We start from the raw sequence: 144179 nt of genomic DNA on the forward strand, positions 1-144179 counted from the left end.
ATTGAAAGTGGTTGTCTGTAGTAAGAGTTAAGAATTAGAGGTTGCGGGGCACCTGGGTGGCTCAGTGGGTTAAGCCGCTGCCTTCAGCTCAGGTCATGATCTCAGGTCCTGGGATCGAGTCCCGCATCGGGCTCTCTGCTCGGCGGGGAGCCTGCTTCCCTCTCTCTCTCTCTGCCTGCCTCTCTATCTACCTGTGATCTCTCTCTGTCAAATAAATAAATAAAATCTTAAAAAAAAAAAAAATTAGAGGTTGCCAGGTAAGAAAACTTGTTTTAATTTTAATTTATGACTCTTTTAAAACAATCTTATCTTGGGGCACCTGGGTGGCTCAGTGGGTTAAAGCCCCTGCCTTTGGCTCAGGTCATGATCCCAGGGTCCTGGGATCCAGCCCCAAATCAAGCCCCACATCAGGCTCTCTGCTCAGCAGGGAGCCTGCTTCCCTCTCTCTGCCTGCCTCTCTGCCTACTTGTGATCTCTTGTCTGTCAAATAAATAAATAAAAATCTTTAAAACAATTTTATGTTAAAGAAAAAATAACAACCTGCCATATTGCATACTACTTTTAATAAAGTAAATTTTCCTTTATTCATTCACCTACTGAAGAGTAAAATGACTTTTTCAAAGGCACACTCTAGTTAGAGTTTTCCATTTACTTCAAAAAATACATATTTGTATATGGGAACAATCATCTACAATATTCTCCACTCACTTTTCTTTTACTGAATGTTTTTTTTTTAATTTTTTATTAACATATAATGTATTATTAGCCCCAGGGGTACAGGTCTCTGAATTGCCAGTTTATACTTCACAGTACACATACTTTCCCCAACCACCTTCTCCCTACCCCCCCCACCCCTGCCAACCCTCAGTTTGCTTTGTGAAATTAAGAATCTGTTATGGTCTGTCTCCCTCCCTATCCCGTCTTGTTTCATTTATACGTTTCCTATCCCCCCAAACCCCCCACGTTGCCTCTCAATTCCTTGTATTAGGGAGATCATATGATAATTGTCTTTACTAAATGTTTTAAGGTTCTTTCACTTTGTTTCATTTATGCTACTTTAGTATTTTCATATTTTCCTTTGTCCTTTTACTGTATATCATATTTGACTGATTTTTATTTATTTATTTATTTTTTATTTATTTTTTTCAGCGTAACAGTATTCATTGTTTTTGCACAACACCCAGTGCTCCATGCAATGCGTGCCCTCCCTATTACCCACCACCTGTTCCCCCAACCTCCCACCCCTGACCCTTCAAAACCCTCCTGTTGTTTTTCAGAGTCCATAGTCTCTTATGGCTCGCCTCCCCTTCCAATTTTTTTTTTTTTTATAAACATATAATATATTTTTATCCCCGGGGTACAGGTCTGTGAATCGCCAGGTTTACACACTTCACAGCACTCATGATAGCACCTACCCTCCCCAATGTCCATTACCCCCACCCCCTCTCCCAACCCCACCTCCCCCTAGCAACCCCCAGTTTGTTTTGTGAGATTAAGAGTCATTTATGGTTTGTCTCCCTCCCAATCCCATCTTCTTTCATTTATTCTTCTCCTATCCCCCTAACCCCCTATGTTGCTTCTTCATGTCCTCATATCAGGGAGATCATATGATAGTTGTCTTTCTCCAATTGACTTATTTCACTAAGCATGATACCCTCTAGTTCCATCCACGTCGTCGCAAATGGCAAGATTTCATTTCTTTTGATGGCTGCATAGTATTCCATTGTGTATATATACCACCTCTTCTTTATCCATTCATCTGTTGATGGACATCTAGGTTCTTTCCATAGTCTGGCTATTGTAGACATTGCTGCTATAAACATTCGGGTACACGTGCCCCTTTGGATCACTATGTTTGTATCTTTAGGGTAAATACCCAGTAGTGCAATTGCTGGGTCATAGGGTAGTTCTATTTTCAACATTTTAAGGAACCTCCATGCTGTTTTCCAGAGTGGTTGCACCAGCTTGCATTCCTACCAACACTGGAGGAGGGTTCCTCTTTCTCCGCATCCTCCCCAGCATCTCTCATTTCCTGACTTATTAATTTTAGCCATTCTGACTGGTGTGAGGTGATATCTCATTGTGGTTTTGATTTGTATTTCCCTGATGCCGAGTGACGTGGAGCACTTTTTCATGTGTCTGTTGGACATCTGGATGTCTTCTTTGCAGAAATGTCTGTTCATGTCCTCTGCCCATTTCTTGATTGGATTGTTTGTTCTTTGGGTGTTGAGTTTGCTAAGTTCCTTATAGATTTTGGATACTAGCCCTTTATCTGATATGTCGTTTGCAAATATCTTCTCCCATTCTGTCAGTTGTCTTTTGGTTTTGTTAACTGTTTCCTTTGCTGTGCAGAAGCTTTTGATCTTGATGAAATCCCAATAGTTCATTTTTGCCCTTGCTTCCCTTGCCTTTGCTGATGTTCCTAGGAAGATGTTGCTGCGGCTGAGGTCGAAGAGGTTGCTGCCTGAATTCTCCTCAAGGATTTTGATGGATTCCTTTCTCACATTGAGGTCCTTCATCCATTTGGAGTCTATTTTCGTGTGTGGTGTAAGGAAGTGGTCCCATTTCATTTTTCTGCCTGTGGCTGTCCAATTTTCCCAGCACCATTTATTGAAGAGGCTGTCTTTTTTCCATTGGACATTCTTTCCTGCTTTGTTAAAGATTAGTTGACCATAGAGTTGAGCGGCTATTTCTGGGCTCTCTATTCTGTTCCATTGATCTATGTGTCTGTTTTTGTGCCAGTACCATGCTGTCTTGATGATGACAGCTTTGTAAGAGAGCTTGAAGTCCAGAGTTGTGATGCCACCAACTTTGGCTTTCTTTTTCAATATTCCTTTGGCTATTCGAGGTCTTTTCTGGTTCCATATAAATTTTAGGATTATTTGTTCCATTTCTTTGAAAAAAATGGATGGTATTTTGATAGGGATTGCATTAAATGTGTAGATTGCTTTAGGTAGCATAGACATTTTCACAATATTTATTCTTCCAATCCAGGAGCATGGAACATTTTTCCATTTCTTTGTGTCTTCCTCAATTTCTTTCATGAGTACTTTATAATTTTCTGTGTATAGATTCTTAGCCTCCTTGGTTAGGTTTATTCCTAGGTATCTTATAGTTTTGGGTGCAATTGTAAATGGGATTGACTTCTTAATTTCTCTTTCTTCTGTCTTGTTGTTGGTGTACAGAAATGCAACTGATTTCTGTGCGTTGATTTTATATCCTGACACTTTACTGAATTCCTGTACAAGTTCTAGCAGTTTTGGAGTGGAGTCTTTTGGGTTCTCCACGTATAGTATCAAATGATCTGTGAAGAGTGATAGTTTGACTTCTTCTTTGCCAATTTGGATGCCTTTAATCTCCTTTTGTTGTCTGATTGCTGAGGCTAGGACTTCTAGTACTATGTTGTATAGCAGTGGTGATAATGGACATCCCTACCGTGTGCCTGACCTTAACAGAAAAGCTTTCAGTTTTTCTCCATTGAGAATGATATTTGCGATGGGTTTTTCATAGATGGCTTTGATAATATTGAGGTATGTGCCCTCTATCCCTACACTTTGAAGAGTTTTGATCAGGAAGAGATGCTACACTTTGTCAAATGCTTTTTCAGCATCTATTGAGAGTATCATATGGTTCTTGTTCTTTCTTTTATTAATGTGTTCTATCACATTGATCGATTTGCGGATGTTGAACCAAATCTGCAGCCCTGGAATAAATCCCACTTGATCGTGGTGAATAATCCTTTTAATGTACTGTTGAATCCTATTGGCTAGTATTTTGGCGAGAATTTTCGCATCTGTGTTCATCAAGAATATTGGTCTGTAATACTCTTTTTTGATGGGATCCTTGTATGGTTTTGGGATCAAGGTGATGCTGGCCTCATAAAATGAGTTTGGGAGTTTTCCTTCCATTTCTATTTTTTGGAACAGTTTCAGGAGAATAGGAATGAGTTCTTCTTTAAATGTTTGGTAGAATTCTCCTGGGAAGCCGTCTGGCCCTGGGCTTTTGTTTGTTTGGAGATTTTTGATGACTGTTTCAATCTCCTTACTGGTAATGGGCCTGTTCAGGTTTTCTATTTCTTCCTGGTTCAGTTGTGGTAGTTTATATATCTCTAGGAATGCATCCATTTCTTCCAGATTGTCCAATTTGTTGACGTAGAGTTGCTCATAGTATGTTCTTATAATTGTCTGTATTTCTTTGGTGTTAGTTGTGATCTCTCCTCTTTCAGTCATGATTTTATTTATTTGGGTCCTTTCTCTTTTCTTTTTGATGAGTCTCGCCAGGGGTTTATCAATCTTATTCATTCCTTCAAAGAACCAGCTCCTAGTTTCATTGATTTTTTCTATTGTTTTTTTGGTTTCTATTTCATTGATTTCTGCTCTGATCTTTATGATTTCTCTTCTCCTGCTGGGTTTAGGGTTTCTTTCTTGTTCTTTCTCCAGCTCCTTTACGCGTAGGGTTAGGTTGTGTACTTGAGACCTTTCTTGTTTCTTGAGAAAGGCTTGTACCGCTATATATTTTCCTCTCAGGACTGCCTTTGCTGTGTCCCACAGATTTTGTACCGTCGTGTTTTCATTATCATTTGTTTCCATGAATTTTTTCAATTCTTCTTTAATTTCCTGGTTAACCCATTCATTCTTTAGAAGGATGCTGTTTAGTCTCCATGTATTTGGGTTCTTTCCAGCTTTCCTCTTGTGATTGAGTTCTAGCTTCAGAGCATTGTGGTCTGAAAATATGCAGGGAATGATCCTAATCTTTTGATACCGGTTGAGACCTGATTTGTGACCCAGGATGTGATCTATTCTGGAGAAGGTTCCATGTGCACTAGAGAAGAATGTGTATTCTGTTGCTCTGGGATGAAATGTTCTGAATATATCTGTGATGTCCATCTGGTCCAGTGTGTCATTTAAGGCCTTTATTTCCTTGTTGATCTTTTGCTTGGATGATCTGTCCATTTCAGTGAGGGGAGTGTTAAAGTCCCTACTATTATTGTATTATTATTGATATGTTTAATATAGTTGGCTGCTCCCACGTTAGGGGCATAGATATTGAAAATTGTTAGATCTTCTTGTTGGACAGACCCTTTGAGTAGGATATAGTGTCCTTCCGCATCTCTTATTATAGTCTTTGGCTTAAAATCTAATTGATCTGATATAAGGATTGCCACTCCAGCTTTCTTCTGATGCCCATTAGCATGGTAAATTGTTTTCCACCCCCTCACTTTAAATCTGGAGGTGTCTTCGCGTCTAAAATGAGTTTCTTGTAGGCAACATACTGATAGGTTTTGTTTTTTTATCCATTCTGATACCCTGTGTCTTTTGATTGGGGCATTTAGCCCATTAACATTCAGGATAACTATTGAGAGATATGAATTTAGTGCCATTATTAGCCTGTAAGGAGACTGTTACTGTATATTGTCTCTGTACCTTTCTGATCTACTACTTTTAGGCTCTCTCTTTGCTTAGAGGACCCCTTTCAATATTTCCTGTAGAGCTGGTTTGGTGTTTGCAAATTCTTTCAGTTTTTGTTTGTCCTGGAAGCTTTTGATCTCTCCTTCTATTTTCAAGGATAGCCTAGCTAGATAGAGTATTCTTGGCTGCATGTTTTTCTCGTTTAGTGCTCTGAATATATCATGCCAGCTCTTTCTGGCCTGCCAGGTCTCTGTGGATAAGTCTGCTGCCAATCTAATATTTTTACCATTGTATGTTATAGACTTCTTTTCCTGGGCTGCTTTCAGGATTTTCTCCTTGTCACTAAGACTTGTAAATTTTACTATTTTGTGACGGGGTGTGGACCTATTCTTGTTGACTTTGAAGGGGGTTCTCTTCATCTCCTGGATTTTGATGCTTGTTCCCTTTGCCATATTAGGGAAATTCTCTCCAATAATTCTCTCCAATAGACCTTCTGCTCCCCTCTCTGTTTCTTCTTCTTCTGGAATCCCAGAATTTTTTGTTTTGTCTTATGGTGTCACTTATCTCTCGAATTCTCCCCTCGTGGTCCAGTAGCTGTTTGTCCCTCTTTTGCTCGGCTTCTTTATTCTCTGTCATTTGGTCTTCTATATAACTAATTCTTTCTTCTGCCTCATTGATCTTAGCAGTGAGAGCCTCCATTTTTGATTGCACCTCATTAATAGCTTTTTTGATTTCTACTTGGTTAGATTTTAGTTCTTTAATTTCTCCAGAAAGGGCTTTAATATCTCCAGAGAGGGTTTCTCTAATATCTTCCATGCCTTTTTCAAGCCCGGCTAGAACGTTCAGAATCGTCATTCTGAACTCTTGATCTGACATATTACCAATGTCTGTGTTGATTAGGTCCCTAGCCTTCGGTACTGTCTCTTGTTCTTTTGTTTGTGGTGATTTTTTCCGCCTTGTCATTTTGTCCAGCTAAGAGGATATGAAGGATCAAATAAAATACTAAAAGGGTGGCAAAGACCCCAGAAAAATGCGCTGTAACCAAATCAGAAGAGACCTCAAATTGTTTGGGGGAGAAAGGGGATAAAAAGAGGTTCAGAAAAAAAAAGAAAAAAATTTAAAAAATAAAACAAATAAAGAAAAAATATAAAAAAGAAAGAAAAAATATATATTTTAGATAAACTAGTCAAAAAAGGTTAAAAAAGAAAAGGGTAAAAGTTTTAAAAAAATTTAGCAGAAGAAGAAAAAAGAAAAAAAGAAAAAAAATTGAAAAAAGAAAAAAAAATTGAATTAGCCGCAAGACTAAAAATAATGGGGAGAAAGCCATGAGTTCCGTGCTTTGCTTTCTCCTCCTCTGGAATTGCGCTGCTGTCTTAGGTATTGAACCTGCTTTCCTTTATAGATGAACTTCGTCCTGGCTGGATATTTTGTTGATCTTCTGGGGGAGGGGCCTGTTGTAGTGACTCTCAAGTGTCTTTGTCCGAGGCGGGATTGCACTGCCCTTACTGGGGGCCGGACTAAGTAATCGGCTCGTGTTCGCTTTTGGGAGCTTCTGTTCCCTGAATGCTTTCTGTAGAGTTCCGGAGGACGGGAATGAAAATGGCGGCCTCCTGGTCTCTGGCCCGGAGGAGCCGAGAGCCCAGGGCCCCACTCCTCAGTGCGCCCCCAGAGGATAGCACCCAATCACTCCCGTATCCCCAGCCTCTAGCCGCGCTCCAAGCTCACCCAGCCCGTGACCAGTTCAAGGTAACCCGAGCTGAGAGTTCAGTCCTCGGCTCTGTCTCTGTAGCCGGCTTCTCTGTTCTAATACCTGCGAGCTCTGTGACACTCCGACACCCCCGATCCTTCTGTGACCCTGCGGGACCTGGGGTCACGCTGACCCCGCGTGGGCTTCACCCTGGTTTAGCCTCTGGAGCAATGTCCCTCAGTGGAACAGACTTTTAAAAGTCCTGATTTTGTGCTCCGTTCCTCCGTCGCTTGCCGGGAGCAGGCCCCTCCCCCCGTGGTCTATCTTCCCGCCGTTGTAGATTCACTTCTCCGCCAGTCCTACCTTTCAGAAAGCGGTTGATTTTCTGTTTCTAGAATTGCTGTTCTTCTTCTCTTTGATCTCCCGTTGGATTTGTAGGTGTTTGCAATGTTTAGATAAGCTATCGAGCTGATCTCCTGCTACCTGATGTAGTCTCAGCCTGCTACTTCTCCGCCATCTTGACTCCTCATATTTGACTGATTTTAAGAATACCTTCTTTTATTTCAAAACTCCCTGAAACTAAGTTGTGTCTTAAATTAATATAATGATAGTCTTTTTGGTATAAATGGTTAATATTTTTAAGTAGAATATAAAATAATGATGCAATTTGCAATAGTGTCTTAGATTAAATAAACTACAATTTTTAGTCAGACCTTATTGATGGACTTTTAGTTTATTGCTTGCACTTGAGGTAAGAACAATATTGCAGTGTTGTAATGCATATATTGACACTCTTTGGGGTTTTTTTTGTTTGTTTGTTTGTGTGCTTTTTTTTTGAGCGTTGGGAGCATAAGTAGAAGTATTATCAATAGGATTAAAAACAGAATGAAACTTCTGGTTCAATTGCATGTGAAGTTCTAATATAGATAAATATTAAAGGATCAGAGTGTAAAAAAGATACAGCAATTACTCACAGTCAATCTTCAAAGTATCTAACCTCTATTTCTATGAAACTCTTTTTATTTTAAAACTTTATCATTGCCAAGCTGATAGGTTAAAAATTCATCTTGTATTATTATTTTTATTCATATTTCTTTAGTTATAAGAAAGTGATACATATGTTTAAATTGTTAATTGTAATTTCACTTAATGTGAACTAGTCTTCAATTCTTTTCATATTTCCCAGTGTTATTAGTCTGAAAATTTATAATAACTTTTTAAACATTTAAATATTAAGCGATATTATTATTTCAAATATGCTCTGTAAATATGTTTTAACCAATATGTAATTATCTTAATATTTTAAATGTGATATACTCAATATATTCTATTTAAGGTTAATAACCCACCTTAAAGCCATAATTATAATTATGTCATTTGTTTTTGTTTTGTTGGGCCAAAGTTCATTTTGAAGAATCTTATTAGGGCGCCTGGGTGGCTCAGTGGGTTAAGCCGCTGCCTTCAGCTCAGGTCATGATCTCAGGGTCCTGGGATCGAGTCCCACATTGGGCTCGCCGCTCAGCGGAGAGCCTGCTTCCCTTCCTCTCTCTCTGCCTGCCTCTCTTGTGATTTCTCTCTGTCAAATAAATAAATAAAATCTTAAAAAAAAAAGAATCATATTATTTCATTAACAAATTTATGCTTGGGTGATAAAGGGAATTTAAAATACTATAATTTAGAAAATAATCACAGGGGGCAACTGGGTGGCTCAATGGGTTAAGCTTCTGCCTTCGGCTCAGGTCATGATCTCAGGGTCCTGGGATTGAGCCCCACATAGGGCTCTCTCCTCAGTGGGGAGCCTGCTTCCCCCCCTCTCTCTGCCTGACTCTCTACCTACTTGTGATCTCTGTCTGTCAAATAAACAAACAAAATATTTTTTTAAAAAAGTAAGAAAATAATCACAGTGTTCTATGTTTCAGCCCAGATAGTTCAAGGAACTATTATTTATCTTATTTATTAAGGAAATAAAATCATATGTGCCTTCCAAAATTTTCAGATATAAAACCTTTAAGTGTTTTATAAGTCATTTATATTTTAAATATTGCTCCATGAATACCTTACAATTAAGATAAATCTTCACTTATCTACATTTTCTTCCATGGGTAAAATATTTTTCTGATTATTGTGAATGATACAATTTGTACTCAGACTGACAGTACACTGGCAAATACTGAAATGGTTCAAATTTGCATCAGAGTGGCCAGTATTACCTCACCCAGACAGCAAACATACACCCTTATTATATTTTAAACATTTTTTCCCTTGGAGATGCAATCAATGTGACATACAAATATAAAAATAGGAAATTAAACTAGATAAGAGATTAGCAGTGACAAGCAAAAAAAGTGTAAAAGAGATATGCTGTATCTACATCTACCAGAATCAGTTGGAGCTGGCTGCACCAGGGAGAGCTGAGCGGTCCCATACTGCCACTGATATCCTGGCTATGGCATTCAGGAACTGTCACAATGAAGCCTTAACTGATCCTAATTTCCAGGATGATATATAGCAGCAAACAGTGCCTCTGTGAAACTTTTGTTTACTTACAATTTTAATAACCTAGGTTACAGAGATGGTAGAATTCTATAAACTGCCTTTAAAAGACGTTTTATTAACCTTCACAACAACCTCATTTCAATTTTTAGCATATGCATTATAGTTTGAAAACATGTGGCACAATGTTCCTGAGCTGGATTAGTTATGTCTTTATCAGTTGTCAGAAGAAAATTCATTGTGACATTAGGGCCATTTTGCTTCACATCTATCATAATATATTTTATTCGGTAACTTATTGATCACAGAATGTGAATAAAGTATTGTGCTCACTATTGGTAAAACAGAAAGAAATAAGGCAGAGATCTCATTCTACAAAGTTTCAAAGTATAATTTGAATTAGTAATTCTAGTAAATTTCATTTGACATATTTGAAATGGAAGTCCACATTTTTTCTCCATTTATCGCTTGGCACATTATATATAGATTTTACAGAGAATAGTTTTCCTTAGTGTAATTGCTCCCTGTACTAGATTTAGATGTTCCTAAAATATTTTCATAGCTAGATAAGTTCTTATAAGTACAATTAAGGAAATATAATGATAAGATTTTCCTATGTATATAAGATCTTTAACTAGAAATTTTAAATTGTTTATCATGCCCAACACATATTAAAATTGATGACTACTTAAGTGATTTTTTTCTGAAGTCTTTGGTAATGAAGGAGAATGCAGAAACAATCACCTCAGGTGTTTTTTCTGGTAAAATTGTTATTATCTTGAAAAATTCATTAAAGGATATTTAATGAAACAAATTGGACTTTGCTATAATTTTATTTCTTTAACTTGAAAGTCAGGAAATACATGAAAACTAGGTAGTGTCTTCTGGGAAAAGAGAAAGTTATAGGATGCCAAATCCCACAGACTCTGAATCAAATCTAGTCAATGTAGACCTGAAGAATCTTGAGATCAAAATAGTGTCTGATCTTTTACATGACCATGACTGGCAATTGTATGACTGCTTCCCTTAAATTGTTATCATTTAATACACACTCAATTTAAATATACTCCTTTTTAGCTTTAAAAAGTTCAGTTTATTTGGATATATATGTGTGTGTGTATATACATATATACATATATACACACACAATTTTAAAGTATAGTTGACACACAATGTTACATTAGTTTCAGGTATACAATTTAATGACAAGTTTATATATTATGTTATGTTTACCAGAAGTATAGGTATCATCTGTCCAGTTTCGTAGCCATTACAATATCACTGGCCGTATTCCTTATGTTGTGTCTTTTATTCTTTTGACTTATTCATTCCATAACAGGAAGCCGTATCTCCTTTTCTCCTTCACCTATTTTGCCCAACCATTCACTCTAGCAGCAGTCCAGTTATTCTCCGGATTTATAGATCTGATTCTGCTTTCTGTTATTTTATTCATTGATTTTTTGGGGGGTTTTGGTTTGTTTGTTTTGTTTTTTAGATTCCACTTATGAGTGGAATCCTCTGGTATTTGTCTATCTCATTTTGACTTATTTAACTTGGCATAATATCCTCTAGGTCCACCATGTTGTCTCAAATGGCGTGATCTTATTCTTTTTTATGGTGGCAAAATATTCCATTGTATATTTGTGTGTATGTGTACATTGTCCTTATCCATTTGTCTATTGATGGTCACTTAGTTTGCTTCCATATCTTGGCTGTTGTAAATAATGCTGCAATAAACATAGGGCTGCATAACTTTTCAAATGAGTGTTTTCATTTTCTTTGTATAAATACCAAATACTGGAATTATTGGATCATAATATGGTATTTTTATTTTTAATTTTGCGGGGAAGTTTTATACTCTTTTATACAATGGCTATACCAATTTACATTCCCACTAATAGTGCCCCGATGTCCCTTTTTCTCCACATCCTTACAAACACTTTTATTTCTTTTTTATTGTTTTTGTTGTTGTTGTTGTTTTTAGTTGTCTGACAAGTATGAGGTGATAGCTCATACCTGTCAAAAAACATTGTGGTTTTGATTTGCATTTCCTTTATGGTGAGTGGTATTGAGCCTATTTTCATGTATTTGTTGACCATCTGTATGTCTTCTTTGGAAAAAAATATCTATTCAAGTCCTCTGCCCATTTTGTATCAAATTTTTTGGCTTTGAGTTTTACAAGGTCTTTACATATCTTGGATATTTGCCGCTTATTGGATATATCATTTACCAATATCTTCTTTTTAGTAGGTTGCTTTTTCATTTTGTTGATGTTTCTTCATTTTGCAAAAGCTTTTCATTTTGGTATAGTCCCAGTAGTTTGATTTTGCTTTGTTTCTCTTACCTTGGGAGACACAACAAGAAAAATGTTGCCAGGGTCAATATTGAGTTCTTAGGTGTTAATGTTGAGTAGAAAACTATGCTCAACCATTCCTAAAATTCCTAAAATACTAAAATAGTTTTAGTATTTCCTTTTTCCTGGTATATGTTTACCTGAATAAATTGCTACATGCCATTTTGTGGGAAGAACGGAGAAATTATTATATATGCTTACTATAGTGTTCCAGCATCTCTCCTTATAGAGATCCAGCCTATCCTTCAGTCAAGAAATTTCTTGGCCAAGAAATGGTTCAAATTTGAAAACAGGTTGAGGGATTATGCCAATTTATCAGTGATGCTGCCTGCTACCTCTTGATTATCCGTCCTGGATTTATTTTGTGTTGTATATAGAGCAGTATCTTTTTTGACTGTCCATGACTCTTACCCCTGAAAGGTCTATGTGCTATAAAATATGTTCACAGCCCTTTATGGGTCAGGCCTTCCTAACTGCCAGTTTTAGATTCAGCTTATTACAATACTTGGATTCACCTGGCTTCATTTGATTAAGTACTACCACCTGGCCCCCATTTTTTTTTTTTTTTTTGACTCTTACCATGCCTATTACTATCAGGGAACTCAATTCTGTAACACCATCTCATCAGCCCTTATCTACTAGAGATAGTCACCCTGAGCTATTTATTGATGCTGGTTCTTCTCCTACCAGTATATTCCCATGTCCTCACCTGTCTGCTCTCTGTGAAAGCCAGATGGGTCAAGGCAGACAATGGTGTTTATTGTAAACACAACAAGGTCTTGTCCTTACTGCTCTACCCTGCAGGATGTGTTGTCTTCACTGGAACAAATCAATGAACATGATATACAGCTATTGATTCTATGAATGTATTCTTTTAAATACTCAGCAGGGAGAATTGAAAGTAGGTTATCTTCCAGTGGATAAAAAAGACAGCAGCACATCACTGTCTAGTCTCTAGATTTTTAACTATCCTGCTATCTGCCATCTTACATTACAGAGCAATTTTTTTTTTGTCTTGGTATACCATATAGCAGCATACTGGACCTCTAAATTGATAACTGGTTCTGGTGAAAAGGATTTGTTGTTACCCAGATGCCTATTAGATATCCTAGATAATCTACAAAGATAAATTCAAGTCAAGGAGTAAAAGTAAATTTCATGAACATTCAGTGAAATTTAACATATTCATATTTTCATGAGTCCGTTGTTTTGGTCATGCTGGATGATCACTTCTAAGTAGGATGACAATAACAACTCAGCTTGTGCTGCACAGACCCTTTACTTTCAAAATGAACATGGTTAGGATGATAACCTACTACTATGATAAAAAGACGAATTGTTGCAAATTTTCACCATTCTCACACAAAAATTTGAATATTAGGCCAGAGAATCACAAGATCCCCTGAGGGACAGGCACTCCAATTTTTAAAACACTCCCTTTGCAAGCTAATAGCTCAGTCATATCAGTGAGGCTAAGAGCCCAAACCCCAAAGGTTGCCTAGAAGGAGGCTGCCATTCTTTGTCAGAAGTTCCAATAAAGAAAATCATCAGTCTAGTAAATGTGAAGATCACAGGAGTCAGTAAAGATGCAGTTCTCCATATACACCAATTCCCAATCAATATAATAGTTTTAACATTTATGGGATGAAGAATTACAACTAGATAGCACGTCAATTAATTAGTCTCACGTGGAAGAAACAATGGATCGCTGAATTACCCCAAAGCATGCTAAATGCAGTTGTCATCTTTATATTTGTTCTTCTGTGTGTAATGAGTCTTTTTACTTGGAGCACTTTTAAAATTTTTCTCTTTATCACTGGTTTTGAGCAATTTGATTATAATGTGAATTTGTGCTACTTATATTCATATTTCTTGTACTTGGAGTTTGTTGAGGCTTTTGGATCTATGGGTCATGAGATTTTGCTGCCTGGTTAGTGGAAACAGGCAGCATACCTAGACTTAACGTGGATGCTTGGAAATGTTATTTCTAATTCATTTGGATGGGTCCTCCCTAGACTCAAGTAATTTTCTCACAGGTATGTTCTGATTGGTACTCTAATGAATAGCAAAAGAAGACTCTCTGAAGATGGTTAGATTTCTCTTTCCATGCATCTTTCTTTTCTCCATTATTCTGTCCTATAAATTCTAGCCTTATCCTATTCAGATTATCATATCCATCTCCTCTACTCAAGGTGTCCACTGGACTTTACCTGAATACTCTTCCCTGATCTGCATTCAGTAAATTTTCTCAATGCAGGAAGTTTATGTGAGGGTAAATTTAACGTTGTTTGCTTCCTGTGTCCTTAGGACCATTGATCTTTGTTATTTTTGGTTGTTATAGGAGACAGAGTAAATGCGAGTTCTGCTACTCCATCTTAGCAAAAAGCAGAAGCCTGTGGGGTCACAAATGAGACACTTACATTTCAGAGTTGTGCCATTTTCCCATATCCTGAATCCAAGATTGCTGGAATCTTTGCCAGCTTCTTATTTTTCCAGTGTGTTGTAAGGTTTAATTTCAGCTGGCCTAGAATTATTGAACTGTTTTATTGAAATGTGATATGTATATCTGTGCACTGACCCTTGGTAAAGACATGTAGTTTATTGATTAATAGTCTGTTTTTTAACTGTGGGTCTGGAGATATATGGAGTGGTTTGTACTAGCTTTTTGATATCTGTATGGTAACGGTGAGATTGATGATTTGCACCTGTCCTCAGTGGGAACTCCATAGAGCTCTGCCATTGAAAGCTTATAACATAGCAAGAATATGCCTTCTAGACCAGCAGGATATTAGGGATTCTGGATGAGACTCTATTTTGGACTCTCTGCTTCTGTTATTCCATCAGTGTCAGTAGTTCTCCATCCAAGAGAGAAAACGCTTTCAGCATGGTTTGTACAAAGGGAGATTAAAATTTGCACCTGGTTTTTTCTTACCTTTTTACCTTTTTAGTTGGAGATAGACTTTGGCTGTTTTGCATACTCTTACTATATGTATGATTTTGAATGATATGAAACATATGTGAATATTTTAATTTTGAGTCTTAGGCATTTTCTTTTTGCTTTTGTTTTGTTTTGTTTTGTTTGACATTGATCTATTTGATTTCTAGCAGAGTCACACCCTTTACATTTTAATTAAGATTTGGAAAAAGCCTTGAAAGAAAATAATACTCAGTATTTTATTTTATTTTATTTATTTATTTGACAGAGAGAGAGAGATCACAAGTAGGCAGAGAAGCAGGCAGAGAGAGAGGGAGAAACAGGCTCCCCACCGAGCAGAGAGCCCGATGCGGGGCTCGATCCCAGGACCCTGAGATCATGACCTGAGCCGAAGGCAGAGGCTTAAACCACTGAGCCATCAGGTGCCCCAATACTCAGTATTTTAAGGTACCTTCCCTAAGATACTTTCTCCTTTCAAATCCCAGCCTCCATGGAAACTGGAAACCCCTTACTCTGTATCCTCAGCTCATAGAGAATGCTGCAAACTCCCTGTTGCTCTTTTTGGCTCCTTCTACATTTCCTTTACCCATGAAGCAACAAATCAATCAAATAGAAGAAGAAGGAGAAGGAGAAGAAGAAGAAGAGGAGGAGGAGGAGGGGGGTGGGGAGGAGAAGAAGAAGAGGAAGAAGAAGTGAAAGAAAGTATGCCTCTCTCATTTGTGTGTCACTCTTATCTCAGATACTTTAGATCATCAACCTACCCATCCTTGCTATTTTTCAGTGACTTCAAACCATTGTTTCATTTTCCTGTTGTTGTGGTTGTTGTTTCTCTTAGTGTAAAGATGACCCATCATGATATACAAATTAATTACTACAGTTGAAGACCTGAGGTACATTTTAACATCAGGTATATTGGACTGAAGTTACAAAGCATACGTACCACTTTATTCGAATATTGGGTTCTAGTTCTACACTATGTGATATGATGGCCATTAGCCAATGTGTGGATTCAAAATTAAATCCAAATTAATGAAAATTCAATTAAAGTAAATATTTGACTCCTCATTTGCATTACTTATGTGGCAAGGGCCTACTTATCAGATGGTGTAAATATAAAATACAGCCATTATCACAGAAAGTTCTATTTGACAGTTATGGACAAGCCACAGTAGGCTGGTCAAAATTACATAAACTTTTTCAAATTTTGGTAATCACACTCAAGTTTAACAATTCATTTGGAGGTAAAATCCTATAGAGAGAAAATTGTCAGAATGCTGTGAACACACTATTCTATAGTCATCTTTTTTTTTAAAGATTTTTTTTAAATTTTTTATTTGACAGACAGAGATCACAAGTAGGCAGAGAGGCAGGCAGAGAGAGAGAGGAAGAAGCAGGCTCCCCAACGAAGAGAGAGCCTGATGCGGGGCTCAATCCCAGGACCCTGGGATCATGACCTGAGCCGAAGGCAGAGGCTTTAACCCACGGAGCCACCCAGGTGCCCCTCTATACTCATCTTTTTAAACCAAATGACGAGGACTTAAAAGCATCATCTATGGAACTTCTACTAGCTACATGGCCCCACAGCTCAAAACTAAATAACATGATGTTCATGTGGATTTGTTACCCTATGATAAGTCACCTGTTTAGGGACAATGCCACCATGTACCTTAACTCCACATCTAACTCTGTTCCCTTGAAACCTGAAGCTTTCCATAATCTAAAAACCTAAACAATGTTTTCAGCTGTTCATGTGGCCAATCAGGTGGAGGTGCATCCTTGACTGAAGATGGATCAAAGCACCATGAGATTTCCAATTAATGAACCCATTCAGGTTCCTCTGCTCACATAAAGTACATTGAAAGAATCTTATTATCTATCTTTCATTGCTTGATCTATAGTCGAGAAGTCATTTTATGTGTCTTCTACTTTTCATTTATAGCAACATACATGCACATATATATATACACATACATCCATGTGTATATACACAATAATGATAACAATATATCACAGCAGTATATACATACATGTGTGTATAACATATTACACATATGTATGTGTATATATAAAAATAGCAACATATCATAGCAAAATACATATTAGATTTTAACTTCACACTCTATCTTTTAAAAAATTAATTTTGCTTACTTCACATTTCACTGCTTTTTTCTAGAGCAAAGTTAATCAAGTCTTGTTTACTGTAAGTTCACTGTCAAAAGTATGATGATTCTGAACCATTGTTATATGATGAAACTTCAAAATTATTTTATCATTCTTTTCAAGTTGTTCTCCCTTTCTCTACTATAATTTTCTCGGAGTCTTTCTATTTCTGAAAGTTTGGTGCATAATTAATTCCATCCATGATACTGGATTTCCATATTTCATAGATTCAGCCTGTTTTGCATTTCTGTGATCTCTCTTAATGCTTGACTGTGCATTTGATATGTTATTTATCCTTTTAGTGTTTAGAACTCCTCCCACAGGCTATGTGAGTGGATGTGCTAGGCTACAAAACAATAGTTTTAATCTTAAAGTTTTTCTCATGTATTTTTACATTGAGGTATTTATTTCTTATACTTTGAAAATTATAGTTAGCTTCGGATTTTAAAAGCTTTACACAGTCTTTATAGTCTTTATAGCTTCTATGTTGTTTGTTCCATATCATAAACCATGAGGCAGGGCTGAATCTCCTGGCCCTGAGATCATGACCCGAGCCAAAATCAAGGGTTGGGTGCTTAACCAACTGAGATACCCCGGTGCCCTTAAATCCTTATTTTTATATCTGCTATGTTTTGAATATTTGTATCCACCCAACAGCTTCCCTCCTCCTTCCCCCGCCCCCACCAAATCAATATATTGAAATTGTAATGCCTGATGTGTTAATCTTAGAAGGCACTTCGGTTATGAATATCAAGCTCTTACAAATAAGACTAAATAAATAGTCTAAATAAAACTGAGACTAGTTTTCTTAAAAGAAAGGCCTCACAGAGATCACTGGCTCTTCCTCCGTGTGAGGATATAGGAAGAAGGTGCAGCCCATGAACCAGGAAGAAGGCCTTTACCAGAATCTGATAATCATACAAATCATTCTGGACTTTCCAGTCTCTACCAATGTAAGAAATAATTTTCTGTTGTTTACAAACCTTCCAGTCTGTTTCGTTTTCTTATAGCCATCTGAACAGACAAAGACAAATATCTCTTCACAGAGCAGAATATTAATGTTGGTATAATTCTGTCAGTGTGTAAAATTACAGATATATTTCCTGAAACATTTATCTCTATTTAGGTAGATAGATAGAAAAGTTTATTTTCTTCAAGCTCAGCAGTACAGAAATTAATGGTTAGGTTTTGAGAACACTGAAATTATTTAGCTATTATGGAGAGAAAAAAATAGCTTATATGTGATATGCACGTTCTGCTCATGATAATCTTGGTTGTAAAAATCTTTCAGAAATTATCCTTAATGAATAAGGAAACTAGCCAACAATTAAACTGTCATTTAATGGCTGCCATAAAGATGGACAGATGCTACATTAATTTGTCATCTATGCATTATTAGAATCATTTAATTACTAATGCATAGTGAGGTTTTGCACTGCAGAATTCTGAGAATGAATGGTACTTAACTAGAAAACTGTGTGTCAAATATTAGGGAATAAAATTCATAAGGTGTCAAAAATTAAAACCAAAAATCAAATAAAATCTGAGCAGAATAATGCTTTTTATCATGACATGCTTGGTTAAACAGAAGTTAAGGAGCAAAAAATTTATTTTCAGGGGCGCTTGGGTGGCTCAGTGGGTGAAGCCGCTGCCTTCGACTCAGGTCAGGATCTCAGGGTCCTGGGATTGAGTCTCGCATCGGGCTCTCTGCTCGGCAGGGAGCCTGCTTCCCTCTCTTTCTCTCTGCCTGCCTCTCTACCTACTTGTGATCTCTCTCTGTCAAATAAATAAATAATAAAATCTTTTAAAAAAAATTTATTTTCAGATACATTGGTAAATAGTCTTCTTTCCAGAAATAGTTTATAAGTGTAGGTTTTTATAACTTTTTATAAGCATAGGTTTTTATAACAATAGTAGTTCCCTATACTGTTTGATAAATTATCCAATCTCTCTAAATGAATACCATTTATAAATGGTACAGAAGTAAAATAATCTTTAAAAATACTAATAACTTTGTCATTCATATTTAAATTTAGTTATTTTATAATGATTTTTAAAAAATTGTTATTTCTAATTTTTGTGTGTGTATGTGTGTGTGTCTCAAGTCATCAACCACTATGCAATGGAATTAATAGTTCATATTATTGACTGAGTCTAATCAGCCTGGTAAGCATGTTTTTTAATCGCTTCTGCACAAAATTTTTGTATTATGGTAAATAATAAGATTGACTTTTGTCCAAAAATTATCTTGGTAGCTAACATTTGCACCCTCTTTTGACTTTCTTGACTTGGGGGGACTTGGGGGAAAGGTAGATTTCTCTTTTATTGTTGCAAAGATTGTACCTAGTAATGGGAAAGTTCTGCCTAGCAAATTGTGTTACTCAAAACTGGTGAATTTTCCCCCCCTACAATTAGTATAGAGTTCTTAAAATTAAATACCATGTGTAATTCCAAAGGTTAATGGATTAGATAGTAAAGACCTAACTGGATTTCATTTTCAGGTCAGTGTAAAATATGAGGCTTCAGTGTACATGTTGCAATAAATTCCATGTTCTAATTGTATTCTTTGGTTACTATAACTTATTCAAAAATGCATTTCAGTCTTAATTTAATCATTATTTTAAAGCATGGTTTTTACCAGTTTATCCATCTATCTCAGAGTAGTTAAAAATTGCAAAAATTAGTGAACATGCATTGGGAATGCAGAACTGTAATAATGAATTAAACCGTGTTACTATAGCTCTTTCTTTGCATTTCAATGGCTGAAGAGATATTGTTTTTCAACTCTTGCAATTTTCTACTACTTATCTATTTGTTTGTTAACCTATTAGATATTTATTCAAAACCAATAGTATTAAAAAAATCATTTTATGTAGTGAAAGTATTCTGGCGAACAAACCAAATATTGTGCCTTCTGAAAAGAGATTAAACTACTTACTATTTTTAAACTCAGATTTGCAGATATATAGGTGATCCCTGAAGTCATGAAATGAAATTTTTTTTAATTCAAAAGATTTCTTTATAGTATATGATTTTGAGTGTTAAGAACTAGGAAATGTTTCCAGAGACAAATGCTCAACTCTAGGCCTGCTTCTCGAAATTACTATTTTATTTACATTATTCACCTTATTATTATTCAACCAGCTTGAGTAGAATTTTATCAGAAATAATCATTTAAGGTGTAAATTTCCTTAACAGGAATATATTGAAAACAATAAGACACAATAGGGAATAATTAGAAAAAAAAAACCATTATATGATAATTAATAATCTCTTCAAATATTATTAGATCAGCTTGCATTTACACCAGGATGAATGTAAAAATCTCATTTCCCTAACCTTATATAGATTTATCTTTGCCTTTCATCTGACATTTATCAATTAAGATTTTCTGTGTAAGCTGAAAAGTAGGAAAAAAATTAAATACTCATTCTTTTCAAACTTGTAACTCAAATTCTGAAACTAGACAGCGAATTTTACTTCTCAGTAGCCTATTGATGACTTAACTGCTGGTTGGAAAGTAACATCACCCAAAGTCCATCATTCATGGAGAAATTTGATTAGTTGAAAGTAGTAAATGATCACAGGAAATTATTGTAAAATTCAATATCTAAACATGTGTAAATGCAATGTTCACATTCTATGTCTATAAAATATTCTTACACTGTGATAACCAGATATTCCAACCTAAACTATACTTTACATTAAAGAATAAAGTCTGGGGGAGTCAGTGATTTCTGATTTGGGGCAAGATTTTTATTCATAGATAGAAGTTTCATGCTAGGTTAGCAAAAATTTTAAAGTTTTTGAATTTCAAAATGACCCTAATTTATTCTACTTTCATAATTAAAATGCATATTGTGCCCTTGACATTTATCAGTATATAAAATATTTATGCTCACTTAAGAATTGACAGGTAATATCTTCAGCTTTTCACACATTAGGTAAATTGATGAACTTATTCCAGTTTTACATGTTGTATAACGTGGTTGAATGATTATTGACTCCAAGTTTTGTTTACTTGAACTTGTAGTCTGTCTTCACTACATATACTCTGTCTACCAATTATCATTGCCAAGTTTGAAATTTCTTTCATTATGTATAATATTTACTGTCCTTTACCCATAAAGTTGTAATTACAAAATTTTCATTGTCAAATAGGTGAATTTATTCTAAAGGAATTTGCAAACTGTATAGTTTCTCATTTTCCAACTCACACTTTTATGTTGTTTGTTTGTTTGTTTGCTATTCTGTTTTTTGTTACACTTCTGTGTTGTGTCACCTGATTCTCAGGCTGGGAGGTAGCACATCACATTTTTCCTTTGCCAACTGGCTTCTTTTTAGTTTTTATCATTAGGAGTAGCTAGAAGCATACTAGAAAGCTGGACAAGGAAGAAAGAAATTTGTCCTATTTACTTTCTTTTTTTGCTAATGTTAGTTCAGCTGAGTTCTTTATCCAGTAGCAGCAGTGGGTTCCCGATGGCAGACTTTCTACCTTTAATGGAACCCTTCTCTCAGTGCCCTCTCCACAGGGGCCTGAGTGCCAGCCCTGCAGGGCCCCATCTCTGAACTCTGAACAGCATCTGTCTTTCAGTGCTGGTCTCCAGAGGTCTGAATCTCAGCTGCTAATCCCCCTCAGAGGTCTGGAAGTTCTGTAGAGAAACTTTTCAAGCTCTTTGTGTATTTGCTAAATAATAACTCTTCCTTAAAAGTCTGAGCATTATCTGAATGCAGACCTTCCTCCAAAATCAAATTTTAGAATGTCAGTCTGTTCCTACTGTTGACCCAGGCTTAGTGATGAGAGCTGTTTTCTGCAGTCACTACCTCTCTGATATCAGAGCTTCCTATTTGACATACAATTCTCTAATATTCTATAGAAATAATTGTTACTATTTCCTGATTAGTTGTGATTAATACAGTAATTACTAGCAGGATGAGGAAATAGTCATTAAGATTATCGTATTTGAGGGCACATGTATGGCCTTCGGCTCAGGTCATGATCTCGAGGTCCTGGGATTGAACTCACATCAGGTTCCCTGCACAGTGGGGAGTCTGTTTCTTCCTCTGTACCTCCCACTGCTTGTGCTTGCTCCCTTTCTCTGTTTCTGTCTCTGTCTCTCTCTCTAATAAATAAATAAAATCTTTTCAAAAAGATGATCATATTTGTATCTTTATAGACTTTACTAAGGACAATACTAACAATAAAAAACTATGATCTTGAATATTGAATATCTTAAAATTAATAATACATTTTATATTTAAGTTATCAATTACTTAAACAATACTTACTCCTCTATATTTTCTGTGACCTTCAGTTCAAACATCTGGTAAAAAGGTTTATTTGTTTCACTATGATTCTTATATGTAATAGTAACTAATGCTTGACTACACTGATTTACAAAAATTTGTCATTCTAGGTAGAAGTTAAACAGAATAGCTTTAATTTGTTCAATGCCTAGATAGTAGAATTTTATTATATGGTTTCTCCAATTATATTTTTAGTTATTTTTTAAGATATTATTTATTTGACAGAGAAAGAGAACACAAGCAGGGGACTGGGAGAGGGAGAAGCAGGCTCTCCCCTGAGCAGGGAGCCTGACATGGAATTTGATCCCAGGACCCTGGATCATGACCTGAGCCAAAAGCAGGCACTTAACCCAATGAGCTACCTGGGCACCATGGTTTGTACAATTATATATGCAGTTTATTACCAGCATAGACATTTTTTTTTAAAGATTTTATTTATCTATCTGACAAAGAGAGAGATCACAAGTAGGCAGAGAGGCAGACAGAGAGAGAGGCAGAGAGAGAGGAGGAAGCAGGCTCCCTGCAGAGCAGAGAGCCCGATGCGGGGCTCGATACCAGGACCCTGAGATCATGACCCGAGCCGAAGGCAGCGGCTTAATCCACTGAGCCACCCAGGCACCCCGACATTTAAAAGCATTTTGTGTAATTTACTATTTTATTTCCATTCTAATATTCTCTGTAATTGAATGTTGACATTCTTGTTACATCTAAATATTAAAATAATGGATGTTTAAGAATAAAATTTCGTAATTTATGTATATCATATAATTAAAATATTTTAAGAATATATGTATTGAAATATATGCACTGAAAAATATTATATCAAATGTTGAAGCCATTTAGTAATTTTTAAAGGAATTATGGGTTATTTTGTTCACGTACATTTTTTATATTCTGTAATAAATCTATGATTTTAACCATTATATATTTGCTGGATTAATTAATGAAAAATACCTATAACTTTGTAATATACAAACTATTTTTTTGCCTTAGAAATTGCTAGAATGGTCTACGGCCATACCACCCTGAATGTGCCCGATCTCGTCTGACCTCGGAAGCTAAGTAGGGTCGGGCCTGGTTAGTACTTGGATGGGAGAAATTGCTAGAATGTCTCTCCAAGTAGTTTCTTTTTTTTTTTTAATTTTTTATTTATTTCTTATTTTTTTACCAGATGTTTGAACTGAAGGTCACAGAAAATATAGAGGAGTAAGTATTGTTTAAGTAAGTGATAACTTAAATATAAAATGTATTATTAATTTTACGATATTCAATATTCAATTTTTTATCCCCAGGGGTACAGGTCTGTGAATCGCCAGGTTTACACACTTCACAGCACTCACCATAGCACATACCCTCCCCAATGTCCATAACACCCTCCCACTCTCCACACTCCACATCCCCCCAGCAACCCCCAGTTTGTTTTGTGAGATTAAGAGTCACTTATGGTTTGTCTCCCTCCCAATACCATCTTATCTCATTTATTCTTCTCCTATCCCCCTAACCCTCCATGTTGCATCTCCATGTCCTCATATCAGGGAGATCATATGATAGTTGTCTTTCTCTGATTGACTTATTTCACTAAGCATGATACCCTCTAGTTCCATCCACGTTGTCGCAAATGGCAAGATTTCATTTCTTTTGATGGCTGCATAGTATTCCATTGTGTATATATACCACCTCTTCTTTATCCATTCATCTGTTGATGGACATCTAGGTTCTTTCCATAGTTGGGCTATTGAAGACATTGTTGCTATAAACATTCGGGTGCACGTGCCCCTTCGGATCACTACGTTTGTATCTTTAGGGTAAATACCCAGTAGTGCAATTGCTGGGTCATAGGGTAGTTCTATTTTCAACATTTTGAGGAACCTCCATGCTGTTTTCCAGAGTGGTTGCACCAGCTTGCATTCCCACCAACAATGTAGGAGTGTTCCCCTTTCTCCGCATCCTTGCCAGCATCTCTCATTTCCTGACTTGTTAATTTCAGTCATTCTGGCTGGTGTAAGGTGATATCTCACTGTGGTTTTGATTTGTATTTCCCTGATGCCGAGTGACGTGGAGCACTTTTTCATGTGTCTGTTGGCCATCTGGATGTCTTCTTTGCAGAAATGTCTGTTCATGTCCTCTGCCCATTTCTTGATTGGATTGTTTGTTCTTTGGGTGTTGAGTTTGTTAAGTTCCTTATAGATATTGGACACTAGCCCTTTATCTGATATGTCATTAGCAAATATCTTCTCCCATTCTGTCAGTTGTCTTTTGGTTTTGTTAACTGTTTCCTTTGCTGTGCATAATCTTTTGATCTTGATGAAATCCCAATAGTTCATTTTTGCCCTTGCTTCCCTTGCCTTTGCTGATGTTCCTAGGAAGATGTTGCTGCGGCTGAGGTCAAAGAGGTTGCTGCCTGTGTTCTCCTCAAGGATTTTGATGGATTCCTTTCTCACATTGAGGTCCTTCATCCATTTGGAGTCTATTTTCGTGTGTGGTGTAAGGAAGTGGTCCAATTTCATTTTTCTGCAAGTGGCTGTCCAATTTTCCCAGCACCATTTATTGAAGAGGCTGTCTTTTTTCCATTGGACATTCTTTCCTGCTTTGTTAAAGATTAGTTGACCATAGAGTTGAGCCTCCTCTGCTCCTCGGAGAGCCTGCTTCCTCCTCTCTCTGTCTGCCTCCCTGCCTACCTGTGATCTCTCTCTCTGTCAAATAAATAAATAAAATCTTTAAATTAAAAAAAAAAAAAGAATCATAAGCCTCTCTATTTCCACACAGTTTAGTGAGGGAGTCGTTTGTAGCTTGTATTTGGTAAGTGTTAGGGCAGCTTTCCTTCCAATGAAAGCCTACATCATCCTTTTTTTTTTTTTTTTTTTTTTTTTTTTTTTTGGTTTCCTCTAAGAGATTAAAAAAAAAGGACTGTGAAAGAAAAAAATTTTAATTTCAGATTTCAGTATAACACATACTGTTCCCCTCAAGCTGTGGCATTTTAACAACCATAGGAAATTCTTATGCTGTATTCTTGATGTTTCTTTTTTCCTCTTGTTAAATTTAATAGCTCCTAAATATTCATAGGTTACATTTTATATTCCTTATATATTTCATTTCAGGAAATCTCATTCTTTTATTTTCATTAAGATGTAGTGAAAAATGAAAGACGTCATGCAGCTATTAACAGTACAACAAATATCTATGTACCCAACTCCCAGATGAAGAAATTAAATTACAATAATATGACTGATATTTTCTGTAAGTACTACTCTCTAGTCATATCTTTTGGAGCCTTTGGAATCTACTCCTATAGAGAAATCCATCCTGTATTTGATTATCACAATATACAAGCATCTCCTTATTCTTTTTACCACATTTGTATATATTATCAAGAGTAAGATTTGCCTACACATTATTCATTTTTAAAATTTTCCTCCTATAAGTAATATTTATGTAAATGTTTTTACATATATCTCTGTATGTAGATGTGGGAGTATTCTTTTTGGACACTTTCTTAGGAATGAAATCATTGATGACATACACTAACCTTCATTTTATATATTACCAAATTGCTCTGCAACTTAGTTGTGCCAGTTTTCATTTCTTTCAACAGTGCAAAGAAGTTCTCATTGATTTACACCTCATTACCATTTAGAATATTGCCAAGATGTTAAAAATTTCCTTGAGTGAATCATTTTCTTTGGTTTTAATTTGCATATATGTGATTGTTAGTACATTTCGGATCTTTTAGTAGATTAATTATGAAAAATTTTCAATTTCAGAACTTTGTTGTTATAATTGATACTCTTTAATTATTATTTCCATTTTATTACCTCCAAATGATGAATTTAAATCAGTATTTATTATTTTATTCTTCTATTACAAATATATTTTATTTCCATTGTCATTAATCACTTAATCCAAGTTACTTAAAAATATGTGTGGCGTTTGTGTGTATGTGTGTGTATTTAATGTGATTTAAGGTCCCCTAACAAGAGATAATATCTACTGAGTATACACTCAGTACTAAGCACTAATTAGTACCAGTGTATTAGATTTTACATATTGTTTTGCATAATATATATCTGTAAGATAAATATTTGTATACCCATTTGAACATCAAGGAAATTGAGTTAGAGAAAAATTAAGCAACATGCCCTAGTGTGTCAATGAATGCATAATTTGATCTTAGGAAGTCTGATTTCAGAATTCACTCTTTCGAAAACATGAAAAAAGTTGCATGTTTAGGAAACTCATTTCCTTGTCTGCCTAATTTTTTGACACTGTTTGCCTTCAACCCCCACCTCAAAAAATGGGAAGTTCTCTATAAGCAATGGACCCAAGCATGGAAAATCCAGAACCTAAGTTAAGGAGAGCAAACCCAAAAGTGAACTGCTGCTATCATACAAATACACTCACAGATCACCTTGGAAAACAGTTCAGGAGGGAAATCATAACATTACAGTTTGTGCTGTAGGTTTTATTCACTTACCAGGAAAGAAAATGTTCCCAGGACGGAATCAACACAATTTATGATCAAATCATAAATGGGGTTATCTGGCTGTTTTATGATTTAGAAAAAAAGGACGACTAGATGATGGGTGAATTGGAAGTTCAGGAAGTGGTTTGTGACTGCCTTTGTCCAGAATGACAGTGCTCACCATTACAACCTTAAGACATATTGGATGACTTTCTCTGTTTATTATACGTCTCTATTGGACATGGGAGAGGGATGAATGCTTTCATCTTCTCAACCAATATGAACTTCTCTTGATCAAATCTGACCTGTAAACTATCATCTCAGTATTCAATTAAACTACAATAATAACTCATCTTGACAATCTATGATTCCATACATCATAAAAAGCCTAACTATATACACCATACACATGCCTGGGCACAAATACTTGTTTGCATTCATACTAGTATTATTCCACACATGAGTATTTGAGGCATACATTTACCCAAATTTGTTCTTACACTTACACTATATAACAGAGTATGTAAAGCAATGAAAAAAAGTGAAGGTAAAGATAGATCTGCTCTGTACCTTCACCGGGCTTACAGTTCAAGAGAGAAAAGAGATATTTGATAGCCTCAGCATTTTTTTAGTAACCATGGACTCCAATTATGTCTTCAGTTATTAAATACCAGACCTCAAAAGTTAATTTAAGAATAATGAGTATAATGTCACCTTCTCCAGGTCACTACCTTCAGGATGGGAAACCTTTTAAGTGACCAAGAGACTATCATCATCTTTAAAGAATGATTGTTTTCTGTGTTTTCAACTGTTTTCTCAACCTTTCTTTCCCTAAAATTTTCATTGTCATTCTCCCTAACATTGGGCTTTCATTTTGATAACCCTGTGTATTCTTGATTTAAACTCTCACTGAGTATTTTTGGAGAAATTTCTTAATTTTATTTACTTCCTGATTTGTAAAATAGGAATAATACTATACTGTTATTATTAACAATACCATTCTGAAACTTAAATAAGATAATTTATGCACATATAAAAACAACACTTAAAACTTTTTAAGTCATCAACATTACCTCTAACTTTCATTGTTAAGTAAAGCTTAAGCTTTACTTAACAAGCTTAAGTTAAGCTATGACTTAAATTTTGCAATACCCAATTCCAATGCCTACTATACATCACACACTTTTTTTCCCCCAGAATATGTTTACTTACTCTATGTTCATACTTGAAAAATAAAAGAGATCCCATTGCCTGTATTAAATAAAATTCCTGCCCCTAATACTGAGGAAAAAGAAAAGTTTCCACAATCTGACCTTAATTCCCTTTTTTACTGAAGTTTTCCAAACTTTTATCTTCATTCCAATGTAACAAGTATAAAATTAGTATAACTTGGCTATTCATATCTTTAACCCTTTATTCATCCTCTTTTCATTTCATTCTTTCATCCATTCTTTTGCCAGAATTCTTCTCACTATATTTATGCCCAGAGACGTGTGAGGCAGTTTTTATCCTCAACTCAATACCTACCTTATTCATAAATTATAATTAGATTAATCAATAATTAATAATTTTGTTTTATTTTATTTATCTTCAATAGATAAAAAAATTCATAAGTCCAATATAATATTTTAGTACCTTACATTCATTATGTCTTATTTTTATAATAGCTTTATACAAATGTCTTGCTATCCTACTGGATCATAAATTTATTATTCGGAGGAACCCCAAGGCCTAACAAATTTCATTGGGAATAATGCATTTCTGTTGAATGATTAAATAGGGGATTTTATCTGGTCCTTCCTACTCTTGAATTTTAGCATAATGATTTATACATAACTTGATTTTAAAATATCAAAGCATTAGGTTCAGTAATGTCTTAACTATATATTTGTCAGAATTTAATAACTCTTTATTAACATGATTTTATAACTGCTCAGTTTAGTTCCTCATACTACCAAAACTTATCCATAAGCTACATTTTTTTAGTCTGAAAAAAAGAAAACTTTTTATGAATAAGGCTTAAAGGTGATTTTTTAAAATTATGGAATTAATCTCAAATAATCATGAATATTAGATTTTAATTAAAATAAAATAAATTTTATTTAACATTACTTAACTTTAAAAATTAATTGTCCAAGATGATGTGTTTTAAGTTACAAAGACATATTTGAAATTCTTCATCAACAAAATAAATTGTGAAAAGTTGAACAATCAGCAAAATCAACTCTTAAATTTCTAGTAAAAGGATGCTTTTTGATGAACAATAATGGGACTGAATATTTCAGATTTCAAATACACACACACACACACCTACAAATTAGTTAGGATAAATTTTTGAAAGTAAACAATAGCAAGCAACCAAATTGCAGTAGTGAGGAAATATTAGATGATTGTATATATTAACAGAATTACTAAGAATTGTCCTTAAATCTAATTCTATTCCATATACTGAAAAAAAATTCTCTAAAATGAAAAACGAAATTGATTATCTGCACTAAATAATGCAAGGTTAAATTTCCCTGTTTCTTTGTATATCAGTAAAGAAGATCACATCTTAGAGTGAAATGAGACTTTCGTCTTGTTTTTCAAGTGCAATGTGTAGAGCCAATGTGTAGAGCCTCTACTCTAATGTGTAGAGCCAATATTAGCCAATGCTATTATATTAGTATTTCCACATATTAACTTTTGTGAATCGAATTTTATTATTTTGCAAATATTGTTAAAATGCACATAATTCTTTTACCCCATTAATTATTTGTTATATTCCACACAGAACATGTTTATATCACAATATTTGTTATAAAGAGAATAATAAGTTTTATAGCTAAGCTTAAAAAATGTTAAATACTAAAAGAAAGTAGCTATAGGTAATAGTAGAGATAAACCATAAGGGAAAAACAAAACCTGGAAGCCTTGCTTTGCTCATGACATGAGAAATTAGCTGTGAATCAGAAGGTGGTTGCATCATTATTCCAGTTCAGTTTGTCAGTAGTTCTCAAACTAAAGTTAAAATTATATTTAGTAAAGTAATAATGTTTGATATATGAATTGAGGCTATATTCAAGTGAAGATTGCATTTAGACAATTATGGATAGGAATTTAAGAAATATTTTATAATTTACAAAAATAAACATATTTGGTTAAAGACTGAAACTGATTGAAGATTTATGGCAATTGGGTATAATGATTTAAAGTTTTAAATGTAATATATCCCCAATGAATGTAGTAGTGTAAAAATAGGAATGCATTTTATGCATATATGAATTAAAATTTGTCAAGAAGATTGAGTCTTATGTAAATTTTCTGAGGAGACTTCATAGTCATGACAGCAAGTTACCAGCAACTTACACATCATTTTGTCAAAACAACAACTTTCTTTTGGAAAATAACTTTGTATGGAATCACAATGTAGTTATTATAAAAATAAAAATTATTCACAGGAAAAATAAAAGAAAATGTGTCAGGGTTTCAGATAATGCTGTTTTAAGTGCCTATATTTAATCTTATGAAATTAGGTCGTTAATGGAGAGTTGGCTTAATATCTTTGTATTGTGCCTAACATTTATGATATACTTTTTTTCCTTAAAATTTTATCTTTAAGAAGCATTTATTTATATAACATGGTATATGGGTATCTTCTTTTTCCCATGTAAAAAAATCCTGACCATTAATGACAGCAACACAATTACTCATTTTTAATAGATAATACATCTTTGCCAATATCAGAATAATGATTCCAAGACAACCACAAAAATATGCCTATTCTAAATAGTTAATATTACTTTTACAGTTCATTTTGTTCCTAGGACATATTTAATCAGTTGTATAGAATCAAATTATAATGATTTAAGATAACTCGGAAGTGTTCCTCTATGTGATTGTATCCCCAACTAGATATATTGGTAGGGTAACATTTTGTGTTCAATTTTTAGTCATTTTACCTTAAACTTAATTTAGTCTTATATTTGTATAAAATGTTAAAGTAAAAAAAAGCTATAAATATTTTTTAAAAAACTATAAAGATGCCTAGCATCCATCATAGTATCTTTGCCTAATCACTATATTTTATTCCATGATTTATCTTTCTATATTCTTACATGTAATCAACTGGTATTTATAACCTTTCTTAGATTAATGATAGCTCACCATAAAATTTTCTTTGTGTTTCTTCTCATCATTTAATGAAATAATTTGTTGTTTATTCCCTAACAGTGTATATAAATATTTCTTCTTGTTTTATGGCTGTACTCTATTGTGAGGAGCATATCACAAATGTGTGACCCATCCTCTGTTAAAGAACATTTGGACTATTGCTGTTCTGTAGCTATTACAAATGCAGTCAATGCTAACAAACATCTGTATAAGCATTTAATAATTTTGTCATTATATCTTTGAGATAGATTTTCTAGAAGGAGATTGCTAGGTCAAAGTATTTAAGCATAAACAAATTTGTTAAATATGAGATTTCCTTTCATAAGGATTAAATCATTCTGCATTTTTAGCACTGATGTATGAATATTCTTATTCCTAACAGTTCCTCAAGTGGCTGTTGTCAAACTTGGATTTTTGCCATGGTAATTGATAAAAAAATTGTATCTCATAGTTTTAATTTTGATTAGTTTTTTTATAGGTGAGAAAAATCATGTTATACACTGCAGAACCACCTTCATGTATTTTTCTCTAAACTTTCTACAGCCCCAATTTTTTTTTTTTGGCTGTAATGTTATATTTTAAGTACATGATTTCTTATCATAAAAGTTGGTTAAAAATGTATTCCATCTGTAAAAATTGCCATAGATTTCAATAGTGATTTTAAAATTGGTAAATAAGTTATTCTTAGAACAATTATCATTTAGTTCCCACGTGGCAATCACTCTTTTAGGTACCAGCAATAGTGTGATAAACAAAAGGCCTTACTCACATCAGGTATGGTCTGGTGAAGGATACAACCCATAAATAGGGAAACAAGATATCAAACAGAATAATATAAACTATTGCTAAATACTAGTAAAAAACAAAGCAGAGGATGGTGGAGGTAGGATGCGATTTTATAGAGTTATCACTGAAGATCTCTTTGAAGGAGTTACACTGAGATTTTGACAAAGATGGCATACAAGTGAGCCATCTGAAGTTCTAACATGAGGAGGGAAGATATAACTAATATAAAGGCCCTAAGGTGGATAAGGAACTGGCAAGACTGTGTACAACAAGATGGCCTGTGTGGCTGGAAAAGCCACAAGCATTAAAGTGGTATGCTAGGTAGATCAGGTCAGAGGGGAGATTAATGCCAGATTATTTAGAACTTTGAGGGATATAATATAGATATTCAATTCTAGGTTTATAAGAGGCTATTAGAAATTCTTAGTGAAAGGAGAGATATGAGTTATGATATCTCTGGTTATAAGTGTGGGAAATACATTGGGACTGGACAGCAAGAATGAAAGCACACATGTCAATGTAAGGGAGGAAAAATAATTCTCCCTCTACCTTTCTGAGTTCTTAGCTGAGACTCCTGTATAATAAATGACAGATTAATAAGAGAAAAGCAAGCAGAAATGTATTAATATGTATACCTCATGTATACATGGGAGATGCCCAGGAGAAAATGAGTAACTGCCTGAGGTTGACTTAGAATTCAGACTTAATTACCATCTTTTTTTTATATTTAAATTTATTTATTTTTTCAGCATAACAGTATTCATTGTTTTAGCACAACACCCAGTGCTCCATGCAATGCGTGCCCTCCCTATTACCCACCACCTGTTCCCCCAACCTCCCACCCCTGACCCTTCAAAATCCTCAGGTTGTTTTTCAGAGTCCATAGTCTCTTATGGTTCACCTCCCCTTCCAATTTTTTTTTTTTTTTTTTTTTTTAATAAACATAAAAGGAGAGGGTTAGCTGGGTGGCTCAGTTGGTTAAGCATTGGCCTTTGACTCAGGTCATGGTCTCTGGGTCCTGGGATTGAGACCCCTGGGGCTTCCTGCTCAGTAGGGAGTCTGCTTCTCCACCCTGTTCGTGCTATCTGTTGTTCTATCTCAAACAAATAGATAAGTAAAAAAAAATTTTTTTTGAAAAAGGGAAAAGGAGAGGTATGTAGGCCTCTCAGAGGAGAGTAACTAAATTTTAGGAAAGATGAACAGGTCCTTAGAATAGATAGGTAGTATGATAGCTTGTGACAAAGTTTGTCTAGGTATAGTGTAGAATTCTAGTCTCCTCACCTGTGGTGAGAGTCAATCTTTCCTGGATGACTCCTGTGGAGGAGATCTATTACAATTAAGTTCCTTTTAGAGGCTCTGTCTTTCCAGATATAAGGAATTCAGGAAAAATCTCCCCTTGCATTTCTTTTCTAGGTGCCCAAGGCTCAAAATAATCAATATACCATAGTGCCATGTTTTGGGGTGACCTATTCTGCTACTCTTCACCAGTCACTGTTATAAGTGTTTTACATGAATTGATGAATTTAAGCCTTAAAGTTTTATGAAGTAGATAATCATTTCACAGATGAAGAACTCCAGAACTCCAGAAATGTTAACTAAATTGCTCTAAGTCATACATCTGGAAGCAATGATGATCTGAAACTAGATTGTCTCCAATCTGGCCTGGAATTTTGTTGATGTTATATGGACAAAAACTTAGATATTAAAAAACTTAGTACTGTTAAAATTCATAGTCCCACTTAAAAAATCACTTTAAGAATATACTTAAAGGTCTAAAGTATCAGCTCATTTCAATAATGTTTTTTTCTCTGTTATTAGCCAATTGAAGTTGGAAACTTTTATTGGGAAATTAAATCATGAGAGATATGCCCTGGGAATCTCTGAATGAACACAAACTAGCACACTTTTTAAAAATTTGATTTTATGATTTTAACTCATAATATTGATGTAAAAATCAAATCTAAGCATCTTTGTCTTCAGTGAAAAAGTAATGTTTTATTTTTCAATTTTATTTTTTAATTTATTTTCAATTTTTATTTTTCAATTTTAAATTTTAAATCATATTCACAAAAAAATTTGGTTTTTAATGTGGATTTGGAAAAAAAAAAGTTTAGAGGAAGGGATGATGGTAGCAAGGGGTAGTCTAACAGGAGAGCTGTGTTTTCTGCTGCTGCTTTTTTAAAGCCAAAAGTAAGCATGTTAAACATTTGCTTATGGTAGCACACTGGTGATAAAGGAAACTGGGGCATGCTAGACCTAATGAACATTTCCTTTTGAGTATAACTATTCTCCCCAACATGTTCTTGAAAAAAGCTATAAGTTGTAAGGGCTTAAATGTTTGTAGCCATTGTGAAAAACTTAGTATGTGAAAAAAAATCTATAAAAGCAAAAACCATACAATTATGATAAATTATAATTCATAATAAAGAACAAAATTTCTTAAGATAGGAGAGAATTACCTTTGCACATTTTCTGATGAGTCACCATTGAAACCATGTTTATTTCCTACCCTGGGACAATTGTATCCTGAAAATCTGCTAAACAGGGTTATTTTTACTTGAGGACCATTACCCTTTTTAGAGGACCACGTGGTTGTTCAAAAATACATATTTAGTCAAAAACACAATGAGATACCACTTAACACCCACTAGGATGACTATCAACAAAACAATGAAAATAACAATTGTTGGTGAGGATACTGAGAAAATGGAACCCTCACACATTGCTGGTAATAATGTATAATGATATAAGTGCTACAGAAGGTGGTTTTGTGTTTCCTTAAAAATTTTACCATATGACCCAGCAATCCCAGTTCTAGAGATATACCCAAAAGGATTGAAAAGCAGTTACCCCCACAAGTACTTGCTTATGAATGTCTATGTTTATGTCCTTGAAAATGCTTCATTTGATAATAAACATAGTACAGGTGCTTCCAGACTTAACATGGTTCTACTTATGATTTTTTGACTTTACAATGGTATGAATACAATTCAGATTTAGTAGAAATCTTTTTTTTTTTTAGGTTATTTATTTATTTATTTGACAGACAGAGATCACAAGTAGGCAGAGAGGCAGGCAGAGAGAGAGGAGAAAGCAGGGTCCCTGCTGAGCAGAAAGCCCGATGTGGGGCTCAATCCCAGGGCCCTGGGAACATGACCTGAGCTGAAGGCAGAGGCTTTAACCCACTGAGCCACCCAGGTGCCCCAGATTTGGTGGAAATCTTACTTGGAATTTTCAGTTTGGATCTTTTCTAGGGCTTGCAAAAGGTAGTACAATACCCTCAATTATTTTCTCCTAAATCAGGAAACCAAAGCTCCTAGTAACCATGAGATCATGAGGGTAAACAACAGGTTCGCTTAGAACCATTCTGTATCTGTACAACCATTCTGTTTTTCACTTTTAGTACATTATTCAACAAATTACATGAAGTAGTTAATACTATAAAATTGGCTTTATGTCAGATGATTTTGCCCAACAGTATGCTAATAAAAGTTCTGAGCACATTTATGGTAGGCTAGGCTAACTAAGGTACAGTGTTCAGTGGTTGGGAGTATTAAATGTATTTTTAACTCAATGATATTTTCAACTTACGATGGGTTTATTGGGTTGTGACTCCATCATAAGCTGAGGAAGATCTGTAAAGTAAATTTCAAAGTTTTCTTAAAATCCAACAAATGAATCCAGTGCTGTGCTATGCCCTCTGGGAGATTAAATCAATCATCAATCTAATTCTGTCCTCAAGGAACCTAAAGAGTTATATATTATAATTTTTAATCCTCATGATTAAATAAAAGGAAAAAAAAGAGTTACTGCTAAACACACAGTTGGAGAAAATTGATTTCATTTCTAATAATTATGAACTAGACAACGTTCTTCAGGAAATAAAATAATTAATTTACAATGAACTTTTAATGAAACGAAATCAATACCTACCATATACTTTTTTTTTAAAGATTTTTGCTTATTTATTTGACAGAGAGAGAGAGAGAGAGATCACAAGTAGGCAGAGAGGCAGGCAGAGAGAGAAGCAGGCTCCCTGTTGAGCAGAGAGTCTGATGCAGGGCTCGATCCCAGGACCCTGAGATCATGACCCAAGCCTAAGGCAGAGGCTTAACCCACTGAGCCACCCAGGTACCCCCTAACATACACTTTTAAGAAAGGTATCATCAGGGGTGCCTGGCTGGCTCAGTGGGCAAAAGCCTCTGTTTTCAGCTCGGGTCATGGTCCCAGGGTCCTGGAATGGAGCCCCGAACTGGGCTCTCTGCTCAGCAGGGAGCCTGCTTCCCCCTCTCTCTGCCTGCTTCTCTGCCTACTTGTGATCTCTGTCTGTCAAATAAATAAATAAAAACTTTAAAAATAAAAAGAAAGATATCATTATTATCCTAGTTTATATATGAAGAAACTCAGGCACAAAGAGATAAAAAATATTGTCTAAAGCAAAGAAGGAAAAACAATTTGTACTTAGATAGTATAGTCCCAGAATCAATATTCAATTTGGTTGCCTCTAACAGAGATTATAACAGTATATTTGTATAATAATTACTAATATTTTGACCAACATTAAGAAAAACAATGCTGGGGCACCTGGGTGGCTTAGTGGGTTAAGCCTCTACCTTCGGCTCAGGTCATGATATCAGGGTCCTGGGATCGAGCCACGCATCGGGCTCTCTGCTTAGCAGGAAGCCTGCTTCCTCCTCTCTCTCTCTGCCTGCCTCTCTGCCTACTTGTGATCTCTCTCTGTCTGTCAAATAAATAAATAAAATCTTTAAAAAAAAAAAAGAAAAGAAAAAAAAAGAAAAACAATGCTTATTGTAGGTCTATGTAGCCATGGGAAAAAACTGAACATATATTGAAATTTGAAAAATTAAGATAAAATTCATCAATGAAGACATGAAATAGTTTTATTCAAGTGAATTGGTTCTTTGTTCATAAATTTGGGATATTGTCTTCTGAAATAGAAATGTAGACATTGCAATTGATTCAGTGGCAGCATGGGGGCATCCTAAGATCATGGATATATAGTCATTTAACCTCCTATATGGGTCTTTGAATATACTTTGCAGACATATTTCTTCTAATACATATCACTTTTAAAACATCTGCCTTTTTGGAGTAGTTAAGAGATAACTGAAACCCTTACTTAAAAAATACCAATTTATTTCTTAGAATACTTCTGACCATATAGATTTTTTACTTTTCTACTTATTCTAATTTGCTCTACATTAGACTATTATCAATGTGATAGACAGTACTGGAGTATCTCTTCAGCCTTTCTCTAAGGATTCTTGATAAAAGTAAAGGGGCATTTGCCTGGCATCTATGTTTCCTCTCTCTCTTTTTATTTCTAAGAAAAGCAGAGAGATACTTGATCCACGCTTATATGCCAGGATTTCTGCATTCATAATTTAAACCCAGAGGCAAAAGTTGCAGATTTAGGTGCATTAAAGACTCCTTCTGAGTCCTGCTTTATTAAAGTGAAAATTATTCTTGTAATTTGTTTAGTATCTTAAAAGATCACTTTTTTCTTTTTTTTAATGTAAATTGAATTATTTGTTTCCTATTTGTTAAATGAAAATAAATTTTGATTAACATGGCATGAAATCACAGTACATAGTACATGTAAAAAGAATAGCAACATCACGGACAATTTCTGGTTCAAAGCCTTCTATGGTCTAACATTCCAAATTTGGATCCATTTGGAAGTGACACTAAAAAAAATCTGAGTATTGTTAATGGGTATTTGCCAGAGAGCTTTGATCCTCTCAGGACAGTTTCCTGTGATAGAAAAACCTTTATTTGAAATCACTGATGAAGCACTGAGTCTACACTTCTGACAAAAATGTGACCCGTAAGAGAATGAGAAACTGATACAAAAGAATCTAAATAATTCTTATGGTCAGCCCTTCATTCTAAAAAATGTACCTTCCTTGTGTATAAGGACCAGGAGAAAATTCAACAAAGGCTGTCATGACAATGTGGCAGCAAATGGCCCAGAATAAAGTGGCATCCTCAAAGAAATTACTGTGTGATCCAATCTTAAGTCACCCAAAAGACACAAACCTAGAAACCCAGTGAGAAAGCAGTATGTTATAGCTGTTCAGTCAAGGGACTCTCAAAACTGAAAGTATCATGTCTGTTATCTTCTTGCTTCATATAAAGTTTTCCATAGACAGAAATCATCAAAAGTTGATTTGGTAGAATAGTGAGCAGCCCAGTAGCATTGGCTTCACATGTTAAGAAAAAAAAAAAAAAAAATGGTTATCCCTTTGGGGAAATTTTTATACTACAGGAAGCAAAGCTGTTTAATCAAAGGATCCCTTGATTCGCAGAAGTTCCTTAAATGCCTCTCTGATGCACTGCTAGTTTGCTTAAATTGAAACCTGATTTTGTTCACTAGGCTGCTGTGGATATTTTACCTCAGGGGCAGTTCTGTGGAAAATAAAATGAATATGATTACTCTCCATGGTGGGCAGAACTCAAAACCATTTTTCATAGCTCTAAAAATTACCCCCTTGAAAAACTTGTTATATTTTGACTGACTTTTGGCCTGTAGATACTTTTTTAACTGTTTGGTCTGCCTTTTGGAAAGCTACAGATTGCCTGGAAGATTAAAGTTACTTGTGTTTGGGACTGCAAACTGGAAACAAATTGTGGCTGCTAATATAACCATCTGTTACTCTTATCCACTCCCAAACATGAGCCCATTCTCTGTTATCACATTGGTCAGAAGTTAAGGATTGAACCTATATTACTTAGATGGCTACATTACTGTTTCGATCCACAATTGTATGAGACATAGAAACAGATCCACCATCACAGATTGGATGCACACACACACACACACACACACACACACACACACACACAGGACTGGTTTTGATGATGGATCTACCATTGCATTCAAGAATTGGTACTCCTGCCAGAAGTTGACTTGTTTGAAGACTTCAACTTAATCTGGCATATTTGCTGCTACATTGTTATGATAATAGTTAATTTTATATCTGGTTAAATAGTTCTTAAGTTTTTCAGGGTGGAGGGCTATCTGTAAGAATTACTTATATAATATTGACTAAGTTTCTCATTTTCCTGTGGGTTACCATTTTGCAGAAGTATAGACAAATTCAGGAGACCGTTTTGTGAGGGATAAGGCCTCTTTATACTCATGGCAGATAAACTTCATCAGAACTTGACCTCTTCTTGAAGATCATTGATGTAGATACATTTTTGTTATTGTTTTATTTTAATTCTACTGTAGCTGACATACAGTGTTATGTTAGCTTAAGGTGTACAATATAGTGATTCAACAATTCTGTACATTACTCAGTGCTCATCAGGACAAGTGGACTCCTAAACCCCTTCACCTATTTCACCCATTCTTCTACCCTCTCCCCTCTGATAACCATCAGTTTGTTCTCTATAGTTAAGTGTTGGGCTTTTAGTTTGTCTCATTTTTTCTTTGTTTATTTATTTTGTTTCTTAAATTTTGCACACAATTGAAATCAAACCATATTTGTCCTCCTCTGACCAACTTATTTAACATTATACTCTGTAATCCATCCATGTTGTTGCAAAAGGCAGAATTTCTTTTTTATGGTTGAGTAATATTTAATTGTACATATATATCACTTCTTTATCCATTCAGCTATTGATGGGCACTTAGGCTGCTGTCATAAGTTGAATATTGTAAGTAAAGCCTCAGTAAACATAGGGATGCATATATCTTTTTGAATTAGTGTTTTTATATTCTTTGGGCAAATTCCCAGTAATGGAATTACTGGATCATAGAGTAATTCTATTTTTAATTTTTTGAGAAACCTCCATTCTGTTTTCTACAGAGACTGCATCAGTTGGCATTTCCACCAAATGTAAATGGGAATTCCTTTTTCTCCCCATCCTCACCAACACTTGCTGTTTCTTTTGTTTTTTATTTCAGCCATTCTGACAGACATGAAGTAATATCTCATTGTGGTTTTAATATGCATTTCCCTGATAATGAGTGAGGTTGAGCATCTTTTCATATGTCTGTTGGCTATCTGTCTGTATGCCTTCTTTGGAGAAATGTCTTTCATACTTTCTCATTTTTTGGTAGGATTGGCTTTGTTTTGTTTTGTTTGATGTTGCATTGTATAAGTTCTTTATATATTTTGGATATTAACACTTTATTGGATATATCATTTGCAAATATATTCCATTCAATGTGTTGTCTTTCAGTTTTGTTGTTCGTTTCCTTTGTTGTACAGAAACTTTTTATTTTGATGTATTCCAAATTGTTTATTTTTGCTTTTGTTTCTCTTACCTCTGGAGACATATCAAGAAAAATGTTGCTATGGCCAGTGTCAGGGAAGTTACTGCCTGTACTCTATTCTAGGATTTTTATTATTTCAGGTCTCACATTTAGGTCCTTAAATTATTTTGAGTTTGCTTTTGTATATGGTATAAAGAAGTTATTTTGTATAATTCTTTTGCATATAACTGTCCAGTTTTCCCAACACCATTTGTTGAAAAGACTATCTTTTTCCCATTCCATATTCTTGACTCCTGTATTGAAGATTAATTGACCATATAAATTGTGAGTATATTTCTTGGCTTTCTATTCTCTCACAGTGATCTATGCTTCTATTTCTGTGCCAGTACCATACTGTCTTAATTACATCACTTTGTAATGTAGCTTGAAATCCTGGATTATAATACCTCCAGTTTTGTTCTTTTTCAAGATTGATGTGGCTATTCAGAGTCGTTTATGGTTCTGTACAATTTTAGGATTATTTGTTCTAGTTCTGTGAAAAACATTATTTATATTTTGATAAGGATTGCATTAGTATGGCTATTTTAATAATATTTGTTCTTCCAATCCATGAGCATTTACTATCTTTCCATCTATTTGTGTCATCTTCAATTTCTTTTATCAAAGTTTTAATGTTTTTGGAGTACAGATTTTTCACCTCTTTATTTCTATTACTATTATTTTCTATTACTATTTATTTCTATTACTATTATTTCTATTTCTATTACTTTTGGTGCAACTGTAAATGTTTTTTTTTTTTAATTTCACTTTCTGTGACTTTGTTGTTACTATATGGAAATGCTGCTGAATTCTGGGTATCCTGTAACTTTATTGAATACACTTATCAGTTCTAGCAGTGTTTTGGTAAAGTCATTTCTATATAAGGTCTCATGACATCTGCAAATAGTGAAAGTTTTAGTTCTTTACCAATTTGTATGCCTTTTATTTATTTTTCCTGTCTATTTACTGTGGCTAGGACTTACAGGGCTATGTTGCATAAAAGCAGTGAGAGTAGACATCCTTGACATGTACATGATTTAAGGGGGAAATTTCTCAGTTTTACACCATTGAGCATGATGTTAGCTGTGGGTTTTTCATATATGTCCTTTATTATGTTGAGATATATTTCTTTTAAGCCTATTTTGTTGAGGATTTTTTATTATGAATGAATGTTATACTTTGTCAGATGCTTTCTGTGCATCTGTTGAAATGATCATATGGTTTGTATCCTTTCTTTTGTTGTTGTGATATATCGTGTTATTTGATTTGTGAATATTGAACCACACTTGCATCCCAGGAATAAATCCCACTTGATCATGATGAATGATCTTTTTTCAAAAAGATCATGATGAATGATGAATGATTTTTTTAATGTATTGTCAAATTCGATTTGCTAATATTTGTTGAGGATTTTTACAACTATGTTTATCAGAGATATGGGTTTGTAGTTCTTTTTTTCTTATCATGTCTTTACTTGGTCTTGGTATCAGAGTAATACTGACCTCATAGAATGAATCTGGAAAATTTCCTTTTGTTTTTACTTTGTGGTGTGGAAAAGTTTGAGAAGAATAGGTATTAACACTCCTTTAAACATTTGGTAAAATTTAATTGTTAAGACGCTTGGCCCTGGACTTTTGTTTTTTGGGAAATTTTGGACTATTGATTTAATTTATTGCTGGTAAATGGTTTGTTTAAATATTCTATTTCTTCCTGGGCACCTGGATTTTGGCTCAGGTCATGAGCTGAGGATCACATCAGGTTCCATGTTCAGTGGGAAGTGTGCTTGAGATTCTCTCCCTTTCCCTCTGCCACTCCTCCCACTCCCTCTCTTTCTCTCTCTAAAAAATAAATTAATTCATTAAAAAAATTTTATTTCTTTCCACTTCAGTTTTGGGAAAGTATATGTTTTTAGGAATTATGTATTTCTTCTAGATTGTCCAATTTTTGGCATATAATATCTCATAATATTCTCTTATAATACTTTGTATTTCTCTGGGGTTATTGTAATTTCTATTTCATTTCTGATTTTGTTTGAGTTCTCTCTATCTATCTATCTTTTCCTGAATCTGGCTAAATGTTTATCAGTTTGTTTGGGTTTTTGTTTCCATTTTTTAAATTTCTTCTAGAGTCTTTATTTCTTATCCTAATTTGGGGTTTTATTTTGTCTTGTTTACTAATTCTTTTAGGCATAAGGTTAAGTTGTTTATTTGAGATTTTTCTTCCTTCCTGAGGTAGGTCTCTAATTGCTATCAAATTCTGTCTTATAGGATGCATAGGTGGCTGAGTTAGCTAGCGTCTGATTTTGGCTCTGGTCATGATCTCAGGATCATGAGGTCAAGCCCCATGTCAGGCTCCCTGCTCAGTAGGGAGTCTGCTTCTCCCTCTGCCACTGGCCACTGCTCATGCTCTCTCTCCCTCTCTCTCTCTCTCAAATAAATAAATAAAATATTTTGAAAAAAATTCCATCTTAGAACAGCTTTGCTGCATTCCAAAGATTTTGGATCATTGAAATTTATTTCGTTTTCATTTGTCTCAATGTACTTTTTTTTTTTTTATTTCTTCTTTGATTTCTTGGTTGACCCCATTCATTGCTTAGTAGTGTGTTATTTAACCACCATGTATTTGTGGTTTTTTTCCAGATTTTTTTTTTATTGTGGTTGATTTCTATTTTCATAACACGGTGTTTGGAAAAGATGCATAACACGACTGATTTTTTTTTAAACTTCTTGACATTTGTTTTAGTACCTAACATATGATCTCTTCTAGAGAATATTCCATGTGTACTTGAAAAGAATGTGTATTCTGCTGTTTCAGGATGGAATGTTCTGAGTATGTCTGTTAGATACATCTTATCCTACATGTCATTCAAAACCACTCTTGATTTTCTGTTTTGATGATCTATCCATTGATGTAAGTGGACAGTTAGACTTCCTCACTATTATTGTTTTACTATCAATTACTTCCTTTATGTTTGTTATTAGTTGTTTTTATATATTTGGGTGTTCCCTGGTTGGATTCATAAATATTTATAATTTTTATATCTCCATGTTGGGTTGTTCTCTGTATGATTATATAGTATCCTTGTTTTTGTCTCTTTACAATCTTCCTTTTCAAGTCTATTTTCTTCATTATAAGTATTATAACCCCAGCCTTCTTTTCACTTCCATTTACACGATAGATGCTATTCCATCCCTTCACTTTCATTCAATCCGCATGTCTTTAGGTCTGAAATGATTCTCTTGAATGCAGCACATAGATAGGTCTTCATTTTTATCCATTCTGATACCCTACATCTCTTGATTGGAGAATTTAGTTGACTTATATTAAAAGTAATTATTGAGGTGCATCTAGGTGGTTCAGTCAATTAACCATCCAACTCTTGATCTTATCTCAAGTCTTGATCTCAAGGGTCATGAGTTCAAGCCCTGTGTTGGGCTCCCCACTGGACTAGAGCTACTTTAAAAAAAAAAAAAAAAGAAGAAGGAAGGAAGGAAAGAAAGAAAGAAAAGAAAGAACGAACTTATTGATAGCTTACTTGTTTTATGATTTCTTTTTTAAGTTTATCTCTGTTCCTTTCTTCTCTTGCTCCCTTTCCTCACACTTTGCTGGCTTTCTTTAGTGATACACTTGGATTTGTTTCTCTTTCTTTTTTGCATATCTATTACTGTTTTGGATTTGTGGTTGCCATTAGGTTTCTATACAACAACTTATGCACATAGCAGTCTATATTTAGTGATGGTTGCTTAAATTTGAACCCGTTCTTTACTGCTTTCCTGCCCACATTTTAGGCATATGGTATCATGTTCCATCCTTTTAATTTGTAAGTCCCTTGACTGCTTTTTTTTACAGATATACATTTTTTAAAATTTTATTATTTTTATTTTTTAATTTTTTTTATAAACATATAATGTATTTTTATTCCCAGGGGTAGAGGTCTGTGAATCACCAGGTTTACACACTTCATAGCACTCACCATAGCACATACCCTCCTCAAAGTCCATAACCCCACCCGCCTCTCCATCCCCCCTCCCCCCAGCAACACTCAGTTTGTTTTGTGAGATTAAGAGTCACTTATGGTTTGGCTCCCTCCCGATCCCATCTTGTTTCATTTATTCTTTTCCTAACACCCAAACCCCGCATGTTACATCTCCACTTCCTCATATCAGGGAGAAAGTTGTCTTTCTCCGATTGACTTATTTCACTAAGCATGATACCCACTAGTTCTATCCACGTCGTCGCAAATGGCAAGATTTCATTTCTTTTGATGGCTGCATAGTATTCCATTGTGTATATATACCACCTCTTCTTTATCCATTCATCTGTTGATGGACATCTAGGTTCTTTCCATAGTTTGGCTCTGGTGGACGTTGCTACTATAAACATTCGGGTGCACGTGCCCCTTCGGATCACTACGTTTGTATCTTTAGGGTAAATACCCAGTAGTGCAATTGCTGGGTCATAGGGTAGTTCTATTTTCAACATTTTGAGGAACCTCCATGCTGTTTTCCAGAGTGGTTGCACCAGCTTGCATTCCCACCAACAGTGGAGGAGGTTCCCCTTTCTCCGCATCCTTGCCAGCATCTGTCATTTCCTGACTTGTTAATTTTAGCCATTCTGACTAGTATAAGGTGGTATCTCATTGTGATTTTGATTTGTATTTCCCTGATGCCGAGTGACGTGGAGCACTTTTTCATGTGTCTGTTGGCCATCTGGAAGTCTTCTTTGCAGAAATGTCTGTTCATGTCCTCTGCCCATTTCTTGATTGGATTGTTTGTTCTTTGGGTGTTGAGTTTGCTAAGTTCCTTATAGATTTTGGACACTGGCCCTTTATCTGATATGTCGTTCGCAAATATATTCTCCCATTCTGTTAGTTGTCTTTGGTTTTGTTAACTGTTTCCTTTGCTGTGCAAAAGCTTTTGATCTTGATGAAATCCCAGTAGTTAATTTTTTCCCTTGCTTCTGTTGCCTTTGGCGATGTTCCTAGGAAGACGTTGCTGCAGCTGAGGTCAAAGAGGTTTCTGTCTGTGTTCTCCTCAAGGCTTTTGATGGATTCCTTTCTCACATTGAGGTCCTTCATCCATTTTGAGTCTATTTTCATGTATGGTGTAAAGAAATGGCACAATTTCATTTTCTGCATGTGGCTGTCCAATTTTCCTGACACCATTTATTGAAAAGACTATCTTTTTTCCATTGGACATTCTTTCCTGCTTTGTCGAAGATTAATTGGTCATAGAGTTGAGGGTCTATTTCTGGACTCTCTATTCTGTTCCATTAATCTATGCGTCTGATTTTGTGCCAGTACCATACTCTTTTGATGATAACAGCTTTGTAATAGAGCTTGAAGTCCGGAATTCTGATGCCACTAACTTTGACTTTCTTTTTCAATATTCCTTTGGCTATTCGAGAATTTTTCTGGTTCCATATAAACCTGGGTGGCTCAGGGGTTAAGCCTCTGCCTTCGGCTCAGGTCATGATCTCAGGGACCTGGGATTGAGCCCCGCATCGGGCTCTCTGCTCATCAGGGAACCTGCTTCCCCCCGTTCTCTCTGCTTGCTTCTCTGCCTACTTGTGATCTCTCTCTGTCAAATAAATATATAAAAATCTTTAAAAAAAAAAAGAATTATTTGTTCCATTTCTTTGAAAAAAATGGGTGGGATTTTGATAGGGATTGCATTAAATGTGTAGATTGCTTTAGGTAGCCTAGACATTTTCACAATGTTTGTTCTTCCAATCCAGGAGCATTTTTCCATTTCTATGTGTCTTCCTCAATTTCTTTCATGAGTACTTTTAAGTTTTCTGAGTATAGATTCTTAGCCTCTTTGGTTAGGTTTATTCCTAGGTATCTTATAGTTTTGGGTGCAATTGTAAATGGGATTGACTCCTTAATTTCTCTTTCTTCTGTCTTGTTGGTGTACAGAAATGCAACTGATTTCTATGCATTGATTTTATATCCTGACACTTTACTGAATTCCTGTACAAGTTCTAGCAGTTTTGGAGTGGAGTCTTTTGATTTTTCCACATATAGAATCATAGCATCGGCAAAAAGTGATAGTTTGACTTCTACTTTGCTGGTTTGGATGCCTTTAATTTCTTTTTGTTGTCTGATTGCTGAGGCTAGGACTTCCAGTGCGATGTTGAATAGCAGTGGTCATAGTGGACATTCCTGCCATGTTCCTGACCTTAGCGGAAAAGCTTTCAGTTTTTCTCCATTGACATTGATATTTGTGGTGGGTTTTCCATAGATGGCTTTGATAATATTGAGGTATGTGCCCTGTGTCCCTACACTTTGAAGAGTTTTGATCAGGAAGGGATGTTGTACTTTGTCAAATGCTTTTTCAGCATCTATTGAGAGTGTCATATGGCTCTTGTTCTTTCTTTTATTAATGTGTTGTATCACATTGATTGATTTGCAGATGTACAACCAACCTTGCAGCCTTGGAATAAATCCCACTTGGTCATGGTGAATAATCCTTTTAACGTACTGTTGGTCCTATTGGCTAGTATTTTGGTGAGAATTTTCGCATCTGTGTTCTTCAAAGATATTGGCCTGTAGTTCTCTTTTTTGATGGGATCCTTGTCTGGTTTTGGGATCAAGGTGATGCTGGCCTCATAAAATGAGTTTGGAAGTTTTCCTTCCATTTCTATTTTTTGGAACAGTTTCAAGAGAATAGGAATTAATTCTTCTTTAAATGTTTGGTAGAATTCCCCTGGGAAATCGTCTGGCCCTGGGCTTTTGTTTGTTTGGAGATTTTTGATAACTCTTTCAATCTCCTTACTGGTTATGGGTCTATTCAGGTTTTCTATTTCTTCCTGGTTCACTTGTGGTAGTTTATGTGTCTCTAGGAATGCATCCATTTCTTCTAGATTGTCAAATTTGTTGGCGAAGACTTGCTCATAGTATGTTCTTATAATCGTATGTATTTCTTTGGTGTTAGTTGAGATCTCTCCTCTTTCATTCATGATTTTATTTATTTGGGTCCTTTCTCTTTCCTTTTGGTAAATCTGGCCAGGGATTTATCAATCTTATTCATTCTTTCAAAGAACCAGCTCCTAGTTTCGTTGATTTGTTCTATTGGTTTTTTTGTTTGTTTGTTTGTTTGTTTGTTTGTTTCTGTTTCATTGATTTCTGCTTTGATCTTTATGATTTCTCTTCTCCTGCTGAGTTTAGGCTTTCTTTGTTGTTCTTTCCCCAGCTCCTTTATGTGTATGGCTAGGTTGTCTATTTGAGACCTTTCTTGTTTCTTGAGAAAGGCTTGTACCACTATATATTTTCCTCTCAGGACTGCTTTTGCTGTGTCCCACAGATTTTAAACCATTGTGTTTTCATTATCATTTGTTTCCAGGAATTTTTTTCAATTCTTCTTTAATTTCCTGGTTGACCCATTGATTCCTTAGAAAGATGCTGTTTAGTCTCCAAGTATTTGAGTTCTTTCCAAATTTCCTCTTGTGATTGAGTTCTAGCTTCAGAGCATTGTGGTCTGAAAATATACAGGGAATGATCCCAATTTTTTGATACTGGTTGAGCCCGGATTTATGACCCAGGATGTGATCTATTCTGGAGAATGTTCCATGTGCACTAGAGAAGAATGTGCATTCTGTTGCTTTGGGATGAAATGTTCTGAATATATCTGTGATGTCCATCTGGTCCAGTGTGTCATTTAAGGCCTTTATTTCCTTGTTGATCTTTTGCTTGGATGATCTGTCCATTTCAGTGAGGGGAGTGTTAAAGTCCCCTACTATTATTGTATTATTATTGATGTGTTTCTTTGATTTTGTTATTAATTTGTTGATATAGTTGGCTGCTCCCACGTTATGGGCATAGATATTTAAAATTGTTAGATCTTCTTGTTGGACAGACCCTTTGAGTATGATATAGTGTCCTTCTTCATCTCTTATTATAGTCTTTGGCTTAAAATCTAATTGATCTGATATAAGGATTGCCACCCCAGCTTTCTTCTGATGTCCATTAGCATGGTAAATTGTTTTCCACCCCCTCACTTTAAATCTGGAGGTGTCCTCACGTCTAAAATGAGTTTCTTGTAAGCAACATATTGATGGGTTTTGGGTTTTTTTGTTGTTGTTGTTGTTTTTTTATCCATTCTGATACCCTGTGTCTTTTGATTGGGGCATGTAGCCCATTAACATTCAGGATAACTATTGAGAGATATGAGTTTAGTGCCATTGTATTGCCTGTAAGGTGATTGTTACTGTATATTGTCTCTGTTCCTTTCTGATCTGCTACTTTTACAGTCTCTCTTTGCTTAGAGGACCCCTTTCAATATTTCCTGTGGGGCTGGTTTGGTGTTTGCAAATTCTTTTAGTTTTTGTTTGTCCTGGAAGCTTTTTATCTCTCCTATTTTCAATGATAGCCTAGCTGAATATGGTATTCTTGGATGCATGTTTTTCTCGTTTAATGTTCTGAATGTATCATACCAGTTCTTTCTGGCTTGCCAGGTCTCTGTGGATAAGTCTGCTGCCAATCTAATATTTTTACCATTGTATGTTACAGACTTCTTTTCCTGGGCTGCTTTCAGGATTTTCTCTTTGTCGCTAAGACTTGTAAATTTTACTATAAGGTGATGGGGTGTGGACCTATTCTTGTTGATTTTAAGAGGAATTCTCTTCACCTCCTGGATTTTGATGCTTGTTCCCTTTGTCATAAAAGGGAAATTCTCTCCAATAATTCTCTCCAACATACTTTCTGCTCCCCTCTCTCTTTCTTCATCTTCTGGAATCCCAATTCTAATGTTGTTTCATCTTATGGTGTCACTTATCTCTCAAATTCTCCCCTCGTGGTCCAGTAGCTGTTTATCCCTCTTTTGCTCAGCTTCTTTATTCTCTGTCATTTCATCTTCTATATCACTAGTTCTTTCTTCTGCTTCATTTATCCTGGCTGTAAAAGCCTCCATTTTTTTATTGCACCTCATTAATAGCTTTTTTTTAAATTTCAACTTGGTTAGATTTTCGTTCTTTTATTTCTCCAGAAAGGGCTTTTAGCTCTCCAGAAAGTGTTTCTGTAATATCTTTCATGCCTTTTTCGAGCCCGGGTAGAACCTTGAGAATCGTCATTCTCAACTCTAGTTCTGACATATTACCAATGTCTGTATTGATTAGGTCCCTAGCCTTCGGTACTGCCTCTTGTTCTTTTTTTTGTGGTGAGTTTTTCTGCCTTGTCATTTTGTCCAGATAAGAGTATATGAAGGAGAAAATAAAATACTAAAGGGTGGGAAAGACCTCAGGAAAATGCAGTTTAACCAAATCAGAAGAAACCCCAAGTTGTGGAGGCAAGAAAGGGGATAAAAAGAAGTTCAGGAAAAAAAATTAAAAAAGAAAAAAAATAAAGAAAAAATATAAATATATATATATATATATATATATATATATATATATATATATGACTGGTGACTAGAACAGGTCACCCACTTAATTTTGGGAGTATTTTGGTCTCTTAGAAGAAACTACCTCCCACAATTTTAAAGAATGAAAAATGTATATAAGGATAAATACAATGAAGGGATGGAATATGCCTATAAAGATGAGAAAAAAAAATTTTTTAATTTCGAAAAAAGGAGTTGATAAAGTAATTTGGTTGGGAGAATAAAGAAAAAGAAAGTGGAGAGAATTTGCTCAGGCTGGAGACTAGAACAAGCCCAAGGCTAAATTTAGGGTATATTTTGATCTATTAGAAGAAGTTGTACCCCAATTTTTTTAGAAGAAAAAACCCTATTTGTATTCAAAAAATAAAGTTAAATACAATGAAGGATAAAATATGACTATAATAATGAAGGTTCAAAAAAGATCATTATTATTTTTATGAAAGATATTGTTAAGATAAACTAGTTTAAAAAACATTTAAAAAGATAGGGTGCCTGGGTGGCTCAGTGGGTTAAAGCCTCTGCTTTCAGCTCAGGTCATGATCTCAGGGTTCTGGGATCGAGCCCTGCATCAGGCTCTCTGCTCTGCGGACCGCCTGCTTCCTCCTCTCTCTCTCTGCCTGCCTCTCTGCCTCCTTGTGATCTCTGTCTGTCAAATAAATAAATAAAATCTTTAAAAAAAATAAATAAATAAAATAAAAAACATTAAAAAAGAAAAGGGTAAAAGTTAAAACAAATATAGCCGAAGGAAAAAAAATTCAATTAAAAAAATTGAATTAACCACAAGGCGAAAGAATCTTGGGGAGAAAGCCATGAGTTCCGTGCTTTGCTTTCTCCTCTTCTGTAATTCTACTGCTCTCCTTGGTCGGTGAACTTGGTCTTTGCTGGATTTCTTGTTGATCTTCTGGGGGAGGGGCCTGTTGTAGTAATTCTCAAGTGATTTTGCCCAAGGTGGAATTGCACCGCCCTTACCAGGGGCTGAGCTAACTAATCTGCAGGGGTTCGCTTTTGGGAGCTTTTGTTCCCTGAACGCTCTCCATAGAGTTCTGGAGGACGGGAATGAAAATGGCGACCTCCCAATCTCTGGCCTGGAGGAGCCAAGAGCTCGGGGCCCCACTCCTCAATATGCCCTCAGAGAAAAACGCCCAATCACTGCCATCTCCCTGGCCTCCGGCTGCACTCCAAGCTCATCCAGCCTGAGACTGGTTCAAGGTAACCCTGAGCTGAGAGCTCACTCCTTGGCTCTGTCTCTGTAGCTGGATTTCCCACTCTAATATCTGTGAGCTCTGTGACACTCAGACACCCCTGATCCTTCTGTGACCTCACGGGACCTAGAGCCATGCTGTCCCTACATGGGTTTCACCCTGGCTTAGCATCTGGAGTGATATCCCTCAGTGGAGCAGACTTAAAATTCCTGATTTTGTGCTCTGTTGCTCTGCTGTTTGCCAGGAGCCTGTCCCTCCCCCCACAGTCTATCTTCCTGCCTCTTTGGATTCACTTCTCCACCAGTCCTACCTTTCAGAAAGTCTTCGATTTTCTGTTTCTAGAATTGCTGTTCTTCTCTTTGATCTCCCATTGGATTTGTAGGTGTTTGCAATGGTTTGATAAGCTATCTAGCTGATCTCCTGCTACCTGATATAGTCTCAGCCTGCTACTTCTCCATCATCTTGACTCGATTCCCAGATATACATATTTTTATTACTTTTCTGCTTCCTACTTTTCTTTCTCATACTTACTGTCTTCTTTCCACTCAAAGAGTTCCCTTTAATATTTCTTCCATTCTTTCATTTAGGGCACATTCCTCTGTCTTCTCACATTTTCTAACTCTCTGTATCTGTTTCTCTATGTTAGAAAAGTCAGCTAATCCTGCTCTTGAACGTAGTGGTTTTATGAGGAAATTGTCCTTTACTGCCCTGCAGTTCAGTGTCCCCTGTTCATCAGAACCTAGTCCTTTAGGGATGTCTCCTATCTATGTTGTGTGCACCCTACTGATGTGGCTATGTTTTCAGTCCAGTCATTAGCATTGGTTCTCTTTTCTTGTTGTGGTCAGGATTTGCTCCCTGTGTTGTTAGTGTGCTAGTCTGGAGCCACTTTGGGTTTGAGTTGAGTCACATCAGGTGTTTGCTAGAGATGTAGTAATATGGAACTATAAGCCACTTTCCCTGTGTTGTCCCCTGAGAAGCTTTTATTGGATGGAGCCTGAAGTCTCCGTATGTGTGCCATATGTGTGCCACTGGTATTTGTAGTTATCTTTCTCTCTTCTTGGGGCAGGAGTTACTTTGGAGTGGTTGTGGTCCCTATTGGGGTGGTTTTCACATTGTCAGGCTTGCAGCACTGCTTTGTATGGGCTCTGGTGAAGGCATATTAGAGGGGGTAGATCTGCAGGAGAATACAAGGGTGGCAATAGCAAGGTTTGTACAGGTCTGCTGTGAGAGGGAAGCTGCATTAGAAAACACTTGTAGCAATACTGGAGGGAGTCAGTCTGCAGAAGAATGCAGGGGTGGGACACATAGTGCCAGCAAGGTCCATTCAGATATGCTACTGAAGGAGACCTGGAGCTTAGGCCTGGCTGGAGGAGTCATGTCCACAGGAGAACACAGGGATGAGATACACTGTTGGCAAATTAAGTAGTTTATGTTGCGTTGGTTCCAGCAGGTGTTAGTGTGTTTAGATGTTAGTGTGTTTAGGTGGGGCAGGGTAGGGGGGTGTAGAAATGATGCCCACCAGCTTTTTTGCCATTACAGAATTCTCCCAATGATTCCTGCCCCTCCAGCACAGGCTCTGATATTAGTAAAGAAATCTCTCTCCAGTGTATCCTAAATGTTTTCAAACTACTGCTTCAATACTGTATTTCCATGGTGCTCTTTGTTGTACTCTCTCTTTAAGGGCAGGGACTCAGTTTCCTATCACCCTCCTGGTTCTCCCAGAGCAGAGCCCACTGACTTTTAAAGTAAGAGATGTCAAGCCTAACTGCTTGTAATAACTCATGACATTAGGCCTTTGTGCTTCTCAAAATCAAGTGTTATGTGGCGTCATCTTCCCTGTGTGGATTCCCTGTGCCTGGGATGCTTGGTGTGAAGGTCTATTTGTCTCCCCTCTCTGCACCTGTGGCATCTCTTCTGAAGACATTTTCACATGTATGTTTAACCCCTAACTGTGCTTACCTTTCTACCCTCTTCTCCGTATTTATCTGTGGAGAGTCTGTTCTGCCAGTTTTGGGGTCACTTTCTAAGTTATTTACATTGTTGTGTGTTAGGGTTAATGTAGACCATGAACTCAGCCATAATACCTGACTTGCTAAAATGTAACACAGAGGTCTCTGGGGGCAAAGGAAGGTTTTGGAGAAGGGCTGGGCGTTTGGAATGCTGAGGCCTGCCTGACATCTCTGTCACTAGAATACTGCAGGGAGTTGCCTTCCCAAAGCTTGTTTTAGACCAAACAGCCCCCAGGTGATCTAACAGCTGTATGCATTGTCCCTTAGGCTATGTTTAGTAGAGCACACATATTAGCATATCTTATCTTTCCTATAAACAGATCTTCCTAAGACCCTTTGTCACAAATCACCTGCTTGAGAAACAGTGATAAGGATTTGTGATTATCCTGAAGGACCAATAAAAGTGGGAGCAAAGAAGAGCAAATGGTCTTTGTCTCTGAGCCTGGACCTTCTTGCCTTCTCTCTTTCATAGCAAAATTTGGACTAATCTTTCATCTGTCAGTAGAAGGATTGTTGCCCATTCCCAGCAGATATGGATGTTATCTAGTTGAATCCCTGGGAAAAGGTAATCTTAGGACCTTCTTATTCTGCTATCTTCCCCTGATGTAGGTCCATTTTGAAATTATAATATTATGATTCTAGTCTGATCTGACACTCCAGCACATTATTAAGCTCTTGAAACTAATGAGTCATACATTTTCAGCAATCTTTACCATTTTCATTCTGACAAGGATATGTCTTTCTTTGCAAAATCTTCTCAAAATTGGATGGGCATTCACAGTTTTCAAAGAAGCTTTCATGCTTTTTACAATCTCAAGTCAACTAAAATGATTTCTCACTTGGACTCCTTTACTTCTTTCCTTGTCTACATATCCAAAAAATGCTGTTTATTCATTTAATTTAGATTTTCACAGAAATAAATAATTTCTAGGCCTCTTCCTAGAAAATTATCAGAACAAGAGTAGATGAGTTATAACAACCAATTTTGAAAATTTGGGATTTTACCATGGTCAGTGAAGACAAAATTTATCTTTCCCTTAACCCCAAACTTGCCTGGGTACTGCATATTACTGGTGGCAGCCTGGCCATAAAGGGGCCTAGAAGACCCAAACATAATTCTGATTCTACTCCTTAATTGTTATATTGGATTGGCATGGTTTTAGGTCCTAAACATAACATTTTGTTTGAATGTACTTCTTACCATATTCTTCTCCTACATTGGCCATAATGGAACTCTATAGTTTTTTTTGTTGTTTTTTTTTTTTTTTTTTTTTTAAATGCCCTTTCAAATAATTTTAATTGCTCCAAACTAAAGGTCTCGGTGAAAGTAGGGGATGATTGGGGGGAAAGGTAAAATGCTAACTATTTGCATGAGACAAATCAATTTCATGATTTAAGAGTAAGAATGATCCTATCAGTGGGAAGACAATCCCTCAGAACCTGGGAGTTACAAAGGAGAAGGGACCATTGTGTTCTTTGTATTTCAGTGTTGCCCCTTCCTCATTAGGGAAAACGTACTGGAGCAATTTCTCCAATATGCTTCCTGAACCTTAAATTTAAATGGCCACTAAGTTTCCTATCATTTGCCACATGGCTCTGATCAGCACTTGATCATGGCTCTCCTAATCTTCCCAAGAAGATTTTTGGAAAAAATATTGATGGCTCCAGTTCTTACTCCTCTACCCTAACATTTGTCAAATCAATCTTCTGTATGTCAGCTCATTGAGCAAACAAATATCACCTAGCTGAGTATGTAGAAAAACAAAATGGGTTGTACTTTCCTTTTAAAACCAAGAACTAGACTAATTATTAAAATTAAACTGGGAACCTAAAGCCTGCCATCTTTCTAGAAGGATTTTTTGGATGAGTTGTGATGTCCGTATGTTTAGTTAACACTTTGGAAGGTTCTCAAAATTGAGATCAACTTTCTCATTTCAGGGGTAGCATGAATACTGCTGTGCCTGTATTTCTTATATGGAAACAGGTAAACTTCTCTCCTTCCTAAAAACATGGTAAGTTTCCAATAAAATGGAAAAAAAAATTAAAAAAAATAAAAAATAAAAACATGGTAAGTTTCACCTCAAGAGTGGTCATAAGAGACCTTGCATGTTGAAAGAAACATGACAGTAGAATCTCAGATGAGTATGGAGATCTCTCCAAAATGGTACTACTTTTAGTTAATCTAGGAAGGTTCCTGAAATGATAATGACTTTTTTTTTAATGTGCATTCTTCCAGCAGTTATTCCTACCACGAGAATGATTTCTGTTAAAAAATAAAGTAAAATAAAATAAAATAAAGTAAAATGTAAGAAATCTGTTCCTTTCTTTGGCTGAAGTGATTAATTATCTCACCTTGACCAAGGAAGTCATTCATGTTATTCTCAATTCTTTGCTCCGTGATTATAATGGATGATACAATTTCTCTAGATTTCTTTGTGGCCCAAGGAAAAGCCTGTGCATTGCTAATATATCCTTCTATAGTTGGATTAATGCCCTGGACCAAGGTAAAGATCAATACAAAATTTTAAAAACAAAAACAAAATTTCTAAAGTAGATCCGATGTTATATGATTTGTTCAGTTAGTTTAGTTTGGAAATGCTGGAGGGTAAGTTAGCTAGATAAACTACAGGACACTCATTTAAATTTTGAATATCAGATAAATTTTTTTTTTCACTTAGGTGTTCCCTGTGTAATTTGTGGTACATAATTATATTAAACAACTGTTTATGTCAAATTCAAACTAGCTGGCTATACTGTATTTTATTTGCTAAATTTAGAAACTCTTCCTGAGGGCTAAAGTTAAAGTTCATATTTCAGGGTGGATTCATCCTATTTCTTATAGTCCTATTTGTCAGCTTCTTTGGACATATTACTCAGAACAGCATATTCATGGTAATTTACACAAAGCCAAGACATTTTAGGAACAATGGATGGATATTTTCAAGAGACAATTTTCCATTGTCACTTGCATGAAAGTACATTTTTTAATACAGCTATTTCAAAAAGTGCATTTTGTATACATCTCTTTTTGTCTAGGTTATGCACTTCATATATAAATTCCATAGGAGTCAAGGACAATTTCTCTTTTGTACCAGCTTGTAGAGAGTGTTTGTAATATTATAGCTGTCTAATAAATATTTTAGATTGAATTTATAAATATATGAATAAAAATAATGAATAATTACTATGCAAAAAATATAACTAGTATCACATACATAGAATTTATATTTTTTCCATAAGGATAATTTATTCACAACTAAAACATCTGCATATAAGTAAGTTTGCTGATGAATCCAAATATTCTGAAATATGACACTGATGGTTCATTTAAGCATGATGAATTAAAAATAAAATTCAATATAATCTGGATTAATGTAGTGCCACATCTAAGTAGGATTAGTTAGAATGCTCAGGAAATAATTTCTAATGTATTGTTGCAATTTGACCTATATTGGATGAATATAGGAGGAGTAAACTACTGAGTGTCTGCTCCAATGTTTTTTAGAATGCCGGATCAAAATAAGGTTAATTTCTTGGCAACTATGCTTTTACTTTTTACTTTTATATACTTTTTATATAGCAGTTGTTAAAAGATATTATTTTTGTTTTGTTTTGTTTTCTATGTAGGTGTTTCTCTTTTCTATGTTGACTGTAGTCAGTTGTAGAGATAGAGTAAGTGCCTTAATCTTATGTGATCTTTACAGACAATCTCTAGCCTTGGGTGATTGTACTTCACTCCAAACAAAGCTATTATTGGCTTAGAAACGGTCATTAAAGTGGCCCAATTCCATACATTAATTGCGATTCAGTTTTTTCGTTTTGTTTGCTTTGTTTGCTTGTTTCTGGCTTTGGTGATTTCAACAATTATTTTTAAAAGTTTTAGTCAAAGTTGCAAGTATAATAATTCCGATCTGTTCATATGTCACATTTATGGATCCCTAGCAACACATTGTATACCTCATTGCAAAGCATTTAATGGTTATAATTCACACAAACTATTGAGCTAAAACCTGATCTCAGTCATTGGGCTCAAGTTTAAAAATTCTCATAGATCACTTTCCACTTTGCCCATGTTATAATCCTTTTGTACTCTATCTTAAACTGTCCCCCTTATGCCACTCCCCACACTTGCCTTAATCATTCTGACTTCATAACTTGATTTGTATATATTATTCTGCTTTCAACTGAAAGTCCGTCTCAGTCATGATCCTGCTATGTACAAGAAAGAATCCTCAATCATAGCTTGCAGGTACTTCAGACTCTCCTTAATCTGACAAGAAAGTTTATTAAAAAAAGTAAAATTGGTGTTGCTAGGTGAACACAAGAAGAACACAATATCTGAGGGATGGCTTTTATATATCCATCCTTTTTTTTCTTCTGTGCTTAATCAATTTAAAAGAGAAGCTATGTAGTAGCTTTCCCTAACCCAAAGAGAGTTTTATCTCCCTTCACATTCTTTTTTAATAGTGAGAGTCCCTCCCAAGTAATTGTCTTTATTTTTACAGACAGAATAAACTTTATATCTACATAAAATAGGATAAAAAAATCTCAAATTTGTAGAGGAATAGAAAAGGTATAGGATGGTGACCCAGAAGCGCAAATGAAACTAGAGATTTACATGGATTATTTAAGACAAAAAGAGTTTTGAATTGGGAAATTAGAGCATTAAGTGTCCTTTGGATTTTTGCCATACTTTTCCATACTGATATATCATGTGGCGTCACCGATTTAGGAATAAATATGACCCAAATAATATAAATTTCAATTTATTAGGAAGTTCCTTTTTGGGACCTACATAAGTGACAATCTCTCTGCAGGTTTATTTTCAAACATGAAGCTCATAATGGGGGGTCCCTTCAACCATTGCAAGGAAGTGACTGACAGAAGGCATTGTTTCATACTCTCTTTGATGCAGTTGGCGTGATACTTGGAGTTTAAAAGAGCCCTTTGTAAGTAAAAGGTTGAATAGTATGAAAGACAGTTTATACAGCCTCTAAGTATTCCTAAGGGGATTTGTTCCTGCTTTTTAAAACCTGCCCTTTTGACAAACTAAAATGATTTCAAAAGAAAATGATTACTAACATGGTACATTTCACTATGGATGAACAGTGAGCTATACATTGAGATAAAGGTCAACTGTGGTTATTGGTTAAATCTGCAGGAGCCAGCAAATCAAAAAACTGTCACTGCTGAAGGAAAGAAATGTGCATCTCACCAAACCCTTCACCTATCTCTAATAAGAAAGAATTCAAAACTATTAGGTTTAATAGAAATTACTAATAACATTCTACTAATTGTCTTTTTTTTTTTTGAAATAGTGGATAAGTTTGAAAAGCATTGTTCTTTGATTCTAGTGAATTCTTCTATGCTGTATCCCAAAGAGCTTTCCTATACTATACTGGATTTTAGAAGTAATTCAGAACTAAAGCTTGAGAATGTCATTTTATAGAGTACTGCTCCTTGACATTTTCATTTACGGAGAATTGTCTCTTTAGAACTGGATAAATATCATATCTACAACTTATTCTAGAACCTTGAAACAGGTAGAGCTTCCAGTTTTCTCAATATTTCTTTGATTTTCTAGTGTCTTCAATTCTTTACAGGGATAATATATATGTATATTTTGTATTCCTAGAGTGGAGTTTGGGTCTTAATTGTATATATTTAAATCAGTGATGAAAATATGTCACTGAGGGGCGCCTGGGTGGCTCAGTGGGTTGAAGCCTCTGCCTTCGGCTCGGGTCATGATCCCAGGGTTCTGGGATCGGGCCCCGCGTCGGGCTCTCTGCTCTGCGGACAGCCTGCTTCCTCCTCTCTCTCTCTGCCTGCCTCTCTGCCTACTTGTGATCTCTGTCTGTCAAATAAATAAATAAAAGCTTTAAAAAAAAAAAAAAGAAAATATGTCACTGAAGGTTTAGAAATTTGAAATTGTTTTCATTATTGTTGGAAGTTTGAATAGATTAATCACTTTTTGGAAATGCTTTCATGAATATATATGAAGATCCTTAAAAAATTGACCCAGTTATTCTGTCAGGAAGGAATTGATGAAACAAACTAACATTTGGTTCATCTACAGCTCAGTTTCTGAGACAGAGCCTTGAACGAATCCAACAATGAAAGAATGACTAAGCAAAATTTGGAAAACCACAAAAGAGTCGCATTAATCTCGTTTGCACCGAGAGGCTTTCCCTTACTATCTCGTCTAAAATTTCTCTCTACCTTTCGATATATTGTATGTTTCTTATATCTCTTCCGGAACTTTGCTCTGTTCCTTCAGGAACAGTTTTGTCTTTCTCCTGTTCTGCACTGTATCTCAGGATGAATACCCTCTCCCATTTCAGTGGGCATCTGGCAGCATTTGGTCAATGGGAGGTAAGTGTGGGAAGTTGGGGAGGGTTGTGAGGAAGGGTGGAGCATATTAATTTCTCTCCTCCTTCTTTACCTTTGGTTGCATCTCTAGCAGTGGCTATGTAGTTCTGTCGTGGCAGTCTATTTTTGTTGGGTCCCCTATTACAATAGTGCTTATAACAATAGATTGATGCCTTCAGCAACAGGTATTTCCTCACAGTTCTGAAGCCTCCCAAGTCTGAGACCAAGGCACCCGCAGAATTGGTGTCTAGTGAGAGCCCACTTCCTGGTTCATAGATGGCTATTTTCTTGTTGTGTTCTCACAAAAAAGCAAACGTAGTGAAAAAGTTCCCTGAGTTCTCTTTTGTAAAGGCACTAATCCCATTCATGAGGGCTGCACTTCTGTGATAATCATCATCATCATCATCATAATCTCCCAATGCCCCACCTCCAAATACTACTCTATTGGGGATTAGGCTTCAACATTTAAGTGGGGATGGGGGGGTGCAAAAATTCAGTGTACAACATAGTTCCTGCCAGGTAGGTCTGTCATGATCCAGGTTCTGTAATTGACTGGCCTATGGGTTCCTGCAACACTGCATGTTCCATTTGTCTCTCTATCCTAGGAGTAGAATAAGCATCTTCTTACGAGACTAGATTGATTAAAAACATGATTTCAGCTTCTCAACCACCACATCAATAAACAATGCATTAAATTTCTCCTTTAAATATCCAGAGAGATTTCTTTCCTGACTCAATTCTAATTGAAAAATTAGTGTTTATCTAAAATTGTCTTACTAATATTCTTTTTAAATTTATTGTTATGGAAGCACTATAATTATTTCATGGGAGCACTACCATCAGACCCCAGAATTGCTGTGAGTAAATTCCACTTCCAATAATCAGAGCTTTTTGGAAGTTTCTACTTCTTAATTCAAGATCATTCATTACTGTTAACTAAATCATGTTATAGCTTTGGTAGTACTTTAAGCACTTCTGAGAGATTGCATTAACCACCCTGTGAGAAAATATTGCCTCAATAAGTTGGTTTCCTTTTCTTATAGGAATATCTCAGTGCGTTTTGTTTTAATTTTATCAATTTGACTTCATACAATTCAAATTTCAAATTGTCTGCTTTTTTTTTTTTAAAGATTTTATTTATTTATTTGACAGACAGAGATCACAAGTAGACAGAGAGGCAGGCAGAGAGAGAGAGGGAAGCAGGCTCCCCGCTGATCAGAGAGCCCGATGCAGGACTCGATCCCAGGACCCTGAGATCATGACCTGAGCGGAAGGGAGCGGCTTAACCCACTGAGCCACCCAGGCGCCCGTCTGCTTTTTTTAAAGCAAACTATTTGAGTGGCAAGAATAGTATTTTAATTTTTTCAGCTTGTAACTAGACCATATAGATGACTCACGAATCAACCTTAGGAAATAGCATGCAAAGCAATTTTCTTGAGCTTGTGGAATTTTAACAATTTTCCCAAACTATTTTAAACTTTTGCTTAGCTCACTGAATTTGTTCTAACATTTTTATTTTTTTCTCTTTTGTTTTATCTCCTATTTTGAGATGGTTTCTTTTCACAATTTACTTGGTTTGTTTGGAAAGCAGTCCACAATTAATTATCTTAGACCTCAAAACGAAATTTAATTAGTTTTGCATTAATGTGACATGTTTGACTAGTTATGATGGCAGAGGTGAATAGGAATCAGCATCTTATCCCAACTGGACCTTCCACTTTCTGTTTTGTTTTGTTTTTTAGTCTGCTAGTATTTCAATTTATTTTTCAGTTATCATTTTATATAATATGCGTAGTTGTGTGTCCTCTAATTCAAATTTATATTTAAAGTAAAATTACCAGCAGTCATAAGGATAATGTAGTTGGCATTTTAAAATTTGTATTAGATTAGGAGACTGATCTGATATGTCTAAAATATTTTCTCCAAAGACTTTTATAATCATGGAATTATAGGAAAAACGAATTGAGGAATATTAGAAATAATCACCTAAATAAAGACATTATTCAAAATCTCATTTTTCTGTTATCTATTTTTAATAAACAATTTGTACAGATTAAATTCAGCTATTTTTGTGTTATAAAGAAGAACCAACTAAACAGATCCATGTGCTTATCTATTTTGAGTTACAGAACACATCAAGGCAATTTCCTGATGTTATATAATAAATTTCTCTTAAATAATGTGATAAGTAACAACAGTAATGGAGTTAAGTGCGTTATTTATATATTCGCTGGACATCTGAAATGTTTAGAAATATATACTATAAAGTAACTAATGCAATTTGCTAATAATTATTTTAACTTCATGTAAAAATAAGGCAAAGCAACTTGTAATATCCATTGTTAACTTAATTTAGTATACTTTATATTTACTTACAAATCTGCTATAGGGGTGCATGGTGGCTCAGTTGGTTAAGCATCTGCCCTCAACTTGGGTCGTCATCTCAGGGTCCTGGGATCTAGCCCCACATCAAGCTCCCTGTTCAGTGGGAAGTCTTCTTCTCCCTCTCCCTCTGGTTCCCCCCTGCTCATGCTCTTACTCTCTCTCTTAAATAAATAAATAAATAATGAATGAAAGAAAGAAAGAAATCTGCTTTAAACTGGTTTTCTTCTACACCATGAAGACATTTCACTGTTACCCATTAAAGACATGATGCTAAATCTGTTTTGTTTTATACATACACCATTTTGTTTTGTTTGAAAAAAATTGTAGGTTATTGTTGTACGTAGTCAATTTATGTTTGAAGCATCCAAAAACAATGGTTCCACAAAGCAAGCTTAAGGAGACTTGGCTCAGACTGCTACTCTCCTCCAACCCATTCCAATTGATGAACACCACCTGTGGTACTCCTAATTCACAACAGTAGGCAATAATTTTCCTTAGATACCCATTACTAGTAATTATTCCCAAGATAGGCTATTAGATATGGCTTGTGAATATCTCAGCTGTAAACTTGAAAAAATTAATTTTAATATTTCCTTTGAGATTCATTTGTAGTTTAGTGACAGTATAAATCTGAGAAATTCTCTTTAAAAAAAAAAGAAACAAAGGCATAAGCTTGTTTTTAGGAAAAGTGATAAAATAATACATTTACAGATTTTGCAGGATTCTTATGTGATTTTTTTATATTAATTTATTTTTATTTATTTGACAGATCATTAGTGGGCAGAGAGGCAGGCAGAGAGAGAGGAGTAAGCCGGCTCCCTGCTGAGCAGAGAGCCCAATTCAGTTGTGGGGCTTGATCCCAGGACCCTGAGATCATAACCTAAGCCAAAGGCAGAAGTTTAACCCTCTAAGCCGCCCCACTTATGTGATTTTTTAAAAATATAGAAACAGCTGGAAATCTCGCAGATAAGATAACATGAGCACTTGGTCGTTAATTGTTGCTTTTTTCTTTTAAACTGAAGTCACTTTTAAAAATTGGCTTATACTGTGTGACAATTATATGTGGCTTTGCAAAAACATCACTGCTTAAAGAAAAGGAAGGAAAAAAAAACCCATATACCAAAGCATTAAACACGGTTTACACCCTAATTGCCTGTGGAAACTTAGATTAACTGAATTTAAAAGCGTGATGCTAAACTTACCAAAAAAATTTGATTGTTTTGAATACCCCTTTATTAGATTATAAATTCATTTATAAAAATGCAATATACAATTACATGTAAGCACCATCTGTTTACAAATTTCATAATATTTTTAAACACGAAATACTTTTTGCATCTTATTTTTACAGAGTACATCTATTTGGGTCAGCTTATGTCCTTGTTCAATTTTGGCTCTTAATCCTGTTGTAATATAAGGGCAAATATTTCACACAAAAACCTGTGAAATGTGTATTCATAAGCTCTTCTGGTCTCCTTCAAAATGCTGACAAAATGTATGACAGTACACAAGGATCCATCCCTTAGTTTTCTCTGCGAAAGAGAAGTTACTGTGGTTAAGTTATTTTACATATATTTTATATACATATATATATATATACATATATATACACACATACACACACACATACACACACACACACATACATAATGGCAGTATTATGGCAGAGAGAAACACTTTGTGTTTTTCTCTTTTTACTATTGTTAGCTTATTATTATATTATTTTTAATTAATAACTTTCTTTAATTTTTTAGCAGCTTTACATTTATGAAGAGTTCCTTCTGTATACTCTCCAGCTCTACACACAATTTCATCTATTACTAAGATTTTACATTATTATGGAAAATTTTTTGCAATTAATGCACCTATATTGAAATGTTATTAACTGAAGTCCAAATTTTATTCATATTTCCTTAGTTTTTACCTAGTGTCATTTTTCTGTTCCAGGAACCTGTTTAGAATACCACATTACATTTAATCTTTAGTTTTGGGTTTCTTTTAAGGTTTTTAATTTAAATTTCAGTTAGTCAACATACAGTGTAATATTGGTCTCAAGTGCACAATATAGTGATTCAACACATCCATACAACACCCAGTGCTTATCACAAGTGCACTTTTTAATCCCCATTACCTATTTAACTCATGTCCCCACCTACCTCCCCTCTGGTAACCATGGATTTGTTCTCTATATTTATGATTCTGTGTCTTGGTTTGCCTCTCTTTCCCTTTTTTTAATCTCCTTTGCTTGTTTCTAAAATTCCACATATGAGTGAAACAATATGGTGTTTGTCTTTCTATTTTGATTAGCATAGTACTCTCTAGATCCATCCATATCATTACAAATGATAAGATTTCATTTTTTATGACTAAGTAGTAGTCCATTGTACCACTCTTTATCCGTTCATCAGTCAATGGACATTTAGGCTCTTTCCATAATATGGCTATAAATAATGTGGCTATAAACATTGGGTGTATCCCTTTGAATTAGTAATTTTGTATCTTTTGGATAAATCCCTGGTAGTGCAATTGCTAGGTCATAGGGTAGCTCTATTTTTAACTTTTTGAGGATTCCCCATACTGTTTTGCAGAATGGCTGTACCAGTTTGCATTCCCACCAACAAGAAGGTTGCAAGAAGTTTCCCCTTTCTCTATTTTGACATAGAGGAACACTTTGTATGCAAAGTAAACAGGGTGTGAATTTCTTAAGGAAGAGTTAGTAGTTTTGTCCTAAAGAGAAATGATTGCTTGTTCCAGAATGAGAGGAAAATGACAGACAAAATGTGAGCGGATATATAAAGTTGTAAAAAATTCAAGGAAATGAAATTTTATTTTTCCTGGTCAAATCTGGTTAGGATTTGGTGGGTTTATAAGATTCTCAAAAAGTACTTTTAGATTAAGTGCTATGCTAATATAATGTTAGAATTTTATTTTTTCTGTTAAGAATTTTAAAAAAATCTTGGGCTATCGGTCTGCTTTTAATAAATGGTTACAAACCGGTTTTCTTGGGGTGCCTGGGTGGCTCAGAAGATTAAGCCCCTGACTTCAGCTCAGGTCATGGTCTTGGGGTCCTGGGATCAAGCCCTCATTTGGCTTTCTGCTTAGCAGAAAGCAGAGAGCCTGCTTTCCTTGCTTCCCCCCTCTCTCCCTGCTTGTCTCTCTGCCACTTGTGATCCCTCTCTCTCTGTGTCAGATAAATAAATAAAATCTTTAAAAACAAACAAAGGTTTTCTTTACCTTCTGAGTAATCTGCATAAAACACAAAGATTCCATGTCCTATCAACATAATTTTTCTTGTTTACATTGACTTTACCATGTTCTTGAAAGTTTCTTTACAATCATGTTACCTGCTATATTGGCTTTTAGTATAATTCTTGTCTCTTTAGTTGAAAAGATCATCAAGTATTTTTTCTTAATAAGCCAGAATCTTATTAACCTAGTTTTCAAACTTCAGGACAAATATTAATATTTCACCTTTTAAAAATCGCATCCTAAATGGTATCTTTTGAACAAAAACTTGTTTTTATGATTTCCCAGAGGGCTCCAGAGATATCACAAAGGATTTTTTTTTCTCACTTTTAAAAAAGAGAGATGCTAGAAATAGTTTTATTTGTTGAGTTATTATTGATAGGTTTCTCGGGAAGCCTCATGAATTTGTATCTGTTGCTATCTTTCTTAAGTATGTATGGGTAAAATGTTATTAGCATAAGTATTTCCAGAATTGTATGCTGGGGGAAATTCCTAGAGTTATGTCAATTTCCTCATTTTCAATTATGTGTTTATCATTTATCAAGATCCTGGTTTTCCCTGCCTTATATTAGATAGCAACATTACAGTATCATCAATTATAATATCAGTTTGTTTGTTTGTTTGTTTGTTTTAAATATTAACCATTACAACTTTACTTCTTTAATTTGAGTCCAGTATATTTTAAGCCAGTCATTTTCAATTGTGGATTCACACCACATACCTATGAAGTTTTATTAATATACAGGTATCTGTGTAAGACCTATTTCAGACATACTGAATCTTCCTACTTGATAATGATATATTCTTATTCTATCAGTATGATATATTCAAGGTATAGTATGTATCAGAATTACTATATTTTATATTTAAGATTTTTTTTCTCAGTAAGGATGATGTTTATCCATTTTCATAAATTAGACATAATATCCAATTTTCTTTGAAGTGAAAATATCATATAAATAGACATTTTGTCTGAACTTTTTTAGATTGAGTTTCTTGATGACACAGAAAGAACCAAATTTCTTTTTCAGTTGCATTTTTCTTGTCATGAATAATCATCAGATTATTTACTTTTAAAAATCATCAGTCATAATTTAATTATAGCTATTTTAAGTCTTTATTATATATTTCCAGATAGGTGTTTGTTTTGTTTTTGTTTTGTTTTATGTTGATGATTTCCTGAAAGTTTGTAAATAAGCTACATGCCAGAGTACATCTTCAACTAAGAAGAGTCTTGTGGAAATGGAGTGTGCCCGGTATTCTGGGTACAGCTTCTTATCACATTTCTTAAGTAATTTTGAGAATATATTAGTGGACTGGGTCAGGATATCCAGAATTTTAATTGAGATGGAATTTTGAAATTGATAACCCACAATCATGCGGAATAAGAATAAATTATAAAGTAATGAATGAACTGATGGAGGATGAATGTAACTTTTTAAAACATATTGTTGACATCTTAAAATTTTATTTTCTTGATTGAAAGATATCACCTCTCTCTTTTCTCTTAAACTTTCACAACTCTTAATAGTAGTAGACTATGCTTTTGTAAATAGAAATGAAATATTTGTTTTTTTCTCCCTGCCTGACCCCTCCAGAACTTAGGAACCTCTTGTTGAGTATTCTTATTTCCATAGTAACATGGTTATTGGCATAGATTTAATATGAATCTCTATTCTTCTTAAATAGTTTAGAGTTGAAATAATTTATTAAGCAGCAAGAGCCAGGCCCAGAATGCCGTGTCTCAAATGACACTTATTTAACCAGCTATTATGAGACATTTTAAGAAAGTTAAGGCACAGCCAACACTAGCACCTGAGGCTGAATGGCAATGGACACAGTCTTATGCTTTATGCCCAATGATAGGCTTTTGAGATACCCAGACTCCCTGCCCCTAGGTCTCTTCTCCGTTTCTTGCCCAAAATATAATCCACAGTTTCCCTAAGATTATACAACATGGCAGAAAGAAATATTAAACATCTTCACAAATATCATCCCTCATATTGAGCAGCTAACCTCAACCTGCTTTATCTGACTGAAACAAGTCTTGGTAAAACGTACAAGTAAGACAAGGAAAAGTGCCGTAGCTTTCTGGTCCCTTGTTTCATTGGCAAATTGTTCTCAGTCAACTCCCAAATTCTCAGGGTTCTGAATACATTTTGGCCAAGTTATACTGAATATTTGTTTCCTTCCATTTGACTAAACAATGGGTGAGTTTCTTCTTGACTTTTGGTCTCTCAACTCCCATTTCTTAGAGGATTTACTTTAGAAAACTTGCAAGTGTACATTTTTTTCTGCTTCTTTTGAGATATAAAATCTCTCCCAGCCCTTGTCAGTTTTATAACCCAGAAATGCAGTTCTTGTGGGAGAGTGCCACCTCTTTGAAATGTAATTACCATTAAAGAATCGTCAAGAAAAAGAATGCCCACATCTCCCAGTTTCTATTGGCAAGAAGGAGCCTTTGATTAACAAACATCATGTCCACTCAGATTATCCCACTTCTCCTCTAACATCCTCTAGTATTTTAAGTGGTTGTTCTAGAATTTGTCTATCAGTTTTTAACTAAGATCACCTTCAAATAGCACTCTACTGTTTTTTACATAGTGCAGGGCCAATATTTTAAAGTAATCCCAGTTCATCTCCTGTTTTTTATGGCATTGCTGTCATTCATTTCACTTAGCTATATGCTATATATACCCAATTTGTCATTTAAATCATTTTTATCCCCAAAATTAAAAAAAATATATATTTTATTTTACCTTCATACTCCTTCTCTAGTATTCTTTCTTCATGGACTCTCCAGTTTTTGACCCATATCACTTTACTTCTTCCTGAAGAGTGGTTTCATGAATGATAAATTCCCTCAGTTTCTGTTTGTCTGTAGGTTTTTATCTCTTTTTTATCCTCTGAGGGAATTTTTCTGAATATAGACTATAAGGAGTGTGTGTGTGGGGGGGTGGGTATGTGTGTGTGTGTTTACCATTCCTTGTTTCTACTTCCTACATTCTTCAAGAGAACCACATTATCTTCTTACTTACTGCTCATTCTTCTCAGATACAGATTCATCTAACTTAATGAGTTACTCTGTTTTATCAGGACTCAACCATTTTGCATTAAGAGTTTCTCCTCTACCCCTCCTGCATTTGGTCTGATGTATTGCATGAAGTAAATTTACAGTAGTGTTCTTTCAATACTAGATAACACATATTTTAGATTTCATATAATTTCTTTTGCTTCATGACTACATAGAGTTCTTACAGTAAATTCAGGAATATGTACCATTGTCCATTCTCTTTATAAGAATAGAACCTGAGATGATTTGTGAGGTTAAAAAAATGAGTCTGTTTGTTTATTCTGATGTTATACAACGGTTGCTGAAATTAAATCCTTAAATTGTTTGAACATTCAATTGCATTCCTCAAATTGGCTATGAAATAATTTAATCTTGAGAAGTAAATTTTAACTAAGATAGTTTAAATATGTGTATTTAGATATGGACTATGTTTTAACTTTAGCATCTCCCCGTTACGGCTCTACTCAGTTTGCTGTACAAAACTAATTTTCCAGACTTCTCTGTGCTCTAGAAGGCTAGCCATTAGATATTTTGCTCACTGGTTATAGTTTTGGCCAAAAAATTGGGTGAGAAAGGCAGCTTAGCATATATTCCATTTGTTCTGTTTATGCTAGGCCACTGTTTTTTCAATGGCTATATTTTCTATGATCACAGTGACATTTGGGTGGTCCTGTTTCCATGGCTGTAACTCTTATTCACCTCAGATAAAAGTAGTCTCTATTCTGCAAAGGTAAGTGTGGTAATAGCTTCTAGCTATTGCTAGTCCTGTGGGTTTTACTATCCATTCTAGTTCTACTTTACATCTACAATGCTAAACAGCAAATTCATTAAATTATCTTTAAATAAATTTTATTGCGCCATTTATTTCCTTTCAGACCTGACAAGATTAACACATAGATTAACCAAATTTTTAACAAGATTAAGCCAGACTAGTGTAATATTTTATAAATTATATATTATTAAGTGATAGGAAACAGTTGAGTAAATCGTTATTAGGATTTTCTTTCTACCTGGAATATTAGCAGGGAATTTGACAATGACAGCCATTCTATTAATCCTTCCTTTCTCCTCCTAAGCTATTTTAACATTAAATAACTAAAATCTGAGAAAAGGAAGACATGGTATTCTGAACCTAGAAATAGGTATGGACTGCTATGGTAGGCTTTACATTGATTACATTCATATATAATTAAAAACAAATAAACTTCTTAGACTCTATCTAATGAAGGTATATGGGGTTCTGCAAGCTGAGATGGTCAATAAAGGGCTTTTAGTAAACAACTCTTTCAATGTAAGTCACATCCCTCCTGTAAAGGAGAATTCCTGATCTATGAGACTCTTCTGCTACGAAGGTGTTTGCCAAGATGTGCAAAGCAAGGAAACGATGATCACTTCCTATTTGTTTATTTTGTATACCCATATAATACAAATTTTCTCTTCTTTTTAAAATCCCAGTTTATTACAAAGCACTAAACTCCATTGCTCAATGAGCCTGGGCTACAGAAAGTTTAAATTGACTGTAGATATACACAGTTACCAAGGAAGTGTACCTAAGTTTAATGTAAGAGTCAGTGGCTATGATTCATCCCTTCTACATTATAGCGATGAGATATTTGAAGTATATGTACATTTTCTTCACTATGAACAATTATTTAAAACCTCAGAAACAGAATTAAGTTTTGTTGATTCCCAGTGCTTTATTTCACCACACACATCAAAAGAATAACACTTAGTCTCTGACATAAATCAATAAAAATAAACTGCTCATTGTCCCCATTTGGTAATACATGGTTCTAATGGACTCTAAAATAATTGGACAAATCAGAGAAGCTATAGTGGCATGAAAGCTTAAAGAATTAATAAATAAAATTATAAATTCACAAAATGTGTATATATGAATATATATAAAATATATAGAAATATATATAAAATACATACATAAAATACAAAATAAACTACAAATACATAAAATACATATACATTTACTAAAAATGACTAAATTATCATATAAATAAAATATAATTTCCTGTAGGGCCTCTGTATTTGTGGGATTAAAATACATTTTTGCTCTCAGATATTCTCAGTATACCCTGATCCAATCTTCTCTTGCTTCTTAAGAAGGTGGTGGCATTTGTTAATATGCTCTTTTACTTTTATATTTAGTAGGTTCAATGTCACAGTCATAGATGTGTGTTGTCACCTTCTCTAAATGAAATTCAGCAGCAGCAGTTATTTCCAAATGGTATTGACCAAATGCCAGAAATTCATGAAAGAGAAGAGGTGAATGATGCAATTAAAAAAAAGGGGGGGGGGCAAGGGGAATTGATAACAGAGCATGTCATACCCATCATACAATTTTTGACAAATGTAACTGTCACACTGGACTCCTGTCCACGGAAGACTGAATTCTCTTTTTCTTTTCTTTTCTTTTTTTTTTTTTTAAGATTTTAATTTCTTTATTTGACAGAGATCACAAGTAGACAGAGAGGCAAGCAGAGAGAGAGGAGGAAGAAGGCTTCCTGCTGAGCAGAGAGCCCAGTGTGGGGCTGGATCCCAGGACCCTGAGATTCTGACCTGAACCAAAGGCGGAGGATTTAACCCACTGAGCCACCCAGGCGCCCCCTGAATTTTCTCTTCTTAACAAAACTTTTAATCTCTCCATTTCTTTCCCTTACGTTTGCATTGTTTCCTGCCTCTTTCAAGTTCTGTCTTTCTCTTTTACTAATAAAATGTCCTCAAAGGTATCAGCCTACTCCAAAAAATAGCCACTTTCTAAGGCACTGCTCTGCCAAATATGCTCAATGTTCTCCTTGATGTTTCTGTTCCACAGAAAATTCTCTGGGGCTTCTGTTGAAATTCATACTTCCATATTTGAAACCTTGTTCCACTCCACTTGTATGGGGCTTAAAAACTTCCATTGCATAATTGTTTCCTAGAACTTTGCTCTTCTACAACTTTGTTTTTCTGGACTTCATCATTATAGCCTTTCTCTCAGATGAATTCCCTGCGAAATCACTCAGCAATTGTTTTTGTTTTAATTTAAAGTCAAATACACTTCTTTAAAGTCACTTTTGTTTTCCAAATCATTGAATGAGAGCCACAATAAATAAGATATCCATACCAGAGATTTTAAATGTGAACATTTGGAAAATACCACATGTTTTAGCTTTTACTTCAATATCCCAATTAGAATGAAATGGCTTATGCAATGGGTTTTGTGTTCTCCTTTGGGCAAGATATTTATATAATGCCAGACTACGGGATCAGAAATAAGAGACTTCAGGCTATTCGAAATAACTGATAACTGACTGGATCCTCCAGGAATTGCTGAAGACTCATTCTATGTAGTTTTGCTTTAATGAGCAACTTACACGTCTTCTTCAAAAATGGAATATGAGACTGTATCTTAAAATATCCAGCTATTCTATGAAAGATACTTTGTGTTTATGATTTTATGAATATACATAAAGTTATACATATCCAGCAAATAATTCCACAAACGCTTGTGTCTCATCGATTAGTAAAAAATGTTCCATAATCAGCAATATTAAGTAGTGTCCTTTTCACATTGGGCAATGTAAAAAACGAAGAAGGCATGTTATAAGATCGTACTTATTCAAATTGGCAGAACTTCTTTTTTTATGTTAATTTTTTTCCACAAAAACATAAAACTTGATCACACAAATATGCCTCAGCTTTGATGTTGGAGAATACCTATATAGAACAACACTGTCCTGGGCAGTCTCCAAGAAAGAGAGACTACAACTGAAGACAGAGAGAAACGATGGAGTGAGGTAAAGATAAATAATGTTAAACTCATTCTGTATTCCCTAACGGGGTATCTTTTCATGGGGCTAGGATTGTTAGTACCATATAAACATCAGCCATAATAAATATTTCTACAAATCTCTGGGTATTAATTGTGGCCGTGCAGCCAACTTCTTAGACTTGCCTTAACTCTAGTACAACAGGAATTCAGAAGTTAGCATGGAGTTAAGGGCATATATGTTACTAAATCATCACATGAATCCTGACGATATTTATTTGTCCTGTCTTACATTAATGATTAATGTTTTCCCATTTAACTCTATTATTTTGAAAAACTCAGTCTTATTTCCATTATTCTCTTGTTTCTAAATTCAGTGACTACCTTTTAGAAGATACTTGTTTTTTGTTTGTGTTAATGTAATTAATTTACTTTTTAATAAGATGTTCAGCCTTATAAAAATAATCAAACAATAAATAAAGTATCAAAAGCATAAATAAATAAATGAATCAGGGCAAACCAGTCCTCTAGAAGTCACCGGTGATATTATTCTACAAGTAACATTCAAGAAACCCATATAAATAAAGGGAGATAAAGGGAGGGAAAATGGTGAAGGGAAGAAGGTTTTTAAAGAATGAAATAAAGATACATATGTATTTAAAAGTTTATACACTGAATATATTTGTATTTAGGAAGAGATAAACAGAAAGATTTCCAAAAGGTATGCAAATGTTGCTTCATTTTATAACATATCAGTTACTTCAGAGAATTTCTACTGAGGTTATAAAAATCACTGGAAACACTGATATTTTAGAGTTTTAATATCTATATTTTAATCCATATTTCTATATTAGATATTGACAAATGTTTCTGCATTATATTTTGCAGAGCAATACTTGATTCCAAGGTCTTTGTATTATTTTTCTTTCATATGGATGAGAACAAGTATAAACAAATTTTGTTTTAGTAAAATCTCCAGTTTTTTAAAACTTTTTGTTTGAAATAGAATGCTCACCAACAATTTTGATACAACAGCATGGTAATTGTATCCTCAAGATATTAATTTATGGAGGAGACTGAGCAATGACATGTAGAAGGTGATGCCTTTGAAAGGAAATTTTTCTTACATTTCTCAAAGGGAGGGAGCACATGATGCCATGCAGGGACACAGGGGAACCATGAGATTTGGGCAAGAAGTAGAAAAGAGAAGTGAAGGGAAGCTTAAGCTAGAGTTTTTATTCAAGTTTCTGCAGGAATGGCAAAGGAAGGCCTGAGGAACAGATTAGGACTGGGTAGTTTGAAGAATGTATGTGGGCTCCGGTTTATAGAGGTGGTCTCTAGTGAATCTAGTAAATGATCCCGGGTGATTTAGGGCATGAGAAACATTGGCTTGGAATGTGAGAGTTAGGCAGAGGTGTGGCTCTAATTATGGGCTTTGGTTGTCATTGGAGATGCACATCCCTTTGTTTCATTGTTTGGACCTGTTATTAATGGATACCAAATATACAAATACCAAATCTAAGAAAACAGAACAAGTTGTTCCACATGACTGAGTGTTTTATTTTGATTCACTTTTTCTTTGTCTCTATAATAATTTTGATTCACTGTTTCAATAAGGATTCAGTTACAAAATGATCAAGAGTGTTGCCTGTATAACTGACAATGAATAATTTGTTTATGCATTTTGTCTTTAAAAGTCAGATAAAAGTCTGAGGCAGAAAAACAGTTAAATTATAGTGGGTTAGATATAGGCATTTATCTTTTCCATCAGAGAAAGTTACTGTAGTAGCCAGTTGGAATAAAAAGGTCAAGAACACACAAAGACAAACAGGTTAGTAGACGGTAGCAGAAGAGGTGTCATGAGAATTTTAGAAACTATAAAATAAATATGAAAAGTTATCTGACACAAGAGAAAGATGCAATCTAAATTGACAAGATTTGGGAAGGAAGCCATAGGAAATAAGGCAATTTGCCCAACATATATGCTCAGAAATGGAAGGTGCCAAATTCTTAATTTATAAAGAGTGAATTTAAATTTGCAATGAACCCAAGCATATTGATTTTGTTTTTCATATAAATTAGTTCAAATTTTTGTTTGTTTGCTTTTGGGGAGTTTATTTTATTTTATTTTATTTTATTTTTTTAAAGATTTTATTTCTTTATTTGACAGAGATATCACAAGTAGGCAGAGAGGCAGGCAGAGAGAGAGAGGAGGAAGCAGGCTCCCCACTGAGCAGAGAGCCTAATGTGGGGCTCCACCCCAAGACCCTGGGATCATGACCTGAGCTGAAGGCAGAGGATTTAACCCACTGAGCCACCCAGGCGCCCTGGGTTATTTTATTTTAATTTCAGTATAGTTAACATACAGTGCTGTATTAGTTTCAGGTATACAATATAGTGATTCAACAGTTCCATACATTACTCAGTGCTCATCAAGACAAATGCACTCCTAATCCCCTTTACCTATTTCACCCACCCCCCACTCACCTCCCCTCTGATAAGCATCTCTTTAAGTGCCCTTTCCTGGTTTTCTCTCCCTCTTTCTCTCTCACACACATTCTCTCTCTCTCTTACCTTTATTTGTTTTGTTTCTTAAATTCCATACATGATTGGAATCATATGATATTTGTCTCTTTGGCTGGCTTATTTCACTTAGCATTATTCTGTCTAGATACATTCATGTTGCTTAAAATGGCAAGATTTCATTCTTTTTAAAATTGAATAATATTCTCTTGTGTGTATATACCACCTCTTCTTTATCCATTCATCTATCAATGGACACTTAGGCTTCTTTCATAGTTTGGCTTTGTGAATAATGCGTTGAACATAGGTGCACATATATCTTTTCAAATTAGTGTTTTTGTGTTCTTTAGGTAAATCCCCAGTAGTGGGATTACTGGATTGTAGGATAGTTATACTTTTAATTTTTTTTTAAGGAGCCTCCATACTGTTTCTACAGTAGCTGCACCAGTTTGCATTCCCACCAATGGTGCATGAGGGTTCCTTTTTCTCCACATCTTCACCGACACTTGTTGTTTCTTGAGGGGTTTTTTGTTTGTTTGTTGTCTTTCTTTCTTTCTTTTTTTAAAAAATTTTAGCTATGCTGACACATACGAGGTGGTACCTCTCTGTGGTTTTGATTTGCATTTCCTGTTGATGAGTAATGTTGAGCGTCTTTTCATTGTCTATTGGTTATCTGTGTGTCTTCTTTGGAGAAATGTCTGCTCATTTCTTATGTTCATTTTTTAAATTGAAGTATTTTGGGGGTGTTGAGTTATGTAAGTTCTTTATATATTTTGGATACCAAGCCTTTATTGGATATTTCATTTTCAAATATCTTCTCCCATTCGGTAGATAGTTTTATAGTTTTGTTGTTAGTTTCCTTTGCTGTACAGAAACTTTTTATCGCAATTTCAAACTTCAAGTTATATTACAAAGCTGTGGTAATCAAAACAGTATGGTACTGGTACAAAAAATAGGCGTGTAGATCAATGGAACAGAATAGAAAGCCCTAAAATAAACCCATAGTTATATAGTCAATTAATCTTCAACAAAAGAGGCAAGAATGTGTGTGGCAAAAAGACAGTCTCTTCAGAAACTGGATCACTTTCTTACAATGTACACAAAAATAAAAGACCTAAATGTGAGACCTGAAACCATAAAAATGCTAGAGAAGAACTCAGGCAGTGATTTTTCTGACACTGAGCATAGCATCATACTTCTAGATATGTTTCCTAAGGTAAGGGAGTCAAAAGCAAAAACAAACAAACAAACAAAAAAACAAAAAACAAAACAAACAAACAAACAAAAACTATTGGGACGAAATCAGTTAAATTCTTAAATGCCTGCCTATAAACCTGGAAGCCAAGTGAAAATAAACAGGCAAACCTAGCAGAATTTTGGAGGTTTAATTTTTTTAACAGAAACTCTTTGTTTCTTTTCTTTTTTTTTTTTTAAGATTTATTTATTTAATTTAGAGAGAGACAGACAGAGAGAAACAGCATTGAGAAGACAGGGAGAGAGTATCCTCAGGCAGACTCTGTGCTGAGCATGGAGCCCAGCACAGGACTCAATCTCCCCACTCTGAGATCATGACCGGAGTGAAACCAAGAGTCAAATATTTAACTCACTGAGCCACCCAGGTTCCCCTGCAGATTTGGTTTTTGTTAAATAAGACAAAAATTTAGTTAAGGAAGGGAGTTATGGGGGGTGGGAAGTTAAAAGGAAATCAAATGAAAAATGAAATCTCAGTCCAATTTTTCTTCTTATCATGCAGAACATGGCAACTAGGTTTTTACGACAGATTAAGATTTAGGATTGTCTACTTTAAAGAACCTAAATGCCTTATGGGGAAAAAAAAATGACCAGAATGGATTTGGGGACAATTAAAAAGTTGTATAGCAAAGCCTCTAACAACATATCTTTAAAATGTTTTTGTTGTATATATAGGCAGAAAATGATACATTAAGTTTCAGAGAATAATATCAAATGTTAAAGAGAAAAAGGAATTCTGTTTGTACCTATGATATAGCAGTTTGGTATAAAGCAATAACCAAATCAAATAGAAGCAAAATTTCATAAAATGCATTGGAAAACAAAATTCTACAGAGAAGTAAAAATCAGTGAGACAAGCAACTCTTCTAAAAATCATTTCCCCTGAGTTATTTGTGAATTTATAAGATGCATGGAGCCAGGACCCAAGAGGTCAGAGATTTTCATAGTCACATGGAGTGGTAAGACAAAAAATGGAATTTGGGTTACCAGAGAACAGCCAGTATAACACATCTAAGAGATGAAGAAATTTAGAATAGAATCCATATGTTAGAGAATTAAATCCAATTTTAAGTCCTTTAAGAATAATGAAAAAATAAAAATTAACCAAAACATAAAGAGAAAATCTGCAATAAAAACTGTATTGGATTATTTAAATATTAAATATCTTACCATCACTATATGCCATCTATTTCAAAACCAGTATTTTGATAAATTTATGTAACAGCCTTTTCCTCTAAATTATTCTTTGTGTCAGAGTGTCATGATCACATTATAGAAAATATGATGGGAGGTGTTACTGTGGCCATCTCTGGAAAAGACCGTATGCCACCTGGAGCAAATGACAATATAATAGGTAATACTTTTAGAGAAACATCTTTTAGACACTAGTAGACTATGAGTTGCTAGATGAATTGATTGAAGCTGAGAAAAGTGAATATAATATTTCCTAATCAATTCTATAACAAATTGAGGCATGTCAACAAAAGTTCATCATCAAGTAAAATTTGTGTGTTTGGAGTCAGGCCTGAATAATTATCTAAGGCAAAAGTCATCTGCATTAGCAGAAGGTTCACACTCTGTGATGGTAAGTTTTGGGTATCAACTTGTCTAGGATATAGTACCCAGCTATTCAATCAAAGAGTAATTTAGATTTTACTATGAAAGTATTTTTTGTGTGCTTTTAAGTTGATTTTATTTTTATTACTTATTTTATTTTCTTTCATGCTGAGTCCTTTTATTTTTGAACCAGTTATGCTGAAACAAAGGCAGTCTTTCTTTTGCAATTATATTGAATATTCACATTATTTATTACAGAATTATGTAACATTTAATTATTTTTATTATTATGTTCAGTTAGCCAACATATAGTACATCATTAATTTTTGATGTAGTGTTCATGATTCATTAGTTGCATTATAACTCCCAGTGCTCATCACATGTGTCCTCAATACCCATCAGTTGACTTTATTTTTTTTTTTAAGAATTTATTTATTTATTTGAGAGAGAGAGAGAGAGTAAGAGAGTATGAGAAGGGGAAAGGTCAGAGAGAGAAGCAGACTCCCCATGGAGCTGGGAGCCCAATGCAGAACTTGATCCCAGGACTCCAGGATCATGACCTGAGCAGAAGGCAGTTGCTTACTTACGCAACTGAGCCACCCAGGTGGCCCATCAGTTGACTTTAAATAAGATTATCTTTGATAACGTAGATGGGCCACATTCAGGTAATTAAACAACCTAAAGAGCAAAAACTGACCTTCCTGAAGAATAGTTATTTTAAGGAATGGGCTTTTGCAATTGTAGAGAGGTTATAAATTTGAAATCTGTTGCACAAGCTGCAGACTAAGGTAGAAGGGAATTCTGCAATCTTAAGACAGAATTTCTTCTCCAGAAAGTTCAATTTTTGCTCTTAAGGACTTTCACTTACTGGATTTGTTGTTTTTTTTCTCTGGAGAACATTGATTTATATGCACTCCTAATAATTCCTGGCAAACAAGTTAATGGTATTTCCTAAAGGGGAGGATCCTAATCTATGGAATAAATTATTCTCTGTAGATTATACTGAATCTTCCTAGGATTACTTATGTTAAAAAAATTTAGAATCAAATAATGTATGGGACAGGACTCACTGAAAAATATTATTTAAGCTGGGGAACAGAGTAAAACATAGAGATATTTAATAATGGATAAGTGTCATTTTACACCAACTGGGAAACCCGAATCTTAATCTGAGACATAGTAAATCCTAACACAAGAATAGACATGGTAAACTGAACTAGCAGTTCCCTTCCTCTTCCTTTTCACCTGTGGCTTGTAGTTATTTCTACACCTAAATGATTAGTAAAGCTTGGGGCTAGATTCATGTAAATCTATTTTAATAATCTTTGATAATCCCTTCTTTATGTAATAGCATGTGATTAATTTAGAAATTTTGAAAACTAAAGGGAGGCATATATAAAGAAATCAAAACCCTGTTCAATTCTATTTTTAGTACGTTACCTGTATTTTAATTATCGTGATGTCATTTATTTTGTTCTATGCAATACTGCCTCTGTGCATTATATAACAGCCAGTATTATGATAATCACACAAAATTATTTCAAATGAAATGTGAGACAAATATATTAATGTGCTCTGTATTTCAGAGTAAGTGCCAAAAATAATTTGCAATTTATCATAAACCATCCATTCAAAATTCAATGTTTTAATGCAGTTATGTAATGGCCTCCTTCTCATACTTGTTACACTCCTAAAAAATGTATTTAAATACTCAGTTTCTCTCTCACCACCTACAACTCTTGATATATCTTCTGTTTTTCTAATTATCAGGGAAAACCCATTACTGGTATAAACTATTTGAAGGTTGAATAAGTACATTGAAAATTTAGAAATACTCAATTTTTTTCGCCTCTAAATGATCTGTAGATGATTCTGAAATGACCAACAAACTGCTTTATTTTCTCTTTTTTTATTTCTCAGTTAGTTGAATAAGAAGAAACAGGTTAAAGAGTTGTACATTTATTTATAAAACCTAATTTAATTAAGTTTTTAGGTTTAGGATTCAATGAATATTTCTAAAAAATGAAAATATACTATCGTTTTCTAGTAAATATATTATTTAAATGTATTTAATAAAATATAAATTTACTCCAAATAAATATGTTTAGTAAAAGCGGAGTGGAGAAATAAAACTTTTTCTTGTTTAATATTTTCTTCATTTCTATGGAAACTATAAAAAAAGCCAATATTTAATTTTTTCCACAAGTAAATTAGCCATCTAAATGATTTGCTTGTGGTTTTTCAGACACTAGTTTTAGTATATTTAGCCAAATGTGGGCATAACTACCAAAGAATTATATAAGCAGTAATAAGCAGATTTACAAAATAAAAACAAAAAAAAATATGCCATGTCTTGTTGGATAGCATTTTCCTGAATTCTATACAATGGGTATAATAAATATTTTTATCAGCATTCATAAATCAGGTAACTGCTTAACTTATCAGTATTGTTTTACAGACACTATGATAAAAATAATTTGGCTTCCTGTTCTCAAGTGTACACTATATATTCTTATTTTTTCTCTGAAAATGTTTCCATTTAGAAGAACCTATTTATATACATGTTAAATATATCACTGTTGTTAAAAATTTTGAACATGACTTTTATAGCACATGCTAAATGTGCTTTTTGGTTTAGTGAATATTTTAATATTTTTGACTATTTTTCTTTTATAAAAAAGAATTTTTATAAAATGATGTGCAAAGTGAGATCACATGAACAGGATAAGGCAGTGATATTAATGTTTGCAGTAATTTATCCATTCTTCAGCTTCCTCCTTAATGGAAGGTTTAATGGAGTTAAACCAGTCAAAGTATCAGAATAATGCATTATTTGAGAACATATATCCAGGTACTTCTCTTTATCTAACTATCTAATAATTTTGTAAAAATATAGCTGCATTATGCTTGCTTCAAGTCAGGAACTAAGGAAATTTCTTCTTCATTTGTTCCTGCAATTATAATGGCATACGAATCTGTGGTTATAACTATTTGCTCTTTTGAAAAGCAGTGATTGCACATTGCACCTGTACACAACACAGGATAAGGCATTAACATATGAATTGAAGAACCTGAAAATGAACAGTAAAATTTAGAGGAAAATGCCCAGTGTAATTTTAGGCAATTTTAAGAATAGTTTAACCAATATCTTCTTTTATATCATAGTTAAAATTTGTCATTTTTGTTCAGTTGTGTTAATGTTTTGATAGTTACAGGTTATAGGAATGACAAGCTCAAATATGCCAATGAGTTGCTGTCCAACAATAGTCTACTATCACTTCAAAAAACAAAAGAAAAATATATATTAAAAAAAAAAACAAATATCTACCTTGGTTACCAAGAGATAACATGTTTTACATATAAAGAATAATAATTTTCCTATCTCAAAATTTATTCATGGTCCATAGAAACATTGATTTATGTGCTTTCTGAGCTATTCCTACATACCTTTTTTTTTTTAAGATTTATTTATTTATTTGACAGACAGAGATCACAAGCAGGCAGAGAGGGAGGCAGAGAGAGGAGGAAGCAGGCTCCCTGCTGAGCAGAGAGCCCGACGCGGGGCTCGATCCCAGGACCCTGGGATCATGACCTGAGCCGAAGGCAGAGGCTTTAAACCACTGAGCCACCCAGGTGCCCCTCTACATACCTTTTTTAAAAAGTTTTATTTATTTTAGAGAGAGCATGTGCTTGTGTGCAACTGGTGGAAGGGCTGAGGGGGAGAATCTCAAGCCGACTCCCTCTGGAGTGCAGAACCTGACTGCAGGGCTCGGATCTCAGGACCCATGAGACCATGACCTGAGCCCAAACCAAGTGTCAGAAACTTAATTGACTGAGCCACCCAGGTGCTACCCCTCCACATGATTGTCCTTAAGACTAAAACAAATTATGAATACCTTTATCTTTTTGTCCACTTTGTCAAAATATAAAATATCTACAGCTGTACATATTGATGTAATTAAGATATCACTGAAATGTTTTCTGTGTTCATTTAGCTGTACTTTTCTTTAAGACTTTCAGAGAAAATATCATTTGCATCGATTGTATTTTCATAGTATAATGAGTAATAATTTTCTCATTGTTAAAATTTTTGGATTGTGATCTTACATTCAGCAGTGCTTTGGGAATCATGCTATGTTAATATTGATGATTTCAGAGAGGCAGTGATACTTGTTTTTAAAATGCTGGTGGGTACAATCATATAATGGACAGTTCTAATGATGCCATGGGCAGATATCTCTGGACCACAGACATAGCTTAAATTTAAATTACAAATATTTCATGCATAAAACAAACAGATTAAATACTATTTTCATATATAGATAACCTTAATCTATATATTATCCTAAATTCCAAAGAATCTATTAAAAAAAAAAAGAAAAGAATTCTATTGTGGTCTTAGAACAAACATTGTGTAATTTCTACTTTTCTTTTTTTTTTCCATTTTATTTATTTTTTCAGCGTAACAGTATTCATTCTTTTTGCACAACACCCAGTGCTCCATGCAAAACGTGCCCTCCCCATTACCCACCACCTGTTCCCCCAACCTCCCACCCCTGACCCTTCAAAACCCTCAGGTTGCCCCAACCTCCCACCGCTGACCCTTCAAAACCCTCAGGTTGTTTTTCAGAGTCCATAGTCTCTTATGGTTCGCCTCCCCTCCCCAATGTCCATAGCCCGCTCCCCTTCTCCCAAACCCACCTCCCCCCAGCAACCCCCAGTTTGTTTTGTGAGATTAAGAGTCATTTATGGTTTGTCTCCCTCCCAATCCCATCTTCTTTCATTTATTCTTCTCCTATCCCCCTACCCCTCCATGTTGCTTCTCCACGTCCTCATATCAGGGAGATCATATGATAGTTGTCTTTCTCTGATTGACTTATTTCACTAAGCATGATACGCTCTAGTTCCATCCACGTCGTCGCAAATGGCAAGATTTCATTTCTTTTGATGGCTGCATAGTATTACATTGTGTATATATACCACCTCTTCTTTATCCATTCATCTGTTGATGGACATCTAGGTTCTTTCCATAGTTTGGCTATTGTAGACATTGCTGCTATAAACATTCGGGTACACGTGCCCCTTCGGATCACTATGTTTGTATCTTTAGGGTAAATACCCAGTAGTGCAATTGCTGGGTCATAGGGTAGTTCTATTTTCAACATTTTGAGGAACCTCCATGCTGTTTTCCAGAGTGGTTGCACCAGCTTGCATTCCCACCAACAGTGGAGGAGGGTTCCCCTTTCTCCACATCCTCTCCAGCATCTGTCATTTCCTGACTTGTTAATTTTAGCCATTCTAACTGGTGTGAGGTGATATCTCATTGTGGTTTTGATTTGTATTTCCCTGATGCCGAGTGACGTGGAGCACTTTTTCATGTGTCTGTTGGCCATCTGGATGTCTTCTTTGCAGAAATGTCTGTTCATGTCCTCTGCCCATTTCTTGATTGGATTGTTTGTTCTTTGGGTGTTGAGTTTGCTAAGTTCCTTATAGATTTTGGATACTAGCCCTTTATCTGATATGTCGTTTGCAAATATCTTCTCCCATTTTGTCAGTTGTCTTTTGGTTTTGTTAACTGTTTCCTTTGCTGTGCAAAAGCTTTTGATCTTGATGAAATCCCAATAGTTCATTTTTGCCCTTGCTTCCCTTGCCTTTGCCGTTGTTCCTAGGAAGATGTTGCTACGACTGAGGTCGAAGAGGTTGCTGCCTGCATTCTCCTCAAGGATTTTGATGGATTCCTTTCTCACATTGAGGTCCTTCATCCATTTGGAGTCTATTTTCGTGTGTGGTGTAAGGAAGTGGTCCAATTTCATTTTTCTGCATGTGGCTGTCCAATTTTCCCAGCACCATTTATCGAAGAGGCTGTCTTTTTTCCCAGGGGAATTCTACCAAACATTTAAAGAAGAACTAATTCCTATTCTCCTGAAACTGTTCCAAAAAATAGAAATGGAAGGAAAACTTCCAAACTCATTTTATGAGGCCAGCATCACCTTGATCCCAAAACCAGACAAGGATCCCACCAAAAAAGAGAACTACAGACCAATATCCTTGATGAACACAGACGCAAAAATTCTCGCCAAAATACTAGCCAATAGGATTCAACAGTACATTAAAAGGATTATTCACCACGATCAAGTGGGATTTATTCCAGGGCTGCAGGGTTGGTTCAACATCCGCAAATCAATCAATGTGATAGAACACATTAATAAAAGAAAGAACAAGAACCATATGATACTCTCAATAGATGCTGAGAAAGCATTTGACAAAGTACAGCATCCCTTCCTGATCAAAACTCTTCAAAGTTTAGGGTTAGAGGGCACATACCTCAATATTATCAAAGCCATCTATGAAAAACCCACCGCAAATATCATTCTCAATGGAGAAAAACTGAAAGCTTTTCCGTTAAGGTCAGGAACACGGCAGGGATGTCCATTATCACCACTGCTATTCAACATAGTACTAGAAGTCCTAGCCTCAGCAATCAGACAACAAAAAGAAATAAAAGGCATCCAAATTGGTAAAGAAGAAGTCAAACTATCACTCTTCGCAGATGATATGATACTATATGTGGAAAACCCAAAAGACTCCACTCCAAAACTGCTAGAACTTGTACAGGAATTCAGTAAAGTGTCAGGATACAAAATCAATGCACAGAAATCAGTTGCATTTCTGTACACCAACAAGACTGAAGAAAGAGAAATTAAGGAGTCAATCCCATTTACAATTGTACCCAAAACTATAAGATACCTAGGAATAAACCTAACCAAAGAGACTAAGAATCTATACACAGAAAATTATAAAGTACTCATGAAAGAAATTGAGGAGGACACAAAAAAATGGAAAAATGTTCCATGCTCCTGGATTGGAAGAATAAATATTGTGAAAATATCTATGCTACCTAAAGCAATCTACACATTTAATGCAATCCCTATCAAAATACCATCCATTTTTTTCAAAGAAATGGAACAAATAATCCTCAAATTTATATGGAACCAGAAAAGACCTCGAATAGCCAAAGGAATATTGAAAAAGAAAGCCAAAGTTGGTGGCATCACAATTCCGGACTTCAAGCTCTATTACAAAGCTGTCATCATCAAGACAGCATGGTACTGGCACAAAAACAGACACATAGATCAGTGGAACAGAATAGAGAGCCCAGAAATTGACCCTCAACTCTATGGTCAACTAATCTTCGACAAAGCAGGAAAGAATGTCCAATGGAAAAAAAGACAGCCTCTTTAATTTCTACTTTTCATATTTGTTAAGGTATTTGCATGCCCAGAATTTAGCCCATCTTGATTAATGTTTTATGTGAGCATGAGAAGAATATGTATTCTGTGGTTTTTGAATATAGTCTATATATGCCAATTATAACCAGTTTTTGGTGGCATTGTTAAGTAGTCTGGCTTTAGTAACAACATAAGCTTTTAAGTTACAACCATAAAAATGTTACAAAATAATATAAACTTTAAAAATCACTACACTTAATACCCTGCTTCTCATCTAGTTAATGTTTCCCCACTGCTCTTTTGGGCTTGGCTTTCACAATACCAGGAATTAATTTCCAGAAAAAAAGCCTTCCCTCTGGAAGCTATTGTATTTTCTTTTTACTAATGACTTTAATTTTTTAGGGCAGTTTTAGGTGCACAGAAAATTTAGAAGGTACAGAGACTTCCCATATCCTCCTGCCTCACATATGCATAGCTTCTTCCATTATAAATATCCCACTCAGAAGTAATATGTTTTTTATAATTGATGAATCTACATTGATATACCATTATCAACCAAAGTCCATAGTTTCCCTTAGAGTTCACTTATGATGTCATAAAATTTATTATATTGTTAATGTTAATCTTTATTAATTTTATTATAAAGGTATACATGATAAGTAAAAAAGTATTATTATTATTTCAAAATAATAACTGCATTTCACTCTCATCCACCCAACTGTGTACCATTTGGAAAAAAGTAATGAAAACCCGATGACAAATACTCCTAATGAGTGACCTCTCCACCATAAGTGAGAAAAAGGAGAAAAAATGATTTTCTTTGCTTTTATGTAGTAAAGAGACAGTTGTCTCCTCATTAACTCTGTAAGGGAGGAGGAAAATCTTTGCTCTTCAGAGATAGGATTAAAAGAATATTGAATTCTTACACTAATCTGTTAAAATGTAAATATTTCTAAGGGCAGGATAAACCCGAATCTCTCCCTAGGTTCTCTGACCTTAAGATGCCTCCAAACTCCCTGACCTATATTTCTGGAGTTCTCTCACTGTCCAAAGTGTTCTAAATTAATTATACAAGTGCTAGTTTTATTCCATAATCCTAAATTTTTACCAGATTTATTCAGAACCCCAATTCTGCAGAAATACTTGCAAAAATTTCTCAACATCCCACAGAAACAGCTATAATAAAGTTCATACTCTTTAACATACTCTCTTCTAAACTTAACCATTTAATCAATTCACTTTTTTTTTATTTTGAAAGAGAGTGAGAGCAACTAACATCTAATCCTTTGTATCAGTGAAATTAAGTGGACAATAGCTGTGTAAGGTAAGGTACAATCTGGAAAATTCACATAATATTTCTTTTGTATTGCTGAACCAGTTTTTCATGAGGCATAGGCCTCTAAACCAAAAACAAACAAAAAAAGTGGAGAGAAAACCTTCACACCAAATAATTTATTTTCCTTTTATTCTTATTCTTTGAGCATACACAATTGTAAAGGAACATAAATGTATCTGATTTAAACCATCACATACATGATTCTCTATAAATCCTTTGTGAAGCATTCCTAAATATCTTACTCAATACTTTTCTTTCATTTTCAGAATAACTATAACACTTACATCACAACATAGGCTAAAATATTTTATTTTGCTAGAACTTAATAAATTTGAAAGATAAGACTCAAGGGTGAAAGAATATCTTATTTCATTTACTTATACCTTTGGGCACTAAGCATACAATATACAATAAAATTTGGAAGAAACACATGGTTAAAAGGTGGGATTGGGAGAGGGGGAGGGGGCTATGGACATTGGGGAGGGTATGTGCTATCATGAGTGCTGTGAAGTGTGTAAACCTGGTGATTCACAGACCTGTACCCCTGGGGATAAAAATACATTATATGTTTATTAAAAAAAAAAAAATTTGGAAGGGGAGGCGAACCATAAGAGACTATGGACTCTGAAAAACAACCTGAGGGTTTTGAAGGGTCAGGGGTGGGAGGTTGGGGGAACAGGTGGTGGGTAATGGGGAGGGCACATTTTGCCTGGAGCACTGGGTGTTGTGCAAAAACAATGAATACTGTTACGCTGAAAAAATAAATAAAATGGGGGAAAAAAAGTATCTTCTGCAAGTTGAGGGATAATTATACTTAGTTTTATTCATATTTGGTAGAATAGAACTAGATAATTTCCTAAGCCACTGAACAATTCTTGATTTCTCCTCTCTATTGGAAAATAGGCCTGAAAAATCATTCTAATTACCAATAAAAAAGCATTGGCTGTGGGGCACCTGGGTGGCTAGGTCAGTTAAGTGTCTGCCTTTAGCTTGGGTCATGATCCCTGGGTCTTAGGATTGAGCCCTTCTCCCTGCTCAAAAGGCTCGAAGGCTCCCTGCTTGAAGGCTCCCTGCTCAAAAGGAAGTTGGCTTTCCCCTCTTTTTCTGTCCCTTCCCCTCCCCCAGCTTGTTTTCTCTCTCTCTATCAATAAAATCTTAAGAAAAAAAGGCATTAGTTATCCATATCTCCTAAAGTTCAGTTGCTCTTTGGAATTCCAGATATAGCCTTGGAATATTTATCAATTTTTGTTTTTTTAATATTTAATGGTTTATATAAACAGAACACAGCATATTTTTTACATTTTTAAGAGAAAACTTCAAAGTTATAACATTTCCAATTATTTCTAATTTAGTAATTAATGTAAGGAGAAATGATAAATAAAACGTAAGCACAGAGTAATTGAATAGATGAATATTGAATATTTTATACCACATTATAAAATGAAGGCATTACCTACGTAGTGTAAAACTGTTTATTTATATATTAAAATGCCAAGGAGACTTTTAAAATGTGTTAATGTTATAAAATACAGCATACATAATTAGGAGTATTTATGATATACATCAACAAGTTAAAATACTTATAAAATTAATACCAAATTACAAAAATGAATTTTTCAAATAGAATATTACCTGTGACTTTCAAAGTTTGCTTATCCTTCCCTAAAAGTTTTATTCTGCTATATATTCAGAAGTAACTGTATCCTAAATTTAGTATAATTCATTTTTCTTTATAGTGTTACCATGTTATATATATGTTACCATATGTATATATACATTAAGAAATAAATTGGTTTATCTACTTTTGAAATATGTGATTTTAAGCTGAATATTACTAGTTTTTTCTTAAAAGATTTTATTTATTTATTTGACAGACAGATTTCAAGTAGGCAGAGAGACAGGCAGAGAGAGAGAGGAGGAAGCAGGCTCCCTGCTGAGCAAAGAACCCGATGCGGGGCTCGATCCCAGGACCCTGGGATCATGACCTGAGCCAAAGGCAGAGGCTTTAACCTACTGAGCCACCCAGGCGCCCCACTAGTTTTTTTTTTTTTTTAACTTCATTTATGTAGTCTTCAATTTATTATTTCCTTTGCAATAAATAAGCTGGTTTGTTAATATACCACAAATTATTGATTCACTCTAGTAACCTACACCAGGGCAATTACTTCTGTCACTTTTAAAGCAGAGCAGGGGAAGGATGCATATTCTGCTGCTTGAATAATATTATCTCCTCCAAGAGTATTTATTTTTATTCTATTAGGAAGTTAGAAGAGGGAATACACATTTATAAATCTGGTATTGAATTATTTCAAGATTATGACTGCCTTTATAAGTACTTGATTCATTTGTTTTGCTTTTATCCCAAGGACATACACCTGGTTCTAAACTGAAATGCTGGCCTGCTAAGCAAAGCTGTACTTGAAAGAAGTTTTGTGTTTTTTTTTTTTAAAGATTTTATTTATGTATTTGACAGAGAGAGATCACAAGTAGGCAGAGAAGCAGGCAGAGAGAGAGTGAGAGAGAAGCAGGCTCCCTGCGGAGCAGAGAGCCCAATGCGGGACTCAATCCCAGGCCCCTGAGATCATGACCTGAGCTGAAGGCAGCGGCTTAAACCACTGAGCTACCCAGGCGCCGCTCGAAAGAAGATTTTGAGGTCCAATTTTTCATTTTATTTTCACATATATTTTTGCAAGTTCCTTCCACAGGAAAACAAGTTTACCTCAATGTCTTCACATTGGCCTGGAGAGCTATTGGCCTTTCCTGACTTTGTTTCTCTCTTTTGATTATAGGATATTTATATATTTCCAATTTTATTCAGATTTATTTGTTAGTCTGAGGGGAACAATTGTCGTGATGCAAGCTACTCCATCATAGTGAGAAGCACAAGTTCTATTATCCAATAATTGTGATTACAACACAGGTAATTGATTCAATAAAGCAACATAACAATGGAGCAAAATAGACACTTTGAAAATAGTCTATGCATAGATTTCAATTTCTTTTAAATTACATAAAACTTTTTGAAAAAAATTTCAAAAAATATAAAAAAAGCTATTGAAAATTAGAAAAAATAAAAAAAAAAAAACCTGAAAAACTGTGTGAAATTTTGAAAACAAAAATGCTCCATGGGGGCGCCTGGGTGGCTCAGTGGGTTAAAGCCTCTGCCTTCGGCTCAGGTCATGATCTCAGGGTCCTGGGATCGAGCCCCGCATCAGGCTCTCTGCTCAGCAGGAAGTCTGCTTCCCCCTCTCTCTCTGCCTGCCTCTCTGCCTACTTGTGATCTCTGTCTGTGAAATAAATAAAATCTTTAAAAAAAAAAAAAATGCTCCATGATATGGTGCATATCATGTGGTAGACAATATACTAAGTAAGCATGTCTTCCTATAACAAGTCACTTAACACAATAAACATGTATTATCTGTTATTATAATTCTGATTTTATAGTTAGAAAACTGAAGTATGGAGGTTGTTTCTTACCCCAGGCCATAAGCATATTAAGTGTTAAGAAAAGGTCTTGGTTCTCAAGTATATGCTTTAAAAATCTTAAAAGAGTCAGAATAAAATTAGTATGCAATATTTAAAGCTATGGGAGAGAAAAAAATTGATAGGTCATAATAAGCAAAAGTTATAAAGTAAACTTGGATAAACTTGGTTTTACCAAATTTAAAAGTCTAATTTCTATAAACACTTTTAGAAGACAAACAACAGACTGAGAGAAAACATTTGCCACATGTTTAACTCACAGAGGATTGATATCCAAGATATATAAATATTTCCTACAAAGCAAATAAAGAAAATAAAAGCAACTCAATTAAATAATTGAAAATAATTATGAAGGGGAGCCAAAAGAAGAGAATAAAATGGTCAATAAAAAGGTACATCATCTCATTAATAATAAATGAAATGCAGATTAGAACATTATTAGCATATTATGTCCATCAGCTTTTAATAATGCCAACTGTTGTTGAGAATAGAAAATGAATTGCTTCATAGAAAATAATTTTAAAAACTATTAAAATAGAAATGTTCATGTTTTATATCTAAGCTATTATTTTACTTTGTTTATTCTCTAAAGATTTGTCTGTATGGCAAATATGGACACTAATGCCTGGGGAAACATTTTTTTTCTAATAATGAGAAAAATAAGAAAGCATATACGTACATTGTTAGAAATGATGAAATAAACTTAGGGTATGCCCATATAATGAGGTGCAATGCAGTAATATATTCCTATAAAATAATTTAAATGTACATATATACTTGAATGTTGAAATTATTAAAGTTATAAATATATGTTCTAAAAATCAAAGGATACATTGAATTTAAAATATATAGCTTGTGGAAAGAAAGCACATCCACAAGCTGATACTATAGATTTCTACATTTAAATATGTGTACATAATGTTTTTGATATTTATATTTTGAGAGATGATATTCTTCATTAATAAATAGCTATGCTCATTATTTGCACTTCCTTTGAAGGTTATCTATATAGCTATTTAGATGGTTACCATTCAAATTTTACTTCTTCCTTCAAATATGTGCCTGAAATTTCTTCTTCAATCCAATAATTTTGACACATTAAAATAAAAAAGCTTTAAATAAAGAGAAAATAATAAAGCACTAGGTATCTAATTACCTCTCATTAATGCCTGTTGAATCAACTGCTGACTTGGTCCTTTGTGTAATCATGTTAAAAGTCGTTGACAGTAGGGACACCTGGGTGGCTCAGTTGGTTAAGCGGCTGCCTTCGGCTCAGGTCATGATCCTAGTGTCCTGGGATCGAGTCCCATATCAGGCTCCTTGCTGGGCAGGGAGCCTGCTTCTCCCTCTGCCTCTGCCTACCTCTCTGCCTACTTGTGATCTTTCTCTCTCTGTCTCTCTCTCTCTCTGACAAATAAATAAATAAAATCTTTAAAAAAAAAAAAAAGTCATTGACAGTAACCTGTGATTATTGAGAAGCTGAAATGAATAAAGAGAAGCAAACAATAGTCATAGATATTTCTGACATGGTTAGAAATTTTAGGATATTCAGAGGTAATGCACCCATTTAAGTTAACTCAAAGCAAGTTCTGACTGCTCAAATTCTGAGGGTCTTCATACATGTAGTTGCTTCTAATAATGTCATGAGTAATGCCTAAATTCCTTCTTCCCTAGAAAGTAAACGATACAGCATAGTAACTAAAAAAGTGAAAAAGGAAGAGAAATTAAATGTGGTGTAAATGGTTATTTCTATTCAAATTTAAATAACTTCCTGATTGAATTGTTATGTTCAGATAGTTATGACAGCTTCTTTCAGCAAAAGCAATACAGAGAATATTTAAAGCCATGGTGTGTATTCTAATTTTGAGAGCCTAAGAGAGGATAAGTAGGTTTGGGGATTTATACAAATGAATTATTAATAATTTCATAGCACTTATTTGATAGACACTCAATAATTGATGTCTAAGCTATCATTGAAGAAAATGTTTTCAGCATTTTTTTTACTTCATTTGAAGTTGTTATTATTACTACAGGTCATTTTGTCCATTCTTAAAACAAATATTTTGTAAGACAACCAGTTACCTATATTCATGAACGAACTAAAACATGTTCAAATCAGTATTTTGAGTTTCTTAGAAATAGGAATTACCTAACAGTTCTTTCCCATATGCTATACAAAATGATAATTTGGAAGAACAGTTTACATTAGCAGGAATTTATTCTGTGTTGTCTATTGGGTAAACTATTTGATAAACTTTCTTTCATCTTATAGTATCAGGAATAATCAGATTAACTTGACAACTGCGAATGAAGGTTTAATGGTAGATAAAGAAAAGGCAAGTAATAAGAAAAACGTAAATGTTATACATAGATAGTTTTAATTCTGTGTTTATTAAAATTATTCAAGAATTATCATATTACTAGATGACCCAGTGTATAAATACTAATGGATTCTGACATCAGCCAGAAGGCAATTTGATTCACTATAGCCAGAATTGTGCTAAATAACTCACACATTACACATATAATACTTAAAACATTGGGCAATACACTATAATTGCCATTTTTGAAACAAGATGATCAGTTGCTGTGAAATTTAACTAAATTTAAATTTCTCAACTTCCCAGCTTTAAAAATGTCAGCATTTAAATGTAAACCTAGAATTGTATAATCCCAAAGCCCATGCACTTATCTACTGTGCAATATCAGTAATCCTATTTGGTAGGAAAGAATATTAAAAGAGAACTCATAACTTTGTCAGATTTTATTAGAATAGAGTTAAGGGAAAAGAAAATGAGTTTTAAATGGTGTGAGTTAATGTACCAATCAAGGGTAGTCAACAGCACAGGAGTATAAAAAGCACATTATATTGTGATCAATAAACTAGCAGGGCATTACGTTTACAGGAGCAATTACATTAAGACAGAAATAATTTGAAAGCTATTTTAGGAAATTTCAACCTCTCTTTCAGGTCAGATATGAGAGTTAAAGGACATCATAAAACCTCATTATATATATAAGAGTAATTAATAATCACTTAATTACCCAGTGTATCTTGGAATGTATATGATTAAAAACATTTACAACAAATCTAAAATTAATGTTTGTAGAATCTCATAAGTACCCTAAAGAAGGTAAAAACAAGTCCAAATTAATGGAATATTCAATTTTCACACAAAACTAAATATAAATGTTTAGTTCGAGAAGGTTCTGCTCACCCAGGAAAGAGAATTCATCTTAAATCACTGAATTGAAAATGCTATTGAACTGAATGTTCCCAGAAAATATTTCCTTCAGGTTTCAACCTGATGGTTTTCATTTGATACAGAAAATAATTATCATTTCCCTTTTCCTTTCTATTTGATGTTAAGTCATGCATAAATTTTATTGTATCTTTTTGACACATTTTGTTGTTTCTGCAAGCACAGCAGATTCTTTCTATGTCAAACTTTTATCCAATCTGTAACCCTGTGCTGTTTTATAGGAGTGTAGGCCGTTCACGTTGAGAGTGATTATTGAAGGATATTTTTATTGACATCATGTTGCCTATGAAGTCCTTGTTTCTGTAGATTGCCTCTGTAAATTTCTGTTCTATGACACTCTTGGATTCTTTCTTCTTTTATAGAAACTGCCCCCCCCCCACCACCACTTACTATTTCTTGTAGTGTCAGCTTGGTGGTCCCATACTCTTTAAAACCTTGCCAGCCTTGGAACCTCTTTATCTCTTCATCCATTTTGAATGTCAACCTTGCTGGAAAAGTCTTCCCATTTAGTGCCCTGAATATGTTTGCCGGGTCTTTCTGGCTTGCCAGGTTTCTGTGGACAGTTCTTACCTTATTCTAATGGACCTTCCTCTGCATGTAAGGAATCTCTTCCCCCAGCTTCCCTCAGAAGCTCTTATCTAAAATAATGATTTGTCAGTCTCACAATCAAGTGCCTCAAGGTCTTTCTAGATTTGTTCATCTTGGGGGCTGTTCTTTCTGCGTATAGGACATGAACACTGGTTCCATTCCCCATATTGGAGAAATTGACAACCTGAATAGACCATTATCTAGTAATGAGATTGAAGCAGTGATCAAAAACAGCCCAAAAAACAAGAGCCCAGAACCTGATGGATTCCCTGGAGAATTCTAACAAACATTCAAAGAAGAAATAATACCTATTCTCCTGAAACTGTTTCAAAATATAGAAAGAGAAGGAAAACTTCCAGACTCTTTCTATGAACCAGCATTACCTTGATCCCCAAACAAGGCAAAGACCCCACCAAAAAGGATAATTTCAGACCAATATCCCTGATGAATATGGATGCCAAGATTCTCAACAAGATTGTAGCTAATAGGATCCAACAGTACATTTAAAAGATTATCCACCATGACCAGGTGGGATTTATCCATGGAAGGCAAGGGTGGTTCAACATTTGCAAATCAATTAATGTGATAGAATAAATCAATAAGGGAAAAGAGAAGAACCACATGGTCCTCTCAATTGATGCAGAAAAAGCATTTGACAAGATACAGCGTCCGCTCCTGATTAAAACTCTTCCAAGTATAGGGATAGAGGGAACATTCCTCAACTTCATAAAATCTATCTATGAAAAACCCACACTGAGGATCACTCTCAATGGGGAAAAGCTGACAGTCTTCCGTTTGAGATCAAGACGATGAGAAGGTTATCCATTCTCACCACTGTTGTTCAGCATAGTACTAGAAGTCCTAGCAACAGCAATCAGACAACAAAAAGAAATAAAAGGTATTCAAATTGACAAAGAAGAAGTCAAACTCTCTCTCTTCACAGATGACATGATACTTTATATGGAAAACCAAAAAGACTCCACCCCAAAACTACTAGAACCCATACAGGAATTCAGTAATGTGGCAGGATACAAAATCAATGTATAGACATCAGTTGCTTTCTTATACACTAACAATGAAAATATGGAAAGGGAAATTAGAGAATCAATTCCATTTACTATAGCACCAAGAACCATAAGATACCTGGAAATAAACCTAACCCAAGAGGTAAAGGAGCTGTACTCAAGGAACTGCAGAACCCTCTTGGAAGAAACTGAAGAAGACACAAAAAGATGGAAGAGCATTCCATGCATATGGATTGGAAGAATAAACATTGTCAAAATGTCTATACTGCCTAGAGCAATATATACTTTCAATGCCATCCCAATCAAAATTCCACTGGCATTTTTCAAAGAGCTGGAGCAAACAATCCTAAAATTTATATGGAACCAGAAGAGACCCTGAATTGTTAAGGAAATGTGGAAAAAGAAAAACAAAACTGGAGGCATCACGTTGCCTGATTTCAAGCTTTACTACAAAGTTGTGATCACCAAGACAGCATGGTACTGGCACAAAAACAGACACAGACCAGTGGAATAGAGTAGAGAGCCCAGATATAGACCTGCAACTCTATGGTCAAATAATCTTTCTATGCCAAACTTGCCTAACACGTGAAAAGATTCATTAAACTAGCTAATGAAATTAAGTTTTTTGTTGTTGTTGTTGTTGCTTTTTATTTTTTATGTTTTAGTAACCTAGTAGGAATGGCAGATATGTTGGAAAACAAAAAAATTTAGTGTATTTCAAGCATAAGGAATGGTATCTAATAAAAAAAAATGTTGTAAAGGAAACTTAAATAGGATGCACTGAGCAGATGGAAACTGAGAATATCAAAAAAGCAATTTAGATACATGAAACTTCACGACTAAAATAATATTCCAGAACAATATCAAATATCCAGAAAGTTATTTGATCCTTTTATTGAAATTTATTAAAACCTAATGGAGTATAAAAGAGGGAAACTGGATATTTTGAATATTCTGATCATACCTCACAATGAATCTGTCAATGTCAATTTGCTATCAATCAGTATTAGAAGTCACACTTCCAGAGTCCCAGTGGCATCTTGGTATTAGTTTCCTTCTCTGTTTTTCTATTACTGCTCTACTGAGGCAAATTCTTGAATTCTAACTGCCTGAATTGATCACTTGTGCACTCAAAATATATACTTACTCATTTTCTTTATAGGTCACATTATCTAATACAAATTAGCTATTACTAGATTTCATGAGAAAGGATGGTTATGTCCATTTTCTTTTATTATGATATCCTATGAACACAAGCAATCATTCTCCAAATGAAAAAAGTGGTTTTCCTCCCAGACTGATGGAGTTTTAACTCATAGTTCTTCTCGGGGCGCCTGGGTGGCTCAGTGGGTTAAGCCGCTGCCTTCGGCTCAGGTCATGATCTCAGGGTCCTGGGATCGAGTCCCGCGTCGGCCTCTCTGCTCAGCAGGGAGCCTGCTTCCCTCTCTCTCTCTCTCTGCCTGCCTCTCTATCTACTTGTGATCTCTCTCTGTCAAAAAAATAAAATCTAAAAAAAAAAAAAAAAAAAAAAAAGTCATAGTTCTTCTCTCCCATTCTAGGACTGAATTAGGCAATGTTAAAAGAAAGAAGTTTTCCTGTTTATGGATAAAAGATATAGTGGAGAGGTGTCCTGGGTACTCTCAAGATACCACAGAGTATCTTAATCTCTAATATCAGCATATTGAAACTTCTCTGAATCAAACAATATCTCATGGCATGATCTTCACATTTACTATACATATGAGTTATACAGAAGAATTCTTGGTAAATGATAATTCTTTAGAGCAAAAATACCGGTTTCTAATATAAAGACAGAAGTAAATACAGGGCAATAATGGTATGTAGAACAGGCAAAGGCCATGAAAATTCACTTGGACTGTCCCTAACTGTGCTTCTTAATCAAATAAAGTACTTGTGTGATAGTACTAAGGTGTCTGATTGCACTGGTAGGTTTTCTGGTGTCAAATTATTGTCTTTTGCAGGATAAAACCTATTTAGTCATGTTGTTACATGTTATGAATACACCGTTGGTTGTAATTAGCTAATATTTCTCCTAAGTGCTAATTTTTAGCATTTGGCATATATGACATTGACTTACACTATTATCCTCTTCATTATTCATTTTGGTACCAAATGCCCATTAATTGAAGCAGGCATCTTCATTATGGTTTTATTGTCTAGAATGAGATAGAGATTTAACACTTTTTTAAAAAGATTTTATTTATTTAAGAGAGAGAGAGTAAGAGAGAGAAAGAACATGAGCTTGGGAAGAGGAAGTGGGAAAGGCATAGGGAGAGGGAGAAGGAGATTCCCCACTGAGCAGGGAGCTCGATTTGGGGCTCAATCCTGGGACTCCAGGACCATGACCTGAGGTGAAGGCAGATGCTTAATTGACTGAGCCACCCAGGTACCCCGAGATTTAACACTTTTAACTAATAAAAATATAGTTTGGACACACTTTGTTTTGGGAGAGGATGTAATGGTATGTGTTGTTAACATCTAATTTCTTTGTTGGTTATTGGTATTTGAATTTTCTTTTTTTTTTTTGATTATTTATTTATTTATTTGACAGAGAGAGAGATCACAAGTAGGCAGAGAGTCAGGCAGAGAGAGAGGGGGAAGGAGGCTCCCTGAGCAGAGAGCCCGATGTGGGGCTTGATCCCAGGACTCTTGAGATCATGACCTGAGCTGATGGCAGCAGCTTAATCCACTGAGCCCCCCAGGTGCCCTGGCATTTGAATTTTCTATTTCTTCTGATCCAATTTTACACGTTGTTATGATTTTGTTAAATTAACATATGTTAAGTAGAGCCCCAAGTAGGGTGTCAGATGCTGAGCTGTGGTTCAACAAAGATAGCAAAGCAAAATTTTCTGAAAAAGAGAATTTTATTCCCAGCAGGTCCTGGAAGAGGTACATGGCATACCTTGAGGGGCCACAGGGTTATGGGCAGAACTGAGCAGCAAGATCCAGGCCATGGCGTTATTAGGGTCTGTGGGTGGCTGGAATGTCTCTGGAGTTCCCTGGCTAAGGACATATTGGTAAGTCAAACCAAAAAGAACAGAGTTTTGGCTGGCCCCACAGGATATCTTATCTAAGTGATGCACAAGAAACTAAAGTAGGAGACTTCATCAGGGGCTCAGGAATTCATATCAAGAACTTGAACTCACTTGTGACCTTGCAGACATAGTACATAGGGCATGTACTTGCAACAAGGCTATGTCATTTCAAGGTCCCTGCGGGCCACTTCGCCACAAAAAAATGGATGCCAAAGCAACAATATTATGGAATAATTTAACTAAAGTGTATATGTTGAGAAACATGGCTCTACCTGATACTAATCCACTGAAATTAAATTTTCAAAATGATTGGCATTAAGCTTTATACAATGTAGTTCATGAATTTTAAATCCCAATCATATACAGAGCTAATATTCAGCTAACAAACATAGTGATACTTATAATTTATTAAAATATTGAAATACTGGAGTACCTATTAATAAATAACCTCTGCCCAAATACTCAAAGAATTACTCCACCTTCATGCACACAAAGTACCTTTTTAAAGTGACTGAAGGCTATAATCGGCTTCCCTTTTCATGCAGAAGGGTAGTTCTAGATCTTTCTGCCTCCCTTGTCAACATTGGGACATAAGAGTGGAGGCACAGGAGCATGTATTGAACCACTCTGGCATCCCCCTTTCTTCACATGAAACCAGCCAGCAATGAGCTGTGCCTCCATTCTAACTTTTGCTCTGGCCAGAGTTTTCCTGCTCCTTGACCATAGTATTAGATCCAAATGTGTTCTAACCCCATTTATTCCACTGCGTTTGTGAACCTATGCTGTCCTTACCTTAGTTGCCCTTTCTGTACATGGGAAACACAGTCTAAATAATTGGGCTCAGAATGACCTGCTAATAGAAAGAAAGCATAAGTGAGTAGACAGTAATGTCTGCACTAAATATACAAGCCATGCATTGTGGTCCACAAGCCTGCCACACTCTGAGGAAATCCTGAGGGAAGAAAGGAAACACTTGAATGGGTGGGATCAGTCACTGGATCTGAGTTCATATTTTTATCTCTCCAAATTGTTGAACAGTACCTCCATTTTATGGAAAGAGTCATTTAGAACCCATTTACACAAACATTAATTTTGTTAATAAAAAATTAACACTAAATCCATGCATTCATGGAGAAATCTGGCAACCTAATGCATACACTTTACAAGGACAAATATATCAAGTGAGATACATTTTCTATGGTCCAAGAAGGATAGAATCCAAAGGGTGAAACTCTTATGATTTGAACTTAAGATTAAAAGAGTGGAAATATTTGACATTTTCAGCCTTGGATCTGGGCAAACAGGCAAAATAAAATAAAGCTACTATAACTATAGTAATATTAGGAAATTAGATTATATAACAAGGTAGATTGAGAAATAAATATCAATGTTTATGAGGAGAAAATGTTTTATTTGCTAGGAACATGTAATAATCTTAAATTTGTTTGAAGCTAATATTATATTCAAAGGTAAAATTGGGTAGAAATAAAAAGGAAAGTATAAAGAATCACCATCAACATTGAAGATTTTGACATCTATTCTCAACTGATAATAGACGCCAACCCAAAATTAAATAAGTTAAGGGTATATAAGATTCAAACAATAATATTAATAAAATTCAATGAATTGACATATATAGACCATACAAAGAAATGCAGAATATTTATCCAGTTACATTTTCAAATTTGTAAATATTAACCTTATAAGAAGTCATAAAGTCTCAAAAATCTCAAAAGAATAAATACATACAGACTATACTCTTTGAACACAATGGAATTAAATTAAAAATTAATAAAAAGAAATAGTTATAAAGACAGGCCATATCCTAGACCATAAACAAAAATTCAACAAATTTAAAATAATTCAAAGCATAGAAGGTACATTTTCTGATGACAATAAAGTTGAAGTGCAAACTAAAAACAAAGTTAGCAGAAAAATTCACTCATATTTTGAAAATATTTAAAATATTTTAAACCAAATAAAACACAAATGCATAAAAAGAAATCAAATACAGAGTTAGTAGATGCAGGAAAATTATTTAACAAATCCTATATCAAATCATGTTGAAACTTTCAGGATATTAAAATTAGAAGGGACCTTTTGAAGTAGATAAAGAGCATTTCAAGAGAAGATAGCACTAAAATTTTATTTTGTGGGGAAAGATTAAATGTATTTTTTTCAGAAGATCAGGAACAAAGAAGGGATATCTGTTCTCATCACTTATAGTCAACAACTCACCTTAAGTATTAGCCAAAGAAATAAATCAAGAAAAAATAAATTTTTAGAAAGCATCCAGATTAGAAAGGAAGATATAAACCTGTCATTATTCACACACAATATGATTTTGTCTATAGTAAAACTTATGCATTCCATAAAAAATAGTTGTAAAATCTAATAAATGTGTTTAGTGGCATTACATGGTATATGATGAATATACATAAAATATTGTATTGTCATTGGATAACAATGAAGCTCACACATGGAAATAAAAAGAACAATGTATTTTATAATAATATAAAGTATGTAACACGCAAGAATATATTTATAAAAAACATGGGTGATCCGCAAAATAAAAATATTACTCAGAGAAAATTAAGACCTAAATAATTTTAGAGATATACTATGTTCATGCATCAGAAAACCCTTTCATCATTAAGATATCAATTCTCTTTCTAACTGTTCAATAGATTTAAGGTAATCCTCATTAGATCCCTGCAGACTTTTAGGCTGAAATTTGCAAATTGAGTTGAAAATTTAAATGCAAATGCAAAGGAACTTGGAATAACATCTTTGAAAAATAAAAAAAAAGAAGGGCTACTTATACTACCTGACATACTATAAATGCACAATAATCAGAACAGTCTGGTATTGACATAAAGATAAGTCAATGTGATATAAAAGAAATTAGAGTCCAGAAATAGACCCACGCATATAGGGCCAATTGATTTCATTTTTTGACAAAAATATAAAAGCAATTTATTGGGGGAAAAGACAATCTTGTCACCAAATAACAATGGAACATATACAACATATATATATTTTTCAGGATATATCAACATAGATGACCTTAAAATAATTGCCAGAATTATAAAACTTTTAGAATATGATATAGGGGAAAACATCAGCACACCGAGTTCAACAATGTTTTCTGAAGTATAACAGAAAGAATGAGTGATAGAATGAATATTCAATGTTATTTTATCAGCATTTTAAAAAATTTGCTCCTCAAAGTAAAAAGTAAGCATATAAAATGTGTACTTATAAAACATATATCTCCCAAAGTAATTTACTTAACATAAAGAACTCTTACATTTTAGTAATAAGAGGACAACAACCTTATACAAACTGGGCAAAATGTTTCAATAAACTCTTCAACAAATAACATATACAAATGGCAAAGAAGTGAGTACATGAAATGATGCTTTAAATCATTATTCATTTGGAAATGAAAAATAAACCACCTTGCCATATCACTAGTGTATTAATTGTACTTTTGATTTTTTTTTTATTTGTTTATTTTCAGCGTAACAGTGTTCATTGTTTTTGCACCACACCCAGTGCTCCATGCAGTACATGCCCTCCCTATTACCCACCACCTGGTTCCTCAACCTCCCACCCCCTCCCCCACGCCCCTTCAAAACCCTCTGGTTGTTTTTCAGAGTCTATAGTCTCTCATGGTAATTTTGATTTTTTGCTATTTTATGATGCTTCAACATTTTGGTATTTGTAGATCCAGGGTAGGAATGTACCTCCAGGTTTAGCTGATTCTTAGAGATGGAAAACAGCTTGTCTATAGGCAAAACTTTGATATGAAAGTCAACAAATCTGAAGTCTGTATCTTCACTCAGTCTCTTTCATGAGTATCTTGCATCTAGGACATTATCCTTCTGCAACTGCTGAGGTCAGGTAAAAGACAAGTGGAGTCCACTTCTAACCTAGAGCTACTGAAATTATTCAAACCATCTGATCCTAAGCCTACTCAGCTGCTTACCGGCCTTACTATTCCTTCCCATGGAAACCACAATAAAAACTTTTGCCCACACTTTCTTCTTTCTTTTTGACTTTAGATCAACTCTGGTGCTTTCCTGTTTGGCAGTGCAAGTGAAGGTGTGTTCCCTACTCTTCAAACTCTGAGTAAAGAGCTATCTTTTCAATGGCAATCATTTCCTGATCTCTTGACCTTACCATACCTGAATAAAAACAAAATCCCAGGTATATTTTAAAACAACTACACTCACAACAGAATGGATAAAATGAAACAAAGAAACAAACAAACCTTACTATATCAAGTGTTTGCAAGGTTGTGGAGAAACCTGACCTCTCCAATATCATTAGTAGGAATGTAAAATGGTACAATCATTTCTTCTTCTTCTTCTTCTTCTTTTTTAAAAGATTTTATTTATTTATTTGACAGAGGGAGACATAGCAAGAGAGGGAACATAAGCAGGGGGAGTAGGGTAGGGAGAGGCAACCTTCCTACCCAGGAGGAGAGAGCCCCAAGTGGGGCTCAATCTTAGGACCCTGGGATCACAAACAGAGTAGAAGCAGACACTTAATGACTGAGTCATCCAGGTCTGGTACAATTAATTTCTGAAAACATGTTGATAGTTTTACAATAGTTAAAAATACAATGATTATAGTCCACTTATTTATGTACAGGCAAAGGAAAAGAAAGCATATGATTTTTTTCCATGTATTTCATCACTTTATTTCTTTTTCATGTTTTTATTTAAATTCCAGTGTTTTAAAATACAGTATAATATTCAGGTGTAGAATTTAGTGAATCATCATTTATACACAAGATCCAGTGCTTATCATAAGTGCCCTCCTTAATACCCACCACCTATTTCACCCATCACACCACCAACTTCCCCTCCAGCTACCCTTGGCTTGTTCTTTATAATTAAAAGTATTTTTTATGGCTTGCTTCTCTATTTTTTCCCCTCCATATTAGTCTATTATATTTCTGAAATTCCACATATGTATCTCATTTTTTAACTTAAATGACTTCACGCATTTTATATTTATTATTATTATTTTGACTTAGCAAACATAGTACATCATTAGCATTCCATCATGTTAATTACTCTCTATGACAATAACTTGTCTCTTGACAAAAAAATCTTTAATCTTTCCTTCTCATCAAAATCTAAACAAGTAATGCCAGAATCAGCTCTTTATTGTATTTTTAAATCATCCTCCCTTTCCAAGATCACTTATGTATATTTTGCTTTTCCTTTAAATGATTCTTATTTTAATGAATCACAGCCTTCTGAAAGTGGAGAGAATATTTGTTTTTCAAAATCTCTAAAATCCTTTAAAATTAAGCACTGTTGGCATCCAAAAAGTCAGACTTATGCAACATTAACATATTTATAAGAAAGTTTTTTTAGCCAAAGATGTCAATAGACTCCACCCCTTACTAGGTCATAGGAGACACTGATATGAGCAAGTTTGATGTTGCTAGAATAGAAGCGGTGTTTTAGGATGATGCTGCTCAAAAGGGATGTGGATTCAGCCTGTTGAGAGCCATCATTTTTATGTGGGTAGGTGACACTAATCTCCTAATATTTAGTAATTTGTTTATGAATTTTGAGGTCTAGAAAATCTGCAGTAATACTATACATTCTATACAGTTTTACATATAAAATGCATTCTGTTATTCATCCTACAATATGAAGAACTAAAATAAATGTTAACCAAATTAGATTAAAACTCTTATACTAGCCTGTGAATTTATTATTTATTTATTTTTAAGATTTTATTTATTTATTTGACAGACAGAGATCACAAGTAGGCAGAGAGGCAGGCAGAGAGAGAGGGGAGGAAGCAGGCTGTCCGCAGAGCAGAGAGCCCGATGCGGGGCTCGATCCCAGAACCCTGGGATCATGACCTGAGCCAAAGGCAGAGGCTTTAGCCCACTGAGCCACCCAGGCGCCCCTATTTATTTATTTTTAAGATTTTATTTATTTATTTGACAGATAGAGATCACAAGTAGGCAGAGAGGCAGGCAGAGAGAGGAGGAAGCAGGTTCCCCGCTGAGCAGAGAGCCCGATGTGGGGCTTGATCCCAGGACCCCGGGATCATGACCCGAGCTGAAGGCAGAGGCTTTAACCCACTGAGCCACCCAGGCGCCCCTAGCCTGTGAATTTAATCAAATAAATGATTTAGCTGTTACTATTTTATTTTGTATATAAAGGACTGATTAATCTTTTCAGTATCCTGGGGAAGATTTAGCATTTTAATACTAAGTTAGAGTGACAGGGGTCAGAAAAATATAGAAAGGAAAATTAGACTCCTTTTTAAATATTCTATGATTATAAGAAAAAGGAGAGGATATACTCGTGTCTTCTAATAGTATTGCAGAAGAGATGACTTTGTGATTTAAAGATATTGCAATTTCAGCATTCTAAATGGAATATTATGGAAAGCATACGACCTTAATAAGACTTCAATGCAAATGTTTATTTGTAATAAGCATATGTGTAAAGAACCCAGATGTTTATTCACAAGGGGATCAATAAAGAAATTTTGGTATGTTCATACAAAGAAATACTATTCAGTAATACAAATATTTCAGCACTAATTCACACAACAGTAATGTTTTTCAAAACAGGAAATACTACTTGATTCAATGTACATACAATTCTACAACATGAAATCTAATCTACAGTGAGCACAGGAGATCAGTGGTTGTTGTTCAGAGACAGGAAGGAGATGAGAGAGGTCTGCAGGAAGGGATTGCAAAAGGGCATGAAAATACTTTTTGGAGATGTTTTATTACCTTGATTTGGTAATAGTTTCAAAAGCGTAACTATATGTCAAGATATATCAAATTACATTTTAAAAGTGTGCACTTCATTGTATGTAAGTTAGAAATAAGTAGAGCCCTTAAATGAATGAGTAAGAGGAGGTGTAAAGATTTGTCCTCCTCACATCTCACCCAAAATACCACAGAAGTCACTCTCAGATTCTATCTGTAATGGTGATTTATACTAAATATAAACATGACCCTATATTAACATAGTTAATATTAACGTATAATAATTCTTAAACCACATTGCTATGGGCTGTTAGTCACATTAAAGGCAAGTCTGTATAGGTTCATTTACTAATGCAACACTTCATTAACATTAATTGAAGGTAATGCTATGTCAATCACATTGAGACTTCCTTTCACTTGATCAACAGCAATTAAAATGTTATTAAGTAGAGCAATCAACATTACACTTAAGATTATCTTCATGCTATTTTTTATCATTTAATCAACTGCAACTATTCTATCATCTGTTTTGTGATTTTACACATTAATAGCTCATTTTAACGGAACAATAAAACAAAGTCAACAAATGTCTAATTATTTATTAAATTTTATTTCAAACAACTAATTTCTTTTAAAGAAAGTACTCATCAATCTCATGAACAGTCATTTAAAGCTCATACTTTTTTAACAAAGTAACTTATTTGTCTTAAACTTTTCCTTTTTTCTTTCCTTCATTGTTCTTCCTTCCTTCCTCCCTCCTTCTCTCCCTTCCTTTCTTCTTTCTTTTCTTCCTTTCTAAACAGCGTATTAGTACCACAGAAAATAGAAAACATAAATTGTGTTCAAATTTATCTGAAGTTTACATTTAATTAAAGCAATTGTATTACAAATATACTAGTTAATTTAAAGTATAAATTAGTCTTTTAGTTGGATGCTAGTCTAATCCATCTAATCTGGAAAAGAGAATCCAGGTTGTGTTCTTGGTCAGTATTAGAGGCTGGTAATTTCTGGACTATTATAGAATGAATGTATTTTATATTTGATAGGAGGAAAGTGATGTAAAACAAACTAAGTCAATATTTTATACAACACAAATGAAATTTAAGAATTAAATATTATTTATACTTTCAAATGCAAATACAATATTCTTTGTTAATGATTAGGATTTCCTATCAAGAGAGTGAAATTTCATTATTTATTTAAAAAATATATGTATTTTATAAACTTTATTTTTAAAGTCTAAAGACTTCTGTTTTGTTCTTTTTTTTTATTTTTTCATTTTATTTATTTTTTCAGTGTAACAGTATTCATTCTTTTTGCACAACACCCAGTGCTCCATGCAAAACGTGCCCTCCCCATTACCCACCACCTGTTCCCCCAACCTCCCACCCCTGACCCTTCAAAACCCTCAGGTTGCCCCAACCTCCCACCCCTGACCCTTCAAAACCCTCAGGTTGTTTTTCAGAGTCCATAGTCTCTTATGGTTCGCCTCCCCTCCCCAATGTCCATAGCCCGCTCCCCCTCTCCCAATCCCACCTCCCCCCAGCAACCCCCAGTTTGTTTTGTGAGATTAAGAGTCATTTATGGTTTGTCTCCCTCCCAATCCCATCTTGTTTCATTTACTCTTCTCCTATCCCCCTACCCCCCCGTGTTGCTTAAGGGACTAAGTAGACCATGAGAGACTATGGACTCTGGGAAACAAAAAGAGAGTTTTAGAATGGAGGGGTTTGGGGGAATAGGTGAGACTGGTGAGTCTCCTTAGGGGGGAATGGGTGAGCCTCCTTAAGGAGGGTATGGATTGCATGGAACACTGGGTGTTATATGCAAACAATGAATCATGGAACACCACATCTAAAACTAATGATGTTCTGTATGGTGAGTAACATAATACAATTAAAAAAAAGTAAAGGGACTAAATAGTAAAATACAAAAATATATTGCTTTAAATCCTGTGATATTGATGAACAGAATAGTTATTATCATTATACTGCTATACTATTGAATTTAATAAAATATCTTTAGTGGTCAACCAGTTGCTTAACCAAGATATCTTCAGCTGTCATTCTAGCAATGAAAAATTGTAAATTTACTGGGAAATTGTTCCTATTACACTGAGATTTTTGGTTTTGTTTTCATATTGCATAACACCGCAGTATTCACATACAACTGGGTTTATCTGATTGTGTATTTTTTTTTATTTTTTTTTAAAGATTTTATTTATGTATTTGACAGAGATCACAAGTAGGCAAAGAGGCAAACAAAGAGAGACAGGGGGAAGCAGGCTCCCTGCTAAGCAGAGAGCCCTATTGAGGGGCTCTATCTCAGGACCCTAAGATCATGACCTGAGCCAAAGGCAGAGGCTTAACCCACTGAGCCACCCAGGTGCCCTCTGATTTTTAACAAACTTAAAACAAATACACATATATATGGTAAGATGGTCAAAAAGAATTCAATATGTGGATTTACTTGTCCTAATTTCTATTAACCACATTTTTTAATTATATAAAATTTATTCTCTGAAATTTAGAGTATCTTTAAAACACTCAACTTTATTTAGAAACTCACGCTATACACATGCACTTTGATACAATTTCTGTATTACACAATGTTTGAAAGTTCGTTATCATCCTCAAAATAATGTGTTAAAAACCTTTTCAACTGGTGCCAACACTTCCTAAGTTAAATAGATCATAGGCATCATGTTGCTTTGACAATATTAAGAAAATAAGCATAAAAATCCAAAGAGGATAAATATCTATTACTTTGATAGAGCTTCTTAGCTTCAAGGCAGTTTACAACATTAGGAAAAAATCATTTATGTTAGATCTTTCTGAAATAAAACCACTAGAAAAGCAGTAATGAGATTAAAGATACTAGAAATTGCTTAATTTTAACCTTAAGACTTTATCCACAGTCTCTGACTTAATAGCATTGACTTATCTTTTTAAATGCTGGGGTGGGGTTGGGATAAAAAAAGAAAAGAATCATAGAGGTTTAGAGCTCTGGTAAGTTATCTGGTCCAACTGCATTCTTTTAGATACCCAAGTAACTGGCATACATGTTGCCCAAGGGTATACCGTAAGCTTATGGAGAAGGGGATCTAAAACCAAGCAGAACATCTTCAGTTTCAGCACAATCCATATGTGTTCATATGCCTCAGCTGGCATGGAGCAGTGTTAATTCCAAGACGATAGCAACTTTTTTCAGTTAAGTTTATCCCACTTTTCTACTTTCTGAAGTCGAACAAAAAATGTCATAGAGAAAAATGGTGACTTGTGTAAATACTTTGGATACTGTTAGGTATGTACTTAGCTTTCTTCAATTGGTCACTTATTTCTGAGTAGATTTGATGAAAAAAAATTATCTTATTTTCAAAATATTAAAATCAAGTAGAAAACAATGATTTAGCAGTAACTACTTTCACATAATACTTCATTTCTGCCCCTTCTTTCTTTTGTTTTCTTCTGCAAAGTGACTGTTTTTTTTTTTTTAAGTTTTTACTTAAATTCCAGTTAGTTAACATAAAGTGTGATACTAGTTTCAGGTGTACAATATAGTGATTCAACCTTTCCATGAAATGGCCGGGACTCATCACAACAAGGGCACTCCTTAATCTACCCTTCTTTCTGAATCTCCTTTTCTTCTACTTTTTTCATGTATCTTTCTCTTCTTCCTTTTTTAAATTTTTTTTTCTGCTACAACTTCTTTCTATTTTTCTGACTTGTCTCTTTATTTGCAATGTTTTTTCATACAGTGAGGTTATGGGAATGAGAAAGCTGAAACTACTTATTTTTTACCAGAGTAAGCCGTAGAAAGAGGAAGAGGAAGGAAAATTTAAGTTCAATTGCCTTTTCTGTAATCTAATCAAATGGAACAACTTTCAATGATTATTTTGTTAAAAAACATTTTCTTCTGAATGCATTTCTTAGTCAGGTGTCCCCTATCAATATTCATTCTTCAATTTGTAAAAATGAATTAAAAGACCATGGAGCATAGAACAGGTTTAAAATACTGACCCTTGGGGCGCCTGGGTGGCTCAGTGGGTTAAAGCCTCTGCCTTCAGCTCAGGTCATGATCCCAGGGTCCTGGGATTGAGCCCCGAGTTGGGCTCTCTGTTCGGCAGGGAGCCTGCTTCCCTTTCTCTCTCTCTTTCTGTGCCTCTCTGCCTACTTGTGATGTCTGTCAAATAAATAAATAAAATCTTTAAAAATAAATAAATAAAATAAAATACTGACTCTTACATCTTGGGTGCTAGAGGTGATGTCATTTCTGGAAATTAGTCAAAACCAGAAGAAATATTATAACTCTTCTTTAAGTGTAACCATATATATATATATACACACACACATTTTAATTTGGATCTTACAACTCCCTTCTCTGTTTCCGTATCTCATTTTTTCCCCTTTTATTCACACACTAATAAAAACAACTTCTTGGTCTTGGCCTATCAATATTGGCTGTCTATTATGTTTGCTAGTAAGTCTGAAGTCTGATTTTGACAATTATTATCTACATTTTAGGATTCAAGAGAAGTTTACCAGAGGATTTGAAGTCAAAGCTGTTAACTGAGGGGAAATTTCCTAAATAAACAGAATAAGAAATATAGGAAGAAGGGCAAATGTGTGGGAAAAAAGACAGTTGATGACACAGGACATGGGAACAAACCAGAAAAGAGAGTGTGAAATATGAATTAGAAAAAAAAAATCATTCTGACCATAAAATTGTTGGATGCTACAGTAAATAGATTAAATTTATTTTTAAAACAAGGAAGCATTATTGAAGGTTGTTAAGCACAGAAGACAAAAAAATATTTCTTAAAATGGTGTTGGGAAAATTAGATCCAGTCACATGCAAAAGAATAAAACTGAAAAATTTCCTTACACCATACACAAAAATAGACTCAAAATGGATGAAAGACCTAAATATGAGACAGGAAATCATCGAAATCCTAGAGAAGAACACAGGCAACAACCACTTTGACCTCAGCTGCAGCAATTTCTTGCTAGACATGTCTTCAAAGGCAAGGGAAAGAAAAGTGTATATTAACTATTGGGATCTCGTAATATAAAAAGCTTTTGCACAACAAAGGAAAGAAAGAACATTTTTTATTTTTTTTTCCCTTTTTATTAATTTTTTCAGCGTAACAGTATTCATTCTTTTTGCACAACACCCAGTGCTCCATGCAAAACGTGCCCTCCCCATCACCCACCACCTGCTCCCCCAACCTCCCACCCCTGACCCTTCAAAACCCTCAGGTTGTTTTTCAGAGTCCATAGTCTCTTATGGTTCGCCTCCCCTCCCCAATGTCCATAGCCCGCTCCCCCTCTCCCAATCCCACCTCCCCCCAGCAACCCCCAGTTTGTTTTGTGAGATTAAGAGTCATTTATGGTTTGTCTCCCTCCCAATCCCATCTTGTTTCATTTATTCTTCTCCTATCCCCCTACCCCCCCATGTTGCTTCTCCATGTCCTCACATCAGGGAGATCATATGATAGTTGTCTTTCTCCGATTGACTTATTTCACTAAGCATGATACGCTCTAGTTCCATCCACGTCGTCGCAAATGGCAAGATTTCATTTCTTTTGATGGCTGCATAGTATTCCATTGTGTATATATACCACATCTTCTTGATCCATTCATCTGTTGATGGACATCTAGGTTCTTTCCATAGTCTGGCTATTGTAGACATTGATGCTATAAACATTCGGGTACACGTGCCCCTTCGGATCACTATGTTTGTATCTTTAGGGTAAATACCCAGTAGTGCAATTGCTGGGTCATAGGGTAGTTCTATTTTCAACATTTTGAGGAACCTCCATGCTGTTTTCCAGAGTGGTTGGACCAGCTTGCATTCCCACCAACAGTGGAGGAGGGTTCCCCTTTCTCCACATCCTCTCCAGCATCTGTCATTTCCTGACTTGTTAATTTTAGCCATTCTGACTGGTGTGAGGTGATATCTCATTGTGGTTTTGATTTGTATTTCCCTGATGCCGAGTGACGTGGAGCACTTTTTCATGTGTCTGTTGGACATCTGGATGTCTTCTTTGCAGAAATGTCTGTTCATGTCCTCTGCCCATTTCTTGATTGGATTGTTTGTTCTTTGGGTGTTGAGTTTGCTAAGTTCCTTATAGATTTTGGATACTAGCCCTTTGTCTGATATGTCGTTTGCAAATATCTTCTCCCATTCTGTCAGCTGTCTTTAGGTTTTGTTAACTGTTTCCTTTGCTGTGCAAAAGCTTTTGATCTTGATGAAATCCCAATAGTTCATTTTCGCCCTTGCTTCCCTTGCCTTTGCCGTTGTTCCTAGGAAGATGTTGCTGCGGCTGAGGTCGAAGAGGTTGCTGCCTGCGTTCTCCTCAAGGATTTTGATGGATTCCTTTCTCACATTGAGGTCCTTCATCCATTTGGAGTCTATTTTCGTGTGTGGTGTAAGGAAGTGGTCCAATTTCATTTTTCTGCATGTGGCTGTCCAATTTTCCCAGCACCATTTATTGAAGAGGCTGTCTTTTTTCCACTGGACATTCTTTCCTGCTTTGTCGAAGATTAGTTGACCATAGAGTTGAGGGTCGATTTCTGGGCTCTCTATTCTGTTCCACTGGTCTATGTGTCTGTTTTTGTGCCAGTACCATGCTGTCTTGATGATGACAGCTTTGTAATAGAGCTTGAAGTCCGGAATTGTGATGCCACCAACTTTGGCTTTGTTCTTCAATATTCCTTTGGCTATTCGAGGTCTTTTCTGGTTCCATATAAATTTGAGGATTATTTGTTCCATTTCTTTGAAAAAAATGGATGGTATTTTGATAGGGATTGCATTAAATGTGTAGGTTGCTTTAGGTAGCATAGACATTTTCACAATATTTATTCTTCCAATCCAGGAGCATGGAACATTTTTCCATTTTTTTGTGTCTTCCTCAATTTCTTTCATGAGTACTTTATAATTTTCTGTGTATAGATTCTTAGTCTCTTTGGTTAGGTTTATTCCTAGGTATCTTATAGTTTTGGGTACAATTGTGAATGGGATTGACTCCTTAATTTCTCTTTCTTCAGTCTTGTTGTTGGTGTACAGAAATGCAACTGATTTCTGTGCATTGATTTTATATCCTGACACTTTACTGAATTCCTGTACAAGTTCTAGCAGTTTTGGAGTGGAGTCTTTTGGGTTTTCCACATATAGTATCATATCATCTGCGAAGAGTGATAGTTTGACTTCTTCTTTACCAATTTGGATGCCTTTAATTTCTTTTTGTTGTCTGATTGCTGAGGCTAGGACAGCAAAGGCAGTCCTGAGAGGAAAATATATAGCGGTACAAGCCTTTCTCAAGAAACAAGAAAGTTCTCAAGTACACAACCTAACCCTACGCATAAAGGAGCTGGAGAAAGAACAAGAAAGAAACCCTAAACCCAGCAGGAGAAGAGAAATCATAAAGATCAGAGCAGAAATCAATGAAATAGAAACCAAAAAAACAATAGAAAAAATCAATGAAACTAGGAGCTGGTTCTTTGAAAGAATCAATAGGATTGATAAACCCCTGGCCAGACTCATCAAAAAGAAAAGAGAAAGGACCCAAATCAATAAAATCATGAATGAAAGAGGAGAGATCACAACTAACACCAAAGAAATACAGACAATTATAAGAACATACTATGAGCAACTCTACGCCAACAAATTGGCCAATCTGGAAGAAATGGATGCATTCCTAGAGACATATAAACTACCACAATTGAACCAGGAAGAAATAGAAAACCTGAACAGGCCCATAACCAGTAAGGAGATTGAAACAGTCATCAAAAATCTCCAAACAAACAAAAGCCCAGGGCCAGACGGCTTCCCAGGGGAATTCTACCAAACATTTAAAGAAGAACTCATTCCTATTCTCCTGAAACTGTTCCAAAAAATAGAAATGGAAGGAAAACTTCCAAACTCATTCTATGAGGCCAGCATCACCTTGATCCCAAAACCAGACAAGGATCCCACCAAAAAAGAGAACTACAGACCAATATCCTTGATGAACACAGACGCAAAAATTCTCGCCAAAATACTAGCCAATAGGATTCAACAGTACATTAAAAGGATTATTCACTACGATCAAGTGGGATTTATTCCAGGGCTGCAGGGTTGGTTCAACATCCGCAAATCAATCAATGTGATAGAACACATTAATAAAAGAAAGAACAAGAACCATATGATACTCTCAATAGATGCTGAAAAAGCATTTGACAAAGTACAGCATCCCTTCCTGATCAAAACTCTTCAAAGTGTAGGGATAGAGGGCACATACCTCAATATTATCAAAGCCATCTATGAAAAACCCACCGCAAATATCATTCTCAATGGAGAAAAACTGAAAGCTTTTCCATTAAGGTCAGGAACACGGCAGGGATGTCCATTATCACCACTGCTATTCAAGAAAGAACATTTTTTAAAATAAATTTGAAAAAACAAACTGCCTAACATTATCTGAATTAGCCATACCATTATTTTTATTGATCGTGGTAAAGAACAAATATTATTTAAATACATTATATATGCAATGAAATTATAAAATGTGTTTACTCCTATTCTACCAACTTAAAATCAATCTATACAAAATATTCTACATCAGAGTGCTATAGATGAAATTTCATAAATTCCACAAACTTACCTGAAAGTATATACTTTCCCTTGTTTATGTTTGTCTATTACAATCATACTTTGACAAAACCAAGAGACAAGCCAACAGAATGGGAGAAGATATTGACATATCAGATAAAGGGCTAGTATCCAAAATCTATAAAGAACTGATCAAACTCAACACCCAAAGAATAGATAATTCAATTAAGAGATGAACAGAAGACATAAAAAGACATTTCTCTAAAGAAGACATCCAAATGGCCAACAGACACATGTAGACATGCTCAACATCACTCAGCATCAGGGAAATAAAAATTAAAACCATGAGATACCACCTCATGCCAGTCAGAATTGCTAAAATTAACAAGTTAGGAAGCAGCAGATGCAGAGCAAGGAAGCAGAGAAAAGGGAACCTCCTACACTGCTAGTGGGAATGCAAGCTGGTGCAGCTACTCTGAAAAACAGCATGGAGGTTCCTCAAAAAGTTGAAAATAGAGCTACCCTACAATCCAGCAATTGCACTATTAGATAGTCACCCCAAAGATACAAATGCAGTAACCTGAAAGGGCACATACACCCCAATGTTTATAGCAGTAATGTCCACAATAGCCAAAATATGGAAAGAGCCCAATTGTCCACCAACAGATGACTGGACAAAGAAGATGTGGTATGTATATGTGTGTATGTATGTGTGTGTATATACATATGTATATGTATATGTACATATGTATATATACAGATATACATATGTATATGTATATACACACCAACACACACGTATATGTATAATGGAGTATTACTAAGCCACCAAAAATGAAATATTGTTATTTCAGTGACATGGATGGAACTAAAGTGTATTATGCTAAGTGAAAGTAGTCAATCAAAGAAACTTATGAATATTATAATTACCAAATTATCATATGATCTCACTGATGTGTAGAATTTAAGGAACAAAACAGAGGATCATAGGGAAAGAAAGGAAAAAATAAAATAAGACAAAACCAGAGAGGGAGATAAACCATAAGAGACTCCTAATCATAGGAAACAAACTGAAGCTTGCTGGAGGGGAGGAGGTTGGAGGGATGGGGTAACTCGGTGATGGACATTAAGGAGGACATGTGATGTAATGAGCACTGGATATTATATAAGACTGATGAATTATAGACTTGTGACTCCAAAACCAATAACATATTATATGTTAATTAATTGAATTAAAATTAAATATATATGTATATATATATATATATATATATATATATATATATATATATGGTTGCATTGCCATAGGAGTTGAGGATGCCAGCAACATGGTGAACTCAGAAAAGTATTAAAGTTGATGAACTTAGTGATAAGATCAGGATATATAAACTTCATAGATTGGTCCAAGATTGTGATCCCAAGTGTTAATGATGAAAATTGGATGACCCATGGCCATCCCAAAGATTTCTAGCTGATAATATTATCTAGACAGTGTCTTAATTTACCAATAGAAAGAAGGAGCTTATATCATGAGGGAAAATTTGGAGGTAGTTTAGATTTTTTTTCAAAGTTACCTTATACAGGATAGTCCCTTTACAAATCTACTTCAAGGACAATATTAAGAAAAATGATGTTATTGTTGTTCCTGTTGGTTTGGTTCTTTATCCCAGCCTCATTTATATATAAGTTAAGTGTATATGCTATTGTATAAGATAGCAGTTGTGTAAAAGAACATATCAAATATACATAATTATAAGCAACTATCTAGAAACGATAATTAACTACTTGGAACAATTTTTATCCATTTTTACTATTTGACATTTGGTATATAGCCACAAGAAATAATATTGCTCTCATTTTCATAAAATGTTAACTACATTAAAATATGAGATTGTATTTCTCTAATTTGAAGTTACTCATTTAATTTTTGTTTCATATTTCAAATTGAGAGAGAAAAAAATCTAGCTTAAAATAGTAAATACATCTGATGTCATAGATGGAATTAAAATGCAAATGAACATCCCTATATACCATTATTTAAACCTCAACTGTCTTATTAAAATCATCATTATATTTTCCATTGAGTACTTTAAAGGAATTTTAGAATGACTGGCAGTAATTGAAGAAGACAGACTAAATTTATAAAAAGAAAAAGCTGCATTTGTTTTAGTTTCAAAAAGTCACCAATGATTATTTTAAACACTTAAAAATATTTATCTATGTACATACACATATATACATATGTATGCATTATAAATAATGATATTCATAGATACTTTTATATGTGGGCACTGCAAAGAAGATCAAGGTGAGCATTAAGGCCCATAACAACAAAAGCATAATAACTTTACACAAAAGAGCCTTGATAATGCAGAGCCTGGTTTATCAGAAAAATAATCTTTCTTTTAAATATGTATGAAGCTGTAAGCAGACAATTTTCTATAATTTATCTTCCTACTGCATGCTATCATTACATCTTCCTGGATAAAGAGATCATAATGAGTTATGTAAATTCTTGATTGTGTTATCAAGCACTCTTGTACCTTGATAATCATTGCTTGATTCTTTGCAATTTGGAAATAACGACCTCCAGAATGCTCACAGCCCATTTGTAATCTGTTCCAGGAATCAATACAAAGATTGCTTTATATGATTAAGAGTATCCTCCAATTAAAAGCATGACAACAATATGTTGAGAAGCAAAAATAACTCATTGTGTTTTGTACAAATTACTTTCGGAAAGAAAGAACATTTTTTAAAATAAATTTGAAAAAACAAACTGCCTAACATTATCTGAATTAGCCATACCATTATTTTTATTGATCGTGGTAAAGAACAATTATTATTTAAATACATTATATATGCAATGAAATTATAAAATGTGTTTACTCCTATTCTACCAACTAAAAATCAATCTATACAAAATATACTATATCAGAGTGCTATAGATGAAATTTCATAAATTCCACAAACTTACCTGAAAGTATATACTTTCCCTTGTTTATGTTTGTCTATTACAATCATACTTTGACAGTTGTGACTTTCGTTCTTTCACTTTCTTTTAATAAATGCATCACTAAATTCATTAATATTCCATTCGCATTTGAAAGTGCAGGATTTTTTACATATAGTAAAATTATCACCATTAGCTATTATATACCTATTAATTAACATAACTATCCATGATAATTGAGTGTATTACACTAACACAAAAATGGTTGTATTTTTGTATAGTGCAACTGTAAAGATTTCAACCCCTTGCTTTTTTCCAAGCCTTCCTTCATCAGTTACAACTTTCTTTTTTTTTTTTTTAAAGATTTTATTTATTTATCTGACAGAGAGAGAGATCACAAGTAAGCAGAGAGGCAGGTAGAGAGAGAGGAGGAAGCAGGCTCCCTGCGGAGCAGAGAGCCCAATGCGGGGCTCCATCCCAGGACCCTGAGATTATGACCTGAGCCGAAGGCAGCGGCTTAATCCACTGAGCCACCCAGGCGCCCCACAACTTTCTTTCTTAATATTACATCAAAAATAACATCTACTATTTGGTATTTCAAGTAATATTCCAGTAAATCTTCCTTGGACTGTTCTCACAAAATTGATCTTGGACTCTCCCAAAAATCTCCCACCAATCATTTGAAAATTTTCATGTGAGACTTATTCTACCCATTACTAATCTCTTCACTGGCAATAGTTATTTCTCAGAGGAAAAACTCAACTTCAGGATTGTAAGTTGTTTCACCCAATCTCATTAAGGATAAGACAAAATTTAAAAGGGAATGATGATAATTCCCTCATATTTATATATGATTTACAGTTTCAAAATATTTTATGCATATTGGCCTTTTTCAAACAACTAGGGTGTTGGACACCTGATAGAAGAGAAAGTAATTTAATTGATTTCTTGCATCTAGTATTCCCATCTGTATAATTTCATAAATTCTGAAAAGGTATCATCTAGTTTTGTCAGAGTATTATTTCATTACTTACCTATCAAATTGTGTATTTGTGTCCATCCCATTTCCAAATTACATTTACATGTGGAAATTCTTTCATAGCTCATTGCTTTGTAATAAGGAATAAATTTGATTTTAAGAGGCATCATTAATATATACTAGACTAAGTTGAAGCCATGTTTTCAGTAGAAAATACTTAATTTCATTATTTGCACTGCCATTTTAATTTTCTTCCTATTGCATTCACCAGTCTATTAAATATATATATTTCCCAGGAATTTAGTGATAGGATGTTATTATTTATTTATAACCAAGAAACAATTAATTATACAAATTTCTGTGTGTGTCCTAGAATTTAGTGATTGTAAAATTTTGGTAACACTTGCTTAATTATTATTAAAGCAGGCATCTTGGAAAGATATTCTAAAGATGTAGCTATTTGTTAAATTTCATTTTCAACTTCTAGTTAATCTTTAGCTAAAATAGTCCCCGGGCAACCACTGGTCTGATTTCTCTCATTTCAATAAAAATGGACTTACTGTTATATTAATAATTTAATAATATTGAATAAGAAGGATGCATTATCTCTGTCTCTTTTAGTCAGCAGAGTTATTTTGAAATTCATTTATAATGTTAGGAGAAACAATACTTTGTTCTTTTGAGTGACACAAGATTTTGTTCTTTGTTCATTGAGTGGTACTCAATGTTAGGCTATATCACTATTTGTGTAGTCACTAATTGGATATTTGTGTTGTTTCTCTTTAAGGCTATTAAAGTCAAGCTACTGTGGACATTTGCATTTGTGTGTTTATGTATTTGTGTAATAATAGGTTTTTATTACTTCTGGTAATTCTGCACCTGTCTTGGATCCTCACATCTTCCTCTTCCTTTGGCTGAAAAAAAGGCTGAATTCCACTCTCATAGCCCACTATGGAATAGAATATGGTAGATACAGTCTTAGCATTTCAAGAAACTTGAATTCTTTTTTTTTTAATATTTTATTTATTTGACAGAGAGAAATCACAACTAGGCAAAGAGACAGGCAGAGAGAGAGGAGGAAGCAGGCTCCCCGCGGAGCAGAGAGCCTGATGTGGGGCTCGATCCCAGGACCCTGGGATCATGACCTGAGCCAAAGGCAGAGGCTTTAACCCACTGAGCCACCCAGGTGCCCCAAGAAACTTGAATTCTTATCCAGTATGTCTGTACCTATTTAAATTCCCAATCATAGTGCTGAGAGTTCCAGATATTTCATTGACAACCAAAATAATACTTGATATGTTTAGTCTTTAATTGTCATTATTCTGTCAGATATCTAGTTGTATTCCATTGTTATTTTAACTTGCACTTCTTTAATTAATACTGATTTTTCATATCTTTCATGAGTACATATTCATTCATATATCTCTGGGTCAGCTATTTGTTCCAATCATTTACTTCTATTTCAGTTGTGTTGTTTGTCTCATTTGTGAGCCATAAGAGATCACCATATATTCTCAATACAAGTACTTTGCTGGATACTTTTGTAAAAATTTTGTCTCCCAACCTGTGGTTGAGTCTCCCTTTTCATTTTGTTAACAATTTATATTGAAGACAAGGCTTTTACATTTTGTGAAGTCCAAGTTATTTTTTTTTCTTGATTGTTTATGGCCATCATCATATTAAGACAATGTTGCCTTGGGGCGCCTGGGTGGCTCAGTGGGTTAAGCCGCTGCCTTCGGCTCAGGTCATGATCTCAGGGTCCTGGGATCAAGTCCCACATCGGGCTCTCTGCTCAGCAGGGAGCCTGCTTCCCTCTCTCTCTCTCTGCCTGCCTCTCTATCTACTTATGATCTCTCTCTGTCAAATAAATAAATAAAATCTTTAAAAAAAAAAAAGACAACGTTGCCTAACACAAGGTAAAGAATATTTTTCTTACAGTTTTCCTTTTTTTAGAAGTTTAGTAATTCACATTCTTACATCTTGACCAGTAGTTGTCAACCTCAATATTTGGGTCAGATAATGCACTCAGTATTTGGGCAGAATAATGTTTTGTTGCAAAGGCTGTCCTATGGATGCTATGTTTAGCAGTTCCACCTTTATCTGCCACATGTTGTTATCAACTCCTTGTAGTTGTAACAACCAAATATGTGGTTGTTGTTGAGTGCATCAGTTATTTCCCTATTATTACTGTATAATATTTCATTACATAAAAATATGACAGTTATGGTACATTATTTTAAACATTATCACTGGGATGTCTTGGTGGTGTAGTCAGTTCAGCATCCATCTTGGTTTCAGCTAAGGTGTGATCTCAAGTTTGTGAGATTGAGCCCCACATCTTGTTCCACATTCAGTGAGGAGTCCACTTGAGATTCTCCCTCCCTCTCTCTCTGCCCCTCCTGCTCATGCTTTCTCTAAAATAAATAAATCTTTGAAAAAAAATTATCACACTGTTTTTCTAGGCATTGTTTAATTTGTAAAATGCAATGGTATGTTTTTCATATTTGGATAGTTTGTTCAGCTACATTTTTATCACTACATTTTTGTTACTTATTTTGAAGTTCAGAATACAGAATAATTTTTTCTTCATTATTAACATAAAATATTTTACACTAATATTAATGATAACATGGTTTTTAGTCTACCATTCATTCATTTTGTAAAGTATGGTTTTTTTTTAAGATTTTATTTATTTGACAGACAGAGATCACGATTAGGCAGAGAGGCAGGCAGAGAGGGGAAAACAGGCTCCCCGCTGAGCAGAGAGCCCGATGTGGGGCTCAATCCCAGTACCCTGGGATCATGACCTGAGCCGAAGGCAGAGGCTTTAACCCATTGAGCCACCCAGGTGTCCCAAGGTTTGCATGTTTTTAAAGTTGGCATAGAAATGGGAAGTTACATTTTTCTAAAAAAAAATCTTCACTTGTTTTAGGCTTTGGTTGTGTCTAAACAGCAAACGTTTTATTAAGTAAAATATATACTTATATATTTGATCTCAAAATTTGTATCTTAAAATTTCTGACTTCTTTCATCCTAAAAAAAAACAAAAAGGAAAACAAAACAAAATAAAAACTCTCAGGGACAGATACAACAAAAATTATGAAAGCAACACTGGTAAGAACTGTTATACAAGATTCATGCAAATAGCAAATCATTTTCAGTTGCATCTGTTATAGTTATGGAAGCTTTTATGTAGCTTGGCAGTGTGTGTACAATAATCTTACATAAAAAGTCTATTCCAAGTTGGTTAGAAAAATAGACAGTGACTTGCACATCTCCAATGTTGTAAAAGACACTAATCAAAAATGATTATATAGTTCAGATGAATAAATATATTTTCTTTTTTAATTACCAATGATATTTTAAGAATATCTATAAGCTAAATCATGATTTTGTAGTTTGTAGATTTAAGATAGAATAAAATAATACTACACATTATTTTATTATATTTAATTGGGAAGAAGTTACATAATTTTATTTTTTTTTAGTTTTTAAAATATTTTATTTAGTTAGTTTTAGAGAAAGAGAAAGAGAGAGGGAGAGAACACAAAATGGGAAGGCCAGAGGGAGAGGGAGAGAGAGAATCTCTAGCAGACTCTGTACTGAGCTTGGAAGGCCACTCGGGCTTGATCCCACAGTCCTGAAATCATGACCAGAACCAAAATCAAGACTAATTTTGACTAAGCCACCCAGGCACCCTAGGAGTTATATAATTTTAATAATGTACTTTAAAATCTTATGGATTTTTGCAACATAAGCATTTCAAGGTAAAATATGTGAGTCCAAATATTGTATTAAAGTTTTCTATAAATACTGTTCTTTAAAAAGTTACTTTCAATAGAGAGATTTAGAAAAAGATGTTTCTGATATGTTCATTACCATAATCTTCAAATCATATTTGTTCTTAAGAAAGGTTTAACTAGTTGACACCCAGGTATCCGATTTATTTCTAGTTTTCATAATGTGAGACATATCATGAGAAAAAAGTAAAAGCCACAAAATGTATTATTTTCTTACTAATTTGCTAGAGTTGTCCTGTCTAATATGACACCTATTAGCACATTTGACTATTTAAATCTAAATGAATAAATTAAATAGAATTAAATTTCAGGTTTTCAATTAATGTATTCATACTTCAAGTCTTAATCATTTAATGTCACTGGGGACTATCATATTGGACAACAAGGTAAAGATTTCCATCATTACTGAATGTTTATTAGGCAACAATGTTTGAGGGGTTATTTTTGAAGTTCTTGCTGAAATTCCAAAGAGACTGCATTAACATATTTTCTATCCAATTCAGTCCTCTGTGACCTTAGACAATCAGTTGAATTTCTCTGCTCTAGTTTCCTCCTCTACAAAATAATCCAAATAACAGTACCTATCACAAAGGGTTCCAATGAGAGTTAAGGGGGATAAAGGAAATAAGGTAATTTGGAAAGTGCCAGGTGTACTTATGTGATATGTAACTGCTATTGTAACCATAAAGTAATAGTTAACCTTATCATATGAAGAACAATGGCATAATTTAATTGTTTCTTGATTATCACAGTTTCAAAATCTCTCTTATCTCCCTAGCTTAGCTCCCAAACTGAACATTTTGCTTTTCCTAAACACACACATTCACACATGCACATACACACACAGTGGGAGTGAGGTCAATGCCCAGTTTTATTAATTTATTCACCTACCACTTTACCACACTCCTTTCTCCAAATTATTGTGTTTACATGAGCCACTATAAGCCCTATAGCTAGGCTGACCCTATATAATATATCTTCCAAACAAGATGCTTGGAAGAATTAAAATAAGAATGATTATGAATTGTTTTAGAATATGAACTTGAAATGGAGACTGTTCCAGATGATGTGGTAAATTAGGATCACTCTACAAGTAGCTTTTCTAGCCCCAGAGGAGGCAGAAGAGAACCTGAAATCAGGGACCTGTAGCTTTCTTTGTTGTGCCTTACATGAAACTCCTGGCTTATCACTGACACTGCATCCCTGGGCACTGACATTCCTGCATTTCACATGAGTGTGGAATTGACTCAAAAGCAGGGTGAGGGTAGAGGTGGGATTAGTGCAGTGATGTTACTATTCATTTTCTCTTCAGCTTTTTCTTGTCTCTCGGGTTTTCTTTTTCTCTTCTTCCACTTAAAATTTCCCCAGCATTGTGGTGAAGTGAAAAATGTACAGTCATTAACACTTTAATCATTATCAAAATATGCAGAAGGATTAAGTGACTTATTCTACATTATCCTCTAATTCTCTGTTCTGTGATCCTCGGCGGCCCAGTACAGTGCCCCACAGCTGCCTAGAGAAGTATCTACTGGTTTCACCTTGATTTAGAGGAAACTTGACCTCAATGCTTGCTGCCTGAAGCTGGGATGAAACGGCATCTCTCACTGTTACTTCCCCTACTGCCTGTTTCCTGCTTGCCAAAACGTCAGCGCGTTCTAATGCATGGATCATCATTTTTGTGGTACCTTCGGCCACACTCTAGCCTCTGGCTGTCATACATTTCAGCACTTCTTTGCGTGATGTTAGTCACCTACTAATAACACAGTTTGTGGTTTTCCTGTTGACTTAGTTGCACATAGCTTTCTTAATCTTCACACCTAATTTTCATAGCCTAATTCTGTCAACTGTAAATACTTGTTAATGTATGTATTTTGTACCGGTGTGTCCAGAAATGAGAATTGGAATACTTTACTATGTCCTGACTTACCTCTCAGTTGAAAACTACTATTAATACCAGATTACTTAAAACTTGTTAACATACTGTGATTGGCCATTAATCTTTCTTAAAGGAATATTTTTATAATAATTTCCCAAATCACTGATTCTTTAAGTGTTATACATACACGTCTTTTCTTCCCCGTCCATAAAATAAACTTAGAGATGCATCTTGATCACTCTTTTTGCTGCCTCCAGTACTGAAATCTTTTATATTAAAGATTAGATTCACATATGCAATTTTATGAAAAGGTAGTATGTTTTTCACTTCTCTGTTTTTATTAGCTTTCATCCAAATTATTATGGATCAGCAGTGTTAGAAACTTTAAAGAGGAGATTTAATTTCAAAGTAATATCATCACTACCATAAAAACAACAGGATGAAGGTAGACAAAATATCTGGAATTAGGTCTGTTGTTTGTTTTTTTACATTGTAGTAATTGAATATCTACAATGTGTTCGACACTGTGCTTTGTTTGCTTAAAGTATTCTACATTTTTCTAGCATGCATACTACAAATTAGTAAATCTTCATTCTTCAAAACTATGTTAAGCAGATAACTAACTTTCACTTTTGGAATATTTTATTTTCATAATCTTGAACGCAACTTGCTAGGTCATATCTATGTTACTTCTGACCGCTAATGTTGAAATTGTACTACATCTACGTTCAGTGTTTGTTTTACATCAATGCCTAAATTAAGAATTTTGTAATGTGGTTTCAATGAGAAGGATTCTGCAGATGTACAGTGGCCCTAAAATTAATTCCAGTTTGGTGATGTGTGGCAGCATATCTGTGAGCACGTGACATTTTGTATGGATGTATGTGTAACAAAAGCAAATGAAGCAAAACTCCTTTAATGTAAATTAGGTCTTTCCTTAAATTAACTTTGATGAGAATTGTGGGAAGAGGCCTCCCATGCAAAATTATCTGAGAATAGCTACTACTGCTGTTTGATAAAAATGAGCTTGATTTGTTTCTTCCATCATTGCCTTCTGCAAATTTTTTTTTTCCTAGTCCAACACCTCAGCAGGAACTGTTTCTTCTGGGTTTTGGTGATTGCTTAAGAATTTAACATGCAGAATTATAATCTGTTTTGCCTTTCCACACACTCATTTGGCACCCTGCCATTTTCAGATTTTCAAAATTACTTAGACTTTAGAAAATCTTTACTACAAAACCCATGGGCTTTAAAGAATTATCTGTAATTTATAACAGGTAATGCTCATTTTATTTATTTGTTTTATTTTTTTACTTTTCTAAGGCAATGGTCATTTTATTTTATTTTATTTTATTTTATTTTTAAAGATTTTATTTATTTGACAGAGAGAGATCATAAGTAGGCAGAGAGGCAGGCAGAGAGAGAGAGAGAGGGAAGCAGGCTCCCCGCTGAGCAGAGAGCCCGATGTGGGACTTGATCCCAGGACCCCGAGATCATGACCTGAGCCGAAGGCAGCGGCTTAACCCACTGAGCCACCCAGGCGTCCCGGCAATGGTCATTTTAGAAGTACAATCTCAAATTACCTAAAAATGTGGGTGTCTATGGTTTCCAGCATGGACTTCATTATTTAACCTACTGTCCATTTTCAGAAAATATGTTGGAATTTGGCCCCAAATTCCAGGGGATTATAAAAAAACAATTGAAGAATGTCTGGAGCTTGTGTTTAAGGCAACAACCTTTGGCTTAGGTAAGTCTTTATTAGATAAAATAACTTTTGTTGTATTTTTGTAGGTTTGATAATATTTACACACTAATTTCTAAAGTCCTCAATGTTTGTCACTCAAATGCACCATAGTATCTCTTTTCAAGAATTGTTTATATAAATAACAAACAAAACAAACTGTATTACTTTACTTTTGTAATCCATGCAATATTAAAAATTCGTTCCTAGGAATTTTATAGGAACAACAAATTATTCTCAATAATTTTAATTTTTTAATGATGTATTTATTTGAGAGAGAGGGGAAGGGGCAGTGGGAGAGGAAGAGAATCTCAAGCAGACTCCCTGCTGAGTGCAGAGTTGGTTGCAGGGCCCCATCTCATGATCTTGAGATCATGACCTGAGCTGAAACCAAGAGTTGGACTCTCAACCAACTGAGCCATCCAGGCACCCCAATAATTTTAATTTTTAACTGAAACTCTAAGGAAAGAGAGAATCAAATATGTAACTCATTAATAGGACCTCTAGCATGTTATGAAGTCACATTCCAAAAGAAAGTGAGAAAGTGTGAAGTGTTTATGGTGGTTTGAAAAAAAAAAAAAAAAGAATGCTTGAATAAGATTACTATTTAGCAACAAAATTAAGGTTCTATAGGACAATAAATTTTAAATTTCAAGATTTTCTGTGAACAGAACTTAATTGCAACTCTATCATACATACTGCGTGCATCATTTGCATCTTCATTAGTCTTTTTCACTAGCTACCAGCTACAATTACAGAAATGTAAAATACCCTTATCAATAGTAAAGAGTAAATATATATTTTTAAAAGGTATACACTTTTCAACCAGAAATTCTTAAGCAGAGATGGAGACTAGGTTGCTACACGGTATCCACCATGACACTGAAAAACCACATGGTAATTCCTTTCACCTCCACAATTATTGGATAACGTTTAAACACATAAAGAACCCTGACTATTCACTATTGTTTTACAACTCAGTCACTGTTTTTTGTTTACTTGTTTGTTCATTACCCTGTTTTAGATTCACGGTTTTTGCCTTTTTTGTTTGTTTGTTTCCTGATTGATCCCTTTTCAAAATCTTCTTAAAAACTAATGTAATCCTAACCTGGGAATGGTGTAGTGATAGAAGACTTCGGTTTCCTCCTGGCAAATAAAGGAGAACCCTCTCTCTGCTTCTTGGGCACCTACCTCTCCTAAATGGGTTCTGTTGAGCTGTAGGTTGCCCACTGCCTTTTTTATGCTTACTTTCCAACATGTGCCTTTTTGGCATTCACTGTGTGCTCTTGTTTTAGAACGAGTTTACTCTGTACCTTCAAATGCAAACACAGCAGGCATGTCTCGCATTCTGCTCTCTGACTACCACATGATACATTCTTTATGTACGGAACTCACCCAGGTTTGCTCCAGATCTCTATACACAAACACAGCATGCCAGTCTTGATAATGTAAGTCCACGCACCATGCTTTTAAATGGAAGATTGCTCTGTGAGGCTTGTCATGTACTCAGCTTCACCTAAGAATCAAGATGCAATCCGATCTGTCCTGGAGTTCTCAAATGTTATGGAAATTTTATAATCCCAGTTAAATCTTCCACTGAGATTTAAATGAGAGTAATGTAGCACAGTTTAGGTCTCATCTCTTCTTCCAAATTTTTTCTTTCATCAGAAAATTGTAAGTTATTTTCAGGGGTGGTCGGTTGTTTTAGTTATTATCTTTCCTGTCTGTTTTTGTGGCATGCATAACAATTACATGCTTATTCTTTTTAAGTATAGCATTTTACTGCAAAACAGTTCTTACCCCTCGGCTTTAAAGAATGTATTTTACAATATGAAGTTAGGAATTTCACTTCTTTGTTTTCTCTGATTTCTCTTTTAATATTGTCCTCTTACTGGTAAATGTTACTGAAGTTCTGAACGCAGCTGAGTCAATGTGGTAGTGGAGCATACCAGAGAAAGGTGGAAGAAAGAGTGAAAATTTGGGGCAAAAGTCAATTTATACATTTAAACCACATTTGTCTTTTTATTCTCCATAATTATGTCTTTTCTGAGTGTGTTTGTGTGTGTGTGTGTGTGTGTGTGTGTGTGTGTGTGTGTGTGTCTTTTGGTGTAATTCTCACGATAGAATACAATAATCTCTCTTACATTTTTAGCTGTTTAATATTATTGACTGAGGAAGTTGGTAGAATGTATAAAGACATTAAGAAAGAAATGAAACTCTACTAACTCTCTGCTGCTCAAAGTGAATATTTTAAGTGTAATGATATCTGTACCTACAATAGGTCATCATTTTTCACAAAATCACAATATATTTTTTGTTTTTCTGTTGGAATTATGTCTTCCTTATAAAGCTTTCTTTTTCCTCTCCAGGAATGCCAATTAAGTTATACATTTCTTGTAGCCAGTACACATCAAAATGTTCAGTAATCACTAATTCCCACTAAGTTGTCTTAAAACTTTACACATAGAATCATCTTTTTCTTTAAGTACTTAGTAAGGTCAAATGATCCCTAGATCATTATAAAGCTGTTATTTTTAATAGCCTCTCTAACATTGACTTATTGATATGTTTTCTTTTATCTTACTCTTTCCTTGTGGTAATGCTTAAGAAATATATATATATTTTACATATATATATATATCTCTATGTGTATTACTAGTTCTGAGTCCTTGCACATTTGAAAATACTTTTAGCATTACTTAGAATTGGAGGGTAGTTCTGGTTCTAGGTTCAATTTTTTTTCTTCTTGAACTTCACTAAGTTATATATTTCTTTCTCTGTGAATATTACTTTTTTTAATGCTGAATTTTTTTTTTTAGAATACATCATTATATATGCCAAAATAATTAGATTTGGCAGCTTGCCAGTGTTTCTCCACTTGAGGGTATATAATTTTCTTAAGTTGATTTCAGTAACTTCTGTTTTAACTTTTTTTTCAACTCTTGCTCTAATCTCATATTTTTAAATAATTACATGTAGAATATATAGTTTCTCACATTTTAAAAAATATTTTATTTATTTATTTGACAGAGAGAGAGGTCACAAGCAGGCAGAGAGGCAGGCAGAGAGAGAGGGAGAAACAGGCTCCCCACTGAGCAGAGAGTCCGATGCGGGGCTCGATCCCAAGACCCTGAGATCATGACCCAAGCCGAAGGCAGAGGCTTAAACCACTGAGCCACCCAGGCGCCCCAGTTTCTCATTTTTATACTTTACATTTTTTATTGCGTACAAATCACCAGTTGATTCTTTAGATATATCCTTTCTATTTTTCAATAATTCTTAAACACAGATTATACCCTCTTAAAAATATTCACATTTTGTGAGAGTAACACATTTTTTTCTTTAGTTACTGTTACTTTATAGAAGTTACTTTTATGTTTGGTCATACAAAAAAATTTCCGATAACTTTTAAAAGCTCACATTTTTTTAAAGTTCTTTGTTGTGCTTCAAATTATCTTTGTTTCTTCATTTTTTAAAATTTTCCAGGTCCTCAATTTACTTTTGTGTACTATAGATGATAAAATGCTAGATTATACATTGGCAGGAAAGGAACTCTTAAGATTTTAATAAAGACTGTTCAACAGTCAAAACCATTACCACATTTACCATCATCTTCAGGAAATGTCAGAAAAATCATGAGTTAGTAAGTACTTTTATATATTGCATAATTAAATATTCAAAAGCATGTATAATCATTACTTTTCTATATATCAAACAGCATCCACTATAGAAATCGTTAAGAAAGGATTAGTAGGTAATAAAATTCCTACCAAATAACAGATTAGGTGAAAGCGTAACTGATTTTTGCCCTCAAGTTGTTTTGCTTAAGTATTGCAGTTTGATATCTGATCAACTGACTGAAATATTGTTTTCATATTAAAATCTAGTCCATACACTGTTCCAACATGTAACATTTTCCAGAAAACATTATTTGTGCTATCATACTTTATTTTGCCCAGTTTCCATAACCTCATTTATCTATTTAAATTTGCCTTTCCTTAAACATCAGTTATTCTGTTTGAAATGCTTCTCAAATTTAAAACAACCTATTTGCTAAATACTTTTTATAAGAAGAAAATTGAGAATTATGTAATATTTGAGTCGAAGTTCTGCTATTGCTTCAAAAATCATTCTGTTTTCACATGGTATTATACTTTCCTTCTTTAAATAGATAAATAAAGGCCTAAAGGCAGTCCTAGCCTTAGTACTTGCAAGAAGGTTGGGCACAAATGGCAGCCCACATACCATATGTCCAAATACTTAAAAGTTAAAAATCAAGTTGACAGATTGTGAAATAAAGTATATTCTATCTTTCCACTTTGATAAATATACCTTTATAAGGTCCTGGAAAGCCAGGTTTGAATTTAGAAATATTTAACTCCTTCTACCGCCAAAATGAAATATGGCACTGTGGACAGGGCCAGCCCTGTTCTCCAACCTAAATATATACTCTCACCATCCATTGTTTCATCCTGCTCTCTGATGGGCCTTGAACACATGGAGGTGGACCAGTTGCCCACATGACCAAGTTTTGTTCATGTGCTCTGAAAATAAGCCCTCTTGGTAACTTTGAGGATAGACCTGGGTAAAGGCACATGCAGATTCTGATATTGGTCTGAGAATAATTTGAATTCAGAATTTTAGTCCCAAGTATCCAATGCATAAGCTCCAAAGATTGAGACCTGTGCTCTAGGTGGGAACATTCCCTAGGCCTATGGGGAGTGGTATGTGTAGAAATGGAATCTAATAAGCTCAAAAACAAATGTGATGCATTTGATCTTTTGCTAGGGTCAAAGGGCAATAGTGCCTTATCACATCATATCATTACCATGCTATTGTCAATTATCTTGATGAAGTAGTAGCTTCCAAGTACAATACCAGATAACTATCCCTGATGTCACGGGATAGATGCTCACAGACCAATTTAAAGTGATAACAATTTAAAGTTATCACTTATCACTTTTACTTTTATCACTTATCACTTTTTAAATTGAAATGCACAGAGAGAAGCAAGGAGAAAGATATTAGGGAGACAAATATACTCAGGAAAAGGTACTTGTGGGTAGAAGGACACCACTATTTGAATTCTGAGCTATGCAATTTTTAAAAATATTTTATTTATTTATTTGAGAGAGAGAGAGAACACACAAGCAGGATGAGGGTCAGAGGGAGAAGCAGACTCCCTGCTGATCAATGTGGGGCTCAATCCTGGGACTCCAGGGTCAAGATCTGAGCTGAAGGTAGTCACTTAACAACGGAGTCACCCAGGCACCCCTGTGTTATGCAATGTTTATACATTGTCTGTCTTTCTCTCTTCTCTCCACCATGAGCTTCTCCACAAAATCTAGTTATAAGAACAAGAGTCAAGAGTTGAGCAAAATGTCCCCAACAGATGGAAGATGACTGAACCAGTGATACACACACATCTTCCATTAAAATTATTCATAAGAATAGATGAAAATATGCCTCACCAAGAACTGTAGCTTGCCAGTTATCCTGCTGAACAGTTATGAGTTTTATCTGTTTTTCTTGGACTTAACCCATATGAGCAGAATAGGACCATATCAGTGTCACCAGCAGGTGACCAATTTAGGGGACACATAGCTGTTAGCCCAGAGATGTCATAATCATGACTTATTTATGTCTTTCTATCTAAAAGTAGCACTCTTTTAAAAATCAAATTATTAATTGCTACTATCTTTGCTGTTCCTTACATTTAAAGTACTGCACACTTAACATACTAATTGAATCTGTCTTTTATACCACTAACTCACTCTGAATATTAAAAGCATCGTATAAGTGCATCTAGGTATCAGGGGTAAGTAGATTACATATGATCTAGGTTTAACTTTTCTCATGAATTTCATCCTTCTCATTGATTTTATTATCTGTAGAAAATAGTACTGCACTGTTGTACCAGGTTTTATTTTTTGCTTCCTTTGATAGTCACATCTGTTTTTGAGGTGGTTTTGATAAAATCCTTCATTTTGTTGTATGAGTAAATAACAAAGCTATGGCATTTTGAAAACATTTTATAGCAGACATCATAACTTCAGGTGGAATAGAATCTAAAAATGTTCAAAATTATGGGATTACTTTTTTCCTTACGTTCCTTTTACCAATCCTTTGACTGCCTTTTTCCCCCCTAATCTGAAGGTCTATTGCCTTAAGAAAACATACCATCTCATTAGACAACAAAATAAAAACTCATCAATATCCTTGAGTTTCTTCCTAATGTATTCTAAAATGCTTCATTAGAGAAGTATAAATTTTTTTTTTAAAGGAAGAAAAGAAAGGAAGATATCAGGCTTTCTTTAGTCATTAGGCACTAGCAAATATCAATTCCAGCTAATGAGAAATGTTTCAAATATAGGGTCAAGGTAGATTTAAATAAAAGGTGTTCACTGTTCCTTTTATCAGTCAAAACTAATAAAGAAAAATTTACATTTATTTCATTAGCGATAAGCATCTCATGGTTGTAATGTAATGTAATTTTTAACATGTTTTTATTCTAAATACTTGTCAGATCCATTAAATATCTTTTCTTTCAACTTTACCTTTAAACTAACAGTGAACATTAACTTTTGAATATTTAGCAATTTCTGTTTTCTAAAAGATCCTCATTAGTTCAACAGCTAAAGCTGTTCATACAATGAATGTCTATAATTCAAAACTAGACACCCAGCAACAGATTGCTGTATTAACTTCTATTTTTTACAGTAATAAACTAATTTTAAGGAAGTTTACAAAGTTTAGAAATTCCTCATAATAAAATATTATAAATTAATTGGTCACAATAATTTACATGAAGTGATTCTTCATTTTCTTAATTGCATTAACTTACTCCCATATATATTCACATGCAAGTAAGATACTGTATAATTATCTGTATGATAGAAAATGGCAATATCAAGATTCATTAGTAGCAGATGTTAGTATACTATATCTTCATTTAGTTTACTTCTTTTCCATGCTACTTCTGGAGCAGAGAATCAAACTAAATATACTCCACATATTATAGCACACCATCATCTTCGGTCTATCAAAATTCAATCTCTCATTTTGTTGGAGGAGTAAATGTTATGAGTGCTGGGAATTATGTAGGGAGCAAAACCATCATAATCCCTGCTGTCATCCTAATGGAGACAGAAGCATGATGATAAGAATTTTAACCTATGACACCAGTAATAAGTGCTACAAAGAAAAATAACTAAGGGAGGTGATACAAAATTCTGGGCAGGGCAAATTGGATTTTGGTCAGAAAATGACTCCCTGATCAGCTAACATATATTAAAGAGAGTGAACAACAGTGAGGACATTAAGAAGGGTGAGCATGAAAATAATAATAGTAGTAATAATAATAGATTTAAAGGAGAAAAACTATTTGTTGTTTGGAAAGAACTCTAACGTGGCTGGTGCATTAGATAGAGTGTTAGAAGATGAAACCATAAAAATGCAGGTGGGAAAATCATATTGAAATTTTAGGTCACTTAAGTGCTTGGCTTTTACTCTCATTTAAAGGATAAAATTTTACAAATTCAATCAAAAAAGAGACGATCTAACCTCAGTTTTTCAGTGGATAGTTGTGGTTGCATTGTCAAGAACAGACAGAAGCAAGGAAGGGCAATGACACCACTTGGGTGCTTTTGTAAAAATCCAGATGAGCTGTTGTGGTATCTGTACCAGGATTCTAAAAATAGAGGAAGCATTTTGGAGTTAATAAGTGCAGGGACCTTGGCCTCAAGGATCTGGGTTCTAAACTCCATCTATAAACACAGAATTGTGATATTGTAAAACTTAATGTGTTTTGTTCTAAGTTTTAGTATCCTCATCTATAAACAAACTTTATATTATATTAAATTTGTTTAACATTGGGTATGGATAGGGGACAGGATGGAATGAATGGGAAAACAAAATATGGTAAATATACTCAAAACCATGAGCTGTATACTTTAAAAAAAAGATAAATTTTATAGCATGTGGATTCTACCTCATTAATAAAATGAAACAAAAGGAGTGTAGACAATGATTTCTGGATATGTCATTTTATATAGACCTTTCAGAGCTATATTAATGTTTCACATACTAAAGAATAAAATCAAAGAAGAAAAGAAAACTCAAAATGAAATACAAATAGAACTAAATGAATGCCTCAATTTCAAATGAATAACATAACCATACCACACAGAAGCAAGGTGGAGGAATGAACTTAGGTAACTTTTGAATGTAACATTTTGACCATCTAATATAAGGCTACAGCCAAAAAGAACAGTAAATAGTTATTATACTTCAGTCAGTTTTTTTGTTACTCAGAGTGATATTTAAGAATTTTTAAATTGTTGTGTGTATATTCTAGTATTGAGCAAATAACGAAATATATTATTTCTAAGCATATATTAAATATATTAGAGATAATTAGTGTGAACTCTTGTTTGTATTGCTTTATATAGAGAGAGAGTGAGAGAGAGAGGTAGATATATAGATGTATATTAAGATTTAAAACTAGGTAAAATAAATGTCATTTTAACTCATGCTCACATCTTCAATTATATTTCATTTTCTTGGTTTACATTTCTCCCATTTCTCTTAACATTTAGCATTCACATAAAATCACTTAACAATGATAATACATTTGATGACTGTCTTATCAGGTCTTTTTGTTTAACATTACTAAAATTTACATTTCTACTTATCAGACAGAACAAGAGATTTGAATTCCATACAACACTATAATATATACTAGAGTATAATATAATGATAGCGAATATGAAATAGATGTCAACTTTACATTACATAGTTCTATGATTTTAACATCAAAAAATGATCTAATCAGACCATCTTTTCTATGGAATAAGATTTATTTTATGGATTCATATTCACTATCGAAATAATAAATATAAGAATGTATTATGAGGGGCGCCTGGGTGGCTCAGTGGATTAAGCCGCTGCCTTCGGCTCGGGTCATGATCTCAGGGTCCTGGGATCGAGCCCCGCATGGGGCTCTCTGCTCCGCAGGGAGCCTGCTTCCTCCTCTCTCTCTGCCTGCCTCTCTGCCTACCTCTCTGCCTACTTGTGATCTCTCTCTGTCAAATAAATAAATAAAATCTTTAAAAAAAAAAAAAGAATGTATTATGATCTGAGAGGTTAGGATAATATCATGAAGCCAAAACAATCCACAAGACATGTAAAAATTGAATATCTAGAACATGAAGACAAACATCAACATTCAAGAGACAGAAAATCTGGTACTTTACAGGACTTCTTGTTTTATCTCATTTCTCAGTAAAAATATTACTTTGACATAAAATCATATTCTGATCTGCTTTGATAACATAGTCATTCCTAACCCAGTCACTCTCTACTTTCTATACTTTTTGAGAAATGCCACTTGTCAGTGCATTTTGTGTTTAAAAAAAAAAAAAGGTGGAAGGAGAACAGTAAAATATTCCTGTATTTCAATATTGCAAAAGGGAAACTACAAATGATTAAACATAGCACAATGATCTGGGTTACCTAGAGAAGATGGATGAGAACTGGGTGGAGAGGGTAGCATTAATATGGAATGAAATCACTTCTCTGTTTCATTTTGCACATATCTGACTTTTGGAACCATGATAATGTTTCACATACCCAAAGAAAGTAATTATAATAAATGACATTGGGAAAATGATACTTAAAATGAAATACAAAAGGGAGCAAAGGAACTAAAACATATTTTAAGTGAATTACATAACAATGGTGAAAGATAGGCCAGGGATAGTAAAAAACTAAAATTTGTGTGCAGTATTTAATCTATATACCCTCAAGCTGAGGAAAAAGTATATAATATAAGCTCTAATTCATAAAGTTTTGTTTTATTCTTTACACAGCCATGGGCTAGCAATTTTGAAACCAGACTATACTATTTATGTATTGTGGACTGACAAATAGGTAAACTATTTTAAGTAATGGTTTTTTCACTGACAAGGAGGGGAAATATAAATATGGAAAAGGAGACCTGGATTGAAATCATGAACTCATAATTTTATGTATATAGATATATATATTTATGTGAAGTGTGTGTACACATACTTATGTATACATGTGTGTATGATCTGAGAATTCACGCATATCCTTCCCCATTCATCCACTGAGAGGTTTGACTAGCAATGACGCCACAGAAGAAATGAGCACCATTATCATTCCAGTTTTGGATTCCAATATTATTCTATGCAAATTTTATTCTTCACAAAAAGGAACCAGTGTTCCTTGGAGAAATGATTGCCTCCAGGTCTGGATATTATAGGTAGAAAATGAGGCTGACAGATTTTGTGGTGGCAGAAAATAAAGCAGTTATGAAACAACAATGGGGGCATGTATAAAGGATCTGTAGTAGAAAAAGGATATAATTAGTGAATAAAATAAGAAACCAATAAACACACTGCTGTAAATAAAGAAATGCACATAGAAATACATAAATACCAAAATTAATATTGTAGCAGGAAAACAACTCTCTTACAATAGAAAAGCCAACAATTGTATAAGAAGTCATGGAGTTAAGAAGTTGCCAGTTGCCAAATTATTAAGCCAAGAATCATCAATAAAACTAATGAGTGAAAATATCTGATAAATTATTATTGTAGAATTCTGTTGTTATTTCACATAGGCACAACATTTGCGGAAGTTAATTATACATTCTTTGAATTTTTTGAACTTTTCATCCCTGAATATGTTCTGTTCTCTTCTTCTTTCATTTTTACTGTATTTTTTAGCATTTCAATTTTAAGCAATTTCATAATTCTGATGATTCCTTATTTTCTACAATATGAATAAAGAAAAAAATAGTATGTTTATACAGTCTCTCAGTATCCTCCCATGATGCAATTATTAATTTAAAAGCAGATAATAATTACCTTACAATGAAGAAACCAGAGAGTTGTCTTCATACCAGAGAGTTGTCTTCATACTATAAATAGCAATGGTTGACATCATCTGCCTCTTGATATAATGGTCTAAGAAGGCCACAACATTATTTCTATGGTATACCTGCCATAATGAATAAGATGACAAAATGTTAGATTCAAATTGAGATGTGTTCTACAAAATATCTAAAGAGAAAATGACACAAAATGGAAGAGTAAATTCATATACAATTCCCAAAAGGCATAAAAAATAGAGAAAGAATGATGGAATTGATTATGGTGAGTTTAAATGTTCTGATTAACAAACCAAGCAACAAACAAATAAATAAAAATTCTAATTAACAAAAAAAATACCTTAGACAAAATTAACTACTTTGGAAAGGTTAGAGATTATACCCAGATAATCCTAGACTAAGAAGGAATTAATATTTGAAATATTCAGCAAATTCTTGCTTATAACAATAGAAATACCAGAGCCTGTAGGGAAAATTGCCTAAGAATAAAGCAGGTTGCAGGTTATAGACAAAAAAAAAGTCAATTCCTGACAAATATATATAAAGATATCCAAACTGATATTGAAAAATAATAAGATGCAAATCAAAATAGCAATTAAATCCACTAACATTCAACACTGTGGGAAATATTAGAAATATGTATAATACCAAGTGTTGACAAGAATGTAGGGATATAGAAACACTCATGGAAGGGAAGGCAAACTAAAATAATAACTTTCTGACATTGCATTGTCGAAATAGAAATGCATGTGCTTTATAACTCAGTATTCCTACTCCTGGACATACTTCCTAGTGTAATTCTTAACACATTTCATTGGTAGGATATCCGCAAAGATATTCAGGTTATTATTGCTTTTGGTTGAAGGTAGATGAGCACCCTGGAAACCTATCACTGAATGGACATAATAACAAACTGTGATTGATATATACTATGAAAAATTATGCAACAACTGGAAACAAAAAGTTAGACATAGTGAGAGCTACATAGACAGTTTTTACAAACAACTAGCTGGGAATGATAAAATGTATAACCCAATGTCTTTGTGTAAAATATAATTAAATATCTGTGAAAAATACAAATTTTATCTAACAGCTTTATGAAAGGAGAACAAGAAGAACTGGAAAAGAAAATAGAGTTTTAACAATAACAACAACAAAACTTAACAAGTGCCTCACACTGCCTGCTGCTAATAATCTCTATTGAATCGAGAGGATTGTGACTAAGTTAACATTATACCCTTGACATTTAATTAAAACATAGCCACCACTCAAAGCAACTATTATCAATAGTTTGGTGTTCTTATTGAAATAATTATTATATAGAATTTTTTTCTGAACGTCAAAAACAATTGTGTTTGGAAATTGTGTGCTTTTGATGGTTTCTCATGTTATTCATTGGGTAGTGTCTAAAAATTAGAGAAGAGACAATAAACACATTTTTTCCAAAAACAATGATAAACATTAAGGCATTTGCAGCTTAAGACACAGTTTTGGTAAGAAAAAAACTTCCTAACGCTAGCACATTTTGGATATAACTTTTTTTTTCATAATTTTGTTGAAGTTATGGGAAAAGTATTAAATTACCATATGATTTCACTCCTATGTGGCAATTAATAAATGAAACAAATGATCATAAGAGAAAAAAAGAGAGCGAGGCAAGCCAAGAAACAGACTCTTAATTATAGAAAACAAACTAATGGCTATCAGAAGGTGGGCTGAGAGATGGATGAAATAGGTGATGGGGATTAAGGAATGCACTTGTAATGACCACTGGAAGTGTTGAATCACTACATTGTACACCTGAAGCTAATATTACATTATTTGTTAACTAACTGGAATTTAAATAAAAACTTGAAAAAGGAAAAAAAAATTAAAATGACATTTTCAGTGTCTGAAATATATTTGTTAGTGTTGGGAAAAATGTATCTTATGCAGCATTTTGGTAACCTTAATTGGATCACAACTCATTAAAGCTTCATAGAAAGTATGGCTAAGATCGGGTTTTCCTTTACTAAGTTTGCATAAGTCAGAATATCTAAAAATGTATTTCCATGGAACACAATTCTGTTCTAAATTTTTTCTAAATTCAAATTCCTTAGGAAAATCAAGTAGTGCATCTATTTTCTAATATTCAAAGTTATTATTAATAATTATTAGAATACGTGAAACTACTTATACTTTTATAATACGTCATTCTCCAAATGCATTTAAATATTGCTGCATTTATATTTACTAAAGCCTACTAATATTTTAATACCTCACTCTTTATATATATGAAATGCTTTGAGATATAAAAATTCACTAACTAAAATTTTATATATTGCCATTAGCCCATAGAGAAATAAAGTGAAAAAGTCACAGCTAGCTCAGAGTACAGAACAAGAAACTAGATAATTAAGACCCAACCATCTAATTTTCAGAAAAAAAAATCACTCACTGTTTCATTCAATCCAAGGAATGTCAGAAGTGCTGTCTTCATGTGTGAAGGTCAACTTTTTTTTATTTGTAACTGCTTGCCCCTAATGTGATTCTGACTCCTTTGCTTCAAAGAAAAATCCATGTATGCTTTAAATCAGAGTGTTAGTAAATGACTAAATTCTACCTACAGATTTATGAGATGAAAATGTAACCATTAGTCACATACACTCAAGATACAGATAATTTCCTCTGGATATTCCAAACCAATTTACCTTAAAAGTTTAAGTCACTTTGGAAAATTTGCTGTATTTCACTGAAAAAAAAGAGTTAAAGCCTTAAGAAGTATATATTTCAAATAATAAAAAAAAATGAGCATATTTCAGTATACTTATTTTACATTGCAACTCAATTAAGGGAAATATTTCTTAATTGATTAAAAATTCAGTCAGGAGAAATTTTTAGGACAGTTTTTTATGACTTACAAATATGTTTTTATTTCAAATATACTCATGCAAAAGGTATACACTTCTACTACATTTGTACTTTTATTTATATTTATTTAATTGCTTCCTGTCATTTTGACTACTTAATTTTAATAAAACCATGGATTTCCCAAAACAGATGAACATAGAGGAAGGGGGGGAAAAATAAAATAAGACAAAATCAGAGAGGGAAACAAACCATATGAGACTCTTAGCTATAAGAAACTAACTAATGGCTGCTGGAGGGGTGTTGGGTGGGGGGGAATGAGGTAATGGGTGAAGGTCATTAAAGAAGGCACTTGACGGAATGAGCACTAGGTGTTATATGCAACTGATGAATCACTAAACTCTACTTCTGAAACTGTTAATATACCATATGTTAATTGATTTTAAATAAATTTTAAAAGGCAAGGATTTCAATTTTAAACTATTTAAAATTAATATTATAGAAATAAATATTTCAATTGTACTCTATAATCTTAAATAACTATGTTAGTAGTTACAAGATACTCCATCTAATAAATTAAATCACTTTCATTAATACATGGAATAAGTGTGCTATTGAGAAGTCATGGACAGATTTAAAATATTTATAACAATTATGTTTTTCTTATTTGATTTAAGAAAATTCAATCAATATATTTCAATAATCTTAGTTATAAATTATATACACCTGAAATAAACCCAAAAAACAAAACAAAAATTTGTCGGGGCACCTAGGTGGCTCAGTGGGTTAAAGCCTCGGCCTTTGGCTCAGGTCATGATCTCAGGGTCCTGGGATCGAGCTTTCTGCTCAGCAGGGAGCCTGCTTCCTCCTCTCTCTCTGCCTGCCTCTCGGCCTACTTGTGACCTCTGTCTGTTAAATAAATAAAATCTTTAAAAAAAAAAAAAAATTTGTCTCCAATGATATGTGTTGTCATAGTAGAAATTTTAGCTGACAGTACTTGTTATGTTATTCTTCTACTCTTCCCTTGCAAAGAATCTTGAAGAAAGAAATATTTTTTAATTTATTGTGGGTCTAGTTGTAGCATTTTCTTAAATCTTAGCATATTTTGCTTAGGTCATTTTGTTGTGCTTTCTCTTTGTGCATGGAGAAGATAATTCTTACCTTTTCTATACCTAGTATTCTTTTTCTTTTTTTGAAAAATATTTTATTTATTTACGTTCAAAAGAGAGCATGAGTGGGGGCAAGGGCATAGGGATAAGGAGAGGGAGAGAGAGAATCTCAAGCAGACTCAGAGCTGAGACTAGAGCCTGACATGCGACTCAGTCTCAGGACTCTGAGATCATGACCTGAGTTTAAACCAAAAGTTGGACACTTAACTGGCTGAGCCACACAGGCACCCCATATATCTAATATTCTTACCTAGTTTTCTTATTATAATATCTATTATTAATCCCCAATAATAACTCAGTATTGATCAGATGGTGGAAGCCACTCTCTACTTAATCATACAGGGACTGGCTACAATCTTAGCAGTCATTGCATAATGCTTATTTTTCCAAAATTTAAAATATATTATACTTAGATATGTAGCTAGACAGACAGAAAGATATATAAATTTTAAAAATATATATATAGGAAACAACTAAATTAACTGAGTACATTGACCACCCACAGAAAATACAGAGAAAATATTAACCTGATCACTGGAAGATTTACTAGTTCTTTAAAACCTATTTTGAAATGGAGGTTTATATTTAAAAAAAAAAATTAAATGTCATTTCTATCCCTAAAAGTGCAAAAATTTCATGTCCTCTAAGTTGAGAATCTGGCATATTACCTATTGGCTTTACTGGTTATTTTTCTGTTTGCTTTCAGGTAATTTTTTATTGCTCTGCTCTACTCTGAATCTCAGGGCAGGACCATTTCTCAGTCTACCTTGCCAATTTACTTCTGGCCACATTCTGGTAATTAAGTTCCTAAAAGATGATTGCAAAACTGGGAGGGGGAGAAACATGGATTTACATTTCAGGAATCTAATTGCTTTCAGTTATCTCTGCCCTCCATGTTTCCAGGTCATACAGGGCAGCTCACATCCTGGTTCTAGTACCAAGTGTCACCCTTTGTAAGGTGTTCTATAGAAAGAAGACTTCAAGATATAGTTTACCAAGCAAATTGATACTGGTTAGTGTGTAAAGTACCCTTACAAACAACACCCATGAAAGAGAGAGAAAGGAAGCAGGAGTATCAGATGGAGAAGCTGAGCTATGAGGTAGACCCAGAAACAGTTTGGACAGTCCTCATGAGGAGAACTGGAGAAATAACCACCCTTCAGTGTTACCCTAGTGAACAGAGATGGCCATTCTTTATGCTCACTAAATCAGTTGTTGGATGTTGATTTTGTAGGAAGAGTTTTGACTTTGTGAGCAAAAGTATCAGGCAGCTGACAAAAATCACAAAAGCGCTTTCAGCTGAAGACTGTCCACGTTAAGCATCCTCAGAAGTTAATGGGTTCTTCACTGAAGGGAGATCTAAGCAGTGCATCAATATTCAACACAGATATATCACCCTTGAAGCCAACTTCTTTAGGTTTCTAATAAACCTCTAGAAGAAGTATAGGAAACAATAGTATTAAGTTGAATTACTAACCCAAATACTACATCTAGTCCCAGGACCAAAGGTAAAACTCATTGTCTCCTTTCTCCTATACCCATGTTCTATTCTCTCCATGCTCATCCCTTGTTAGGACAACAGTTGGTGTCATGGTATAGATTGATCTAATCAAAACCTTTGTTTTGGGCGGATTTGAGCCGCAGCACATTCTTTTCTCAGGATACAATTGCTAAACATTTGTATTTCCTGTCAAACTTGGGCAAGAGAAATACAAGAGCTGCTCAAGAGAAACATCTGTGTACCTAACATCATCCCGATCCCTTCTGTTGTGTGATTGCACACTTATGTCTTCTTGATGATCAAGATCAATTCCCCAGTCTGGATGGTGATTCCTGTTCTTACCCTCTGCTCCCTTCACACAAGGAATGTGTCCGGTCCCAGTCCCATGTCCCATATCACAGCTTAGGTTTCACTAACTCTCTTTTTCTGTCCCCTGGCATTAGTGTTCTCCTTTTCAGAACAAAAAACCTAAATTTTCAGAGCCCAAAGTTGAGATGAGTGAAAGCACACTGGGTGTGTTGATAAGGAGAGCTACTTCTGTTTCTAACTCCATGGATCTTGGACTTCATATTCCTGTTGAAGAAATGACACTGTATGAAGGACATATATACATGCATCAGCATATATATATGTATGAATGTGTTATAATAGTGTAGAGCTTGTCCTGACAGATGGTGCTTCATTTTACTAAAGCACTGCCTTTAAGCTCTGTACACAAGTTATCAGGCCAACAACTTCTGTATAGTATTTTGGTTTTTTTTTGTTTTGTTTTGTTTTGTTTGTTTGTTTTTTATTCGTTTATTTGTTTATTTACAGCATAACAGTGTTCATTGTTTTGGCATCACACCCAGTGCTCCATGCAATACGTGCCCTCCCTATTACCCACCACCTGGTTCCCCAACCTCCCACCACCCCCCCCCCGCCCCTTCAAAACCCTCTGGTTGTTTTTCAGAGTCCATAGTCTCTCATGGTTCATCTCCCCTTCCAGTTTCCCTCAACTCCCTCTCCTCTCCATCTCCCCATGTCCTCCATGTTATTTGTTATGCTCCACAAATAAGTGAGACCATATGATACTTGACTCTCTCTGCTTGACTTATTTCGCTCAGCATAATTTCTTCCAGTCCCATCCATGTTGCTACAAAAGTTGGGTATTCATCCTTTCTGATGGAGGCATAATACTCCATAGTGTATATGGACCACATCTTCCTTATCCATTCATCCGTTGAAGGGCATCTTGGTTCTTTCCACAGTTTGGCGACTGTAGCCATTGCTGCAATAAACATTGGGGTACAGATGGCCCTTCTTTTCACTACATCTGTATCTTTGGGGTAAATACCCAGCAGTGCAATTGCAGGGTCATAGGGAGGCTCTATTCTTAATTTCTTCAGGAGTCTCCACACTGTTCTCCAAAGTGGCTGCACTAACTTGCATTCCCACCAACAGTGTAAGAGGGTTCCCCTTTCTCCACATCCTCTCTAACACACGTTGTTTCCTGTCTTGCTAATTTTGGCCATTCTAACTGGTGTCAGGTGGTATCTCAATGTAGTTTTAATTTGAATCTCCCTGATGGCTAGTGGTGATAAACATTTTTTCATGTGTCTGATAGCCATTTGTATGTCTTCATTGGAGAAGTGTCTGTTCATATCTTCTGCCCATTTTTCGATATGATTATGTACAGTATTTTGGATGGCAAGTCACGGGGCCACTCCCAACATTCGGGATAATGTGAGAAAGAACCTTGGACAGATATGATGGAAAATTGATCCTGTGCTGATAGAGGAAACACTCAATAAAGTTCTAAATAGTTGCACTAGCTGATGCCCTTTGGGCAGGAAAGGAAAACCCATACCTGCATTATGTGTCTACCTTTTAAGAATGATGTGTCTATCTTTTAAGAATGAATCATTGACTCCATTTGGCAGAGTCTACTATTATCAAGTATGGAGTTTTTTGAAGAATGGTGGCATATCAGGGACTCAGCATTGGTTCCCATTGCTGGAAAGTTGGACATTCAGCAATAAGATACAAGAGCTCTTTCTGTTTTCTGCCATATGAAAATACAGTAAGAAGATGGCTGTCCACAGGCCAGAAAAAGCACCCTCACTGAGAAATGATTCTGTCTAGGGCAACTTGATCTTGAAATTTTCATCCTCCATAACTGTGAGTACTAAATATTTGTTGACTAAGCCCCCAGTCTATGGTAATTTGCTATGGTAGTCCAAATAGTCCAAGATATGTGAGTCACTTGAAAAGTGACTGGTCTAGATATTTAGTGATTGGTCTAGATATTATAATGTACATAAAAATCTTATCACAGTCAACTGGCATTAATGCTTTTTGCCAATTAATGTAAATGTTGAATTTTAATTATGTTTAGGTCCCTTTATCCTCCCCAATTTGTCAATAATTATTTTAAGAATTTCTTTGGTATACATTGTACACAACATGTGATGTGTTATGATTTTTACTTCAAATATGATTTAGGCAAATCATGAGATTAATGGTCTATTTATCTTTATTTGTACTGATTCCATGTTTTAATTTTCTTTATGGAATTTCAAGCCTTTTTCTATTATATTTCCTTTCTGTATAAAGAAAGGATAAGCTGGCTAGTGACACATTTTCTTAGTTTGATTTTATCTGAGAACATCTTAGTTCGTCTTTACTCCCAAAGGATAGTTTTGTCAGTTACATCTCACAGTTGATGGGTTTTTTTCCTTTTAGAATTTAAATTGTGCTTATTTCCTTCCTTATTTCCTGCAAATTTTCAGATGAAAAACGTTTTTCCCCTATAAATAATGTGTTCTTTGTCTCTGACTTCTTCCAAGATTATTTATCATCAGCTTTTAGACATTTTATTATGATATATCTTGGCATGAGTTTCTTTAGTTTTATTCTATTTGAGGTTCACATTCTTAAATCTGTAGATTTATGCCTTTCTCCAAAAATGGAGATTTTAAAATCACTTTCTTTCTCTTCACCTTCTTTCTCTTTGCTCTCTTGGAGTTGGATAATAAGAATTCATTAGTGTTGCTCTTGTCCCTAAGACTGTATTTCTTTCTTTCTTTCTTTCTCTTTCTTTCTTTCTTTCTTTCTTTTAACCTCTTTTCCTTCTATTTCATTGATTGAATAAATCCAATTGATCTAACTTCAAGTTCACTGAGTTCACAGAATTTATTCTCTGTCATCTCCACTATATTATTAAGCCCACACAGTTTTTATTGTTGTTGTTATTGTTATCATTGTATTTTTCAGTTATTTTGCATTTAGCTCTTTTTCTATAACTTTTAATTTTTTGTCAATACACTCTCCTTTTTTCTTTAATTCAAGATAACTATAAAGTACATGAGTAGTCAGGGCCTTGCAATCTTGAGATATCCAATAATATGTGTAGGAGTTCAGGAGGCCCATCCTGGGCTGCTTCCAAATAATCAGTAAATATGGCAAGGCTGCAAAGCTACAGAATTCGGTGTGTGCAATTACCTTAGTAAGTGATAAATGGCAATGTCAGATCACCAAGCCAGAGTCTGATCCTCATAGACATATAATGAAAAGAACTAGCCAAGATGGAGAAGTCCAATTCCTACTAGGTTCTTCTAATTACTTCTTTAAAAAAAAAAAATCACAGATAAAGGGGAAAAAAAGTATAAAAAATCTTGGGGCATCTGAGTGGCTCAGTCAGTTGGGCTTATTCTAGGACTTACTCATCTTTCATGACTGAAATGTTGGACCCTTTTACTAAAACCTCACCATTTTCCTCCCCTGCCCTCACTTCCTGGCAGCTACAATTCTATTTGCTGCATTTTTATAGTCTGCCTTCAACATAGGTCTCCCTGCTCAGCAGGGACTCTGTGTCTCCCTCTCCTTCTGCAGCATCCCCTGCTTGCACTCTCTTGCTCTGTCTCTCTGGCAAATGAAAAATAAAATATTTTTTAAAAATTTAAAAAAGGATTAAAAAATTTTAAAAGTTGGAAAGATAAAGGAATACAAAGGGGCCTTGGATTTGAGGAATTTCTCAACTATGGATCCTTTCTTTGTTGTTGTCTGCCATATATCTTGGGCAGGACATGATCAATGCTACCAAACAAGAAACACCAGTAATGACAAATAAAAATTTCATCAAAAGACCTTCTCTCTAGGTAAGGGACTGGGAAAATAATGGCCCAGTAGGACAGAATTTTTTTTTTTTAAATGCCTGCTATAGTCCAATCAAACAAAAGTAGAAAAACAGTCCCTTCTTATCCTCATGGTTTTAACAAAGCTGTGTGGATTGCTGGTTTTCCA

This window comes from Meles meles, chromosome 14, assembly GCF_922984935.1.
Source record: "Meles meles chromosome 14, mMelMel3.1 paternal haplotype, whole genome shotgun sequence".
NCBI lineage: Eukaryota > Metazoa > Chordata > Mammalia > Carnivora > Mustelidae > Meles > Meles meles.